Source organism: Spea bombifrons, chromosome 4 (assembly GCF_027358695.1).
Source record: "Spea bombifrons isolate aSpeBom1 chromosome 4, aSpeBom1.2.pri, whole genome shotgun sequence".
In the NCBI taxonomy this organism is placed as follows: domain Eukaryota; kingdom Metazoa; phylum Chordata; class Amphibia; order Anura; family Pelobatidae; genus Spea; species Spea bombifrons.
The window spans coordinates 227,763-337,949 of record NC_071090.1 but is presented as its reverse complement, the minus strand read 5'-3'; the positions used below and the strand labels follow the sequence as shown (position 1 = coordinate 337,949).

The 110,187-nt window shown below is 45.3% G+C and overlaps 3 protein-coding genes and 1 long non-coding RNA gene across 4 annotated transcripts; 2 read left to right on the top strand and 2 right to left on the bottom strand.

The window, feature by feature from the left end:
- The first annotated feature begins 25,401 nt into the window (after window positions 1-25,401).
- PLCZ1 (phospholipase C zeta 1) lies at window positions 25,402-39,637 on the top strand. Its single transcript, XM_053462003.1, has 14 exons — window positions 25,402-25,458; window positions 25,544-25,690; window positions 26,525-26,638; window positions 27,459-27,690; window positions 30,846-31,047; window positions 33,033-33,177; window positions 33,506-33,655; window positions 34,111-34,335; window positions 36,319-36,475; window positions 36,689-36,805; window positions 36,948-37,120; window positions 37,918-38,050; window positions 38,850-38,999; window positions 39,507-39,637. Exons 1-14 carry the CDS (start codon window positions 25,402-25,404, stop codon window positions 39,587-39,589), a joined length of 2,085 nt encoding a protein of 694 aa, XP_053317978.1. The 3' UTR covers window positions 39,590-39,637.
- A 1,460-nt stretch (window positions 39,638-41,097) lies between these two features.
- Window positions 41,098-70,837, bottom strand: PIK3C2G (phosphatidylinositol-4-phosphate 3-kinase catalytic subunit type 2 gamma). Its single transcript, XM_053461999.1, has 31 exons — window positions 70,710-70,837; window positions 69,258-69,937; window positions 68,913-68,992; window positions 68,677-68,834; window positions 67,373-67,781; window positions 65,972-66,080; window positions 65,393-65,463; window positions 64,530-64,593; window positions 63,871-63,984; window positions 62,261-62,291; window positions 61,675-61,876; window positions 60,182-60,304; window positions 58,687-58,818; window positions 58,221-58,332; window positions 57,664-57,794; window positions 57,230-57,418; window positions 55,961-56,054; window positions 55,691-55,785; window positions 55,387-55,567; window positions 53,488-53,595; window positions 53,083-53,175; window positions 52,805-52,934; window positions 50,694-50,824; window positions 49,609-49,778; window positions 48,891-49,047; window positions 48,485-48,594; window positions 47,732-47,897; window positions 43,953-44,019; window positions 41,807-41,892; window positions 41,603-41,713; window positions 41,098-41,253 (listed from the first exon to the last, which is right to left on the bottom strand). The coding sequence occupies exons 1-31, from the start codon at window positions 70,765-70,767 to the stop codon at window positions 41,098-41,100; spliced, it is 4,518 nt and encodes a 1,505-aa protein (XP_053317974.1). The 5' UTR covers window positions 70,768-70,837.
- LOC128490835 (uncharacterized) lies at window positions 62,769-62,978 on the top strand. Its single transcript, XR_008353978.1, has 2 exons — window positions 62,769-62,806; window positions 62,906-62,978. It is a non-coding gene; the product is annotated as an uncharacterized LOC128490835 (long non-coding RNA).
- Window positions 70,838-82,564: 11,727 nt separating the features above from the next.
- On the bottom strand, window positions 82,565-84,091 carry RERGL (RERG like). Its single transcript, XM_053464965.1, has 5 exons — window positions 84,040-84,091; window positions 83,758-83,814; window positions 83,577-83,655; window positions 83,231-83,353; window positions 82,565-82,991 (listed from the first exon to the last, which is right to left on the bottom strand). Exons 1-5 carry the CDS (start codon window positions 84,089-84,091, stop codon window positions 82,709-82,711), a joined length of 594 nt encoding a protein of 197 aa, XP_053320940.1. The 3' UTR covers window positions 82,565-82,708.
- Between the last annotated feature and the right edge of the window lie 26,096 nt (window positions 84,092-110,187).

Below are 110,187 nucleotides of genomic sequence, written 5' to 3'. Positions count from 1 at the left end.
TCCCGCCCAGCACAAAATACACCTGAGGGAGATCAATGAGGGAGAGAGAAGGGGCAATTACTGAGGGGCAAAAGGAGAGCTAGGAGCAAAGTAGGAGTGGTAACTAGCAGGGGCAGCTGGTGAAGGAGAGCTAGGAGAACCAATGAGGGGGGAAAAGAGCTAAATGATAGGGTTGATAGGGATAAGGGTCAGAGTGAGAGCCAAAGGGGTAGTTAGAGAGGGTACCTTGAGGGCAGGAGCGTTATGAGTGTGTAAAGTGAGTGTGTTTCAGGGGTAGTAGAGTGGGGGAGTACTGTAAGGGAATAAAGTGAGTGTGTTTCAGGGGGAGTACTGTAAAGTGAGTGTGTTTCAGGGGTAGTAGAGTGGGGGGAGTACTGTAAGGGAATAAAGTGAGTGTGTTTCAGGGGTAGTACTGTAAAGTGAGTGTGTTTCAGGGGTAGTAGAGTGGGGGAGTACTGTAAAGTGAGTGTGTTTCAGGGGGAGTACTGTAAAGTGAGTGAGTTTCAGGGGTAGTAGAGTGGGGGGGAATACTGTAAGGGAATAACGTGAGTGTTTCAGGGGGAGTACTGTAAAGTGAGTGTGTTTCAGGGGTAGTAGAGTGGGGGAGTACTGTAAGGGAATAAAGTGAGTGTGTTTCAGGGGTAGTAGAGTGGGGGAGTACTGTAAAGTGAGTGTGTTTCAGGGGTAGTAGAGTGGGGGAGTACTGTAAAGTGAGTGTGTTTTAGGGGGAGTACTGTAAAGTGAGTGAGTTTCAGGGGTAGTAGAGTGGGGGGGAATACTGTAAGGGAATAACGTGAGTGTTTCAGGGGGAGTACTGTAAAGTGAGTGTGTTTCAGGGGTAGTAGAGTGGGGGAGTACTGTAAGGGAATAAAGTGAGTGTGTTTCAGGGGTAGTAGAGTGGGGGAGTACTGTAAAGTGAGTGTGTTTCAGGGGTAGTAGAGTGGGGGAGTACTGTAAAGTGAGTGTGTTTCAGGGGGAGTACTGTAAAGTGAGTGAGTTTCAGGGGTAGTAGAGTGGGGGGGAATACTGTAAGGGAATAACGTGAGTGTTTCAGGGGGAGTACTGTAAAGTGAGTGTGTTTCAGGGGTAGTAGAGTGGGGGAGTACTGTAAGGGAATAAAGTGAGTGTGTTTCAGGGGTAGTAGAGTGGGGGAGTACTGTAAGGGAATAAAGTGAGTGTGTTTCAGGGGTAGTAGAGTGGGGTGATTTACTGTAAGGGAAGAAAGTGAGTTTTTGAGGGAGTCAGGTGAGATACAGGGGATTTTGTTATGTTATTAGCCCATTCTAACACCCCAGCCCACCCCACGTTTACATGTCTGCCCCGTGAAGCAGTCCTCAGTTACCCCGTTCAGATAATCGGTGCCATTTCTCACCCCCCCCCCCAAGAAACTCCATGTTACGTCACATCTCGATCGCTTCCGGATGCTGGTATGTGAGGTAGGCTATAAATGGGGCATAGTCCGCTCTAACTTCCCTGCTTTATTTGCCCTGGTTCTTACTGGGGGGGGGGGGGTTATTGTGACTTAAGTCAAAGTCTTGATAAAAATCCCTCGGTTACATTGGAACTATCTGTTCTTTGTCTTCCCAGGACTCGCTGCCACCATCCGCCCTGCCTGGGGAGACACATCTTGGAAAGATCTTCTTTTAATGACATTGTGGAACTTGCTTAAATTGTGTTCTCTGGTGAGTGGGGGATTTGGGGATTTGCTGCTAGTGTCCGTAATACAGAAGTCCGGCGCTGATCTGCATGCCAGCGGGATGTATGGATCCTTTATGGTCTTTGGGGCTCCTCATATTCCCTTATATACTATAGACGTTTATTGACAGCACCTGAAACGAGTGCTGAGTCCACTGCCATACAAAGGTATCTTCATTCTCCCTTCTTTATGGAAGCCACCAAACCGTTGGGGTATTTTCAGATGGGGTTTTCATATATTTTCATTCCCAGTGCCCTCTCTATAGTAACTTCTCTGGAAATCACCCCTAAAAACCAGCATGGAGAAAGTTTTCCATATGGTGAGAGGCAGAGACCTCCATCATAAAAGCATCCACAGTCATACGGTTCTCAGGTCCAGGGCTTGTGGGAAGAGGAAGTGATGCTCACTGATTACAAGATGAAACCGTGAGAAGCTACTTGTGTTATTTTCACAACCGTCACAGCTATGGGAAGAACGTGGGTCACGAGTCTTTCGGGTCTCGGTTATATCAGTTATGAGAGTTTACGGAGGGACTAGACGGAGCCTCCAGTGAGTTCGAGATCCGGAGGAGACTGTTTCTGAGATGCCACAGGAATACAGATCAGAAACACCACGTGCGTCAAGATATGTACAGATCTGCGGTGGCTCTAAGTATTCATCCTGCGTTTGACCTGGCTTGACCGCGGCTATTCTGGCTTCCTCATCTCTGTTATACAACTGCCCTGAAATCCAGCTTCCTGACTACGGCTTGTCTTGACTACCCTGCGTGTGGACCCTTAGAGTTTGTACCGGCTCTCGGAGGATCATCATAAAGTCCCACAGCTGCTCAAACCCAAAAGGCTCAACCCAAGGGGGAACCGGCGAGAGGGCAAAGAACTCTTCTGACACTTACGGGCTTTCTCTTGTCCCCATCATATCCCACCCCGCACCAGAGTCTCCTGCGATACACTGAGCGTGACAAGAACTTCTGTAAATGTGATTGCCTGGTAGCAGGATACACACTGCCTTTATCTGCCCCAGCGGGTGATGTATTGGGGTGAACCCTGTGATGTCAAGGCTTGTAGCTGCATTACAGGCAAACACACTTTCTTTGTGACTTTCATTCCTGCTGTAGCTCCCCAGGGGACATGGAAATAGAAAAACAGACGAGGAGAAGATGATCCCACTAGTGGAACGGCCAAAAATAGCTTGTAAACTCTGCTCTCTATCACAGGTTTAACTCCTGTCTGATCTGTCTGTGCCAGAGTTGGGCCAGTTACACATCTGATGGATTTTTAACATATTAGGACAGATTTGGGAGTGTGAAGCGTAAACACGCTCGTCTATGTGTGGCCACGGCAATCAGTCCCTGTGTGATGTGAAATACTGGCGAGGAATGGATGGGTGAAGCTCGTTGGTGCTCGATTTCAGGAAAGGAGTTTTGACATATGTCATGTTTTCTAATATACAATGCCTGTGTATAAATATACTGAGTATATACAGTGTGTGTGTGTGTTTGGATATATAAATATATATATATTATTGAGCTGTTTGTATTGAATAAATAACCAGCATTTTATAATGAAGTGAAATCCGATACAGACGTGGGAGAAAAGCATGAAATCCCCTAATACCTGCCTCCCCTGCCAGGAGATCTTGGTCTCTTAATGGTTGTTACACACCATCCACTGGATTGTGGGTCTGTATTAGTGAGCCACAAGTGTCATGTGGATATGGAATACCATGTGTTTAGCTCAGCCTGTCACAGAGAGCCCGTGAGGTTGTCGAGAAGCATTTGGAAAGATGATTTCTTCCATAATAGCTGCGATGCCCCAACCGGGTGTGATACGTTACCTGCTGCCTGGCTCTTTACTTATCACCACTATTGTTTGCTTAGACTGGACACCAGCCTCTCTTAGCGGCAAAGCCGGCCAGGCCTTCTCTCTCTGAGCTCAGACATTAAACATGATGAGGCACGGCTTGCAGAGACAGCACACAGGACTCACTGGAGTTTAAAGGTCATCATTTGCCCTTATGGCAAGCAAAGAGTTACTATTCCTCGCCGCCCTTTAGGATGATCCAAGAACCCAATGAAACCTATTTTATATCGCTTTCCATGTGATCTCTGATCTTCTGTTGGGTGCCTTTTAATAATATAATTCACCTGAATTATTACCTTTTTATTTATTAAGCACCAGCAAATTACGCAGCGCAGTACAATTTAAGTGGGGCGTTTAACACATACAGACACATCGGGGGTTGAGAACCCTCCCCGTGAGTTTGCCATGTAGCGTAATGTTTATGAAAGCCCCAGTTAACGTCTTTCCGTAAGAATACCGAGATTTGGTGAAAAGCTCTGTGCACAGAACGTGCCTTTGATCTTTTTATGTGTTTGTTAATGTCTGGAAGGAAGCGGGTGTGTTGGGGAGTTCTGTGTCCCTCCCTGAGTGACTTATGCGATGCTGGGTATTGTGTGATACTCGGCACTTAGTGTCATCTGCCTGCAATTTTCGCTGATACTCTTGGTAGGATTTGATTGGTTGCTTTCTTGTTGGCGTAAACTATGAGTGATGAGTGTGAATCGGTTCATCGCTCTACACGCCGATAGGGATGACACTTCTGTCTGCAAGCCGGGAGTTCCTGCTCCGTTTGCCACGCTCTGCGATGGCGTTTTATCAGATGGGCTTTTCTCTCTCCTCAAACAAACTGTTGGGTCCGTGCGCTCCAGCTGTAGGAGCTGCGACAGGGACAGCCTTTTTGTGACATTTTGTGACATTGTGGTCTTCAGGTCACACAAACAGATTTTTCTGAAAAGTCAGAGCAAACGTTCACTGCTCCTAAAGGAGTGAGTGCAGAATTGGGGGGTATTTACACCAATTCACTTACCTGTATACGCAGAGAACGCAATGATTTGAAATATACATTATTTTGCTGTTGTGTAATCGCAGTGGAATTTCTTTGCGCTGTACTTTTCAATTGATTGGATTATATTGTATACCGAGGGTGTTGTACTTAGTGTAAGTGGCAAGTTTATTGGTTACTTTTCTTTCTTGTTTATATTGATCTGCTTCATTTAAACGCCTTATATCACTTTAAGTTATGGATTAACTCAACTAACCAGACTCTTTTCCAGTCACCTACCCTCCACAGGTGACTTTTTGCGAGTTACTGGCAAGGTCAATATATTATATATATATATATATATATATATATATATATATATATATAATATAAATTAAACCAAATAAGGGCCCACAGAACTCCCTATTATGTATGATTCCCCTGCTCTCCCCCACCCCATGCACAGAGGGTAATTAAATAAATAATCCGAGGAGGGGTATATATCCCTTTACTAATAGGAGTGTGGGGGTAGTATTCTAAAATGCCCTGTAGGGGGTGCAGACCCTATAACATTTTCTATATTGCCCCCCACCATTTACCTGTTTTTACCATCTGCCAGTTATGCATTCGTAGGGGTTTTTAAATATTGGTTCATTTTGGGGTTAACGTTTTCCTGATAATCCTCTCCGCGTATATTCTGGAGTTTACCGAGATATCCTCTCTCGATATGTGTGTTTTACTAAATCCTTTTTTTTTTTTTGTTAGCTGTGCTAGAACATGCCAAACATTTCTCAAATAATTCCAAAAATCTGTCTGTTATTTTAATAAACAATATGGCGTGGAATTTAATCAGCGCTGCGGGTCATTAGGGGGACAAGAGAGAAACGCCAGCCCTTCCAGTGTCTGTGAATCGCGTGGTCTGTCAGCGGAAAAGATAAACCTTTCATCCGAGTCGGAAAGTTTTGCTTCCCTCGCAAACTTCATGTTTTAGAAGCCGCAAAAAGCACTTCTTCTAAAACCAATTTCTGCGTTTGCGTGCCGGTGCCTGGCCGCCTGTCAGGACAATGGCCGCCTGTCAGGACAATGGCCGCCTGTCAGAAGACACTGCTGGGATGAGTTGAAGAAGGGCTGTCCCAATGCCTTCTCCATTACACAGGAACCATTCAATGCTTTCATCTCACCCGTCACCCAAACCGAACACAGACTATCACTGGATCTGTGTCCGCGGAGGTGATTAACCGCATCGGAAATCATCCTAAGAAGATGCCAGGACACCATTCTAGTTTATACACCGATAAACCCGGTTTTTATACTACAGTTAAACCTGATAAAAGGCAGAGCCAGCGGAAGTGGTAGATAAATGGAACAGCCTCCCAGCCGAAGTGGTAGAGGGTAATACAGTGAGGGGCTTAAACATGCAGGGTATAGACATACGGCTCCTGAATCTAAGACAAGACCAACGACCGATTCAGGAGTCTTTACAGCAGGAGAAACGGGCGACTGCCAGCCGGTTCTACGTCATGCTAGACTTTAATGGTACTCTTTGGGTAGAATAGAAAGTAACCCGTTCTGTTACATGGCAGCACACAGGGCTAGCTCGTGGTTTTCTGCTGGGGTATCTTGGCTGCGGTGGGACGGTGCGAGGGGCAGTAATATTCTCTGCATGAAAACGTTTGTCACCTGCATCGACTCGCGAATCCAAATACCGAGCGTGAAAAACGGGAATAATTCTCTCTGCCTCATTATCGGCGGGCCGAGACTCGTTCCCCTGTCTGGGAATACTGAAATAGTCTCATTTTTTCTTTTTTTCGCTCTCCTGACTCATATTTAATGACTATTATTTACTCTGATGGTTTTTGTTTTAAGATGGTTGCACTAAGATCCTTCAATACTTTTTATCACAAAAACGTAAAGCTCTTTTGTTTCACCTGCATCAATTACAGCGGTGGGCAAAGTTGTAAGACGCGGCACAGTTCAATGGATGTTCACAGCATGCGCAAAACTGCAAAACATTATGATCCATATTAACAGGACAGCGGGGCATTTCCGTGATAAATTATCATACAGCAGAATATGCCGTGAAAGACAATAATCCAAATTACCAGCCGGGGAGCTTTATCCAATCTATTGTCTGCCGTTATCTTTGTGTTGGAGACCTGACCTGGTGTAAGAACGCCCCGTGCCTCCCCTGTGTCCAGTTCCTCTTTAGCCCCAAATCCCAGTGACCCTCTTTCCTCCTCTATGCTCCTCTTCCCTCCCTTGATTATTAACACTGAATTTGCCAGCAGATCGGCCCCCGTCTAGTCTCCCGTTTCTACTGCTGTAAAGATTCAAACCTTAATCAGTCGTTGGTCTCGTCTTAGATTCAGGAGCCGTATGTCTATCCCATGCATGTTTAATACCCTCACTGTATTACCCTCTACCACTTCTGCTGGGAGGCTATTCCACTTACCTGGATTCAGGAGCCATATGCCGATTCCAAGCATGTTTATATTCCCTCCCTACTCTCCCGTTGACCCCCCGAGGCCGTCTTTTCTAGGAGGTCAGAATGTTTTCTGGGTATGAGGGGATCGCAGGGTTCTACAGCCCTAAAAGCCCCGATAATGTGTAAATTTGAAATGTTGGAAGTTATGATGTCACACGTAGATCCAGCTGTCGCCTGCAGGTTGTAGGGCACGGAATTTTAACCTATAAACGGAGGCTGTGAGATGTTTCAAAGGGTATTCTTGACGGATGTTATCAGGTCCGTCGCAGTTCTGTGGTCTATACAGAGATACGTGTCGGAGGCACTTGCTCTTCTCTGCCATTGGATCGCACCCTAAGGTGACAAGACCAGTCAAGGAACCCAGATTCATCTCCAAGGGGTGGTTGGCCCATAGGATTATGTATGTGTATTATAAATGTCTCCAGTTAAAGGGACCAAATACTGTTTGGCGAAAGTTTAACCAGTGGCCGTCACCTTAAAACATCTTAGATCTTACAAAAAGCACTGAAAATGATAGAAACGGACACGTGTGATTAACACGGCTGTACAAAAAGTCACGTTTCCCCCGGCGGCATTGTGGAAAGCTCTCGGCTTCAGCTAGTCATGGAACCTTTCCCCTTTCTCACAGAAAATGTACAAATTCAAGAAATCTTTTTATTTCAAAACAACAATTACTTTGGGAATTCTGAAAAAAATCTCTGGTTGAATACTTCTCGTAATGTACGTGTCGCTCGTGCACTGGATTTACCCGCGCATGTACGATTATATGTAAGGGAAGAATGATAGGATACAGAAAAGGTGCATCCGAGGCAGGGATGGCGAATGATTGCCCCCGGACCGGGGTCTCGGCGCATGTTAAATGCGGTGCTGCGTCGTTCCATGGCTTTTATTTATATTTGCCGCATCTCGTCTGGGATCCGGACATTATCCTTTAATATCCATCTTCACCAGGGAACAATTATCCGCTACCGACAGGCGCCGCTAACGCACAGCGATGGATTTGGCTTCTCTCCGCTATGGTTTTTCTGACCATCTCGTTGATTAATGATTATTGTTGTGTTAAAAGTGGGTGATTTTAGTTCAGATTCTGAATCGTTCTTCGCATCTGGTAAGTTGTTATGCAGACTTTATCAGTCTTACAAAGAGCGACGAAGGGCTGGAAATGCTGGCTTATAAAAAGCTGGTGATTGAAGAGGTTTTAGGAGCTTAGAAACCCAGAACCTGCCGGAAGATTGGCCCCCGGCGGCCCGTCTAGTCACCCGTTTCTCCGGCTGTAAAGACCCATGCATGTTTAAATCCCCTCGCTGTATTAAATGATTAAATAGTAATAATAATTGTGTGTCTAAAAGTAATTTAAATGTAAAAGATTTGGGGTTTGGAAAAGAGCTGGGCAGGGCACGTAGAAAAGGACCAGCGCAGGCAGAGGTCGGGCAAATGGAGCACTCGAGGGGAAAAGGCCATCGACGGACCCCATGCTCATCACTGCTCAGGGGTCGTCCGCAGAAATATGTAGTTATGTCTGGCGCCCCCTGCTGCCCCTTTCGCACACCAGTGCCTTATTGCCGTCCGTCTCTCAGTCAGGATGGGTCAGACTATAGAGGGTCCCGTAATGTTATTTGACGTAACGTGGAGATAATCTTTACTCCAATAGAAATAACTTCTGGTTTGTGACAGAAGCTTCCCTTTCATTCGCATTTTGTTCCGTGATCACCAGGGACGGAACCGCCACCTTGTGTCAGCCACCTTGGGCCACGATCGCTTCATTTATCCAGATCCCTGACATATCCACGGTCTGGGGCATCCGTCCAATATGGATGTAGCTTCCCCGTCTGGTGACGTTTTTTGTAAGATGCCCCCGCTTGGGGTGACCACCAGAACTCTTTCAATGAAGGGAAGGTAGAAAACTCCCCAGCCGGACACGCCATAGAGAGGCATTAATACCCGTTTGTGCTGCATTGCAAAATGTTGAATAATTTGTAACATCTTTAAAATATGTGTAAAAATCCCATGTCTGTGTTGGCGAGTTTGACTCGGTTTATCATGAAGTCGCTTCTTGCAGTTTATTTCCCGCAGTCCGGTGGCGAGGAGAGCGCCGGTTTGAGATTCCACGCTGTGTGAGTTATGCGTAAATCCGAGCCGCGCTTCCAGCGAAATACAGATCTATATTCGCGGCGTATCTGGAGGGAGCCGTTCCCCGGCGCTTACATTACATTCGGAAACTAGAACCAGATCGAGACGCAGCTTCCCCCGTTATGAGTTTATAAAAAAAAAAAAAAAAAATGTAATTTCTCCCCACGTTACGGGATCCGCTATCCGCTAACGAGCGGCGCCAGTTCTGCATTTCATTTGGATTCAGAACCCGCGAGCTGAAAGGAAGGAACTGCGTGCGGGGGGCATAACCCCCAAATCACGTTAACGGCGGATTATTCTCCGTTTAACTTTCTTCTGGCATGCTTTCCCTGCTGTGGGGGGGTTTAAAAATTCACAGGGGGCATCTCTGTCTCTGTGGGGGGGTTTATAAATTTGCGGGGCACATCTCTCTGTGGTGGTTTGTAAATCTTTGTCCCCTGGGGGGTTTGTAAATCTTTGTCCCCTGGGGGGGTTGTAAATCTTTGTCCCTGGGGGGGGTTGTGAATCTTTGTCTCACCGCACAGTCCGAGGGTAACTCGTGTTGAATATCACGCAGGTTCAATGCGCTTTATCGTCCCCGCCGCGATCCTGAGAATATCCGCAGAGTTTAAAGCCCTGCGATGCGCGCTGCATACCCGAGCAGAGCTGCAATAGCACGCGGCCCTCGCTGGAAGCGAGAATGCGCTCCGGCTTTAAGTGAAGCTAATATGTTACAGAACAGATGAGACGAAAGGCGCGCACGCTTGATTGCAGAGAAAGACCCTTTGTACCGATCCCATTAAAGAACTTGTTCTAAAAACCATTCATCTCCGAGAAAATATGACCTCTGAAGTGAAGCCAAAGTCAGGGCGCCATCGCTGCTCTTATCTGCTTGTTAAAGAATCCGCTTTCCTCCGAACTCATTGTATTTGTTTATTGGCCAAGAAAAAAAAGCTAAATTCAATTTGTCAGGATGGCGACGGAGCGGCCGGAGGAGAGAGGCTTCTTAATGGAGTTCCATTTTAAGGAACTTGTCACCTTCCAAGTGACAAACCGCATTTTAACTTTTCTGTCCGCTCCCTAAAATCAGAGGCGAGAGAGCTGCCCCCGTTACAGAGTCCCACGGAAAGGCGCTTATTCCGTGGGGTGAAACCGCTTCCAGCGCCGTACGCACCATTGGCGTCGGAATGCCGGGTGTCCGGACCCCATCCATATTTTATACAGACTACCAAACAAATGACATTGATTTCTTGCCGAAAACAATCCATAACTGTACGGTGGTGCGTGCGGCCCCCGCTGCCTTCTCGTGTATCTGCATTTGTCCCTTTGACTTAACGCAGAATGCCCGAGGCGTATCTATCCGGTTACCAACGATTCACGATAAAAACCCTTCCGCTCCGTGTTCTCTCGCGTAAGACTCGTTTAAATCTGTTCGATGAGTCCAGGGAACACTGCAATAATCTGCAGCTTCAGGGAGCGTCGGATAGAATTCCTTTTCAGGGTTCAGTCAATTCTGCCACTGCCGGGCACGAGGTATCCAGCGTGCCCCCTCTCGCAGCCGGTGCCGTCCATGCCAGGGACGCACTAACCGGTCCAACAGCGGAAGAGTTTGGGCCCAGAGGATGGGGTGTCTGGCGATGATTGGAGATTTTAGTAAATGAAGTAGAGCCTTTCTATCAGCTGCATTGAAAAGCAGTGAAAAGTAGTTATTGGGATAAGAGAACCCTTCAGAGACAGAGGGAGATGTTAGTCCTGCTCGTCCGTTAATGCATTTACGAGACCGTTGTCTCTTGTGCCGTGTATTCTGTGCATATTATTATTTTTTTATTAATAATGTTAATATTATTCTGTTTAGGGCCGTCCATAACTGCTGGTGACTGGTAATCAACGCTGCGTGGTTCAGAAGGAAAGGGTTTGGACAGAAGCGTGTTCGTCGTCCGCTGCTGAGCCGCCGCGGTTTGCCGCGCAGTGAGAGTCTCTGCTGTGTAACTGATTACGATGCTTTCGCTGCACGTCACAAAAGGCTTTCCTTCGTATCAGCAGATGGTTCCTTTATAATCTCTTTCACACTGCAGGCGATTGAGTTGCTTTGGAGAACCTGTACGGGCCTGAAGTAGAGACTGCTTAAGAGCTGACACTCTAATTCTGCTCGGCCATAAAAGGCGTCCCCACTGCGGGTGGCTCCGCTTGGGGGTTACGGGTCCGGCTCAGACCCTTCTGGATTCATCGTTTTCTGTTTACTCTCCTGTACTTTTGTTGCTCGTCTCCCATCAGTTTTTCACCTATTTGGCATTTTCTTTTATTAATTTATTATTTAACGCATTCTGCGACCCCCTTCCAGGTTGCGTCGTCCGGCCCCGCAGAGGCTTTTAGGAAATCCTCCATCTTTGTCTCGTTTGGGAGATATTTTTGTGCCGGGGGGATAGAGTCGTCTGGACTGCTAGACACGGGGTGGGCTCCGCCATCGGAAATAAAACAAACGTTTCTTTCAGGAGAACTGGTTTTGCCCCATAAAGGAACAAATAGCTGCGATAACATGATTTACAGCAATGGCAGCTCCGTCTCCCGGGGCGAGCGAATCGCCTGACGCTGAACATGCTGACATCGTGTTCCAAATGAAATCTAACACTGGCATCGATCTCAGGCCAGATCCCAAATATTTACACGTTTCACGTGCACCGTGGATCTGCGGATTCTCCGTCCTCTGAGCAGTAAGAAAGCAGACGGGGAGAAACGGCCGCAGTAAATACGCAATATGAAGGAGACTGATGGATTCCTCTACACAGACTGATACATCGTTACGCTTTTCCCTCTTGCTTCCCGTAACCTGTGATCATTCTAACCGGCCCCGTACTCGGGTCGGTATGGGAGAGGGGCTCGTGCTGCCTGATACGGGGTCCGTTAGACACACGGAATCAGTTACTGGAGCGACGGGGCAGAAGAAGGATGACAACAGTGAACTGCGTGAAATTTTATTAGAAATTCTAAAAATAATGACAACGAATAGATATTTCTTTAAAACGCTTTCTGGAGTAAATTGCATATTTCAGACGGTGATTTGGAAAATGATTTGGGAAACAGATGAAATAAAGTGCCGATCCTGCCACAGATCGGATGAGCAGGACCCGACGTCCGGCGAGGAGCTCCAAATAGAGAGAAATCGGGATTTTAGGGTTCATGCGCCTTTAAACATGAACCGTGCGTCTGAAAATATGAAGTGCGATGGTTTAAACCTCATCTCTAAATGTGGTAATGCATGCGCAGCGCATCGGACGGGATTTCACAACAAACACTCAGGGAATGTGCTCTGGCCAAATCCTGAAATATCACGGAGAACAAGAAAGTCTGTTGTTGAAAGAAGCGGGAGGGGGGATCATAACATCTTAAATGAAGCAGGAGTTCAAGCTTTTCTTTGTTACCCTGCAGGGGCTGCCAAACCTGCTCCTCTTACCCCGCGCCTCTGCCTTAATCTGTCTGAAATATGCACAGAAACGGGATACATGATGCACGCGACAGCCGGAGCGGTGTCGGGGCAGGTAGAGAGTCCGTAACCACAATGTGGCTGCCAACACAAGGCTTTCTTTAACAGAGCACGAGGAGAACAGTGCCCAGCGAGTGCCACACGCGTGCCAAACGTGAGAACATGTTATATATATATATATATATATATATATATATATATATATATATATATATACTGTGCATTAATATTAAAAGTGTCAGAATGCAGCACCAATCACTGGAGCAAACCCCGTCTATACATTGGGTTAGCACAGGGATTCATCAAGGAAATGAGAATTTGCTCTGACTGGAGTGGATGGCGGGTCTGGGGGTATCGGTGTCTGGAGCGGATGGGTCCGTTCCCGAAACAACGATACCATGATACCCAGGCCAGTCCTTGTCTCCTGTAGAAAGAAGAGTTTTATATATATAATATATACCGTATATAATATATATATAGATGCATGTTCTGTTTAACCATATGATATAGAAACCCAGAACTTGTCGGCAGATCGGACCCGTTCGGCCAACCCTCAGAGTGGGAAGACTTCCGCACATGGCTACCTAATCCAATGCTGAAGGAGTCCGCTATGAGCTCACCCCGTCTGCCTGGTGCTGATAATATTATACTTGGGGATGGACAACTGAACCTATTTCCTCCTGTTTTTTCTGAAGTCTCTTTTCAGTCCGTCTTTTCGGGTTTCTATGAATTAATGCTAAGTGTGCCGTGGCTTCAGCACAAATTATCTGTGCATATCTGGAGATGTCTCATTGCTGAATATCTGCAGGTTTCTTTGCTTCTCGCCCCAGCGTTATAAACAAGCAGATAAAGTTCCTGGGATGTCAGTACATGGATGAAAACCCCCTACGTATCGCGAGCTGGAGGTATACATCAGCCTCTTCAAAGTCATTAACTGCAGACCTACTTAACAAAAATAAGCCCCTTGTGTCTCCCCATCCACCGGCAGCCGTCTCATCCTCCGCTTCATAGTTTTTGAGGAAGAAGCTGATGAAGGTCAATCAAGTGTTTAAAGATGAATCGATCTGAGCGCAGAAGCCCGTGGAGGAGAGCGGCATCTGTAGAATGTGATACGTGTTTCCGTAACTCAACAAACTATCCACACAATTTGTCCCGATTTATTTGGATGTCGCATCAGAATCTGCTCTATATGAAAAGTGTAATGCAATAATGTCACGTGATTTGGAAGTTTGGGGCTGCTGTCACGTAAAGTGATTTGGATTCAGACATTGTCTTTTTGGAATTCATTGGAACAGGACAGGAGTTTCTCGGCTCAGAAAAGTCCTCCGATAAAACGTGTTTGGAAGAAAAGACACAAGTAGCTGGGATGTGTTTTTTGAATGAATGAAGTTGTCTGTGGCGGCTGCCGTGAGGTTACACAGAGACATTGCAAGGTTATACGCGTCTGCTGTCACAGAAAGCCAGCAAGGGATTAGGAAGGCAGAAGGGGTGGGACGTGGCAGAGATTATGAAGGAGGATGAGGTGGGACGCGGCACGGTTGAGGTAGGAGGATGAGGAGGGACACGGCAGGGATGAGGAAGGAGAGCAAGGTGAGACACGGCAGAGATAAGGAAGGAGGATGAGGTGGGACACGGCAGGGATGAGGTAGGAGGATGAGGAGGGACACGGCAGGGATTATGAAGGAGGATGAGGTGGGACGCGGCAGGGATGAGGTAGGAGGATGAGGAGGGACACGGCAGGGATTATGAAGGAGGATGAGGTGGGACGCGGCAGGGATGAGGATGGAGGATGAGATGGGACACGGCAGAGATTAGGAAGGAGGATGAGGTGGGATGCGGCAGGGATGAGGAAGGAGGATGAGGTGGGACACGGCAGAGATTAGGAAGGAGGATGAGGTGGGACACGGCAGGGATGAGGATGGAGGATGAGGTGGGACGCGGCAGGGATGAGGATGAGGTGGGACGCGGCAGGGATGAGGATGGAGGATGAGATGGGACACGGCAGAGATTTGGAAGGAGGATGAGGTGGGATGCGGCAGGGAAAAGGAAGGAGGATGAGGAGGGACGCGTCAGAGATTAGGAAGGAGGATGAGGTGGGATGCGGCAGATATTAGGATGGAGGATGAGGTGGGATGCGGCAGATATTAGGATGGAGGATGAGGTGGGTCACGGCAGAGATTAGGAAGGAGGATGAGGTGGGACACGGCAGGGATGAGGTAGGAGGATGAGGTGGGATGCGGCAGGGATGAGGATGGAGGACGAGGAGGGACGCGGCAGAGATTAGGAAGGAGGATGAGGAGGGACACGGCAGAGATTAGAAAAGCGACATTGTTGGGTGCTGCCTGGATTATTCCATTTCCTAGGGACCTCGCCAATGTCAGCCATGGGGCGACGGCTCACTTGTTCTCAGTCACTGCTGGCTCCAGGTTTCCGCCGAATGCTACGAGCCCAGCGATCAGTGAAATAGAAAGCATGAAAATCTCTGAACAAATAGTGGGTTTAAAACACAATTTGAATATGGAAATGCGTGGAATTTTTGTACGTTTGGCGCATGGTAAAAACCTGTTCCTGGGAGCCGCAGACACGACATTCACCTGGTTTCATTACTAACTCCTTGTAGCAAACTAATGAACGGCCTCAGAACATAATGAAGCTCCGGCGCCAAAGGAATGCAATTAATTAAAACAAGGAACACGCTTTCCAATCTGTGACCCATTTCCCCAAAATGACGCCAGGGCCCCGTGTGCCGGGCGGCGATAAAATAAAGGAGAAGGTCAAGATAATTAGCTGCTGGATTTCCAAACCTTTTCGAAAAATTCACTTTTGATTTCTTGCAAAAATATGGTTTTGGAGACTGTAATCTGGGTTTATACTTCATTATTTGCTGAAGGTAATTACAATATTTTTTTTGTTTGAGTAAAATAAATTGAAATAATTGAATTGTCTTCAAATAAAAAAGATTTTTCAATGGATGTGAAATTAATATTTTAGTGTCTTTGTCTAATCTATGAAAGATACATGAACACGGAAACAGATTAAAATGTTAAAATACAGAGCACAGAAAAAATGGGTACAGAAATGGGAAGATTAGGAACATAATTCAGGACAGCCAAAGAGCTCACACTCTAATGCATAACTGAATCTTAGTGCGGAAAAGTAACTTGAATCAGGTTAATAGGAACACCGGAAGGCCCCTACATGTAAAGTTTGACTACTGAGAATAATACCCTCCGATGAACCATTTTCTTATTGATTAGAACAGGAATAAATCTATGCAATTTGCCTCATTATCGGGGCCAGAATGAACTCTTAACTACCGTTTTTTGCTAATATGGTTTGTTAAAATAAAGTCCAAATGATACAAAAAAACTGCAAACTGTTGTGGCTTTGTAGTTCAGGGGTCACTTAAAAAGTCGGAATTACAGACAAAATACACACTGTACCAAATAATGCAAAAAGAGATACAGGGAAAAACATGCGCAAAGGTCTCCTTATCAGAAACCCAGACATCTGCCATCGGATCCATCTGGGGAGAAATGAATTAGCGGCTAATGGCCTCTTTCATATTGAATGCTCTGCTAATTATTCTAATCTGATGCGGTAATGGATTTTAACTCCACTTGATAAACCAGAAATTGGTGCAACTTGGACCAAACTCTCTGACAATTTATTTGAAACCATCAAATATCCATTAAGGCCGCGGGCCCAGCCATCCTTTCAGAAGTTCTGTATTTCATTTGTTTCTGATGCCCAAAAGAGCTGCCCTTCCGATGAGGGGCACGAATCGTATAGAATCCCTCAACATGGGAGTAAGGCTTAGATAACCTGAAAAAATAAATCAAATTATTACGAATTACGCGGGTTTTCAATATCCTCAAATAAAGCAAATTCTGGTGAATTACAGTTGAATTGTGCAGAAGTAGTTTAGAAAATGTGTTAATATTTACGCAGAAGAAGGTTTAAGAGCAGCCGTTGTTTGTGAAGATTCGAGATATATATATATATAAGTCATATTTCTGTGATGATAAGTGATTGTTGGGTGGGAATTCTGGCAGTTGGTGTTGCTAGCTGCTTACTCTTTGATTGGATACTAAATTACTGGTCATGGTCACCATAATTCCAGCAGTTGGTGCTGTTAGCTTCTAACTGTGTTACCGGACGGTAAGCGGCGTAGTTTCCGTAATTTCAGCAGTTGGTGTTGCTAGCTGCTTACTCTGTTGTGCATTGTAAGTGACTGTTCAATGTTATTCCGGGATTTGGTGTTGTTAGCTGCTCACTCTCTGTTATTAGACAGTAAATGACCGGTTGCTGTAAATCCGGCAGTTGGTGTTGTTAGCTGCTTACTCTGTTATTGAAAAGTAAGGATCTGGTTGCTATAAATCCAGCAGTTGTTGTTGTAAGCTGTTAACTCTCTGTTATTAGATAGTAAGTGACCGGTTGCTGTAAGTCCGCCAGTTGTTGTTGTTGTTAGCTGTTAACTCTCTGTTATTAGACAGTAAGTGACCGGTTGCTGTACGTCCACCGGTTGTTGTTGTTGTTAGCTCTTAACTCTCTGTTAATAGATAGTAAGTGACTGGTTGCTGTAAGTCCGCCAGTTGTTGTTGTTGTTAGCTGTTAACTCTCTGTTAATAGATAGTAAGTGACCGGTTGCTGTAAGTCCGCCAGTTGTTGTTGTTAGCTGTTTACTCTCTGTTATTAGACAGTAAATGACTGGTTGCTGTAAGTCCGCCAGTTGGTGTTGTTGTTAGCAGTTAACTCTCTGTTATTAGATAGTAAATGACTGGTTGCTGTAAGTCCGCCAGTTGTTGTTGTTAGCTGTTAACTCTCTGTTATTAGACAGTAAATGACCGGTTGCTGTAAGTCCGCCAGTTGTTGTTGTTAGCTGTTTACTCTCTGTTATTAGACAGTAAGTGACCGGTTGCTGTAAATCCGCCAGTTGTTGCTAGCTGTTTACTCTCTGTTAATAGATAGTAAGTGACCGGTTGCTGTAAGTCCGCCAGTTGTTGTTGTTAGCTGTTTACTCTCTGTTAATAGATAGTAAGTGACTGGTTGCTGTAAGTCCGGCAGTTGTTGTTGTTGTTAGCTGTTTACTCTCTGTTATTAGACAGTAAGTGACCGGTTGCTGTAAGTCCGCCAGTTGTTGTTGTTAGCTGTTTACTCTCTGTTAATAGATAGTAAGTGACTGGTTGCTGTAAGTCCGGCAGTTGTTGTTGTTGTTAGCTGTTAACTCTCTGTTATTAGACAGTAAATGACTGGTTGCTGTAAGTCCGGCAGTTGGTGGTGTTAGCTTTTTACTCTGTTGTTGGAAAGTAAGTCATAGTCCACTCTACTACTGAAAAAATAATAAAGAATGATGAGTCCAATAACAATTTTAATCCGAAAGTAAAAGCATCAGTCTTTAAGAGTTCTGTCTCCTAAATGCCTCTCTTTTTCTTGTTGAGGCCAGGAGGCAGGTGCTCAGTGAGGCCGCTACTAATGACTGCGTGTGAGAGAGCGTTGCTTGAGACAGAAGCCCATGAGAGGTATATGTGTGTGTGTTTGTAAGTTAATGGCAGTTTATATAATGTTTTTTCTTCTCATTTGTGTGTATTTGATCTTACTTAATAATATAAACCACTCAGTTTTGGCCAAGCACAATGATGTCTCATTAAAGGCTTCTGTGGCCCTTGTGGCCCGTGGTTTGCTTTTAGTGTGATCCAAGTGGAGAATTATTATATTAATTAATGGTAATTATTAGGATGAAACATTGAGTCCAAAGGGATAAGCAGCCTTTTGCTTAAAGGGTTAAACAAACACAAAGTTATTTATCACATACAGAGAATTATTCAGCGGATAAATTCCCATCGGTGTCGCAAGCGCCAGATGCGTTCTGCCAAACTCGCTCCTTGGAGTGACCCAGTCATCGCAAATTTAATTAAAGGGATTCCTCCTAAACATCTTTCAAATATGAGCAAATAATTGTGGGATTTTGTTTAATTACTAACATCGTTAGAGCCTCGCAGCTGCTTTAATCCCACATCCTGATTGTCTCAGAGCAACTGCAGCGGATGCAAAACACGTCATTAACCCATCTCCTTGATTAGTGCCGAGTGACTCCTGATTTCGGGGGTTAACATCTTATAACATTTTGTCCGTGGGGATATCTCCCTGGCTTTTAGACTCTTATAAAGTCGCCTGTTTACTTTACTGTCTGTACATAATGTCTTTCCTCAAAAAATCTTCCATTTTTAAGGATTTCAGCCCAATTCACTCATTAGTTTTGTACAGGACAGCATTATTACTCTATATGTGGCTGCTGGTTGGGTGTTTAAAGCCATACGTGAAAACCCTCTGTCATGATACCCAGCCATCCTCACAGACAGAGGAAAAGGCGTTTAGCGATGGCTTGCAATGTATTGTGGGCACACAGGTTCCTCGGGGGCGGGGTTTCCACCTGCACCAATTCCCCCCCCCAAAAAATCTGTTTGTGGTTTTATAACATTGGTGTTTTTTTCCTAATTTGTAGAGGGAGACGCCCAGAGCTTTCTGCGCACGTGAAGCGAATGCAGGAAAGCCCAAGGAACCCGGGAGTCCAGAAAATAATTATTTAGGATTTTCCTTCTGACCTTCAGCATTCATATTATTCTATAAAATTATCTTTTGTCTTGATTTTTTAAAAGTAGAAAAAAGGCTTTAGAACTTGATTAGGATTTTTACGTTGCCATGGAGACAAAACCATATTTCAACTTTCACAGATTTCTCTATTAAGGCTTTTGCAACAAATTTAAGACATTCTCGGTCCTCACTGATGCGGATGATAACGATATTATAGATTCTATAGAATACATTGGAGAGATGATTGATGGGAGTGATTGTCGCGTGTTACTCTCAGTACCCGCCGCTCCCTTCAGTATTACACCCCACATGTTACTCTCAGTACCCGCCGCTCCCTGCAGTATTACACCCCACGTGTTACTCTCAGTACCCGCCGCTCCCTGCAGTATTATAGCCCACGTGTTACTCTCAGTACCCGCCACTCCCTGCAGTATTACACCCCACGTGTTACTCTCAGTACCCGCCGCTCCCTGCAGTATTACACGCCACGTGTTACTCTCAGTACCCGCTGCTCCCTGCAGTATTACACCCCACGTGTTACTCTCAGTACCCGCCGCTCCCTGCAGTATTACACCCCACGTGTTACTCTCAGTACCCGCCGCTCCCTGCAGTATTACACCCCACGTGTTACTCTCAGTACCCGCCGCTCCCTGCAGTATTACACCCCACGTGTTACTCTCAGTACCCGCCGCTCCCTGCAGTATTACACCCCACGTGTTACTCTCAGTACCCGCCGCTCCCTGCAGTATTACACCCCACAAGTTACTCTCAGTACTCGCCGCTCCCTGCAGTATTATACCCCACGTGTTACTCTCAGTACCCGCCGCTCCCTGCAGTATTATAGCCCACGTGTTACTCTCAGTACCCGCCGCTCCCTGCAGTATTATACCCCACGTGTTACTCTCAGTACCCGCTGCTCCCTGCAGTATTACACCCCACGTGTTACTCTCAGTACTCGCCGCTCCCTGCAGTATTATAGCCCACGTGTTACTCTCAGTACCCGCCGCTCCCTGCAGTATTATACCCCACGTGTTACTCTCAGTACCCGCTGCTCCCTGCAGTATTACACCCCACGTGTTACTCTCAGTACTCGCCGCTCCCTGCAGTATTATAGCCCACGTGTTACTCTCAGTACCCGCCACTCCCTGCAGTATTACACCCCATGTGTTACTCTCAGTACCCGCCACTCCCTGCAGTATTACACCCCACGTGTTACTCCCAGTACCTGCCGCTCCCTGCAGTATTACACCCCACATGTTACTCCCAGTACCTGCCGCTCCCTGCAGTATTACACCCCACGTGTTACTCTCAGTACCCGCCACTCCCTGCAGTATTACACCCCACGTGTTACTCCCAGTACCTGCCGCTCCCTGCAGTATTACACCCCACGTGTTACTCCCAGTACCCGCCGCTCCCTGCAGTATTATAGCCCACGTGTTACTCTCAGTACTCTTGTCTTCCGTGACATGAAGGGGGATGCTGCGCATGGTCCTCCTTTGCACTCATTGTGTTTGGGATTCAGTTAGTGATTCACAGAGCGCTTTACATACTCCCGCTGATCCCCGCGACATTAGTATTCGCCCCACACGCAGAGTTTCATTTTCACGTCTGAGTCAGAGCTGAGTCAATTTGTAAAAGTCTCGTCCTCACTGTTTGGATTTTACTAAAAAACAGGGAAAAAAATGTCAGCCGTCGCGTGAAATTCATCCCGATTCCTGAATACAGCGAATTATATTGGAATAAAGTCCCCCCTCCCATCTTAATGTATATCGCGGGGGGGGGGGTGCGGTCTGGGCAGTAACATCTAACATGTAAATGAACCACGACTCCCATGACCCTTTGCCAATCTTTGCCACTCCACATGTTCTTTGCGCAGGTTTAGGTAACAATGGCTGTGCGAGGGACAGAAAATGGATTTATTATCAGGACGGATCTCTATATAATCAGAGCGGGTTCTGGAGCGACAGATGGAGCCCGGAGTCTCATGCGCTACCAGCGGATTGGAAATTGCTGCGGGTTTCATGGATTCCTCCGTCTTCATGCACCAACGCCGCCACGTAATACATATTTGTTGCTGCCCCTTAATGTCCTGTTTTTTGCGTCGTCCAATAGGCACGAAGGTTTTGGCGTCAGATCTCTCCGTGCGGCGGTCTGCGTTCTCTCAAACACTCTTTTCGTCCTGAGCTCGGAACGCGCGTTCCCCAGAAATGGACAATAAGCTCCGCGCTCGAGATTTAGCGTCTCGGATCGCTCTCTTCCTCGCGCCACGGCCGCCACCGTCACAAACTCTTCTCAAACCTGAGCCGTGAGAGTCCCGGGGGTCTGCGTGACGAACTCTCACTGACTTAAATCACGTTAACGCTTTCACGCCGCTACGTTCCCGGATAATTACTGCCCCCGTTACCCCCCTATCTCGGATCCCCCCAAACCTAAATATTAAGGGGATGTTAATTCACTGATACCAGAAAAAAGAGACCCTGTCCACAGGGCAAGAATCTGTGTATAACAGAGCGATGAGGCCAGTGTGTGGCCCTCAAGGATTAGAGGCGGACACCCCTGCGCATGGATAAGGAGCAGATACATTGTAACGGAAAGCCCAGTCAGGAGGGACCGGCGGGTTCCTTCACCAGAAGATAAATATTCTTCATAAACGTCACTTATTAACTTTTTTTTTTTTTTCCAATTAGGAAATATTTCGCTGTCAGCCCAGATAATATCTCGTATCTGTTTTGTCGGGGATGCAATAAATGGCCCGATATGATTGGTTCCACGTTATCCTGATTTATCTCTTTTATATTATTACACGAAACGTTTAAGTTCATAAATGTGAATAATGATGGGAATAATTTTTGCTGCAATTAGACTAAATAAACAAAAGAAAAACACAAATGAGGTAATAGACTCGTAGCGGAGGCCGGGCTCCCGCCGCGCAGGAATATGTCTACGAGTCACTACTCGTTATAACGGTCATTTTTTTCTGCAATATCTGAAGTTTTGAGGTCTAATCATGAGAAACATTTGGAAGTGGCATTAAGACGGAACGCGGGATTGCCGGTTTAGACGAGACATCAGGGCTATGATGTTAGGAAACCAGTACGATTCGTGACGCGTGTTCTGCGAAAGGCACGACCGGCGCGTGAAATGTGTGCGAAATGCAAATTAGAATCAATGATTCTATGAAACTTACATCATTTCACAGTCATTAACATTTTCCTGCTGTGCAGGGAATATAAAGGAATGTTGTGACGTTGTTTCTGTACGAGGCAGAAGCTCTTTTATTACATAATATTTATAGAAATAATAGGGATATCGAAAGTCTAGTTCTGTTATAAGGCCTATGACGCCGTTCATATGCTGTAACTTGCCCCATGGCCCCTGGGGACCTCTATGGGGCTCCTATGTACCTAGGAATTGAAGGTAATTTCCGTCATTTTGGGGGGAGGAGCGGCGCATGAGTTATAACGTCAAGACTGCGAAAATTACAGAGAAGTTTGCAACAAACATTAATACATTTTTCTTTTTTTGTTTAGACACAACATTAACTGATACTAGTAGTCATAATCATATAGCGTTATCATATACGAATCAATCATATATTGTTATATACTAATCACATAGTGTTATCATATACTGATCCTATAGTGTTATCATATACTGATCCTATAGTGTTATCATATACTTATCAATCATATATTGTTATATACTATTCAATCATATAGCTTTATCATATACTTATCAATCACATAGTGTTATCATATACTGATTCTATAGTGTTATCATATAGTGATCATATAGTGTTATCATATACTGATCCGATAGCTTTATCATATACTAATCAATCATATGGAGTTATCATATAGCGTTATCATATAGTGTTATCATATAGCGTTATCATATACTCATCATATAGTGTTATCATATAGCGTTATCATATACTCATCATATAGTGTTATCATATAGCGTTATCATATACTCATCATATAGAGTTATCATATAGCGTTATCATATAGTGTTATCATATAGCGTTATCATATACTCATCATATAGTGTTATCATATAGCGTTATCATATACTCATCATATAGTGTTATCATATAGCGTTATCATATACTCATCATATAGTGTTATCATATAGCGTTATCATATAGTGTTATCATATAGCGTTATCATATACTCATCATATAGTGTTATCATATAGCGTTATCATATACTCATCATATAGTGTTATCATATAGCGTTATCATATACTCATCATATAGTGTTATCATATAGCGTTATCATATACTCATCATATAGTGTTATCATATAGCGTTATCATATACTCATCATATAGAGTTATCATATAGCGTATTCATTAATACACAGATTTTTACAGTGAAATTGAGGCGTTAAAATCCTTTCTATTTCACATTCTATTTTTTATTTCACATTCTATCCACACAGAATGTGGCGGATGCTCTGTATCCGGGGAATGGCAGAAATGTATCCGGAATAAAGGAAATGACATCAGAAATAAAGTGAGATATAAACAGAATTTATATCATTTGTATTCTGTTCAGTCAATGACATCGTTTGAAGGATTCAGTGACATAAACCGGCTGCCGACGGCTGTAAATCGTTTATCTCTGGATTTTAGGGGATACATCTGGGAATAAACAGAAAGAGGGACATAGATCTCAATCCGAGGACTGGCCCCGGAAAACGAGGGCCCCCGGTCGCCCCAATGTGCACATTTATATTATAACGTCTTCAGCACCAAGAAGAATAAACCCAGCATGTGCATGTGCAGACGGAGCAGCCCTGTGATTGGCGACCTCTGCACGCGCTGCTCAGGCCAATCAGCTGCCAAGATGAAGCAAAGCAGCCAATCAAGTGAAGGAGCTTATAAAGGTGCTGAGACTGACGGAAGTCCCGACTCCTCTCCTGCTCTCCGTTTCAGCCGATGTAATAAGAAGTATAATTGGGGGAAATGTTTCTTTTCTGTAGGAGTCGGTCAGAGGAATTCTCCTGGCTCCGTCTCATTGTTTAGTTCTTTGCCGGGCAGAAGACGCCCCAAATCCAGCACAGTTTTTACTCCGTTCATCTCCTTACTTTTTTCTCTATAAATCCGGAGTATTAAGGAACCATTAAACTATTAAAAAGGCCTTGATTGCTTTGTGTGGAGAGCCGTGTCTCCTGTGCGGCGGCGCGGCGGCCCGGCAGGGATCCAGGCATTTGAATGATTGGCCCTGAATACATTTGGGCAGATTAAAATTTGAACATTTTCAAGTACATTCGGCTGCTTCAAATATTTCCACGGCCAGAAAAATTATTCCTCAAAAACAGGAGGATTAGAAATGGCAGCCGACGAAGCCTGCGCCATTTTCTTACATCGCTTTCAAAGGACGGAGCTACAAGCGAGCGGGAATCTGCGCAAAATGTTATTTATTATCATGAAGGAGAAATGCCGGGGCTTTAACGCAGAAACATCAGCCGGCAGATCGGCCCCCGCCGACCCCCGTCTAGTCGTCCCTTTCTCCTGCTGCAAAAACCTTCATCAGCCGTATGTCTATCCCATGTCTGCCCCAATCTCAGGGCGAAGGGGCAGATTCTCAGGGTCCTTGGCTCAGTCCTCCATGGGCTGGTTGGAGATCAGAGATCTCCGTTATAATCCTCCAAGCGCTGCCCCGGGGAGCTTAATTGCCCAATCTTGCCACTTGCCCCTGGTGGTTCTAGACCTCTAGACCTAGTCCGCTTTGGCCAGAAAGTCTGGTTAGATTTCTGTTTAATGTGCCCACTGATGCCCCCTGCTGTACCAGCCCTGCCCTGATTTGCCCTCGGTGAGGGTGGATGTGCCTGTGGTCACGGCGTGATATTCCCAATGCTTTATCCTGAGTACAGTCCCTCCGTTACACCCGTACTTCGTTCACTGACCCACGTGACGTCATGTTCTACTGACGTGTTGGCACAATACGCCGGCTGCCACGTTCCGTGTTCTATTCACCGACAGCCCGGGTCTTGGGTTCCCACAGTATCCTCCGCCCGCGTGTGTTACAGTAAAGTGCCCCAGGGGGTAGATATTACACGTGAGACGTCTTATGGCTGAGCGCTCCCTAATTTATATATCGGGTGGATCGATGCGGCCGGCGTCCTCGGTAATTCCTCTGCTAACCGAGAGGGAAAATCTTTAGCCCCTGAAACGAGACGAGCTGCGATCTGCTAATGTGATTTTAATTGGATGGAGATTTCGACAAGGACGCTGATCGGATATAAAGCAGATATTAAAGTGTTAATGGTAAATAAACTGGTATTTGCAGTGCGTGTTACCGGAATAGAGACCCCCGGATCTGGACACGTATTCACACGGCCCGGGGTTCTAGATCACTGGCACCGGAGACACTTGCAAAGACCTAGAACCGCAGGATACGTTAACGGATCCCGGAGATAGCCCACAAAGAGGCCGTTCTTTTGGTTCCGCCGTGGAGCGGCCATTTGATTCGTGGCCCAAATCCAGATACTGGCCCCACGTGGGTTACAGAGATCACACGTTTAGTACATACTGACACGTGAAATACACACCGAGGGTCTGCGGTGCCTGAACCCTGGAGATGGAGAGACCCTAAATAACCAGAACCCGGATCTCCCACCTGCAATAAAGAAATCCCTAAAAATAATCAAACTGATAACCGGCGGATCAAACGCCTGGCGGGAGAGTCTAGGATTTTTCTATAATGTTTTTCTGGCTCTCTACTCACCGGTTAGAACGTGGAGTGTTGGTGACATACCTGATGATGTCATAATCTCACTCATCGCATTGACAAGCAGGGAAGGGGCATTGTAGGGAGGCAAACACCTGCGGACACATTACGTGACCTAATGCCAGCCAAGCATAGACAACATGGATGAGGAATATCCTTTCATTGGTTACATGATAGCAGCCAAAGAATGTGCAGACCGGCCCCCAGCGGCCCCCGTCTAGTCCCCCGTTTCTCCTGCTGTAAAGACTCAAACCTTAATCAGTCGTTGGTCTTGTCTTAGATTCAGGAGCCGTATGTCTATCCCATGCATGTTTAATACCCTCACTGTATTACCCTCTACCTCCTCTGCTGGGAGGCTGTTCCACTTACCCACCACCCTCTCTGTAAAGTAAAACTTCCTTCCATTCCATCTCTGACCCTCTAGTGTTATATTCTGGGTTTTGGGGTCAGCGGGGGGGGGCTCAGACTGTTTGGGGGGTGGGCTTTGGGGGGTGCGTTTGGATACAAAGCATTTGGTTTGAGGCAAATATGGGATAATTTAACCCTAGGTCTCCCGGACAGTGACAATCATTTCTTTAACATGTATTCTCCACGTGGTTGGAGGCCACAATTCAACAAGAAATCCAAGGGGGAGAAATTCCCTTCGAAAAGCTGCTGGAAATATTCCAAAAACTGAAGGTCCCGGTCGACGTGATTCACGCGAAATGCGTCTTCAAGGTGAGGAACGCGGGGTCTGCAGATTATTACGCTTTATATCTCGCTGGTTTCATTCATTAATAACCGGATTCATTAACCGCAATCATTGAAAGTCACCGGAGAGACCCAAATCTTTATAAAATAACACAAAAAACGTTTTCATTCTCTCGATAATCCCCGAAAGACATCGTTTATACGGTAAAATATGTCGTATTTTCAGAGAATACGTTAAATTCCAGTATTTGCCTAGAATTTGGGTCTGAATGTAAAATAAGATCCAGTCTTGGACGTAACGTTTGTAACTGGGGCGGAAAATGTCGCCGAGCAGGTCATGTGACGGAAATGACCACCCAGAGCGGGAAGGGGAGTGCGGCACGGATTACAGATTCAGGGATTAGCAGTGGGACTGCACCCCCATTTACAGCTATCATAACACATACCTGCCATGCGTCCCTCTATAGGAAGGAAAGTCCCTCTAACCACACCCTCAGTGCCCGTCAGCTTGCGCTGTTTGGCGGTTTGGTAACGGCGTGATTAGAGAGTACGTCTCCTCCATCACAGCCGCTAACGGGGCCCCCAGTTCTTGATTTTAGTTCTGTTTTTAGGGGATATAACGTTAATAAAATCATGTTTCATGCTTAGAGCGCAAGCTCTGTGGGGCAGGGGCCTCCTTTATGATGTAATTATTGCTATTGTAAAACAATCATGTCTGCAGACCCCTCGTATGTATTATATAACCGCGCTTACTGTGCCCCCCTTTATTATACCGTAAAGTGCCGAGTACATCTGTAAATAAATAAAAGTATCGCTCGGAATTCATCAATATTTTATACCTCGACAGGCAGCGGATCACGGTAAATGCGGACTGATCGGCGCAGAGGGATTTAAGTCCATTTACAAAGCTTTCATCCGCCGCCCGGAGCTGCTGGACCTGTTTAACCGTCTCAGTGCTGGCCAGCAAATCCTCCCGGCTAACAATCTCCTGGACTTCATGCGCGGAGAGCAGTACGAGGTCAGCGTGAGCGAGCAGAACGCCGTGGAGCTGATCGAGAAATACGAGCCGGTTATCGAGGGTATGAGCCACATATACCGTATGTTTCTATAACATGTAATATATGTAATAATAATGCAATAATAATAACAATAATAACAACTTAATAATCTAATCACAAAGTAACAATATAATAGCAACTAAAAACATATTTATTTCCCAACATTCCCTACAACTCATCGAGAAATACGAGCCGGTTATCAAAGGTATGCGTTATATGTAACTTTATAGATATATATATATATAATCTCTATAACACAGTAATATATGTAATAATAATGCAATAATAATAATAACAATAATAACAATTTAATAATCAAATCATAATGTAACAATATAATAGCAACTAAAAACATATTTATTTCCCAACATTCCCTACAACTCATCGAGAAATACGAGCCGCTTATCGAGGGTATGCGTTATATGTAACTTTATATATATATATTATATAATCTCTATAACACAGTAATATATGTAATAATAATGCAATAATAATAATTTAATAATCTAATCATAATGTAACAATATAATAGCAACTAAAAACATATTTATTTCCCAACATTCCCTACAACGCATCGAGAAATACGAGCCGGTTATCGAGGGTATGCGTTATATGTAACTTTATATATATATATTATATAATCTCTATAACACAGTAATATATGTAATAATAATGCAATAATAATAACAATAATAACAATTTAATAATCTAATCATAATGTAACAATATAATAGTAACTAAAAACATATTTATTTCCCAACATTCCCTACAACGCATCGAGAAATACGAGCCGGTTATCGAGGGTATGCGTTATATGTAACTTTATATATATATATATATATATATATAATCTCTATAACACAGTAATATATGTAATAATAATGCAATAATAATAACTTAATAATCTAATGACAATGTAACAATATAATAGCAACTAAAAACATATTTATTTCCCAACATTCCCTACAACGCATCGAGAAATACGAGCCGGTTATCGAGGGTATGCGTTATATGTAACTTTATATATATATATATATATTATATAATCTCTATAACACAGTAATATATGTAATAATAATAACAATAATAACAACTTAATAATCTAATCATAATGTAACAATATAATAGTAACTAAAAACATATTTATTTCCCAACATTCCCTACAACTCATCGAGAAATACGAGCCGGTTATCGAGGGTATGCGTTATATGTAACTTTATAGATATAAATATATATATATTATATAATCTCTATAACACAGTAATATATGTAATAATAATAACAATAATAACAACTTAATAATCTAATCACAATGTAACAATATAATAGCAACTAAAAACATATTTATTTCCCAACATTCCCTACAACGCATCGAGAAATACGAGCCGGTTATCAAAGGTATGCGTTATATGTAGCTTTACATATATATATATTATATAATCTCTATAACACAGTAATATATGTAATAATAATGCAATAATAATAACAATAATAACAACTTAATAATCTAATCATAATGTAACAATATAATAGTAACTAAAAACATATTTATTTCCCAACATTCCCTACAACTCATCGAGAAATACGAGCCGCTTATCAAGGGTATGCGTTATATGTAACTTTATATATATATATTATATAATCTCTATAACACAGTAATATATGTAATAATAATAACAATAATAATAACAATAATAACAATTTAATAATCTAATCACAATGTAACAATATAATAGTAACTAAAAACATATTTATTTCCCAACATTCCCTACAACTCATCGAGAAATACGAGCCGGGTATCGAGGGTATGCGTTATATGTAACTTTATAGATATAAATATATATATATTATATAATCTCTATAACACAGTAATATATGTAATAATAATAACAATAATAACAACTTAATAATCTAATCATAATGTAACAATATAATAGTAACTAAAAACATATTTATTTCCCAACATTCCCTACAACGCATCGAGAAATACGAGCCGGTTATCGAGGGTATGCGTTATATGTAACTTTATATATATATATTATATAATCTCTATAACACAGTAATATATGTAATAATAATGCAATAATAATAACTTAATAATCTAATCATAATGTAACAATATAATAGTAACTAAAAACATATTTATTTCCCAACATTCCCTACAACGCATCGAGAAATACGAGCCGGTTATCAAAGGTATGCTTTATATGTAACTTTATATATATATATATTATATAATCTCTATAACACAGTAATATATGTAATAATAATGCAATAATAATAACAATAATAACAACTTAATAATCTAATCATAATGTGACAATATAATAGTAACTAAAAACATATTTATTTCCCAACATTCCCTACAACGCATCGAGAAATACGAGCCGGTTATCAAAGGTATGCGTTATATGTAACTTTATATATATATATATATATATATAATCTCTATAACACAGTGATATATGTAATAATAATGCAATAATAATAATAACAATAATAACAACTTAATAATCTAATCATAATGTAACAATATAATAGTAACTAAAAACATATTTATTTCCCAACATTCCCTACAACTCATCGAGAAATACGAGCCGCTTATCGAGGGTATGCGTTATATGTAACTTTATATATATATATTATATAATCTCTATAACACAGTAATATATGTAATAATAATGCAATAATAATAACTTAATAATCTAATCATAATGTAACAATATAATAGTAACTAAAAACATATTTATTTCCCAACATTCCCTACAACGCATCGAGAAATACGAGCCGGTTATCGAGGGTATGAGCCACATATATGTTTCTATAACACAGTAATATATTTAATAAAAATAACAATAATAATAACTTAATAATCTTATAATAATGTAACAATACTCTGCGGACCTGGGAGAGGACGCCGCGTTACTCTTTCACCAGTTAGTAAATCTCTCCCTGAGTGCTTCCTTATCGCTCCTCGTAATAAGATATGAGGGGCCCTAATTGGACACAGATACCCCAACATGCCCCCCCCGCGCGTCCGTCTGAGCACCCGCTCCACTTTAATTCACCACTTTGTAGAGTTAGCAAACGGCAGATCTCCCCTTATATCGGAGTGGCAGTGAGCCGCTCCGCCGCGTGTCTCGCACTTTCCTTTCACGAATTGCGTGTCCTTTTAGCCCAGAGAACGCGCTCCATGACCTTCGAGGGATTCGCGAGGTTCCTGAATTCGGCAGATAGCGGGATATTCCGGAGGGACTGCGCGCGGATTTACCAGGACATGCGCCTGCCGCTCAGCGATTACTTCATCTCCACGTCACACAACACGTACCTGATCGCCGACCAGCTGGTGGGGCAGAGTCACCTGTGGGGTTACGGGAGGTCAGTGCTTTCCGGTTTCATATCGAATCTTATATACAGGATTCACGCCGACAGGGTCCATTCCTTTTACACCTTAAGGCGTGATTTTTACATGTAACGTGATTCATTCCACGCGTCGCAGAGCAGTGCGGCCAGAAAACGGACAGAATGCGGCAGGAAAAGCTTTATGTATAAATGACATTAGAATGTAAAGATCCATAGCGTGCAGCTTTCTCCATGACGTGCACATGTTACACGCGTGGAGCCGTTTGGCAGATATGTATGTTTGTCAGTATGTAATATGTTTGGCAGATAACGTGCTATATGTTTAGCAGATAGCATGTAATATGTTTGGCAGATAGTATGTAATTTGTTTGGCAGATAACGTGCTATATGTTTAGCAGATAGCATGTAATATGTTTGGCAGATAGCTTGTTATATGTTTGGCAGATAGCATGTAATATGTTTGTCAGATAGTGTGTTATATGTTTGTCAGATAGTATGTAATATGTTTGGCAGATAGCGTGTAATATGTTTGGCAGATAGCATGTTATATATTTGGCAGATAGTGTGTAATATGTTTGGCAGATAGTATGTTGTATGTTTGTCAGATAACATGTAATATGTTTGGCAGATAGCATCTAATATGTTTGGCAGATAGTATGTTGTATGTTTGTCAGATAACATGTAACATTTTGTCAGATAACATTTGTCAGATAGTGTGTAATATGTTTGGCAGTTAGTGTGTTATATGTTTGTCAGATAGTATGTAATATGTTTGGCAGATAGCGTGTAATATGTTTGGCAGATAGCGTGTTATATATTTGGCAGATAGTGTGTAATATGTTTGGCAGATAGTATGTTGTATGTTTGTCAGATAACATGTAATATGTTTGGCAGATAGCATGTTATATATTTGGCAGCTATTGTGTAATATGTTTGGCAGATAGTGTGTTATATGTTTGTCAGATAGTATGTAATATGTTTGGCAGATAGCGTGTAATATGTTTGGCAGATAGCATGTTATATATTTGGCAGATAGTGTGTAATATGTTTGGCAGATAGTATGTTGTATGTTTGTCAGATAACATGTAATATGTTTGGCAGATAGTATGTTGTATGTTTGCCAGATACTGTGTAATATGTTTGGCAGATAGCGTGTTATATGTTTGGCTAATAGCGTGTTATATGTTTGGCAGATCGAGTGTTATATGTTTGGCAGATAGGGGGCAGGACCTGTAATCAATCACTTTAAGAGAGAAATAGTTTTACAAGTGAGACTGCCACAGGTCGTGGCAACCTTTTTACCCCAAAAACTTCCCTGTCACCTGAGGAATACCGCCCCCCTGTAACCATGCAGCAATACTCCCCCCGATGTAAACATGTAGCAATACTCCCCCCTCGTGTAAACATGTAGCAATACTCCCTCTAGTGTAAGCATGTAGCAATAACCCCCCCCCTTGGTGTCAACATGTAGCAATACTCCCCCCTCGTGTAAACATGTAGCAGTACTCCCCCTGTTGTAAACATGTAGCAATACTCCTCCTAGTGTAAACATGTAGCAATACTCCCCCTGGTGTAAACATGTAGCAATACTCCCCCTGGTGTAAACATGTAGCAATACTCCCCATGTTGTAAACATGTAGCAATACTCCCTCTAGTGTAAGCATGTAGCAATACCCCCCATGTGTAAACATGTAGCAATACTCCCCCTGTTGTAAACATGTAGCAATACTCGGAATACTCCAATCATTTGGGGGTCATGCACATCAGACGTGGACAAGGCCAACACTGGTATCACCAGCTGCGGAATCTCTGCTGCCCCCTACTGAGCAGAGTCACAAATAGCAACAAAAGTCTGAAAATCCTGTAACTTCTTCATTCTTCTTGGAACACGTTTTGTAGGAGGATAATTGGATTTGTGCATGTTTTTGGGGGTATTCTGGGTGCTTTGCACGGCGACCCCCGGCCTGTAGATCTAAGCTGCCATGTTTCTACGTGTTTAGTGCTCTGCTGAGAGGCTGCCGGTGTCTGGAGATTGATTGCTGGGACGGTCTGGACGGGGAGCCGGTGGTCTATCACGGACACACTCTAACCAGCAAACTATTGTTCAAAACCGTCATCTACGTCATAGAGAAATACGCCTTTGTGGTAGGTACATTAAGGGGTTAATACCGCGTAAGGCTTTACAATAAGCGGAGTTCTAACGTAATTTTGAGCCACGTATGTCTCGCCTTGCGTGCAATTAGTAATTTCATTAATTTATCAAATCACGAGGATAAATTTACTTCCGTAAAATATTGTAATTTATTTTAGAATTGAATGCGTTTAATTTGAGCTCCTCCCTGAACGCGTCATGAAAGTAGATTATTTCCGGGTCTTTGATGGCGTTATTTCCCCCTTTATATTTTAAGAGGTTGATTACATGTAATAGAACACGCATGACACGTTCTGTATCCTGTGATCCTTGTTCTCACAGGCGTCTCATTACCCCGTGGTGCTGTCCCTGGAGAATCACTGCTCCCCTGTGCAGCAGGAGACGATGGCGCAACATCTAAAGAGTTTTCTTGGGGACAAACTGCTCACCATGGCAACCGGAAACGCCCCCGACAGACTGCCGTCCCCCGAGGTACCAGGATTGGGATTTACAAATTAATATTACAGAGGAAGTAATAACTCCAACCATCGCGCTCATCATCTGAACCCCTCACATAGACAGAAATACCCAGGATAACGCACTTTAATGACGTGGCTATTAGGGGGCCGATGGTGACGTCAGTTTCTTAATGCCCTCAGGGGTATTTATATTACAGTGAGGGTGACAAATACCCTGTGTTATCGCAGCTCATGTCACAATTCAATGGCTGCATTAAAGCACTTTAGTATTTTGACACCAGTGGTGTAATCAGTTAACCCTTCCTGTTCCTTACACCACAGCAGAGGAAGGTAACGAGGCCCTTATTGTTGTAATTTAGTATTTAGGCAGAGATGTCACCAGGAGAAAATCTGCATTAATCAACAGCAGCTTCTAATTAAACATCTTCTCCTAACTGATTCCTTCATCGATATTTTATTCATTCGCAGGAACTTAAATTTAAAATTCTGATAAAGAATAAGAAGATCGGCTCGCTGCAGGACGCTGCCCTCACCTACGGGACGAACAAACATGGCCGGGTCGGGGAATACATAGAAGCGGCTGACGATGACAACGATGACGCCGAAGAGACTCCATGGAAAGGCCAGAAAATGACTCAGTCACTGAAAGTAAAGCTTCTGAACACACAAAAACGGTCAAAACCCAAACCAAAGGTGAGTTTTCCATGATTAACCTTCCATTCTGCACTCAGTCCATTGTGGGCTCCATCGTTTATAACACCCCTCTGCCATGACCTGAGACACATCACCCACCCTCTGCTCTGACCTGAGACACATCACCCATCCCTCTGCCCTGACCTGAGACACATCACCCATCCCTCTGTCCTGACATGAGACACATCACCCGTCCCTCTGCCCTGACCTGAGACACATCACCCATCCCTCTGCCCTGACCTGAGACACATCACCCATCCCTCTGCCCTGACCTGAGACACATCACCCATCCCTCTGCCCTGACCTGAGACACACCACCCGTCCCTCTGCCCTGACCTGAGACACATCACCCCTCCCTCTGTCCTGACCTGAGACACATCACCCATCCCTCTGCCCTGACCTGAGACACATCACCCATCCCTCTGCCCTGACCTGAGACACATCACCCATCCCTCTGCCCTGACCTGAGACACATCACCCATCCCTCTGCCCTGACCTGAGACACATCACCCATCCCTCTGCCCTGACCTGAGACACATCACCCATCCCTCTGCCCTGACCTGAGACACATCACCCATCCCTCTGCCCTGACCTGAGACACATCACCCATCCCTCTGCCCTGACCTGAGACACATCACCCATCCCTCTGCCCTGACCTGAGACACATCACCCGTCCCTCTGCCCTGACCTGAGACACATCACCCCTCCCTCTGTCCTGACCTGAGACACATCACCCATCCCTCTGCCCTGACCTGAGACACATCACCCATCCCTCTGCCCTGACCTGAGACACACCACCCGTCCCTCTGCCCTGACCTGAGACACATCACCCCTCCCTCTGTCCTGACATGAGACACATCACCCATCCCTCTGCCCTGACCTGAGACACATCACCAGTCCCTCTGCCCTGACCTGAGACACATCACCCATCCCTCTGCCCTGACCTGAGACACACCACCCGTCCCTCTGCCCTGACCTGAGACACATCACCCCTCCCTCTGTCCTGACATGAGACACATCACCCGTCCCTCTGCCCTGACCTGAGACACATCACCAGTCCCTCTGCCCTGACCTGAGACACATCACCCATCCCTCTGCCCTGACCTGAGACAGATCACCCATCCCTCTGTCCTGACATGAGACAGATCACCCATCCCTCTGCCCTGACCTGAGACACATCACCCGTCCCTCTGCCCTGACCTGAGACACATCACCCGTCCCTCTGCCCTGACCTGAGACACATCACCCATCCCTCTGCCCTGACCTGAGACACATCACCCATCCCTCTGCCCTGACCTGAGACACATCACCCGTCCCTCTGCCCTGACCTGAGACACATCACCCCTCCCTCTGCCCTGACCTGAGACACATCACCCATCCCTCTGCCCTGACCTGAGACACATCACCCGTCCCTCTGCCCTGACCACTGGCTATTCAGTATTTCTATCACTTTTCAGGGAATCCTCTTGTCTTGGACAATATTCTGCATTTTCTGAATGATTGTTGTATAGAACGTGATCTAGAAATACTGAAATGGTTTAAAAACACTTGTTCTGGGCAGTGCAGCAGTTTGTCGTCAGACGTTATTCCTCCCCACGCAGTCTTTAATCATCCGGACATTTTAATTCCATCAGCTGGATGTAAATTAAATTCTTCCCAAATCCTAAATAAATCAGTGATTAAAATAACGGCGAGTGCGAGAATGTTTGCAGAAAAAGAATATAAAGCTGAGATTCCCCCAATCTGCGCTGCTATTTTTAGTTTTCACAGAAATTGTTATTATTATTATTATTTGTTATTATTATTATATAGATTTTATATATATAAATATATTATACGCTATTATATAAGTTATATATAGTATAGTCACACATTCGTTATAGGAATGATTGTGTGACTCGGTTGCAGTACTTGGATTGAAGACTTTGGCCCCCGAGGGCCGCCTGTGCTGATAAATGAAACACTTTATTCCTGTTTGTACAGCTGGAGAAGGTGACTCTGGCTCTGGAACTCTCAGATCTTGTCATTTATATGAAATCAGTCAAATTCAAAAGTTTCGCTCACTCGAGATGTCATCAGGAGTTCTATGAAAATAATTCCATAGCGGAGGATGTGGCGGAGCGGCTGGCGAGACAGTCAGGTATCATTTCATGGAAGAACGCATGCGCGGGATACCCATGGGCAGCCAGCTCCAGCTTACGGGGGCTATCTGGGGGGTTTAACGAGTGGAGCACTTTCCTGCCATTGAATATATACATGGTACATGATACGGGGTATAGCGCTCGGCTGGGTAATAACATGTATATCACGCTAGCAGATAACGGTCTCACCGCCTTCATCGATTTATTTGCAGCCGAAGAATTTATTTCTCACAACATGAAATTCATCACCAGGATCTACCCCAAAGCAACGAGGACGTCGTCCTCCAACCCGAACCCGCAGACGTTCTGGAACGTGGGTTGCCAGATGGGTGAGACCTGCGCATGTTCTGTCCGTTTCGTTTAATGTCTGATGCGTGGGGGCCGCCGCTTATCGTTGGAAGCCTTTAAATGTCACCAAGGGGGGTTCTGTAATCCCCCTTATAACAGAAATCCCCATAAATGCTTTTCTAGTGGCGCTGAATTATCAGACGGCCGGGACTCCCATGGATCTGCAGGACGGGAAATTCCTGGACAATGGAGGCTGCGGATACGTTCTAAAGCCGGGGTTCCTGCGGAAAGAAAAACTCGCGTTCACCTTAGATCGCCCGCCGCCGAACCGTCGCCCGATCGCCCTGTCCATTCAGGTGAGACCCAATTAGAAAATGCCAGAGAATTCATCTGGATTTAGTTCGCTGGACTTCATTTTATTAGAATAGACAGAAATTCATAACAAGCCGAGTGTAAAAGACAAAATTCAATTAAAATATCAAAAAATGACATTAATTACAATGCAAATATTGGAAGCCCAAAGCGATTTATCCGGGAATTTAGGGGGTCTGTAAATTGCTCCCCCGTGTCGCTAGGAGCCGTTCTTTTAGATAAACTGAGAGGTTTTATTGGATGTCAACTAAAAACTGACAGGCGGTCGGGGAGGTCGAGAAAATGATAATTTTTTCAGCTTTTTCTATATAACACGCGTGTAACGTGACCGTAAAGTTATTATACAAATATATATATTAGATCTAGTTTCTCCAATGCGCATCAGTCTTCTTACAGACGACGCGGGGAAAGGTTTCCAGGAGGAGGTGGAAAACGTTTCATTTATATCGGGAGAAACGCGTCTTCCATTTATATATATAGATTATATATGTGACGATGTATATGATCATCCGATCGAGCGGCATTCTGATTCCTAGATTATCGCAGCACTTTATGGGAAGCCAGTATTGGTAGAGACATTGCACCCATCTGCAGGATGATGGGAATTGAATTCATACTAGGCACTCCTCCAACATAGTGGGAATTGTAGTCACACTACAGGCAGATTTCCACGGTAAGAGGAATCGTAGTCATACAGCATGCATGTCTCTGGGATGCTTGGAATTATAGTTGTACTACTAGTGGGAATGGCAGTCATGGCCAGGTTTGCCTTTTTTTGCAGATAATCAGTGGGTTTCTGCTGCCCCCGAGCAGCCTGTCTGTGGGTAACACGGCCGACCCCGTGGTGTCAGTCGAATTGTTCGGAGTCCCGGCTGATCAGTCCAAGAAACAGACGCAGGTCACAAAGAGCAACGGTCAGTTATATTAAATATGATGTCTCTATACCCGTATCCCCTATAGATATCTATACAGTATATGCCTCCAGTCATCGGGCCGGCAGGGGTATCACCTATAACCCCAAACGACACTTGGATGGGATCGGCGCTCCGCTCGCCGCGCGGGACCGCAACTGATTCAAAGAGATATTCTATCTGCCCCGGGGGCAACTCTGCTCGAGGCTTCTTTAGGGCAACACTAAACCCAGACCATAAGAACCGGATCTGCCGGACACCAAGGGGACCAACTGGGTTCCATGACTGGTGTGAGAAGCCTCTGCCTAGAAGGCCGAGCTCCAGTAAATGCTCCCCGGCCCCCGGGGCATCTGCTGCTCTCACCGTCTGATCCCTTCTATATAAATACGTGTTTCTATATAATTCTCCTCCTTTATAAATCCCTTTTATAAATGATTTACGTCTTGGAGGCAAGTCGCCCGGCCCCGGCCGATCCCGATAGATCCTGATATATAAATAATGAACGTTCCTGAGATAAGTCAATTCTCATAGACGTAGAAAACCATTTGGGGCCAGAAACAGATATATTTTTCACAGACAATCCAGACGTGGCAAACGTTTCATTCCAGCCGCATATTAAAGCTAGGAATCCAAATAAAGCCAATCCCTCCGGGAATCGGGTGTCACATGACGTCCAAAATACGGCATTTCTTGGGAAGATAACCAGAATTCTGGATCAAACCCATCGAAATGATGTCATAGAAGAACAATGATTCCCGCGCGTTCCGCGTTAACGTCTCATCATCTTTCTCTCTGTTCTCAGCCTTTAACCCTCGCTGGAACCAGCCTCTGACCTTCACCGTCCACGTCCCGGAGCTGGCGCTGGTGCGATTCTGCGTAGAGGATCAGATGGCGTTTCTGTCCAACCAGTTCCTCGGCCAGTACACCCTGCCGCTAACGTGCATTAATAAAGGTAACGATCGGGTAGCGATAGACGCGCATGCACAGCTTCTGACATTTCTTTTTATTTCCACGCATTTAAAATGGCTTTTTCTAAACCAAACCTTCCCGAAACTTCATTAACGCCTGCGCGATCTCGGTGCTCGAACATAAAACTAATTGCTCTCTGCGAGGAAGCCGACAGATTAAATCAAAGCCTAACGACGTGGAGAGGGAGCCCACCTTTCCGATACGTTTATTTATTAAGCTGTGTATCAGCCGCCGGCACCAAACTCCTGAATACAGTCCCAGCATAGAGTCCGATGAGATGGAATTAAACGATAACGATCCGTAGCAATCATAGGGATAGTCCGCTACTGATGGCGTGAGAAGCCCCCCGGCCGGTGGCAAGTCATTTGGTAAAAGACCCCAGCGGTGCAGAAAGAGATTTTCTTTAGAGATTTACCCGCCCCCCAATCGCATCGGCACGTTTTACATGTTACTTTAATCCCGTATATCTAACACTCTCCTCGCCTTACAGGTTACCGCAACGTTCCTCTTCTCAATAAGAACGGCCAAAGCCTCGTTCCCGCGTCTTTGTTTGTCCACGTTTGGTACCACTGACCCCCGGGAGCCGGATCCGTCCCCCAATAAAGCAGCAAATGGAGAAAAGACTTTGAAGGCCTGTTTTCTAAAACCAAATCCAGAATTTACGCTGCGATTATTTGCTGCGTTTCTGAGTAAAGCTATTTCCACGCGCGGTCGGTAAGTTGCCCCCCCCAGCGCCAGAGCCAGACAGATAGCTCGGATGGGGGGGTTCCTGATTACTAACGAGGTCCAATGACTCCTCGTCATGAAATCGGCTTGAGAGCCGTGGCGGGAATCTCTCCGGGTTCTGCTTTGATCCATTATTTGGAACGGATGAGCCGGGCATTGATCAGGTTCCACCGGAATCTACGGGTGAAGATCGGCTTCCCGAGGGCCCCAGGTCACTGACTTCAATCCCGGGGAGGAGCAGCTTTTTGGTCACGCCCCAGCCCTGCCCAAGCCCCACCCACTGCTGCCTACTTCCCGCCCCTTCATGGTATAGCTGCAGCTAGCCCCTCCTTATTTATAGCTAGCCCTGCCCCTTGCCACACCCCATTCCTGTCTCAGTAGAGGGGGGTGCTGACCGTCCAGCTCACGCAGATGAAGCAGAACTTTTATGGCGATTCTTGGGGATTAAGTTAATTTATTCTCTGCGCTTTAACCAGATGATGTCTGTTTACACATTGATTCCCGTCAATTACCACCGCACCTTCCCCCAAACTATCCGTCGGGGCAGATAGACCTGGAAGCCTGCGCGGTATCGGAATCTCCGCTGTAAGCCCAGGAACCTCTCGCCATCCTCAGTTTAATTAAGGTCAACCGCCTGCAATACGCCGAGCGGCTTCTGCCAGCGACACGTTCCCGGTTATATCAGCGCTAATTAGTTTCTTCGGACGCCAGCTTGCGGTTTGTGTTCTGCCGTTTGATATAAACATACAATATTTCTACAAACCGAGCCAAAACTTCTATTCCTCAAATTATTTCACGGACGATGAAGTGAAAACAATCAGGGCTGCCCCGCTCCTGCGCGACACGTTCCCGGGCATGCGCGTCATTTTCACGCACATTCTAAACAATAACTTCCCGTGGAGTTTTCATACATTTACAGAAGCGACGCAGAGACGTTCAAATTCAAACATTCATCTAAAAAATGAAGCCTTTTGTTTATTACATTTTTGGGGTTAATGGTGAAGTCGCTGGGGGGGGGTATATTACTGTAAACAGCGCTGGGGGGTTATATCACTGTATACAGTGCTGGGGGGTTATATTACAGTATACAGTGCTGGGGGTTATATTACTGTATACAGTGCTGGGGGTTATATTACTGTATACAGCGCTGGGGGGTTATATCACTGTATACAGTGCTGGGGGGTTATATTACTGTATACAGCGCTGGGGGTTATATTACTGTAAACAGCGCTGGGGGGTTATATTACTGTATACAGCGCTGGGGGGTTATATTACTGTATATAGCGCTGGGGGTTATTATTGTATACAGCGCTGGGGGGGTTATATTACTGTATACAGTGCTGGGGGGGGTTATATTACTGTATACAGCTCTGGAGGGATAAAGGGCACCAGGTGTCTTCGTTGAATGGGACGGCATCCAGCGGGATGTTGGCTGCGGCTACAATCGCCTCTCTGCTCCTCACCAGCAGCGTTAGGACGTATCGCCGATTCTGATCCACAAAAAATTTTACCTGAAAAGGAAATAAAAAAAAAAAAAATTTGTTTCAAGGATTTCTCTTTGTTTTTTTCTCGCTATATAAAAGAACTCTTTTACCAACGTGTTCCCGGCGCATTACCAACGTGTTCCCAGCGCGTTACCAACGTGTTACCAACATGTTACCAGCGCGTAAATGTGCTTATGAAGTACATGAGAACGAGATGGAGCTCGAGGCACAAACCGTCAGAGGCGGAATAAATCATATTATTAATTTCAGTCGTTCATCTGAGTCGCTGCATGAAAATGAAGCCATAATTTGCCGAAACCCTTCGCTCTCCCCCGTTTCCAGGGTAATTATGGCCGCCGCCGCCGCTCGCACTCACTATTTCATTGAAGAAGAGAGCCGAGGATCTGGAAAAGGAGTTCACTTTTTTCACTTGGGTTGCGTGCAGATCGGACACGAGCGAAATCTCCATACTGGCTGCGGGTAAATTCTGGGGAGGAAAAAGAATGCGAGACAAATCCGGATAATTCAGTAAAAATGAATAATAAAGCGGATTTTCCGTATTAATCAGATTTGGACTCACGATATTCCTCAGATGCTGGACGAGAATCGATAACTCCGGCTCCTTGAACGAAAGTCGCAGCTGCACCCCGGGTCTCGAATCAAAAGCTGAGAAATAGATTTAAGAAACACGTTACCTCTATAACACGGGAGAAACACGTTACCTCTATAACACGGGAGAATCACGTTACCTCTATAACACGGGAGAAACACGTTACCTCTATAACACGGGAGAATCACGTTATCTCTATAACACGGGAGAATCACGTTACCTCTATAACATGGGAGAAACACGTTATCGCTATAACACGGGAGAAGCACGTTATCGCTATAACACGGGAGAAGCACGTTATCGCTATAACACGGGAGAAACACGCTATCGCTATAAACACGGGAGAAGCACGCTATCGCTATAACACGGGAGAAACACGTTACCTCTATAACATGGGAGAAACACGTTATCGCTATAACACGGGAGAAGCACGTTATCGCTATAACACGGGAGAAACACGTTATCGCTATAACACGGGAGAAACACGCTATCGCTATAACACGGGAGAAACATGTTATCGCTATAACACGGGAGAAACACGCTATCGCTATAAACACGGGAGAAACACGTTATCGCTATCAGACGGGAGTAACACGGGATAAACACTTTATCTCTATACACGGGAGAAAGGGGGTCAGAGCACAAAGGTCACCCCACAAAACCCCAATGCTGAATGGGGTCTGTGTTTCACGCACACTCAGTTATGTCTCTTTTTATATACAGGCGTCTGTGTTTCACGCACACTCGGTTATGTCTCTTTTTATACACAGGGGTCTGTGTTTCACGCACACTCGGTTATGTCTCTTTTTATATACAGGCGTCTGAATTTCACGCACACTCGGTTATGTATCTTGTTATATAAAGGGGTCTGTGTTTCACGCACACTCGGTTATGTCTCTTTTTATATACAGGCGTCTGTATTTCACGCACACTCGGTTATGTATCTTGTTATATAAAGGGGTCTGTGTTTCACGCACACTCGGTTATGTCTCTTTTTATATACAGGCGTCTGAATTTCACGCACACTCGGTTATGTATCTTGTTATATAAAGAGGTCTGTGTTTCACGCACACTCGGTTATGTCTCTTTTTATATACAGGCGTCTGTGTTTCACGCACACTCGGTTATGTCTCTTTTTATATACAGGCGTCTGAATTTCACGCACACTCGGTTATGTATCTTGTTATATAAAGGGGTCTGTGTTTCACGCACACTCGGTTATGTCTCTTTTTATATACAGGCGTCTGTATTTCACGCACACTCGGTTATGTATCTTGTTATATAAAGGGGTCTGTGTTTCACGCACACTCGGTTATGTCTCTTTTTATATACAGGCGTCTGAATTTCACGCACACTCGGTTATGTATCTTGTTATATAGAGGGGTCTGTGTTTCACGCACACTCGGTTATGTCCCTTTTTATATACAGGCGTCTGTGTTTCACGCACACTCGGTTATGTCTCTTTTTATACACAGGGGTCTGTGTTTCACGCACACTCGGTTATGTCCCTTTTTATATACAGGCGTCTGTATTTCACGCACACTCGGTTATGTATCTTGTTATATAAAGGGGTCTGTGTTTCACGCACACTCGGTTATGTCTCTTTTTATATACAGGCGTCTGTGTTTCACGCACACTCGGTTATGTCTCTTTTTATACACAGGGGTCTGTGTTTCACGCACACTCGGTTATGTATCTTGTTATATAAAGGGGTCTGTGTTTCACGCACACTCGGTTATGTCTCTTTTTATATACAGGCGTCTGAATTTCACGCACACTCGGTTATGTATCTTGTTATATAGAGGGGTCTGTGTTTCACGCACACTCGGTTATGTCCCTTTTTATATACAGGCGTCTGTATTTCACGCACACTCTGTTATGTATCTTGTTATATAAAGGGGTCTGTGTTTCACGCACACTCGGTTATGTCCCTTTTTATATACAGGCGTCTGAATTTCACGCACACTCGGTTATGTATCTTGTTATATAGAGGGGTCTGTGTTTCACGCACACTCGGTTATGTCCCTTTTTATATACAGGCGTCTGTATTTCACGCACACTCGGTTATGTATCTATTTGTCACACAGGGCGTTTGAATAAAGCATTTCATTCTCACCTTGAAGAGATCTTCCATATTTCAGAGGGTGAGCTTTGTTGTCAGCTGTGATCAGAAATCCATCACTCTGCGTAGAAACAGAGAAGAAGCAGAAAACGTGTTATCTATTCCCAAAAAACATCACAAGCGACACAGACGCTCCACCGGGGCTTCTCCGCGGAAACAAAGAGAAATCATTGATGTGGAGGCAGAAAGACAAAGATGGCAGCAGCATCCACTGAACAGCACCCCACTAGGGCAGAGGGCAAATAAATGGGGGAATCGAAGGGTGGAATGGGGCAAACAGCTTGTTCCAGGGATGATGTCATCAGATAAAATGTGTTTCTCATACATCATAAGACTAAATGCCCTGAACCTCAGTAAAAGAGCCCGTTCCGGGTCAGAGTTGGTGCCCCGTATCGTATTATAACCTTCCGTTGGGGGGTTGGGGTATATTATTGGGGTGCAGGGTTTATGGGGCAAATTAATAAAGAAATGAGGGCAAGCTGTGATCTAAAATCAAAAGACTGCTCTTCACAGACGTCTGAATAATGTAACACGCTTTTAACGTACTTTTCCTGTGAATTCGCTCAACCAGCTGCTACTTGTGACCCAAAAACGCATTTAATGCACCTAAAAGTGGGCGACTAATGTCTCAAAACATTAAATGTAAGAAATAACAGAAAAATCCCACGTTACGCCGAATGTGACTGAATGTTCCACTTTTAGCTTTACTTTCACTGAAGGCCTAGTGGGATCTTCTATCTGCCGTGACCAGCGACACAGAGCCCAGTAACTGAAGCTTCCAGCCGGGTCACGTACGGCCTGCGAACCACAAAGAGTGTGACCGGCAGAGACCCTCGGGAGGTAAGTTTCAGGGTCACGGTGGTCGGGTCAGATAGGAGTCCTTGGATCGGGCCCAGAACTCGGCTTGAATCACACAAGTGTTGATCTGCCTAGTTGCAGACAGCTGTCTGCTATAGCCTTAGACTTCTTAGGTGCCATCTATAGACACCGAACCAGTAGAAGTAGGGAGTCTGTGAATGGGCTCAAGGCCGCAGACTGGGGCAGACGGCAACGGAATCTACTGAACTGAGGTCATAAGAGGACTTATCAAAGGATATTTCAAACGAGAAAGATAATGAGGAACAGGGCAGTAAAAAAGGGCAAATCGTCCAGCGATCCAAAACCATCTACAAGTGTCAAGGACAGGAGTGAAATCAGAGTCAGCGGCTTCTGACAACAAAGGGAGGAGAAGGAGAGCTACACCGACGATGGAAGAGAGATAGAGAGAGTGAATATATGTAGGATGTTAGCGTGAGTGTGTGAATGTATAGTGTTAGCACGTGTATGTGTGCCTACATGCCATTAGGATGTGTGCGATATATTTACCAATATAATGTATTCTTAATATGTTTACTAATATAATATTCACCAATATTTTAACCAATATAATGTGATATATTCCCAATTTAATATAATATATTATAATATAATATATTCCTTATATAATTTAGCAATATACTAACCAATATAACGCAATATATTTACCAATATAATATATTCCTAATATATTTACCAATATAATTTAATAGATTTCCAATATAATATATTGGAAATATATTTACTAATATTTTAATATAATGTAAAACATTTCCAAATATATTAACCAATATAATGTAATATATTCCCAATTCACTATGATATATTCCTAATATATTTACCAATATAATGCAATAGATTTCCAATAAAATATAATACATTAGTAATATTTAAATATAATTTCAGATACTTCCAAATATATTAACCAATATAATGTAATATATTCCCAATTTACTATAATATATTAAACAATATAATGTAATAGATTTCTAATATAATATATTCCCAATATATTTATTTTTGGTGTTAGCAGGTGTTAGTGAGATTGTGTGTTTTAGCACATGGTTTAGCGTGTATATTAAGGCGTGTGTGTGAGTTTCTGGTGTTAGAGTGTGTATGTATGTTGAAAGTTGGTGGTAGTGCATGGTGTTTGGACGAGTACAAGTAACATTCAACTGATATTTACAACTATTTCACCAAATTCTCCGAAATTTCACCCGGAAAGATTACAGAAATGATTTTCTGAATTTATTGTTTTCCAGATTTTAATAATAAATAATAATAATAATAATTTAATCATAATGTGTAAGAAATATAATGTTTTTTCCTGGAACAAAAGTGTGACGGAAGCCTCCATTACTGGGACCACTGGAGAGGCCTGACTGGCAGCCTCCTCCCTATTGACTATGGGCCCTGGGTTTGTAAAGACTTCTGTGGCTACCCCCGGCAGTATCATCTCATCAGCGGCTGAGGGGATTATCTCCGGCAGACAGCCAGGATCTGCCACCAGGGAGAGACCGCCATTCTTTCAATTTAATGTTGTATAAATCAGTCCCCCCCCCACCTATTGTATTGTTAATCTCGTTACTGCCCCTGTTGTCTCTGGGAGGCAGATTAAGGGGGTTGTTTGTGTCCCAATATCTTGTTTTTATGTTAATGTGCGTTTTGCTGGATATATCCAGCTCTGTGTGTGAGAAATAAATGAGTCTTCGTTTGGTTTTACCCTACACTGAGTCTCGGCGAGTGACTGGGGAACCGGGGAAAGTGTGGTGTCCCAGGCTAAGGGAGCAGAAGTCAGCGGAGGCAGTCGGTCGGACTAGCCAGCTCCGTGACAAAAAGTTACTAGGGTGTTAAGGTATTTAGGGCTCTGGGAGAGTAGCGTGTGTGTGTGTGTGTGTGTGTGTGTATGGTGTTAGAGTTAGCGTGTGTTATTTATGGGAGACGAATCCTACGGCTCACCGCCGGCAGTGTCCACGGGAGTATAATTAGAATTAATTACTATCAGGGATTAGAGTAAAACTGACTCGGGAGACCGAGCTTATACCCCAGCCCAAGGATTCATTAAAAGCAGCGAGCACAAGGACAGAATAGTTAATGAAGAAAGTCTCGACCCTCCACGTTAACGGCCTCCGAGGCAGGAACTGGAGAGAGAAGAGACGCGGCAGCAAACCCCGAAACTTCTTCCAGCAGACACTGAAAACAGGTCCCACGATATCAGTAAGAGGCAAATGCTATATAGAGCGATATAACACCTCGGGTTATATCGCCAGTTCATAGAGATCCATACATTTACGGAGACCGTATTCAATGCGGAGCACGAAGCTGTTTATACAAATCTTCACTCGCTCCAGAAAGTTGAATCTGGAGGGCGCAGGACGGCTGAGGACGCAGAGCGGCGAGACAGTCTGCAGTCTAAAGGGACGGAAATGTGCAAAGAATTCACGGGATCCTCCAAGAATCCTCGATGCGAGGAACATCGTATAACGCGGCTGCCGTGAACGCGCATCAGGTCATGCAGATTAAAGATGGCTGCCTCTGTATGGTGAGAGCAGAAAACATACGGAATCCACAGAGGAGACAGTAAGCGCTACCGAGTATCACAGAATTCTGCGGCTGGACAATATAGAGGATAACAGGAGCCAATAGACCGGGGGCCGGGGGGGCGACCCAGAAATCTTTATGCTTTGGCCTGGGACGGACTGGGATCTTTTTAATTTTAATTCCAATTGGTTGATTAATTCCAATGGTCTCCCCGCTCGAAGAGTTAAAGGTCCGTACAAGCGACTCTATTGGTCGTTCGTACGGACCTTTAACTCTTGGAGCGGGAGACCAGCGGTCTCCCCCGGTCGAATTGCCGCACCAAGATTTTAAAAGTCTGTGCGAGCGACTCTACTGGTCGCCAGGCACACAGTTCTTACCTTCGCTCGCAGTTTTCTTGGCTTTATTGCCCCTTTCAGGAACTTTTTGGGCTTCAGGATGGAGCGTTTGATCTGAGCCGCCGTATCGGAGACCGAGGAGTTTGCAAAGTTGTGGATAATGTAGTTTAACTGGACCGGCAAACACTCCAAACTCTCCTTTATCTTCCTGGATAAAAAACGATATCGATAATATATACCACATAAGGAGCAGGCGGGGGCCGCCAACATAAGAGCCGCATCCTTACATAAGGTGCAGACGGGGGCCGCAGACATAAGAGCCGCATCCTTACATAAGGTGCAGACGGGGGCCGCAGACATAAGAGCCGCGTCCTTACATAAGGTGCAGACGGGGGCCGCCAACATAAGAGCCGCGTCCTTACATAAAGCGCAGACGGGGGCCGCAGACATAAGAGCCGCATCCTTACATAAGGTGCAGACGGGGGCCGCAGACATAAGAGCCGCGTCCTTACATAAAGCGCAGACGGGGGCCGCAGACATAAGAGCCGCGTCCTTACATAAAGCGCAGACGGGGGCCGCAGACATAAGAGCCGCGTCCTTACATAAAGCGCAGACGGGGGCCGCAGACATAAGAGCCGCGTCCTTACATAAAGCGCAGACGGGGGCCGCAGACATAAGAGCCGCATGCTAACATAAGGCGCAGACGGGGGCCGCAGACACAAGAGCCGCGTCCTTACATTAAGCGCAGACGGGGGCCACGAACATAAGGCGCAGGCGGGGGATAGGCGTCCTTACTTGGTGAAGTAGCGGGTCGCCTCGAGGTCGGAGTCCTGCGGTCGCAGGTTATTCTGCACGTAGCTCAGGTCCTGCAGGTCGCGGAGTTCCGGTAACCCGGCCTGAAGCATCTGGAGAGGCAGCGCATGGACGGCTTCATTAATGAAATAATATTATATATAATATTGTTATAACACAGGCGGCTCCGCGTTATTGCGATTAAATGGGGTTTAAAACGTTTAACCCCTTCAGTAAAACCACGAGCTGCTAATTACACCCGGACTCGGGATAATCAATGATCCGCGATGCCAGAGACCATGCCTTTTCTGAAAGAATTGCCCTTTGGCGCGTCATGGGGGGCTTTCACCGGGGCAGCATTTACCCCCGCTCTGAGAATCTGCCCCTGCGGTGGGGTATCTGCACTCACCAGCTCCAGGAGGTTGATGAGTAAAGCGCTGTGTTTTCTGAGGATGGCGAACGCGCAGCAGCACAGATCCACGAACTCCCGGGAGCGGGGGGGGTCGCGGCCGCCGTCCGTGATAAAATATTCCATTTCCGGAGTGAAAATGAAAGGCGCTCGATCCCTGCCAAGAAACCCGAGATACCATCAGAGACCCCCGGAGCCCCCCGCTGCCCAATCACCGGGAGAATATCTTAAAAACCCCTTATCAATAAGAGCCGACTGCCTGCAGCGCACGAGCGACCAGCTGTCCGGGGGGCCGGGATCACGGAGCGCCGCCAGTCCCCCCCCCAAACTTTCAACAGAAGTCCCCACAACATTCAAAATGTATATGAAAGACACTGTGGGGGGGTAAAGGGGCTTCTGCGGCGAAGCTGGTTTCTCTCCCTCTGCTGGCCGGACCCTCATGTGAGGGGGGGGGGGGAATCGGGGACGTCCATTGCTTTTCATTTTAATTTGGAATTTTCCCATCAGGGTTACCGGCAGTCACCAGGGGCAGAGTCCTCAGGGGGGGCAGAGTCATGTGAACGACACTTCCCAGAATCCCCCTCTGCAGTCACAGATATAATCCCACGGGTAGGATTCTGAGCGGCCCCTGTCGGGGGTCTGAGTGATGGGAGTTGTGGAATTGGTCTATTTGCCCTTTCACGCTTTGTTTCACGTGGGGGCCGATCCCCCAACTCACCTCTTTATGCTCCCAAACTTCTGCGCATGACCCAAGAACTTCCCGAAGTCGATGTGGAACATGTGCCCGGCGTCGGTCACCATGATGTTGTCATTGTGTCTGTCGCAGACCCCCAGGAGGAAGGTGGCGACGCACCAACCTGCGCATGAATACAGAAAGTTCTCCGACGCCTGCAGAAGAGACAACGGAACGGCTTAGATTCAGGAGCTGTATGTCTGTCCCATGCATGTTTAATACCCTCACTGTGGTATCCTCTACCACTTCTGCTGGGAGGCTGTTCTAAAATTGAAACAATTTAGTAACTTTTGTTCCAGGAAAAACATTATATTTCTTACACATTATGATCAAATTATTATTTATTATTAAAATCTGGAAAACAATAAATTCATTTCTGTAATTTTTCCGGGTGAAGTTTCTGAGAATTTGGTGAAATCGTTGTAAATATCAGTTCAATGTTACTTTGCGCCCCCGTTTGACCTTCAGCTGCGTTAACACAATAAAGAGAGGCCTCGATGTGAGACGCGGCTGATTAGACGGCACGAGAAGCCAAATGACTTGATAAATGGAAATTGGATTTCTAATAAGAGCGTTAGATTAAAGCGGCGCCTGAATGCCATGGAAACCGTGGAGCCCCTGCCGGGGGGGAGGGGGGGATTAAAGCCCCTTCTGTGTCCTTCTTACTCCAGAAATGTCATTTCTGCCTTTCAGGTGACTTTTGGATCAGCCCGATTCTCTATACAGCGTGAAATACCCCCCCCGGGCAGTTTCCAACATGTGATGCCCGTGGCTGTGGCACGTGTAATACCGCCCCCGAGCTGTGGCACGTGTAATACCGCCCCCAAGCTGTGGCACGTGTAATACCGCCCCCGAGCTGTGGCACGTGTAATACCGCCCCCGAGCTGTGGCACGTGTAATACCGCCCCCGAGCTGTGGCACGTGTAATACCGCCCCCGAGCTGTGGCACGTGTAATACCGCCTCCGAGCTGTGGCACGTGTAATACCGCCCCCGAGCCGTGGCACGTGTAATACCTTCCCCGAGCTGTGGCACGTGTAATACCGCCCCCGAGCCATGGCACGTGTTATACCTTCCCCGAGCTGTCCGTGGGCTTCTCCGCAAACCACTTGTGTAACGTCCCTTCCTTAAGGGGGCTTAAAATGCCAAACTGCTTGTGGATTTTGGCGAGAGTCATGGAGTTGGGAACCATCTGAAGCAGTCCTAAAGGGTTAAAAGAAACGCATTAGAGACAGATATTTCTACCCAAAGTGATAAAAGAAAGTCTTCTCTTATAACATAATCAGACTGGGGAGGATACGATGTATTTGCTGGTCAGACTGGGGAGGATACGATGTATGGATTGGTCAGACTGGGGAGGATACGATGTATTTAATGGTCAGACTGGGGAGGATACAATGTATGGATTGGTCAGACTGGGGGGATACGATGTATTTACTGGTCAGACTGGGGAGGATACGATGTATTTACTGGTCAGACTGGGGAGGATACGATGTATTTACTGGTCAGACTGGGGAGGATACGATGTATGGATTGGTCAGACTGGAGAGGATACGATGTATTTAATGGTCAGACTGGGGAGGATACGATGTATTTAATGGTCAGACTGGGGAGGATACGATGTATTTAATGGTCAGACTGGGGAGGATACGATGTATGGATTGGTCAGACTGGGGGGATACGATGTATTTACTGGTCAGACTGGGGAGGGTACGATGTATGGATTGGTCAGACTGGGGGGGGTACGATGTATTTACTGGTCAGACTGGGGGGGATACGATGTATGGATTGGTCAAACTGGGGGGGATACGATGTATTTACTGGTCAGACCGGGGAGGATACGATGTATTTACTGGTCAGACTGGGGGGGGATACGATGTATGGATTGGTCAGACTGGGGAGGATACGATGTATGGATTGGTCAGACTGGGGGGGATACGATGTATTTACTGGTCAGACCGGGGGGATACGATGTCTTTACTGGTCAGACTGGGGAGGATACGATGTATGGATTGGTCAGACTGGGGAGGATACGATGTATTTACTGGTCAGACTGGGGGGGGATACGATGTATGGATTGGTCAGACTGGGGGGGATACGATGTATGGATTGGTCAGACTGGGGAGGATACGATGTATTTAATGGTCAGACTGGGGAGGATACGATGTATTTAATGGTCAGACTGGGGAGGATACGATGTATTTAATGGTCAGACTGGGGAGGATACGATGTATTTAATGGTCAGACTGGGGAGGATACGATGTATGGATTGGTCAGACTGGGGGGATACGATGTATTTACTGGTCAGACTGGGGAGGGTACGATGTATGGATTGGTCAGACTGGGGGGGGTACGATGTATTTACTGGTCAGACTGGGGGGGGATACGATGTATGGATTGGTCAAACTGGGGGGGATACGATGTATTTACTGGTCAGACCGGGGAGGATACGATGTATTTACTGGTCAGACTGGGGGGGGATACGATGTATGGATTGGTCAGACTGGGGAGGATACGATGTATGGATTGGTCAGACTGGGGGGGATACGATGTATTTACTGGTCAGACCGGGGGGATACGATGTCTTTACTGGTCAGACTGGGGAGGATACGATGTATGGATTGGTCAGACTGGCTGAGGATACGATGTATTTACTGGTCAGACTGGGGGGGGATACGATGTATGGATTGGTCAGACTGGGGGGGGATACGATGTATGGATTGGTCAGACTGGGGAGGATACGATGTATGGATTGGTCAGACTGGGGGGGATACGATGTATGGATTGGTCAGACTGGGGGGGATACGATGTATTTACTGGTCAGACCGGGGGGATACGATGTAAGGATTGGTCAGACTGGGGAGGATACGATGTATGGATTGGTCAGACCGGGGGGATACGATGTATGGATTGGTCAGACTGGGGAGGATACGATGTATTTACTGGTCAGACCGGGGGGGATACGATGTATGGATTGGTCAGACTGGGGAGGATACGATGTATTTAATGGTCAGACTGGGGAGGATACAATGTATTTACTGGTCAGACTGGGGGTGATGATCATGATGATGAGTGATAGCTGGCAGATATTAGTTATTGTATCGGAATTAAATGATAATCAATAAAAGAAGCACTCGGGCCGTTATCTAGAACCTCTCCCCTCCCATCGGGTTCCGCGTTCACCTTGCTTCTTGCCCGTGGATAAGCACTTATAGGTGACCATGCGCAGGTCCAAGCCTTCCTGCAGCCAGAGCCTGTCCATCACTTCGATTAACTGCAGGACCAGCATATCCTGACGAAGGTCGTCTCCGCTCTGTAATGAGGGAACCCACCGGGGGGAATCAGAGCTCTAGAAGTTTCTAGAAGTCTCAACTTATTCTAGAACGTCCAGTTATCAGCAGATCATGACGGTTCCGATATTTCCCGCCGTTAATACAGAAGATGCGCGATAGACTCCATACCTTGAATATAACGTCAATGTTTTCTCCCAGCGGGTCGGCGTTGACAAAGGAGATCTTCAGCGGAACCGCGTTTGATTTAAAGTAGGAACATTTCTGAAAAAGAGAATAAAGTGACGTCACGAGACGCGGATCAACCCCACGTTCACTCATCTTTACTTCATTTCAAGGAGAGATGAACAAATATCTTAAACTAGAGAGTCAGAGGCCGAGGTGGAATGGAAAGGAAGTTTTACTTTACTGGGAGGGTGGTAGATAAGTGGAACAGCCTTCCAGCAGAGGTGGTAGAGGGTAATACAGCGAGGGGATTAAACATGCATGGGATAAACATATGGCTCCTGAGACCAACGACTAATTAAGGTTTTATGTTTCTCTGTCGGGTAATAATCAGATAAAACACGAGCTCACGCTGCGGTCGATGCCTCGAACGACCAGCGCCGGGTCCTGCGGAAGGCGGAGAACTCGCACGGCTCGGAAAAACTGTTCCAGGTCACTGAGGTTTGATTGGAGGATCTCCTTTCCAAAGCACAATTAGAACATTTCAGCAACTCATGCAATGGATTCAATGGGGATTACTATTATTAAACATGTATACATGGGGGCGTATAATAATAATAATAATAATAATAATAATAATACCCCTGTATATACATGTATAATAATAATAATAATAATAAATAATAACCCCTGTATAATAATAATAATAATAAATAATACCCCCGTATATACATGTATAATAATAATATTATTATTATTATTAATACCCCGATATATACATGTATAATAATAATAATAATAATAATAATAATACCCCGTATATACATGTATAATAATACCCAGTATATACATGTATAATACCCCGTATATACATGTATAATAATAATAATAATACCCCTGTATATACATGTATAATAATAATAATAATAATAAATAATAACCCCTGTATAATAATAATAATAATAAATAATACCCCCGTATATACATGTATAATAATAATATTATTATTATTAATACCCCGATATATAAATGTATAATAATAATAATAATACCCCGTATATACATGTATAATAATAATAATACCCAGTATATACATGTATAATACCCAGTATATACATGTATAATAATACCCCCGTATATACATGTATAATAATAATATTATTATTATTAATACCCCCATATATACATGTATTATAATACCCCCGTATATACATGTATAATAATAATACCCTGTATATACATGTATTATAATACCCCCATATATACATGTATAATAATAATAATAATAATAATAATAACCCCATATATACATGTATTATATTACCCCATATATACATGTATTATAATACCCCCATATATACATGTATAATAATAATAATAATAATAATAATACCCCTGTATATATATGTATTATAATACCCCCGTATATACATGTATAATAATAATAATAATGATAATAATACCCTGTATATAAATGTATTATAATACCCCCATATATACATGTATAATACCCCCGTATATACATGTATAATAATAATAATAATAATAATAATAATACCCCCGTATATACATGTATAATAATAATAATAATAATAATGATAATAATACCCCCGTATATACATGTATTATAATACCCCCATATATATACATGTATTATAATACCCCCATATATACATGTATTATAATACCCCCATATATACATGTATAATAATAATAATAATAATACCCCCATATATATATGTATTATAATACCCCCGTATATACATGTATAATAATAATAATAATAATAATAATAATAATGATAATAATACCCTGTATATAAATGTATTATAATACCCCCATATATACATGTATTATAATACCCCCGTATATACATGTATAATAATAATAATAATAATAATTCCCCCGTATATACATGTATTATAATACCCCCGTATATACATGTATAATAATAATTATAATAATAATGATAATAATACCCCCGTATATTCATGTATTATAATACCCCCATATATATACATGTATTATAATACCCCCATATATACATGTATAATAATAATAATAATAATAATAATACCCCCGTATATACATGTATTATAATACCCCCGTATATACATGTATAATAATAATTATAATAATAATGATAATAATACACCCGTATATACATGTATTATAATACCCCCATATATACATGTATTATAATACCCCCGTATATACATGTATTATAATACCCCGGCCTATACATGTATAATAATATACATTATTGGTGGCTCTTGGTTGGGCCCTTTGAGATGCGGTCCCCGCCAATACCTGCCGTTTGGTGTCTTGAGCGGCCTTGACTTTTTCCGAGATATTTTGAAGAATTTCCATCAGCTTTTCTTGTTTCACGAATTCCTCGTTCATTGCTTTCCCGACGCAGAACCGCAGCGCGGCCAGAACTCTCCGGTACAGACTCCGGTAACGGGACTCATTGGCAGCGTCTGTCAGCAGCCTGGGGGGTAAAAGCGGAAATCACGGGAGAAAGGGCATTATTATTCCAATATTTCCTGAGCTCCTGGTTGGTCCGCGTTCTCGCGCCGCCAGTGTTTACACAGACGCCGGACGCAGCTCTCACCAGTAAAGACGATGAGCGACCTGGATACTTTGTAACGCGCGATTCAGGAGGAGATCGACCAACGGGTTCTCCGGGCGCCACTCGGACTTCACAGCCTGCGAACGACACACGATTATCGAGAAACGTGGGATTTATGGGTCATTTAACCCTCCGAATGCCCTCTGCAAGCGCCGTCCGCGCAGATCTCCGGATCTTTACGGAATTGGAAGCCGCGGCCGTTAATTCTCCAGCAGGTTCCGCGCCTGGTGTGTTACCCGGCTTCAGACTCACCTGGACGAGCTGCGGCAGGTATTCCAGGAGCTCGTCGTTGGAGAGTTTCCCGATCTGCTGACACGCCACGTTCCGGATCTGCTGGTCGGGGAAGCTGGGAAAAGAGACGGGGGGGAAAGGTTTAACGGACAGAAGAGCGACGGAGAAAGTAGAAAGCAGACCCCCGGCGGACATGGTTAATAGACCCCGATCCGGATCCAGCCGTTTGAGACCCGCGCCGGCCGCTGCTATCTCACCTCTTTTCTCAATCTTTACATATTCTGAGTGCAGGTTTTAGTGGGTTCTAGGTATAGAAATGCAGGTTTCGCAGGGTTCTAGGTATAGACATGCAGGTTTCGCCGAGTTCTAGGTTCAGATGTGCAGTTTTGCCGAGTTCTAGCTAAGGACGTGCCGGTTTTTCTGGGTTCTAGGTATAGACATACAGGACTTTCTTGGTTCTAGGTATAGGCATGCAGGTTTTGCTGGGTTCTAGGGATAGACGTGAATGTTTTGCTTGATTATAGGTATAGGCAAGCAGGTTCTGCTGGGTTCCAGGTATAGACATGCAGGTTTCGCCGAGTTCTAGGTATAGACATGCAGGTTTTGCTGGGTTCTAGGTATAGGCACCCAGGCCTCAAGGGGGGGAATTCCTTTAATTACAGGAATGTCTGGCTTTTTAAGGGACGCTCCTCTTTGCGTTCTCCCTTCCGCGTTCTCCCTTTGTAGGAAGTCTCCAATCTCTGCATTCACTGGCAGAATATTCCTTATTTTTAGAGCTGAGGCGAGATTTTTGTCCTTGTGGATGTTTCCGTCACCATGGAAACTGCATTGACAGTTAATATTGTTCCATCTGACTGACAATCCGCATTTATTAACCCCTTCCAGGGCGAGTACACAGGATATTAGGTAACGGGATTGCTTTGTCGTCCAGATTTAAAGAAAAGTAAAGAAGTTTGAAAGTTAGACGCTGGCGCCGCGTTATCCACCCCCCCCCGGCGCTACGTTATCCACACCCCCCCGGGCGCTGCGTTATCCACCCACCCCCGACGCTGCGTTATCCACCCCCCCGGCGCTGCGTTATCCACCCCCCCCGGGCGCTGCGTTATCCACCCACCCCCCGGCGCTGCGTTATCCACCCACCCCCCGGCGCTGCGTTATCCACCCCCTCCGGGCGCTGCGTTATCCACCCACCCCCGACGCTGCGTTATTCACCCCCCCACACAACATAAGGATCTTAAAAGACCATAAAAAAAGAACAAGAAACACAGAAAATGTGCATTTTTTTCTCACCATGAATTTAAAAGTCCCAGAGCTTCTGTCGGGTCAGAGAATTCCCAGTCCTGCAGGACCCGGTAAATGGCGGACACGGTTTGGGGGTCCCAGCCCGGCGCGCTGCCCAGCAACAGCGGCAGAATCTTCTCCGGTTTATCGCTGCAGGACCGATGGCGCCACAGACTCCGCTTCTCAGCTTCTGAAAGGCTGCGCCCAAAGACACGTTTAGAAATAAGCGTCTCGTTATGACCCCAAGGGGGGGGATTCCTCGGGGTCCCGGATACCCTATTCATTGTAACTGTTATTTGGCCTTAAATGACCCCTGGAATTGTTTGCTCCTTTCCTGCGGGTCGCGTCGGGGACACGGGGATCACGCGGCGGCGCAGGCTGAGCGGGCTCTGGAAGGACAACCCAGCGAGACGTATCCGGGTGGGAATTATGGAAACACTTACAATAAAACGGAATTCCTGTGAATGAGTTTCTCCAGATCCCCGGAAGCTTCCGGAAAGGGGATTCGCCCGCTCTGCGGAGGAGCTTCTGGAGGAGGTTTCTGAAATACGCCATTATTATCCATGAAATCAACCTAAAAAGATAAAACGATAGCAGAGTTACAGCAAATAACGGACGTTGAGGATGAAGCGGGGAACCGTAATTTCGCACTTTCCAGTGAAAAGTTTTCTCATTGGCTCCAGATACCGGCCTGGGAGGGGAGAAAAGCGCTGCGATTGGCAGCCTCGCTTGGCTTTGGGGGTTCTTTTTGTTTCTTTAAAATATATATTTGTTATTTGTGGATTTTATCCAAATCCTGCGCATTTAACGCTGCAAAGTCGTTTTTTTGCCATCTGGCACCTTAGTGAGTAGACTCCCCGTGTGGAAAGCTCATTCTCCTTGTGATATGCGCCACGTGGGCACGTACCGGTGATCTATACCTGACCGGATCTGATCAAGGGCCGCGCACGCTTGGGAATTCCAGGCTCTTTTTGCACCTGATTAGGTCGGCCGTCCTCACCTGCGCGGTTAAGAGTGTCGGCAAAGTGACATCAAAGGCCCCGGGAGTGATAACCGGCGGGGGCTCCACGTGAGACACCATGTTTAGCAGCATGTTCCCGTGTACCATCCTCCTGTCATACAAAGCACACGACACCGAGACGTCACCAACGCTGGCAACAGCAAAGCCTCCTGTCTGAGCCCGTTAATCGTCACGTGATGAGTTATTACATCACCTTAACAATTCATTGGACCAATCGGAGTAACTTTGTAATTTTAACGCACGCCACAGACAGGAAGGTGACATTAGGGGGTCCTAATTACCGCTCAGAAATCCCACCAAGCGCTCGTGGCCGGCCCCTCGCGGACTGCTCCCAACCACTTCATCCCAATCCCCCAAAAACACGTTTTCTACACAGTTTATCCCAATGAGAATTTAAGAAAAGGTTATTTCATCAAGAAATAATTACCAGGGGAAAGAGACCTACTGGCTGCAATAGAGGGGGAGACAGCTCCATGCGAGCAGCGAGACGGCGGCAGGCGATTCCTTCACCCCCATCAGCCTCAGGACCAGCGCCGACTCGTACGGAAGAGAAGAGAGCACGACGGGGAAGCAGATTCTAGAACACGAGAAATACTTTTATCGAACTCTGATACGCGTTTAGAGTCCGCAGGAGGTAAGAGCGGAGAGCGCAGGAGGTAAGAGCGGAGAGGGCAGGAGGTAAGAGCGGAGAGGGCAGGAGGTAAGAGCGGAGAGGGCAGGAGGTAAGAGCGGAGAGGGCAGGAGGTAAGAGCGGAGAGGGCAGGAGGTAAGAGCGGAGAGGGCAGGAGGTAAGAGCGGAGAGGGCAGGAGGTAAGAGCGGAGAGGGCAGGAGGTAAGAGCGGAGAGGGCAGGAGGTAAGAGCGGAGAGCGCAGGAGGTAAGAGCGGAGAGCGCAGGAGGTAAGAGCGGAGAGCGCAGGAGGTAAGAGCGGAGAGCGCAGGAGGTAAGAGCGGAGAGCGCAGGAGGTAAGAGCGGAGAGCGCAGGAGGTAAGAGCGGAGAGCGCAGGAGGTAAGAGCGGAGAGCGCAGGAGGTAAGAGCGGAGAGCGCAGGAGGTAAGAGCGGAGAGCGCAGGAGGTAAGAGCGGAGAGCGCAGGAGGTAAGAGCGGAGAGCGCAGGAGGTAAGAGCGGAGAGCGCAGGAGGTAAGAGCGGAGAGCGCAGGAGGTAAGAGCGGAGAGGGCAGGAGGTAAGAGCGGAGAGGGCAGGAGGTAAGAGCGGAGAGGGCAGGAGGTAAGAGCGGAGAGGGCAGGAGGTAAGAGCGGAGAGGGCAGGAGGTAAGAGCGGAGAGGGCAGGAGGTAAGAGCGGAGAGCGCAGGAGGTAAGAGCGGAGAGCGCAGGAGGTAAGAGCGGAGAGCGCAGGAGGTAAGAGCGGAGATCGCAGGAGGTAAGAGCGGAGAGCGCAGGAGGTAAGAGCGGAGAGCGCAGGAGGTAAGAGCGGAGAGCGCAGGAGGTAAGAGCGGAGAGCGCAGGAGGTAAGAGCGGAGAGCGCAGGAGGTAAGAGCGGAGAGCGCAGGAGGTAAGAGCGGAGAGCGCAGGAGGTAAGAGCGGAGAGCGCAGGAGGTAAGAGCAGAGAGCGCAGGAGGTAAGAGCAGAGAGCGCAGGAGGTAAGAGCAGAGAGCGCAGGAGGTAAGAGCAGAGAGCGCAGGAGGTAAGAGCGGAGAGCGCAGGAGGTAAGAGCGGAGAGCGCAGGAGGTAAGAGCGGAGAGCGCAGGAGGTAAGAGCGGAGAGCGCAGGAGGTAAGAGCGGAGAGCGCAGGAGGTAAGAGCGGAGAGCGCAGGAGGTAAGAGCGGAGAGCGCAGGAGGTAAGAGCGGAGAGCGCGGGTCTCAGACCGGCCGGGAGACTTAGCACAGGGGGTCACGTAGCAGAAGAAATGTCTAATTCTACCTACGCTGCTCTCTCATTCATCGCCTTCATGCGAATAAATGATACGAAGCAACTTACCGCTCATCCCATAGCACAGCGGAGAATGAATCCCGCGCAGCCGTCTGCCTCCGTGTCGTGACCTCCTGACATATCTTCCTTCCGGCGTAAACGACCGAACACGAAACGAAATAGACGTTATCGCTGCAGAAAAAAAAAAAAAAAAAAGAGGTAAAATAATAATAAAAGCAATAATAATAAAGTCAACAGTAATAGGGATTACAAAAATAAGAAAAACAACTATAATAATAATAATTAATAAATATTATAAAATGTATTTTTTATTATTATTCGAATTATGTTTGCTGTTATTCTTCTTATAATTATTATAATTATTATTATGGACGTCTCACTACATTCCCGCTTTATTTCGCCAAACCCCTTCTTGCGGCCAGACGCCGATCCGCGCAGGATTTATATCCCGATTGTGTGAATTTTATTGAAAGTTCCAGGATTTTTTTTAAATTTATTTTAATGATATAAAATCCGCCCCGATACACCCCATACCGATACCCGTCCCGTACCGATACACCCCATACCGATACCCGCCCCAATACACCCCATACCGATACCCGCCCCGTACCGATACACCCCATACCCATCCTGTACTGATATACCCCATACCGATACCCGCCCCGATACACCCCATACCGATACCTGCCCCGTACTGATACACCCCATACCGATACACGCCCCATACTGAAACACCCCATACCCATACCCGCCCCTTACTGATATACTCCATACCGATACCCGCCCCAATACAACCCATACCGATACCCGCCCCGATACACCCCATACTGATACCCGCCCCGTACTGATATACCCCATACCCATCCCGTACTGATACACCCCATACCGATACCCACCCCGTACCGATACACCCCATACCGATACCCGCCCCGTACCGATACACCCCATACCCATCCTGTACTGATATACCCCATACCAATACCCGCCCCGTAACGATACACGCCCCATACTGATACACCCCATACCCATACCCGCCCCGTACTGATATACTCCATACCGATACCCGCCCCAATACACCCCATACCGATACCCGCCCCGATACACCCCATACTGATACCCGCCCCGTACTGATATACCCCATACCGATACCCGCCCCGTACTGATACACCCCATACCCATCCCGTACTGATACACCCCATACCGATACCCGCCCCGTACCGATACACCCCATACCGATACCCGCCCTGTACTGATATACCCCATACCGATACCCGCCCCGTACTGATACACCCCATACCGATACCCGCCCTGTACTGATATACCCCATACCGATACCCGCCCCGTACTGATACACCCCATACCGATACCCGCCCCGTACTGATACACCCCATACCCATACCCGCCCCGTACTGATATACCCCATACCGATACCCGCCCCAATACACCCCATACCGATACCCGCCCCAATATACGCCATACCGATACCCGCCCCAATATACCCCATACCGATACCCGCCCCGTACTGATATGTACGTTCTGACCTTTCCACCCAATTCTTGGGGAGGTTGTGAACCGCGTAGAGATTGAACGTTAGATTGGGGTCCGCGGGGCGACCGTCAGCGTGGAGACCGGGGGTCCTGCCAGGGGCCACGCGGAAATCCATCTGGAAGCTCCGGCCGTACATGTCGATGAGATCGGAGACGGCGTTGGAGAGATTTATCACCGCGGCCTCTACGCCGGGATCTGGAAATAAAGACACAAAAAGGCCGCTTTTCATCAGATTTCTGTCTTCAGCTCGTAACTCGCCGGGCTTCATATTCCAGCGCAGCCAATCGTCTGCCGGCAGACCGGCCCCCCACGGCCCATCTAGTCTGCCGAAAGCAGTCGTTGGTGTCGTCTTAGATTCAGGAGCCGTATGTCTATCCCATGCATGTTTAATACCCTCACTGTATTACCCTCTACCACCTCTGCTGGGAGCCTGTTCCACTTATCCACCACCCTCTCAGTGACGTAAAAACTCCCTTCCGTCCCATCTCAGTCTCTGACCCTCTAGAGTTAGATTCCGGTCTCTTCTTGTAACTTTTCTCCTCCTTTGGAATAATTATTTTAAACGGTAATGAAAGTTACCTGCTGGAAGGCTCCTCGAGTCAGGACATTTCTGTAATGTGAGAGAAGAGAATTAGCCCCGCTCGGGGTAGATAAACGCTTTGAAGAGTAACCAAAAAGCCCCATTTTCATTATTTTTGCTTCTAGATTTATATATCTCTCCGTAATTCATCGAGCTCCAGAACGCGGGTAACGCGGGGGTCCGGCGCTCGCCTGCGAATGAATCCTTCGGAGCCGGGACAGAATGTCAGAGACCCCAGAGACGGGGAAATTATTACAGTCGTTATCGGTGTAGAAGGGGTTAAAGCGAAGTTACCCTGCCCCGGGACACCTGGCCTATACCAGATCCGTATATTGCGCTCACTGGTGATGGCCTCCAAACTCCAGCGTTTACTGCCCTAACGTTTACCCCAGTGTTTACTGCCCTAACGTTTACCCCAGCGTTTACTGCCCTAACGTTTACTGCCCTACGTTTACCCCAGAGTTTACCGCCCTACGTTTACCCCAGCGTTTACTGCCCTACGTTTACCCCATCCCTTACAAAAAAATTATTGCAGTTTTTCTGAAGTAATACTGCTATTTTTTGGACATGAAAAAACTGCAATACTGCACTTTTACTGCACATTTACTGCAGTTTTACTGCATTTGTACTTCACTGTACTGCAGTTGTACTGCAGTTATTTTTGTACGGAAGTACAAATGCAATAAAGCTACAGCACATTGAAGTACAACTGTAGGTTTGCAATATAAAAAAAAAAAAGTGCGGTAAATGTGCAGTAATAATGCAGTAAAAGTGCAGTATTGCAGTTTTTTCATGTCCAAAAAATAGCAGTATTACTTCAGAAAAACTGCAATAATTTTTCATAAGGGCAGCGTTTACTGCCCTACGTTTACCCCAGCGTTTACTGCCCTACGTTTACCCCAGCGTTTACTGCCCTACGGAGTCACAGACTGCACTCGGGGTAGGGAAGGGGGCATCAGGGAGGAACAAGGGGAGGCAAATGAGAAAAATTAGGGAAATCAGGGGAGGAGAGGGGCTGTGATAATATTACATCATTAAATCATATAAACCGAGGAATTTGGGGATATTTTCACCCATCGGGGGATTTTACCTCCCATCTCATTTGGGGTAAACCGTAAAAAGTGGGATAAATGCGCTCGTTTCTTATAGTTTCATGTGTTGTATTGAAAGTACCTGCGCGGCCAGGTCAGGGTCACGTGATGGGATTTAAAGGGGCAGCATCACGTGATGAAAAGACTTTGCTATCCCTGCGCGGGGGGATTATAGAGAGGGGTCTCTGCGGACAGGGAACGCTGCCGCCGATCGCTCGTCGCCGTCTCGTTTGCTCTTTAATCCCCTTTGTTACGGAATTAACGCTTTGCTGAACCCCAAAGACAATTTGCCGTCAGCAGTTTGATTTGGAAAATGATCTAAAGCTGTCCTTTCGAATTCACAGGCCGGAAAAAAAGGCGATTCAGCAGAATTCCACCCGACGCTGAGCGGGGCAAACTGGGGGGTGGGCTGGCGTGTCACCTAAACGGTGCTAACAGCCGGAACGGGACATTATGAGGGTCCCACATAAAGAGTAATCCTAGTAGTCTGAGCGCGCCGGACTTTGAGAAGCCGTTACCTGCGCGATCAGGTGGGTCAGGGACCTCCGCGCATTCTTCACCTCCTTGGTCTCCACAGAACGAAGCAAGAAACAAATCTCCTTCACGGCCTCCAGCAGAACTTGGACATGAACCTGCGGGGAGGCCCGTTACACGTAATAATAATAATAATACTAATAATAACTATAATAATGATGTAATGCGGATGCTTCCCATGCGCCAGGCACCGTTACACGAGACTAAATACTAATAATAACAATAACAATAATAACTATAATAATAATAATACTAATAAATAATAATAAATAATAAAGTAATGCGGACGCTTCCCATGCGCCGGGCGCCGTTACACGAGACTAAATAATAATAACAATAACAATAATAATACTAATAAATAATAATAAATAATAAAGTAATGCGGACGCTTCCCATGCGCCGGGCGCCGTTACACGAGACTAAATAATAATAAATAATAACAATAACTATAATAATAATAATAACAATAACTATAATAATAATAATAATAACTATAATAATAATAATAATAATAATAACTATAATAATGATGTAATGCGGACGCTTCCCATGCGCCGGGCGCCGTTACACGAGACTAAATAATAATAAATAATAATAAATAATAAAGTAATGCGGACGCTTCCCATGCGCCGGGTGCCGTTACCTGGCTGCGCAGGAAATATTGGGCTTGTTCTGTGTAACGAGCCACGGAGCCAAAAAGTCTTTTTCTAAAAGAAAATAAACAAAGTCGATTCATGATTTTAATATAAAAGACGTGCGAAGCCGGGAAGGAGGCGGCTGATATTTAGAACGGAATTTCTATCTCCCAGGACAGGGTAATAAGGGGCAAAACCAGGACGGCTCCCAGGAGCCTCAGCTGCCGGACGCAAGCTCCTGATGGGAGTTGGAGTGTAATTCATGGAGCCCCCGGGTAATGCGGGGTAATTCATGGAGCCCCCGGGTAATGCGGGGTAATTCATGGAGCCCCCAGGTAATGCGGGGTAATTCATGGAGCCCCCGGGTAATGCGGGGTAATTCATGGAGCCCCCGGGTAATGCGGGGTAATTCATGGAGCCCCCGGGTAATGCGGGGTAATTCATGGAGCCCCCGGGTAATGCGGGGTAATTCATGGAGCCCCCGGGTAATGCGGGGTAATTCATGGAGCCCCTGGGTAATGCGGGGTAATTCATGGAGCCCCCGGGTAATGCGGGGTAATTCATGGAGCCCCCGGGTAATGCGGCGTAATTCATGGAGCCCCCGGGTAATGCGGCGTAATTCATGGAGCCCCCGGGTAATGCGGCGTAATTCATGGAGCCCCCGGGTAATGCGGCGTAATTCATGGAGCCCCCGGGTAATGCGGCGTAATTCATGGAGCCCCCGGGTAATGCGGGGTAATTCATGGAGCCCCCGGGTAATGCCGGGTAATTCATGGAGCCCCTGGGTAATGCGGGGTAATTCATGAGGTACATTGTTACCGTCATATCATGCGTGACAAAGCGTCGTAGTGAAGGTTATTCGGTTTCTCACCGGATTTCTGTCCAGTATTGCGCATGTTCCCCAAATTTGCTCGGGTTTAACTCTGCCTCATCATCCTCAGGCTGCAGAACACGAGAGCAGAAGAAACATTAAATGGGGCAGAAATCTGATCAGTGAAATAACCCCCCACATGAGGGCTTCCGTCCAACCTGGGGGTACAAAGAAAGCCAAGTCCTGTACCAGTCCCATGGGCCGGGGACATGGGGGGGGGCTGGGGGGCATTTAACGTTACATTCGCCCCGCGGTATCAGAACATCGGTGCGCAGGCGCTGCCCTCTGCAGGTCTGACTTAAGCATTAATTCATGGAAAGTCCCTGCAGCGGTGAGAGGCAGAAAACTTTGATTATTAATTATTATTATTTATTAATATATTATCAGTATTATATATAAATAATATATTCGTATTATCACTGCTATTATTACATATTAATGATATTATATTATTTATATAAATATATTTTTATACAATATTATATCATTATCATAAATACTGCTATAATTACTACAATTATCTGTGCGTCTGGAAAGGGTTAATATTAGTAACCACATTTAAGCAGGATTGGGACTCACTGTGCGTGCGAGGCAGGGAGGCTGCGCGGGGGCCGGAGGGCCGTGGTGGAATCGGAGCTGCACTGAGCTCAGTCTCTGGAGGTTTTTGTGGCTCCTTAAACTGTATTCCCTGAAATGCAGAAAATACATCTAATTACCCCAGAAACATCCAGATATCTCCTCTGGCATGCAGAGGGTTAATGCTGTGCAGCAAAAAAAAAAAAAAAAACCCTCTGTGTGCTTCGGGGATTCCCTCTGTGCCCCAAACCCCTCTTTCCTCCTCTGATGCTCCCCTTTCACCCTTAACGCCCCTCTCTCCTCCCCTGATGCCCCTCTCTCCTCCCCCGATGCCCCTCTCTCCTCCCCCGATGCCCCTCTTTTCTAGGAGGTCAGAATGTTTGTGGGGTATGAGGGGATCGCAGGGTTCTACAGCCCTAAAAGCCCCGATAATGTGTATAGAAACAGCAGGAAACGGCTTTATAAATGAAACGGGGTAAATCAGAGTTAATAACCCGACTCTGTCCCTAAATACGCTTAAAGCAATGGGAAAATGGAGACTAGAGGTCCAAAAGCAGATGGAGTCTTCAGGTTAAGTTTTTATTGGGCCAACAAAGTAAAAGATGGAAATATCTGAGGAAGAGACCTCTGAGGTGACTCTATATCCTTTCCACACCATGTAGCCAATAGTATTGGGAGGACTGACCATTACCCCATGAGGGGCTGCGATCACTTTCCAAACACAGACATTAACATCAAGTCCCTGTTGGTCAGGTGTCCCAATACTTTTGTCCATACAGTGTATAGCGTTCAATAAAACGTAGAAACTCGGTCTAAGGACGGCATCTCCCCCCCGGGGCAGGTAAATGGATCAGACGGCGAAATAATATTGCCCGCTGTATGTCTGAGGAGCGGCCTCGGTCACTGGACTCCATCGCAGGCCTCAGTTCCTCTTTATTTGACAGATTTTCTGTAGTAAATCTAATTTCCCGATAAGCAGCAGCCCGATGTGACGCCCCAACCTTGGACTTCAGTCATGAGTTCCCTGGAGTTGGAGCTCCCCCTGCTGGCCAATGATCGGCCAATCACCGCTCTGCTTCATGCGCTTTCATTCACCGCGGCTACGTTACGACGGCTTCCAGGTTTAGCTATCAGCAGAGATCGATCGTCTCCAGAATACTATTACTTATTGGCTTTTAGGACCGAGTCTCCATTCCCCATTTTATCCCCCGGTTGCACGGTTCGGCCTCCCCATCAAGGTCCTTCTGAAGCCAACAGAAGCCTTAAGAGATTGACTGAGTTCCCAGACAACCCTCCAATAAAGGTGCCACTCATTGGGTTCCACTCACCAACCGCCTGGCACGGTGGCCTCCAATCGCCCGGTAAATTTATAAAATTTCAGTATGACTTCCACAAATAACTCACATTTGTAAATATTCATCCAGGCCACAGATGCTCATCAGGGATTTTTTGCCCGGGGGGTCCAACTGGAGCTGGTTTAGCAACGTAGGATCCAGAGGTGAGTGTGAGTGCGGGGGGTGTAGTGGGGGCAGCGAAGCTGGGGTGGGTGGATAGTGAGGGTCTGACGGAGGGTATTGGTTTGGAGTTGGCATCTCCAGTGACTGTAATGAGGGGTACAGGTTCTGGGGGACTTGGTGGGGCTGATGTGGGACGTAGGGGTCCTGTGGTTGGGGATAATGACTGTGTGTGTATGAGGCTTGGGCTGGCAATGGGGGGTACAGGCTGGGTATGTGAGGGGGCATATCGTGGGGTGGAGGGAACTGGTTTATACTGGTTAATATTTTCTCTATGACGTCTTCCACAATATCGTTATCTGTAAACGTTAAAGAGACATTCATTAACCGCTCCGCGCGTCGCATCGTTAGCGGAGAATAATTATCAGAATTATCTATTCATTCTCTCTCCAAACCTAGCAAGAGGTGGCAGGAACAAGAGCATTGTGGAGGTGGCAGATCTGACCCTGTGGTATTATTTACCCCACGGTGCCACCAGCCGAGGTGGATTAGGAATATGCCACCTGAGATTACTTTAAATCTAAGCGGGGCGCTGACGGCGGGACCGCCGAGGCTTTCGTGTCCATGTTCTTGATGTATGTGTAGCTTGTACTGGAATCCAGTAGTAAGTAAAAGCTGAGAGACGCACGTCTGCACATCCACCCGCAGCCAAACAACCAGTCCTGATTTCTCAGCGTGTTTTCTGATGGGCTCCGGAGTTCATGAACCCGTTGTGTCTCCCAAGCTTCCTGAACCCACGAACAAAGAGGACTTAATAAGGGGCCTAAATTTAATTAGTGACGCACCATACAGAAGGCTCCGGTAATAATAGGGTATGATGTATGGAAAAGATTGTTCCTTCATTTCTCTGAAGGTTATCTCGCTGTTTTTACGGTCGAGGACAGTCTATGGCCAGGGCGTGTAGGAGGAAGAGCCCCCCCCTCATTAATTGATCCATTTGGGGGCCCAAATAAAAGATAGAACATTATCCTTTCCAATGTTCTTCCAAGAGCAAAATCCTGACGGACAAAAGATTCAGCTGAAGTCTGCAACTGGCCTCATTGTTGACTATGGGGGGCCTTCTATCCGTCACTGCTGCCCTATCACACTCTACTGGCTGGGCAGATGGGCTCCTAATATGTCTCTTTGGCCCCTAAATTCCAAGCAGAAGGTCTCAGCCTCTCTCAGAAGGCATAGTTACTGCAATCGCTTTACCTTTCTGGGTGAATCGTAGGGGATGCTGAAGACGATCTCCAAAGACTGTGATTTCCATCTCCGATTCCTCGTCGACGTCCCCCATGAACCTGAAGGCCACGCTCCAAATTATCCCCGGATTCGACTCTCCGTCCGACGCAGAATATCTGCTTCTTACACTGTAACGGAAAGTTCACGGCTCGTGAGATAATCTGAACGTCAGGTGGGAGAGCGAAATGCCGGGAAAGTGACTTTACCTTTTCACTGCGTTACAAAAAGCCGCGAGACTCGTGTCGCAGTTCGGTGGAGTTTCCAGTAACTGAACACGCCAGCCGGTCTTAGAAAAGAAACAAAAGGAAGTTAGAAGAGTGAAATAAAAGCTGCCGGCTCCACGATCCATACGAGGGTTTATATAGGTGGGAAGAGTGTGGCCACCGGCTGGATATGCCCAGACGCAGGCTGCCCGAGCACAAAGCCATTGCACATGGCGCTGCATATCCAACTAGCCTTAGAGTGCCGGGGCCACCTTGTCATCGCTACACCGGCCCTACATCCAAACCTGTGTGGTCAGCGAGTGCAGGTGCAATAAGTCAACCCCATACCTCAGGGAGATCTGCCGGGGACACCGGTGGGCTGGGGTAATATCCGCGTCCAGAAACAGACCGACTTCTTGTCAGCTTACTATCGGGTAACCTAGTATCTGTCGAAAAGCCGGATGACCTGGCTTCTTCATGGATGGTGTAACTTCTCCTTAGACCTTTTGGAGCCGCCGCTGAACAGACGGATGGATCATTGTGAGCGTAAGAATTAATGGCGTGGTAATGAATAGTGGGGTCATTAAGACCCGATTCCTCAAAATTTTCAAAGCCTATCCGGATGCCCCAGCTGCCTTGTTGAGAAACGAATGGCTCCGTTGTCGCTCCATCCAAAGGTCCGTCAGCGAAAGGTTGAGGTGGTGGCTGAGGAAACCACGACTGCTGTTCCTCAAACCAGTTGCTTGTTTGAAATCCATAAGACACTTGCGGTGGAGCCACGTGGCAAAATTGAGCGGCTGTTTCTTCAAAGCCAATAGATTGACGTCTTACTGACGCCGGACAGGTTTCCAGGTTTGGTAAAACGTTGCCAGGTAAAGAGGTATCACTGGGCTGGTTGTATGGATATGGATATTGTGGCTCATCGGGATTGAAATGCTGATACGTGGCAGGGTCCAAAAAGCCAATATGATACGGGTATTCCATCTTTATTTCCTGTTCAGCCCTCTCTATGGAGAATTGGGGTCCATCTGTACAAAAAAAAAAGAAAAATCATTAGATTTGAGAATTAGAATCGGACAAAAGTATTTAGTCCGCTTTCTACATATAATCCGTGGCTACACATGAAACATACGGTGAACGGTCACGTGATGTTATCTCAAGAACACGATCAGCAGTTTGAGCGTTCGACGTTTCCTGAAAAATGGCTCCAGAGGCCGTGATATCTGCCGAGTGTCAGGTTCTTAAACGCGGGGCAGGAATGAGGGTGACCGGCTACGAAAGGCGTCGGACGTGGTGTCTCCTGGTGATCGCGCGTTAGGACCTTTAGTTCTAAACGGTCCACGGATGCAGCGATGAAAACAAATGGTTTATGATATAAACAGCATTTTTATAATCACCCAGATATCAGCCAGCTGGAGCACAAAGGGTTAAAGGTGTGCTTTACTACTAGAGACTTTAGGATGGAGTGGGGTGGGCCACGTTCACAGGTCACGGGCGGCATTACCCCTGGCGGTGCTACCGGCATTCACAGAGGCTTCCGGTCTCGCACCTGTTTCGGGAGCTTTTAACATAATTCCACGAGTTTATTATTCTAATCACCGACACTCCGCAGCCCGGCGTCACCGTCGCTCCTTCCTCGTCAGACCACGTTTACTGCCACCAGAATGAGACGTTCCACTTCTATATCCGTCATAACACGCAGAAAAGCAAAACGTGAAGCACCCCCAGCCACGTCGCGTTCCACTCGGGGAGAATTAAATCCATTTCGTGCTGTTACCGTGTTACCCTCAGCTGGAATACCTTCCGATCCCACGGGTTTGATTCCTCCGACAGTCAGACGTGGCAGAATCACTCCCATAAAGCACAACCAGACCCTCCTGCCCCCGGTGAGGTCGTTCCGGGGACAAACGCTTTAAATAGAACAGGAATCTCCTACTGACTGCGACACCAACTGGGGCACTAAATCCACTGCTGGTTAATAGCCAGTAGATACTGTTACCCTCCCGGGGGTACCACAGAGGGGTACTTACCCTTCCGGGGCAGACTAGATGGGCCGAGTGACGGCACGTTCTATGTAACTTGCCCTCCCGGGGCAGACACCTGAGTGCCATCTGACAGCTCCGTGGGCTCAGGCATCGCTCTCATTCCTCGTCCACGTAATTCCAGTAGAACCGGTCCGTCTCCTTTCACAGAAAGCGTCAGCGGAGAAGGCGTGCTCACAGCCAACGGGCAAATTCCCAATAAAAAGTCACCCCTGGGGCAGACCACGGCACCTTCCTTCCACTGCTCACATGTCACGCACACGGAAACACATGAACCACTAGCTTTCAGCAGATCGGCCCCCGGCGGCCCCCGTCTCTCCTGCTGTAACGACTCAAACCTTAATCAGTTGTTGGTCTCGTCTTAGATTCAGGAGCCGTATATCTATCCCATGCATGTTTAATCCCCTCACTGTATTACCCTCTACCACCTCTGCTGGGAGGCTGTTCCACTTATCCACTACCCTCCGTATATTCAGTATGCCACCTGCCTGTCCCATGTATGTTTAAATCACCTCACAGTATTACCTTCTACCACTTCTGCTGGGAGGCTGCTTCGCTTATCTAACAGCCTGTCCGCATTACAGCTAACGCCCATGAATAGGGTAACATTGCCAGCCTGGGGGTTTCTAGGAAAACTACGCCCCAGTCCCCCCAAGCCAGGTACTTGCTTGGTAACATATGCATAGTGGCGCCCCCTACAGTTCATCAGCTGTCACGGACATATGACACATTCACGTGTGATTCTATAACCGTGGCAGACATATGACACATTAGTGCGTGGCGCTGTAACCTTCCTAGACATATGACACGTTACCGCGCGACGCTGTGACCGTCACAGACATACGACACGTTAACACGTAACGCTGTAACCGTCACAGACATATGACACGTTCACGGTAACCTTCACTGTCACCGTATAACCACTACAACCAGTATAACCAGTACAACCTCTACAACCAGTAACCACTACAACCAGTACAACCACTACAACCAGTAAAACATATAACCACTATAACAAGTAACCATTAACCACTACAACCAGTAACCATTAACCACTATAACCAGTACAACCACTACAACCAGTAACCATTAACCCGTACATCCACTACAACCAGTAAAACCTATAACCACTATAACAAGTAACCATTAACCAGTATAACCACTACAACCAGTAACCATTAACCACTATAACCAGTACAACCAGTAACCATTAACCACTACAACAAGTACAACCTATAACAAGTAACCATTAACCACTACAACCAGTATAACCACTATAACCAGTACAACCAGTAACCATTAACCACTATAACCAGTACAACCACTACAACCAGTAAAACCTATAACCACTATAACAAGTAACCATTAACCAGTATAACCACTACAACCATTAACCACTACAACCAGTACAACCAGTAACTATTAACCACTATAACCAGTAAAACCACCACAACCTATAACCACTATAACAAGTAACCATTACAACCAGTAACCACTACAACCACTAAAACAAGTAACCATTAACCACTACAACCAGTATAACCACTATAACCAGTACAACAGTAACCATTAACCACTACAACAAGTACAATCAGTAATTATTAACCACTATAACCAGTACAACCGCTACAACCAGTAACCATTAACCACTATAACCACTACAACCAGTAAAACCTATAACCACTATAACAAGTAACCATTAACCAGTATAACCACTACAACCATTAACCACTACAACCAGTAACCACTACAACCACTAAAACAAGTAACCATTAACCACTACAACCAGTATAACCACTATAACCAGTACAACAGTAACCATTAACCACTACAACAAGTACAATCAGTAATTATTAACCACTATAACCAGTACAACCGCTACAACCAGTTAGGGCTGCAACTAACGATTATTTTAATAATCGATTAGTTGGCCGATTATTTTTTCGATTAATCGATTAATCGGATAAAAAAAATGAATGTAAATTTTTCATTTATTTAAAATAATTTACTAAACAAATGATGTTAAATACAAACAGCAGAATAAAAAAACTTTGATAATACATTTCTTGTCTTTATTTCCCAACCAGCCCCCCAATATATGCACATTTGAGCCCAGGCTTGCTACGCTGCCTCCCAGACATGCCATGCTGCCCCCCCACATATGCCACGCTGCCTACCACAGCACTCCACGCTGCCTCCCACATCTGCCACTCCACGCTGCCTCCCACATATGCCACGCTGCCTCCCACATCTGCCACGCCACGCTGCCTCCCACATCTGCCACTCCACTCTACCCCCCACATGCCACTGTGCCTGATACGCCTTATACCCCCTGAAACACCACTCCATCCTCCCCAGACATGCCACCCTGCCCTCCCCACATATGCCACGCCATGCTGCCTCCCACATCTGCCACTCCACAATGCCTCCCACATCTGCCACGCCATGCTGCCTCCCACATCTGCCACTCCACAATGCCTCCCACATATGCCACGCTGCCTCCCACATCTGCCACTCCACGCTGCCTCCCACATCTGCCACTGTACCTGATACGCCTTATATCCCCTGATACCCCACTCCATCCTCCCCAGACATGCCACCCTGCCTCCCAGACATGCCACTTCTCTACCCCCAGATATGCCACTCTACCCCCAGATATGCCTTATACACCCTGATACACCACTCCGTCCTCCCCAGACATGCCACACTGCCCTCCCCACATATGCCTTATATAATGTATATGCCTTATACCCCAAGATATGTCACTTCACTGCCCCCAGGATTTAGATTCCCCTAAATTAACCCTAAACTCCCCATTAACCATAACTGCCCCTAAATTAACCCTTAACACCCCCTTAACCACAGCATCCCCTAAATTAACCCTAAAGACCCCATCAACCACAGCATCCCCTAAATTAACCCTAAACACACCATTAATCACAACTGCCTCAAATTAACCCCAAACACCCCATTAACCACAGCTGCTCCTAAATTAACCCTAAACACCCTATTAACATAACTGCCCCTAAATTAACCCTAAACATCCTATTAACATAACTGCCCCTAAATTAACCCTAAACAACCCACTAACCATAACTGCCCCTAAATTAACCCCCACCTCCCCTAACTTTCAGTAGCCCAAATATATATTTATATTACATACATATATACACATTATATATATATATATATATACACACACATACACATTATATATATATATATATATATATATATATATATATATATATATACACATATACTTACAGTTAGATGAGTGTCCCAGCCATGTGGTTCTGGCCTGGAGAAGGAAGGGGCGGGGCCAGTTGTCACAGTGATTACAGGGAGGGGGAGTAAGTAGGAGCTGCTGCTGTGAGACGGTGAGTCAGACTAAACGGATTATATAATGAGGGGGATTTTTCAGAGCGTTTGCTCTGAAAAAACCCTCATTTTATAATCGATAATAATCGATTCAACTAATCGATAATGAAATTCGTTGCCAACGAATTTCATTATCGATTATTATCGATTTTATCGATTAGTTGTTGCAGCCCTACAACCAGTAACCATTAACCACTATAACCACTACAACCACTAAAATCAGTAACCAGTAACCATTACAACCACTAAAACAAGTAACCATTAACCACTACAACCAGTAACCATTACAACCAGTAACCACTACAACCACTAAAACAAGTAACCATTAACCACTACAACCAGTATAACCAGTAACCATTAACCACTATAAACAGTACAACCAGTAACCATTAACCACTATAACCAGTACAACCACTAAAATCAGTAACTATTAACCACTATAACCAATATAACCTATAACCACTATAACAAGTAACCATTAACCAGTATAACCACTACAACCAGTAACCACTATAACCAGTACAACCAGTAACCATTAACCACTATAACCAGTAACCATTAACCACTACAACCAGTAACCACTACAACCAGTAGCCATTAACCACTATAACCAGTACAACCACTACAACCAGTAAAACCTATAACCACTATCACAAGTAACCAGTTCCCATTACAACCAGTAAAATCAGTAACTATTAACCACTATAACCAATATAACCTATAACCACTATAACAAGTACAATCAGTAATTATTAACCACTATAACCAGTACAACCACTACAACCAGTAACCATTAACCACTATAACCACTACAACCAGTATAACCAGTATAACCACTATAACCAGTACAACAGTAACCATTAACCACTACAACAAGTACAATCAGTAATTATTAACCACTATAACCAGTACAACCGCTACAACCAGTAACCATTAACCACTATAACCACTACAACCAGTAAAATCAGTAACCAGTAACCATTACAACCACTAAAACAAGTAACCATTAACCACTACAACCAAAATAACCAGTAACCATTAACCACTATAAACAGTACAACCAGTAACCATTAACCACTATAACCAGTACAACCACTAAAATCAGTAACTATTAACCACTATAACCAATATAACCTATAACCACTATAACAAGTAACCATTAACCAGTATAACCACTACAACCAGTAACCACTATAACCAGTACAACCACTACAACCAGTAACCATTAACCACTATAACCAGTAACCATTAACCACTACAACCACTACAACCAGTAACCACTACAACCAGTAGCCATTAACCACTATAACCAGTACAACCACTACAACCAGTAAAACCTATAACCACTATCACAAGTAACCAGTTCCCATTACAACCAGTAAAATCAGTAACTATTAACCACTATAACCAATATAACCTATAACCACTATAACAAGTACAATCAGTAATTATTAACCACTATAACCAGTACAACCACTACAACCAGTAACCATTAACCACTATAACCACTACAACCAGTATAACCAGTATAACCACTATAACCAGTACAACAGTAACCATTAACCACTACAACAAGTACAATCAGTAATTATTAACCACTATAACCAGTACAACCGCTACAACCAGTAACCATTAACCACTATAACCACTACAACCAGTAAAACCTATAACCACTATAACAAGTAACCATTAACCAGTATAACCACTACAACCATTAACCACTACAACCAGTAACCACTACAACCACTAAAACAAGTAACCATTAACCACTACAACCAGTATAACCACTATAACCAGTACAACAGTAACCATTAACCACTACAACAAGTACAATCAGTAATTATTAACCACTATAACCAGTACAACCGCTACAACCAGTAACCATTAACCACTATAACCACTACAACCACTAAAATCAGTAACCAGTAACCATTACAACCACTAAAACAAGTAACCATTAACCACTACAACCAGTAACCATTACAACCAGTAACCACTACAACCACTAAAACAAGTAACCATTAACCACTACAACCAGTATAACCACTATAACCAGTACAACAGTAACCATTAACCACTACAACAAGTACAACCACTAAAATCAGTAACTATTAACCACTATAACCAATATAACCTATAACCACTATAACAAGTAACCATTAACCAGTATAACCACTACAACCAGTAACCACTATAACCAGTACAACCACTACAACCAGTAACCATTAACCACTATAACCAGTAACCATTAACCACTACAACCACTACAACCAGTAACCACTACAACCAGTAGCCATTAACCACTATAACCAGTACAACCACTACAACCAGTAAAACCTATAACCACTATCACAAGTAACCAGTTCCCATTACAACCAGTAAAATCAGTAACTATTAACCACTATAACCAATATAACCTATAACCACTATAACAAGTAACCATTAACCACTACAACCACTACAACCAGTAAAACACTAACCATTAACCACTACAACCAGTATAACCAGTACAACCACTACAGCCAATAACCATTAACCACTAACCTATAACAAGTAACCATTAACCACTACAACCAGTATAACCACTATAACCAGTACAACCAGTAACCATTAACCAGTACAACCAGTATAACCACTACAACTAGTACAACCTATACCCAGTAAAACCACTACAACCAGTATAACCACTACAACCAGTATAATCATTAACCAGTATAACCGGTATCACTTCCAAACACAAAGCTTTGCACAGCGTCTTCGCAAACAGCGGCAGGAATAACGAGCCGAGCGCCACCGACGCGTTTCTCACGCAGAGAGAGAATATCCGGACTCACCGCAGCAGGGGCCCCGCGGGGAGAATCATCTGCCTCCCGTGTAGCGTGTCCCCGGCTCCCGGCGTCATGTGGCCCTCGTCTGTTTACACGGAGCAAACAATGGAAGAAACGTCACAACAAGAGGCGAGGAAGAAGCCAGCCACCTGCCCCGGGGGTTATTACCCCTGCAGGGGAGAAATATTTGCCGGCAGACTCGCACCTTAATCAATTCAGGAGCCGTACGTCTACCCCGCGCATGTTTAATCCCCTTGCTGTATTACCCTTTACCACTTCTGCTGGGAGGCTGTTCCACTTATCCACCAGCCCCTCAGTAAAGTAAAACTTCCTTCCGTTCCACCCCAGCCTCTGAGCCTCTAGTGTTAGAGTCTGATTCCATTTAAATAATCTCCCCAGTATTTGTGTTACCCAATCAGATGACTCAATTAACCTTTTCAGTGCCAGGGGGTGACTTGCAGGCAGTTATTCCCAGTAGGACGGTCTCTCCCAGTATAATCGCAGGTTTTTTACTGGGCTGTGAGTCAACTTTCCGTTCTTATCACTAAAAACACTTTGAAATCTGAGTAACTTAGCAACATCCAGATAAGAAAATCCAGCGACCGAGCCGTGCCTTCAAATTCACACTCAGTCACACTCAACCTAGCAACTCACACGCACTGTCACACTCAACCTTGAGACTCACACTCACTGTCACACTCCACCTTGAGACTCACACTCACTGTCACACTCCACCTAGCAACTCACACTCACTGTCACACTAAACCTTGAGACTCACACGCACTGTGCATACGGCTCCTGAATCTAAGACGAGACCAACGACTGATTAAGGGTTGAGTCTTTACAGCAGGAGAAACGGACGACTAGACGGGGGCCGCTGGGGGCCGATCTGCCGGCAGGTTCTGGGTTTCTGTTTCTCTGAGTTTCTGTGTAATTTAACTATCTGCGTCACGCGGGTCATTCTCCTGGGTGTCCTGCAGGGGGAGCTCTTGTCGTTAGTGAAGACATTGGTGATCCCACACAAACACACACACACACTCTCTCTCTCTCTCTCTCTCTCTCTCTCAGTGAGCTGGTGACTCAGAAGTGAACTGTTCAGTGAAGTGGGCTGGTGACTCAAAAGTGAAGTGAACCGTTCAGTGAAGTGGGCTGGTGACTCAGAAGTGAAGTGAACCGTTCAGTGAAGTGGGCTGATGACTCAGAAGTGAACCGTTCAGTGAAGTGGGCTGGTGACTCAGAAGTGAACCATTCAGTGAAGTGGGCTGGTGACTCAGAAGTGAAGTGAACCGTTCAGTGAAGTGGGCTGGTGACTCAGAACTGAAGTGAACCATTCAGTGAAGTGGGCTGGAGACTCAGAAGTGAAGTGAACCGTTCAGTGAAGTGGGCTGGTGACTCAGAACTGAAGTGAACCGTTCAGTGAAGTGGGCTGGTGACTCAGAACTGAAGTGAATCGTTCAGTGAAGTGGGCTGGTGACTCAGAACTGAAGTGAACCGTTCAGTGAAGTGGGCTGGTGACTCAGAACTGAAGTGAATCGTTCAGTGAAGTGGGCTGGTGACTCAGAACTGAAGTGAACCGTTCAGTGAAGTGGGCTGGTGACTCAGAACTGAAGTGAACCGTTCAGTGAAGTGGGCTGGTGACTCAGAACTGAAGTGAACCGTTCACTGAAGTGGGCTGATGACTCAGAAGTGAACCGTTCAGTGAAGTGGGCTGGTGACTCAGAACTGAAGTGAACCGTTCAGTGAAGTGGGCTGGTGACTCAGAACTGAAGTGAACCGTTCAGTGAAGTGGGCTGGTGACTCAGAACTGAACCGTTCACTGAAGTGGGCTGATGACTCAGAAGTGAACCGTTCAGTGAAGTGGGCTGGTGACTCAGAACTGAAGTGAACCGTTCAGTGAAGTGGGCTGGTGACTCAGAACTGAAGTGAACCGTTCAGTGAAGTGGGCTGGTGACTCAGAACTGAAGTGAACCGTTCACTGAAGTGGGCTGATAACTCAGAAGTGAACCGTTCAGTGAAGTGGGCTGGTGACTCAGAACTGAAGTGAACCGTTCAGTGAAGTGGGCTGGTGACTCAGAAGTGAACTGCTCAGTGAACAGTTAATTTCCAAAAGAAAAAGAAACATTTATTAATATTGTCATTATTTATTGTATTATATAGAGCCATCAAATTCCAACTCACACTCACTGTCACACTAAACCTTGAGACTCACACGCACTGTGCATACGGCTCCTGAATCTAAGACGAGACCAACGACTGATTAAGGGTTGAGTCTTTACAGCAGGAGAAACGGACGACTAGACGGGGGCCGCTGGGGGCCGATCTGCCGGCAGGTTCTGGGTTTCTGTTTCTCTGAGTTTCTGTGTAATTTAACTATCTGCGTCACGCGGGTCATTCTCCTGGGTGTCCTGCAGGGGGAGCTCTTGTCGTTAGTGAAGACATTGGTGATCCCACACAAACACACACACACACACACTCTCTCTCTCTCAGTGAGCTGGTGACTCAGAAGTGAACTGTTCAGTGAAGTGGGCTGGTGACTCAAAAGTGAAGTGGGCTGGTGACTCAGAACTGAAGTGAACCGTTCACTGAAGTGGGCTGATGACTCAGAAGTGAACCGTTCAGTGAAGTGGGCTGGTGACTCAGAACTGAAGTGAACCGTTCAGTGAAGTGGGCTGGTGACTCAGAACTGAAGTGAACCGTTCAGTGAAGTGGGCTGGTGACTCAGAAGTGAACTGCTCAGTGAACAGTTAATTTCCAAAAGAAAAAGAAACATTTATTAATATTGTCATTATTTATTGTATTATATAGAGCCATCAAATTCCATAATGCTGTAGTAACATAACACATTGACTTACAGAGACAACAGGTGAGGAAATACAGCGAGTTTACAATCTAGAGGGATTTAGGGTGTATTACACAATAGGTAAAAGTGCCACTGTAAGGGATAGACCAGCCACACTAGTGTAATGTAAGCCACTCTATTACATTAGAGGGACTAGGAGAGGTGAACTAAGGGAATATGGGAGGTGTTAAAGTGCAATATTATAAGCGTCCTTAATGAAGTAAAAGCAGAAATGTATATAAAAAAGGTTCAGGCAGCGCCTGCTGTGTTTTGCTTCTGTACTTTTGTGTTTAGAACTCCTTTCAACAGAGACAACCTTCTGAATCTTTATATTTCTGGAAAACTCCATATCTGTGTTTATTCAGAAACACCCTGCTGCCCCGTCTCCTCCCGCCCCTCGTTCCATCAGAAAGTCCTCCCGGGGAGCATCTTGGGCGGGTCAAACATTACTGTACAATACATCGGTGTGTAACACATACTACATGACAGTACAATACATCGGTGTGTAACACGTATTACCATACCTGGGAACTCTCTGGGTTTGCCGGGTGAAGCACCACTTCTCCGGGTCAAGACCTGAATCCTCTGGGTTGCAGGAGCAGGGTCTTGACACACCCTGCTCATTTTCCCTTTAAATGGGGGTGTTTACCGTTGCCATCAGCAGTCCTCCGCCACCCCCCCGACTTCAGCAGGAACTCCCATTGACGTCAGCGGGCAGTCCTGGCTGCGTCCCGTGAGGGAAGGCTCTGGGTAGCCAGAGTTCCCAGGTATGCATATTATATGACTGTACAATGCACTGGGGTGTAATGCAATTAATCGAATAATCCCGATTGGGCAGGAAGGATTCGTAGACTATAAGGAAAGGGGTGGGGCCAATTGTCAGCGTGAGTGCGAGTGCAGGGAGTGACTGGGAAGCAGTAACTGCTGTGAGTCTCGTTGAGCGAGCGATTAATTCGCATAACGTCTTTTGGGGTATTTCTCAGAGCGAAAAAGGTTTAGAATTATGGAGGAGCAGGAATGACACCCAGAAACACGGAGTATATGGAGAGCGATGTGACCTCTCCAAACATGTAAAGTGTCTGAGGATGATGCAACATATAAACACATGAAAAGATGGGGGTTGTGGGCAGTTGAATTACAGCCCCAGTTAAACAAGTTAATACTAATGTTTGTATAAGAAAGAGAATTATTTCCCCCCAGAGTGGGGCAGAAATCCGCTGAATGTAAATACAAGGAGCTGGAAGGCACACAGAGGGCCGGGCCGGACCGGACAAGGCTTTTACGCGCGCAGCGAACAGATAGAAATGCGATAAAAGGCTACGGATCTGTGAAGGTTCTTAGTGGATTTCCATTGTGGGCAGAAATGCATTTAAAGGGTTAACTCTTTGGGGCTATCTTTTGATTTGGGTAGAGATTCCCGGCCCCCGGAGAGAGAAACCAAATCCCCGCCAAATAAGAAAACAGCCCCCCTCCTTTAATCTGGGGGTAGGTTTGGCCCTGTGGGGTCATTTATTCCTGGGCTGATATTATGTGATAGAAACCCAGTCCCTGTAGGCAGATCAGCCCTCGACGGCCCGTCTAGTCTGTAAACCTTAATCAGTCGTTGGTTTCGTCTTAGAGTCAGGCGCCGTATGTCTATCCCATGCATGTTTAATAACCTCATTGTCTACCAATTCTGCTGGGAGGCTTACCCACTTATCTACCACCCTCTCTTCTAAGCCTCTGACCCTCTAGTTTTAGAGCTACCTGCCGGTGCCATTGACCGGTGCTGTTTGTCCTGATAACTGGCTATTTGCCACCGGGCTGTAATTATCGGTGCATATTTTTATTTGCCCCCATCTGCAATAAGTAAAGGTGAGACGGGGCCCCTGAGGACAACCGCTAACATTTCTCTCTCAGGGGCCCCTGCTTGCTTCTCATTCACCATGTAATACAAAATACCAGCAGGTCTGTTCCCTGCCGGTCACCCCCCGGCATGTTCCACAGCATGCGGGAATATTTTTGACCCGAGTATTACTTCGCAGCACGAGGCCCCCGGGGGCCCAGCTTTACGGGATTATTTTAGATTTTTTCCTCGTGGTTTAGTCTACCAGATATTCAGGAAATGGAGTTCCAGGGCGATGCCTGAGAAACGACGTGGTTGTGTGTACAGGAAAGCGTGTGGCGTGACGGGAAGCGTGTTCTGTAACATTCCACATGAGTGTCACGTGTAACTTTATGAGTTACAGTAAAGAAATTCACTCCCAACAGCTTCTAATATCAGGGGGTAAGAGGCAGCAGGGGGCAAATGTTTCAATGTTTTGCCCCCACTCACCGGCTTGGTGGTCTCGCTCGCCTGCACATGCTACTGAGTTCTGTGCATGTTACTCTGGGTAATTGCACCAGGTTTACACCTCAGAGGGGGCAAGAGGAAGATCTTTCATCAGATTGTTACCCGAGGAGCGATGGCATTAAATGGCATTTGCTGTGCGTCCCCCTGCTGGGCATGCGCAGAAGAAATGGGAATCTTAACACTAGAGGGTCAGAGGCTGAGGTTGAATTAAGTTTTACTTTACTGAGAGAGCGGTAGATAAGTGGAACAGCCTCCCAGCAGAAATGGTAGAGGGTAATACATATGTTTTTGTAGCCCTGTTACCCCGCGTTGTAAGTGAGGGTTTGCACTCAGACTCGTGGTTTGTGTCTGTCTCTTTGTGGTGCGGTCACGTCCTCTCACACGGATTTGCGCCTCTTCCCGAACACGTTGTTGATGAGCTTGGCCATGGACCTCGAGCCGCTCGGCCGCCTCCTCTCCCGGATTTTTATGTTTAAAGCGATATTCCTTATGATTGTCGTGAACATGGCGGCGACCTCCTGGCAGTGCTCGGCGGCTGACACTTCGTAAAACTGGCATCGGTTTTCTAGCGCCACCTTTTGTCCCTCCTCCCAGGTGACCTCGCGCATGTGACTCAGATCCTGCTTGTTGCCAATCAAGAACACGACCGTCTCTGCATCTCTGGGGCGGAAAAAGAAAATGTTAGAGAACCGTATACGAAATGATGATAATGATAATAATAATAAATTAGCACCAGGCCCAGGGAGTTTATTCCCATACATTTTATCCCAGTTGTCCTTTAAGGAGATGAATGGAAATAAAGAATTGTGACACTTGGCACTTCGTTACTTTTGCCCAATGAGGTTAAACGTCCCATTAACCCCGCGGTCACAGTTAAAGCGACGGTTCCCTGCGGTTACCTTTTGCACATCTGGGCGCTGGTCTCTCGGAGTCGGCAGATTAAGGTTCTTGCAAAGACAAACGACGCTCTGTGACTGATATCGTACACGACGAGGAACCCGTCTGCCTTCTGTAACTCATCACTCAAATGGTTAAAGTTTGGCTGAAATATAAAGGGGAGGAATAAGGACGATATTTACCCCAAAAGGAGCCCATCCAGGCTGTAGCGAGCCGGCACGGAGCACTAACGATAGAATCTATACTGTCCGTATGCTGCGCGAGGAGCCGCTCGATTATGTGTTGATACTTGCTGTTCCACTTATCCAGCAGCCTGAGACGGAGTTCTCTCTATGCCTGCGCGGTCACGTTACCTGTGCACAGGGGTCCGAGATCCGGAGCTTCGTCTGCCTCCCCTCTATAGTCATTTGCTTCGTGTAGATACTTTCTGAAAGAATCCAAGAAACATTTTATTCATCTTTCGAATTTCCTGGGATGACCCGCAGAGCCGTAGGATGTTGTTTGTGGCGATAGTCTGGAGGTCGCTCACCTGAAGTAGAGGCGTATTCTCCAATGTATCGCTTGGTGAGGAACCGGACAACGAGAGCTTTAAACAGAAGAAATAGTCACTCAGCGATGACGCCTCGAAGAGTTAAATAAAACGGGGCAAAACGCTATCATTTCCTAAATAACCCATTTCTACCAGCCGGCGCGGGAATGACTCGCTAACCGCGTCTTTAAGTGGGATCTCGGGATCGTTAGCGTGTAGCCGGCCGGGCAGCCGGTTATATGGGGTTTGTTGGAAGACGAGGAGTGATGGGAGTTACATTACCGGATTTCCCCGCTCCCGCGTTGCCCAGCATTGTAAGTTTGATATCGTTCATGTTCTGTGCCAATTTAACCCTTTAGGGTTTATCCTTCCCGACGCGATGCATGGTGAGTCTATAGAGCCAGATCCGTATCCCACGCCGGCGAGACCGGCCCTTTCCTGGCTCCAAAACAAAGGTTCTGTTTAGAAAGAGAAGAGATCTCCCCGGGGGAACGTGACGGTCTCTGTCCGTGACATTTCTCTCCGTGGTATTTCCTGCAGCCACGGGTTTTATAAATAAGGAAAGAGCAAATGACATCAGAGGAGTGCGGAGGCCAATCCCCTTCATTCGCTAAAACACATTATTATTATTTTAGGAAGAAGACACGTTCTGTGGGGTCCGGCCGAGACAGGCAAAGTTTTTATCCCCTCCTGATTGCTGCATAAAAGGGACCGATGAGTTCAGATTCAGAGTAACAAATAGAGATATATTCATCAGGAGAGAATGCCGGTTATTCCGAAACAGTGACCTCCTGTAACCCCGGCATGATCGTCCTCCAACACGACACATTCTCCTGTAACCCATCCATGACCGTCCTCCAACACGCCAACCTTCTCCTGTAACCCATCCATGACCGTCCCCCAACACGCCAACCTTCTCCTGTAACCCATCCATGACCGTCCCCCAACACGCCAACCTTCTCCTGTAACCCATCCATGACTGTCCTCCAACACGGCACCCTTCTCCTGTAACCCGTCCATGACCGTCCCCCAACACGCCAACCTTCTCCTGTAACCCGTCCATGACCGTCCCCCAACACGCCAACCTTCTCCTGTAACCCGTCCATGACCGTCCCCCCAACACGCCAACCTTCTCCTGTAACCCGTCCATGACTGTCCCCCACCACGCCAACCTTCTCCTGTAACCCGTCCATGACCGTCCCCCAACACGCCAACCTTCTCCTGTAACCCCTCCATGACCATCCTCCAACACGCCACATTCTCCTGTAACCCCTCATTGACCGTCCACCAACACACTGACCTTTTCCTATAACCCCACCGTACCAGTCCGTTGACAAACCAACCTTCTGCTGTGTCTCCTCCATGACATGCCACCTTCTCCTGTAACCCCTCCACGACTCTCTTCTTCTCACTGCCCACCTCCCGCCGCCCCTCCATGCCGCATTGTGCTTCTCTCCTGGGTGGGTGTCTGAATCATTGTGTAAATTTAGTGAATCTATAAAACAGTATGTATTCAAAGTTTTTGGCAGGTCCCCCCCCCCACCGGCGCTCGCTGCTCTAGAGATCTTTATCTTCTAATAAAAACACAGAGGAAAATTCTTCCAGACAAACTCAAAAGCTTTTAGGAAATGGAAACATTTAATGCACCGAATCTGTGTAAATACATTGAACGCGTAACGTGGGAGGTGAGGCAAAAATGTCCACATTCACTGGAATCTTAAAACTGACGGAGCGAAAATAAAAAAACCCGAAAGGTCGAGGAACACTTAAGATCTCACGAGTATTTCCGCCCCATCGTCATTATTTAAACAGTTATCAAGCAGTTATCATTATATCTGGAGCCTGAGGCCTGGAACGGACCTTACCGGCCAGATTTTAGCCCCATGGGGCCCCTGAATCCCTGATGGGGAAGACGGGTGAGAGGAGCGGGGCAGATGGGATGAGCTCACATAACACCAGAGAGTCCGAATGGCTTTAACACCGACATTCAAGCTTCTCCTACTGTCTATACTAAAAAGATAGAGATATTTGGAGCAGCCTCCCAGCAGAAGTGGCAGAGGCTAATATATTGAGGGTATTAAATGAGACCAACAACTGATTATGGTTTGAGTCTTTACAGCAGGAGAAACAGGAGAGTAGCCGGGGGCTGCCAGGGGCCAATCTGCCGGCGGGTTATTATTATTTATGTGATAAATTGTCTTAACTTCTGCTTTTCTGGCTGCGTTCAGAATGATCCAGGCGTGATTTTACACGCGGATACAGTGAATTTGCCCCGTCTAATCTGACCTAAGGTTGGGCCCTGGGTCTCGCAGTATGTTTAGGAAAGCGTCGTAAATGCCCCATAATCCATGAAAGAGAGAGAGTGTAGAGTAGGTTGTTAGGGTAAGTGTGTTGTTAGTGTTTGGTGTTAGCATGTGTGTGAGCGTATGATGTTAAGTGTGAGAGAATGGCGTTGGGGTGAGCCTAGGGATAGTGGCACCTGGGAGAGGGAGCGAGAGAGTGTGTGTATGTATACGTGTTTGGTATTTGAGCGAGTGTGTGTTAGTGCATGGTGTTAGAGCGAGTGTGTGTTAGTGCATGGTGTTAGAGCGAGTGTGTGTTAGTGCATGGTGTTAGAGCGAGTGTGTGTTAGTGAATGGTGTTAGAGCGAGTGTGTGTTAGTAAATGGTGTTAGAGCGAGTGTGTGTTAGTGCATGGTGTTAGAGCGAGTGTGTGTTAGTGCATGGTGTTGGAGCGAGTGTGTGTTAGTGCATGGTGTTAGAGCGAGTGTGTGCTAGTGCATGGTGTTAGAGCGAGTGTGTGTTAGTGCATGGCGTTGGAGCGAGTGTGTGTTAGTGCATGGTGTTAGAGCGAGTGTGTGTTAGTGAATGGTGTTAGAGCGAGTGTGTGTTAGTGCATGGTGTTGGAGCGAGTGTGTGTTAGTGCATGGTGTTAGAGCGAGTGTGTGTTAGTGCATGGTGTTAGAGCGAGTGTGTGTTAGTGCATGGGGACAAGTTGAGGTATTTGATGCTCACTGGGTCCATTTCTCTGCGTCTGCTGCCATGTCAATAAAGACATTAGAAGACCCGGTTAATGCCATGGCCAAAAAACCCATTGTACAGCATTGCGGAATATTTATTAATTATATATTTATTATATATTATTATTAAAATAATCAATAATAATAATGGAAGGCATCGCCGTAGGGTTACATGTTCCCAACGTTAAAACGTTACACGTATTGCAGGTCAGACAGATATTTGTGACACGCACCACGCGCATTTACCCGAACGTTCCTCTGCCAGGGGCCAAAACCCAATCAGCCGTAAAGCAACGCGTTTAAAATATCATCATTATCGTTGTTTTCCTGCCGCAAAGGAAAGAATGAACTCGCCGACGGTGCATTAAATGGCGGCGCCGGCTCTAAATCAGCAGATGTTATCCTGACATTGATAAGGACCCACATGATCTATCGCTTGCAATTGTTCTCATTAAAACAAGGGCACACTGAGAAATGAAAATTACTAGTCATGCGGAGTAACAAGAATGATTCAAGGTTTAGCATTTGGGGAGTAATTAACCAGAGCTGCTGAGCGCAATTTCAATAAAGAGACCGACGAGGATCTCGCTCAATTCCTGCGCGATCCCAGAAGCGAAGCGTGAATTAATGTCGATAAGCTGAACCAGATGCACATCATGCAGATAATTCAACAACAAAAGGTCAGAAACGCTCGGCGGCAGAAACACGAACCGGGTCAGCCTGAACGGTCCGGTTTGACTCATTCAGTGCCAGGCAGGCTGTCACGTGAATGGCTTGCAAGAGTTAATGAGTTAGTTCTGGGGAGAATAAGGACATTATTCAGATGGTTCGGGTCTCTAAGATCAGAGGACTGGGCTTCCAGCTTTTCCAGAACCAGCCTGTGGACTCTGTGCCCCCCAATAAATACCCGGCTCACTCTTGAAAAGAGAAAATGCATTTATTGCCAACATTTGGCCCAGAATGACCTCCATCAGGGCTGACAAAGGACAAGCCACGTAAAGGCAGCTTTCCCCGCATTTCTCCTTAACGTAATGGGGTCTCGTCAGCTGAGGGGTCTCCCCGTGGGTTCAGTGGGGGTCCCTGGAGACCACGATGGGCCCCATAATGAGCCATATCTGGCCGTGGTTTGTGCTTCTAGCCCTGGGCGGCCCCCTGATCAACACGTGATTATTCCTATTATTCTGCAGATTCCCCCCCAAAACACAGGATCCACCTAGTGTTGAATCCACTGAGACTCCACGGGGGCCATAACCTTAACGACATTTCCCCCATGCAGAGGTGCGACTTCATTTAAAATAGGAAAGTGACACCCGGCTGATTGTCCTAAAGCTATTCAAGAAGATCACGATTCCAAAATGGCTGCGGCTCCCGCCAACCCACTTCCTGTTTCCTGTTCACTTTTCCACTGGATGGCAGCTGAGAGGAGGAAGAATTTCATCCTAGAATTCTTTCTTTTCATTGGTCAATTTTCCATTTTTGCTTTCAGATATGTATATTTATAGTTCAGATTTTTTGGGAAAAACACATTTTTAGACGGTATATGGGCTTCCCGTGGGCTTTGAGGAATTATTCTTTATGATAAGAACCTAAATACCGTGCAATCCTTTTAAAAGGCGGATTGCGCACGTTTTCAGTGCAAACCAACCCAAAAATCCCAATCGGCCTGAAAATGCGGCGTTCCATACATTGTGTACGGTGTCCTTTTGCTGTCATTTGATTCCCGTCTGGACACAACGGCGTGAAAGGCTAAGACCGGCTCGACGGTTAATGGACGTAAAATATGTTTCCCGCAGACGCCATCATTCTTCCATAAAGGGGACCTGTCAATTCCCGACACTCCTCAGACACGCGCTCGCATTTCTTTCTTTTTTTTTTTTATTCTGCTGGATCTACTTAATCGTTTCGACCTTTATTCAGTTGTCATTATCCATCTTTATAATTCGCTATCAATCATTTTTCACCTTCTGTGTTAACGCCAATTCTTGGAAAGAAGAACAAGTGGAAACTTAATAAAAGTTTGCAAAAAGTACGAGAGCGAAATCTTCGTTCCAGAGCCCCGCGGCCCGAAAATCTGACGTTTATGTGACAGACGTTTGGCGCCCTCAGAAATGCCCTGTCGCAGACGGGCGTCGGGAGGGCCGCATTGCTCGCTGGCATCTAAGGGGTTATTATACGGGGTCCACTTAGTGGAACAGTATCGCTCCACATGCTCATGTTGTGACATCTGCGAATCATTTTTATTTTGTGATACTGATGTCATTATATGGGAAAAGTCATAATTTAACCCTAAAAGAAGCAGCCTGAGATTGATTAACCTTTTGTTTGAATGAGGTCAGTTTCATTTACAGACTTCACCCCAAATGCCAAGAGGGGCAGGTTTTGTGGAAGGGGCGATTGAGACCATAGGTAGCACCCTGCCTGCCCCCGGTACTAGCTTTGGCCCCTGCTGGGACGTACGACAGAGGAGTTTGTGCATGGCGGGCAAACAGTACAAAGGCTGACGGAACTGGAGCGGGGCAAAGACAAAAAGGAAATGTAGATAATGACATCATAATGTTATCATTAAACAATATTTATCAGGCGACTTTATGAACTTTTAGCTAATCTTCTCCGATCCGTCCGAAATTCCAGCGGCTTTTACCGGAATCCATCCACTCCGCTCATCGGATGAAGCCCAATCTCTCATTGAAATGAAACCGGTCTATTTAAAGATATTATGCCCCTAAAACGAGCCCGTCTTACCGTCTCCAGTAACATATATTGTTGTAAATGAGACAGTTCTGTTGCTGCCAATTAATTTTTCACCATTTGTGTAATTATCTCGTTTCAGTAGTTAGGGAGCGCAATCTGTTCAGAAAATTGGCTTATTTAAGCAACAAAGCTGTGCTACATTTTATCACATTATCTGAAAAACATCGCTCCTTCCAATTGTATGCAAACGAGCGGGGACATCGCGAGCGTCCTGACAAAACAAAACAAAACAGTCACCGGCACGCCATCCAGCTGGCGAGGACGCTGTTAACAGCTATTGTTTGCGCTCTTAAAACCACGCAAGGCTTTATCTGTCACGGGACCCAGCTTTACAAAGTGTTACACCACCATGCGACCCCAATAATGCACGGGGACTCCGCGCAGCAGTCCGGGTTGGCAACCGCATGCGCCGTGGCCTGTAGGTGATGGGAGTCGGATTCAGAGAAAATAACACAAAGTAACAGGAATTATAATACTCTGTGGGGTAACTGCGCTGTTACGTCCCTATCAATGATTGCAAATTAGAGAAGGGCCAGAGCTGCTCTTCAGGGGTAGAAATGGGCAATAGGAACCCAGCAGGAACCCAACAGGAACACAGCAGGAACCCCGCAGTAACCCAACAGGAACACAGCAGGAACCCAACAGGAACCCAGCAGGAATGAATAAGGGACTCAGCAAGGACCCATCAGGGACCCAACAGAACTGCATAAGGGGCCCATCAGGAACGCAGCAGGAACTCATCACATCTTACAGAATAAACATTACATTTGGGGATATTTTGCTGAAATCTTTGCTGTAATGAATTGCAGGATTCCCGTGTTTCCAAGCAGTTTCTCGTTATACTGATTTTCATAGAAAAACTTTGTTTTTCCTGGATTTTTCGCGTCTGTTCCGGGGACCTGGGGCTTTAAGCTCCCACTTTACAGGTTGGTAAAGAAGCCTCGAGACCGGGAGGGACTGGGGCGTTCTGGTAAAGTCTGGATTTAATACGTCTCTGAATGTACGATAAGACCCCCTCGTGACCGTCTTCCTCACAATAAGCAGATCATTGGAAACAGTTTCTGATCCGAGAATGATTCCTTTAATGATGATGAATGAAGCAGAACAGACAGTTTGATTTTCACATTATAAATGGAGTTCACGATGCTGGGAAAGTGATTAGCAAACTGAGCAAACATGACATGTTAAAGAGGATGAATTCGTACCCCCCCGCACGCCGCTGCTCCACGCGTGATAAACCTATAGATTGCCAGAGATATGATGAGTATATTGCCGGCCCGGCAGGTACATTTCAGCCACCGGTGCGCTCCGCTCAGCCTGGGATCTTAATAAATATATTTCATAACCGGTAAATGCGGGGTGAGTGGGGCCCGGTGTTACAGCGGGGGTCCCCAGTGACCGAGCAGACACACTGTTACTGGGAGACGAATTAACATCAATTCCAGGTGAAGGCACGTGATTGGCTGCGTATTATTTACACTGATTTGGGTAACGGAGAACAGTTTTGGGGTAGATCGGACGTTATCAGACCATTCATTCAATCAGTAATTTTTTTTGCTGTGGAGGCACCTGATTTGGGAAACTTCACACATAGATTTTTTGAGGCGAAGATTTTTGCTGATTTGTGGATTATTGTGTGTTTTCTGTTTTATTTCACGTGCTGGCATTTCCGGTTAACCCTTCAGACTATGGTCGGTGCACAGTTCCTAGCTTTTGGATGTCTGTTGCACAGGTTCAGAAATGGTTAATCTCTGCACTTGTCAGGAAACTGAGATTGGGTCCCAGTATTAACTCCTTGTATGCCTTTCCCGTGTGTACCCCTCGAAAATCTCCCCCAGGCAGCGGGTGACAGAGAGAGGACCCTACAGACTCAGTCTATTTATTTATATGCGGATGCATGCTGGGTATAGAACAACGCATGCTGGGTAAATACTGATGCATGCTGTCTATACGCCAATTTTCAAATATATTTAAAAATATTATGGAAAATTGTATTTTGCGCCCCTTTTGTTCCACCCCGTGTAACAATAACACAATTCACTTCTCTCCAATGAACCCGAAAGATCCCTTTATTCTTTTTAAGAAAGAAAATAAATATATTATAAAACCCTCTGTCCCCCAGATATTATACAAGAGAGGCTGCTGTGCCAGGTCCTGCATCAGAAATTGACCCTGCGCGACTCCGTGACTCTCTGTGGGGCTGGATCAGCTCCCCAAATAATGCAATAACTCATTGCAGTACCTGCTTCCACCAGGAGGTGTCACTATACAAAAAGGTACCGACGCCGTGTCCGCACTGGGTCCTTTTATAAACATTCTGCAGGCGGCTCATTCCTAAAACTCTCAGCCATTATTTAGACAAAGAAGGAATTTTAAGTAACAGAAGAAATGTTACCGGAAAATGAATTAAAGTGAAGATGTGTCTTTTCCATTGCAATTGTATCGATTATTTGTATGTTCATTTATAAGAACATATTAGAAAGCTTGTAGTCATGTGACACAGGGCTGTAACCTGCATGGGGCAAGAGGGGCTGCAAGATGAGGAAGCGAATGTGATGTCAGCACTGAGAGAGAACGGCCTAGGCGCTAAGATACACAAGGAAGTAGCATGGATAGGATGGGAGGATTTATTGCCATAACAGCAGAAAAAGTTTGTGATATATTTGTGTTTTTTTATTTAAAAAATTTGAGCGATGTTTAGTGAGGGTGGAGCCAGACTTTCAATGTCAGTAACACAGAATTCTCCTGGTCAGAAGACGTTCTTTTACACTGGAAATCACCGAGGATAATGGCTGGAGGGCTAATCACTACCTGTCTGCTCTTCTGTAGGGGCACCAACCCACATACCTGGGTCGCATTATCCCATTACCCATAGATGGAGCCCCTCGTTAAATGGAACTGAGGACAACCCATTAGCTTGGTGCCCCCAAGTCCTCTCTGGTTGGCCTCCAGAGGTTGAACTGGGGTAACTTTCCATATAGGAACGTTCCCCGGACACATCCGCCAACAGCGTAGGCACCTGCCGTCCTTACCCCAAAATTCTTACTGCAAGTTACACGAGGGGCGGGTAATAGAACTGCTTACTGGATACCTGCCGTCCTTACCTTACATTCACTGTCACGTTTAATACCCCCTCGTTTTACCCAACAGCAAGCCGGGGGCGTTCGCTCCATACTGTATGTAAAGACGGCTCTCCCTTTTGACGCATGTACAAAATCCCACCGCGAGATAAAAACTTAATTAATATTGAAATTGCCGATTAATATTCAGCTTCATCCGTTTTAGTAAATAATTCAAGGAATTTTAATCAAAGCAACATCAAAATAACTGGCATCACGAAGTTAGAAATTACCAAATCTTTAAAATATGGTGACATTAAAAGAATGATTCCACCATCTGCTTCGCTATTTACAGTGAGAATTATCCGTCATTAACGCGCCTCGATGGTAACACTTTGCGGATCTAATAATCACCTTCGGAATCTGTGACGCTCGTATGAAAACAGGTTGTGCTGCAGGGACTCCCTCCCGTGTCGTGCTTAAAAAAATAAATATAGACTGAAGAAAGCCCCCCCCCCCGTATGCCGAGAGTGAGACTAATAAAGAAAAAGCACGCTAAAACTGTCTGTGCCCGGTGATGGCCCCCGGAGCGAGGATAGACAATCTCCGGGTTGGGGGCTGTAGGGTTTAAGGTGTAATTAGGGTGCACAGGGTCCCAGGTAACTCCGGGGAGGGGGGGTCTGTAGGGTTTTGGGTGTAATTATGGTGCACTGGGTCACAGGTCACTTCAGGGGGGGTTGTAAGGTTTGGGGTGTAATTAGGCTGCACTGGGTCACTGGTCAGTCTGTGTAGGGTCTGTAAGGTTTAGGGTGTAATTAGGGTGCACTGGGTTACAGGTCACTTCGGGGGGGTCTGTAGCGTTTGGGGTATAATTGCGGTGCACTGGGTCGCAGGTCACTCCGGGGGGGGTCTGTAAGGTTTGGGGTGCAATTAGGGTGCACTGGGTCGCAGGTCACTCCGGGGGGGTCTGTAGGGTTTGGGGTGTAATTTGGGGGCACTGGGTCGCAGGTCACTCTGTGTGGGGTCTGTAGGGTTTGGGGTGTAATTAGGGTGCACTGGGTCGCAGGTCACTCCGGGTGGGGTCTGTAAGGTTTGGGGTGCAATTAGGGTGCACTGGGTCGCAGGTCACTCCGGGTCTGTAGGATTTGGGGTGTGATTAGGGTGTAATTAGGGTGCACTGGGTCGCAGGTCACTCTGTGTGGGGTCTGTAGGGTTTGGGGTGTAATTACGGTGCACTGGGTCGCAGGTCACTCCGGGTGGGGTCTGGGATGTAATTGGGGTGCACTGGGTCACAGGTCACTCCGGGTGGGGTCTGTAGGGTTTGGGGTGTAATCACGGTGCACTGGGTCGCAGGTCACTCCGGGTGGGGTCTGGGGTGTAATTGGGGTGCACTGGGTCGCAGATCACTCCGGGTGGGATCTGTAGGGTTTGGGGGGTAATTAGGGTGCACTGGGTCGCAGGTCACTCTGTGTGGGGTCTGTAGGGTTTGGGGTGTAATTAGGGTGCACTGGGTCACTCTGTGTGGGGTCTGTAGGGATTGGGGTGTAATTAGGGTGCACTGGGTCACTCTGTGTGGGGTCTGTAGGGTTTGGGGTATCTCTGCATTTTACCGGGTTTGTAGGGTTTGGGGACTCCCTCAGACTGCTGGGTGTTACCATATTTTGGGAATCCTTTTATATAGACATTTCTATTAAGTATATTAACGCCGAGGCGCGCTGCCCTGACGTGTAACATCTGCCCGTTGGGGTTAGGGTCGTATTAAGTCCGATCTGATTAGACGCGCTGAGGGCGATGTCTGCGGAGGGACTTTATTTCAGCTCTCGGAGAGAAGGAGCGATAAATGCTTATTCTACTTCATTACTTAATACGAGGAACCTCCACGCGGTGAAATAATCAGCGGCGCCCTTCATGGCGGAATAATACTCGGTTCTTTCATTCTCCATTTTCTGGAGAGCACATTTCATTAGACGGGATTAGCGAAATGCAGATTTAGGATTTATCCGCTGTGTAAAGTGCTCCGAATCTTTGTGCGGAGAAGCCCTTTCAGCTTCACACTTTCCCGACAATTATACAGAATTCAGGAACGCTCGAAGACTCTGCGGGATCCACGTTTAGCGAATAAAAGCCTAGAACTGCAAGGGGCTTTTTCAACTTTACTAAAAAAAAAATTCTAAAAGTTAACGGGAATAAAGTATCGTTTTGTTAATAGCAGTCAAAATTCTGACAACTTTATATATAATGTCACCATCAAAAAGTAACACATTGTTCTCATTTTTCAATTAAAGGCATTAAAGCCACGCTTTCAATGAACGCTTTGTGAATGTTTTCTTGTTTTACATTTTATGGAAATTTCCAATTTCCACCTTTTCAGAACCAGATTGCAAAATGAGCAGTTTCAGAATGTATCACACCTCACAACCAATAGGAGTCCAGGATATGAAACGATGATGTCATAGACAATACTGTCCTGCCTTGTTGTTTGCACCGTGAGTTTCTATTGAAGGAGTTATAGAAGCGGTTACTTGTAAGACGGGGTGAGATTCCCCTGAAGCCCCAAACAGGGGTCGGGAGCTGATTTGTAGATGACACCTCCTGATCAATCACCCAACATGGAGGAACATGTACGGAGTACCTGTTACATTGATTCATTGAGTACATTGATCAATCACCCAACATGGAGGAACATGTACGGAGTACCTGTTACATTGATTCATTGAGTACATTGATCAATCACCCAACATGGAGGAACATGTACGGAGTGCCTTGTCGCACTATGTATCAGTCAAAGTTCATTAGAGGAAGCAGTCTGAAAAATCTAGAAGCTTTTAACCAGCGCAGGACTGGCCAACAGCTCCACACACTCCAGCGGCAGATCGGGTCCTGCGCATACGGCCGGCCACACACTGCAAGAGCAGAAAAACGCAGCGCAAGTCCGCGCATGTCCAGCCTCCGGCCGCAATGACATCATCAGGCGTCTCCTGACCTAAGTGTGACCTAAGTGCCAGGGCCGCCTCACCATCGCCAGTCCGGAGCTGGCGCAAAGTCTCCGTGGATTAACCTCTCAGACCTTGAGGACGACTCTGTCAATGAAAGCCATTAAAATATATTTAATAATGAATAATTTGGGATATAGTAGCTTGTATTCTTTAAGGACACGGAAAACCCATGAAGTCCCCACGTACCCAACCCAAGGTCTGTCAGTATGTCACGGATCTATTGTCTTTACCTAAAGGTAAGGAAGTGGTTAATGGGGCATCTCACGGAAAAAAAAGACATTAAGAGGGTTATCTCCTGTGAAAGGGTTTCATAACCCGGGGCCCACGAAGTTACATATTTACAGAGAAAGTCATGTGAAAGACAAAAATAGAATATGTAAAGTGTGATTAAAGAAAATATCACGGCGCATGGTGAACATTTAATTGGAAAAGTTGTAAAGGAAAGGTCACAGAATGAATTCGTTTCCTGGCGTATATATCTTGTGGACACGATGTAAATGAAATTAGCAAACGGTGGAAAATTAAGGCCATCGCCAGGAAAAAGTTGGCAGCCGCCATAACATTGAAACGAATCTCCAAATATTTCACATCCTGTAAAAAAGTTTATGAATGTTACATCAGAAGCTCCGTTCCGTGTGATGCGCGGTGACCTGGAGCTAGAATGCACAATCATTTCAGAGGGGCCGCGTCTGTCACCGCCATTCTGTTTGATGCTCGCACATTCCTTTCAGGAGCGGAGCGCAGGGACCCGGGGTTTGTGTCCTCGTCTCCTGTTGTCCCTCATTCTACAGGCAGAGAGGAGCGAGATGAAACTCGACCGACATACAGAAAACCCTCGGCTTTCATCAGCCGCCTTTCTTCCCTTAGAAACTTTGTATCAAGGAACAGGGGTCTCTTATTATACAGACAGGCTCCATCCTCGCCAAATTCCCGCGGCCCGACGAAAAGATTTTTTTACCTCAATGAAAGCAGGCAAAGCTTTTTTCTCTCTCGTTAACCCCTCAGATCCTGGATAGTGATTCGCACGCGCCGTGCAGCCTCCAACGTGGCGGCAAAATCCATGGTATTCGCGAGCGATATGACAGCAAGTCGTCTGGATCTGACCTCAGTTCGTTGACTCCAATTTAAAGAATGTTTCTGGTGGCAGCGTATTCATTAACACGAAGTATCCGCTTCCTGAATTTATTTATTGGAAACTTGAGACTTGGCTTTTCAACTTTTTTCCTGTAAAAATGATTGTATTTCACTGGATTTCTCTCGGGAGGCTCAGCCTTCATCCAGGATCTGATATCCTCATGCGACGTTTAATGAATTGCAGGTTCAGCGCATGTAACCGCGCTCGGCGCTTTCCCATAAACAGCCTGTGCGGCTTCCTGGCAGTGATTACATCATAAGCTGCATAAATAACAAAGTATTAATGATGCCGCATCTACACATGTTTACGATGAACCAAACGCGCAGCAGCGGCAACACAACGTGTATTGTGGGTGCGAGAAAGAAATACTAATCACAACCTTTTTCCTCCATCTTTACATTGAGGGAGGAAGATAAGTAAATCCAGTGAGGGGATTTAAACATGCATGGGATAGGCATGTGGCTCCTGAATCCAGATAAGTGGAACAGCCTCCCAGCAGAAGTGGTAGAGGGTAATAAGTGAGGGGATTAAACATGCATGGGATAGACACACAGTTCCTGAATCTAAGACGAGACCAACGACTGATTTGAGCTTGAAACTTTACAGCAGGAGAAACGGGCGACTAGACGGGGGCCGCCGGCTCTTATCTGCCGACAAATCCTGATTTTCTAATTACGCACGAGTATCTCTCTTTGATTGCACTTTACTGTACAAAGCTCTAGAACCTTAAATAACTCTATTAAGATATTAACTATATATGAAATTATATTTATTAAATTATTAACTATATAAAACTCTATTATTAACTATATACAAGTTTGTTAAATTATTAACTATATAAAACTCAACTCTATAAAACTTTAATTATTAACTATAAAAAAATTCTATTTTTAACAATATACAACTTTATTAAGTCATTTACTATATAAAACGCTATTATTAACTATAATTTTTATCAGATCACTAACTTGTATTAATACATCCTGTTTAATATAGTTAATAATGTAATATCTAATATTAACTAATCTAATAGTTAATTTTTTTAACTATATAGAACTCTATTTCTATATATTTTAAGGCCCATTCATTGTGATTTCCCGTCAATGTCTTGATGAACATGTCAAAGTGGTGGCAGCGCATGCATCCAGGAGGAATTGGCGGGTCCTCCTCGTCCATCTGCTTCTTTCTCCTAGTTTTCCTGTTCAGGTGGACTTTCCGGCTCTGTCTCTACCGGCAGGTCGGGCCGTGGCGCTGTCAAGCTTGTAACCGGCCGAATGACCCGAGGAGAAGGCCACTTCTACCTGCCAAGTCGACGTGGTCAGTGTCGGCCCGATGAAACTTTTAACAACGTCCCAAGTGCCATAAAGGGCACAGTGACAAGTGCGGACACCATCAAGGTGTCCGTATAATAAACTAATTAGCAAAGCACACAGTCTGTGGAGCTTTTAATGAGCGCTATCGGCTGGTCTCTGTAATAATAACCCAGTCTGCCCCCTTTTGGGATTCAATTAAGGCGCAGACTGTCATACGCTCGGTCTGACTGATCAATGAACGCATTCCGACCTCTGTCGAAGCCGTTTGCAAGGTCATCGGCAGGAGGATGAACGGGCAGCTCGGTAAAGCCACGTTCCGGTGGCAGACGTCAGGATATCCGCCAACTGCAGGGAACTTCTCACCCAACGACATCAGCCCAAGGTCCTCTCATTCGGAGGTCGTCGGCCAGACAGCGTCTCACGATAATAAATATATGAAGACAAAGGTTCAGCAGAGCCGCGTTACTGCTCGGTGACTGCGTAAGAGCCATCAGTGTGTAACACGTATAATGTAATGTGTTCAAACGGACAGATAACGGATACTTAACCGTAATTCTAACTAATCACCGGCATTGCACCCACTGAGCAGCAGCTACTTCTTGACATTGTCCTGCCAGCAGCGCCAAATATCTGCAAGTAACAAAGAAACCCAGAACCTGCTGGCAGATCGGCCCCTGTCGGCCCATCTAGCCTGTCCGTTGTTCCTGCTGTAAAGACTTGCACCTTAATCAGCCGTTGGTCTCGTCTTAGATTCAGGAGCCACATGCCTATCCCATGCATGTTTAATACCCTCCCTGTATTACCCTCTACCACTTCTGCTGGAAAGTTGTTCCACTTATCTACCACGCTTCCATTCCATCTTAGCCTCTGACCCTCTTGTGTTAGATTTTGGTCTCTGGTTGTAATTTTTCTCCTCCTTTGAAATAAACTTCAATCCTACTCTTTGTTAATCCCCTGTGCGTATTTAAGTGTTTGTATCACGAGTAGGTGCATGCGCGCACAGCAGATCCCCTTGTGGCTGAAACATGAGGGTTTGCTATAAAAACACAAAGTAGGGTAATGGGGGCTTCGGCATATGATACTTTGTTGCGTTTCATCGTTTTTGCTGCGGTGAGCATTAAAACGGTTATTAAGTAACCAGCGGTCATTGGCCCACATTTTCCCTTTAATAAAAAAGAAAAATAAAAATTAAATGGATTAAGACTTCAAATATGCCCTCATCAAACGCATGATGTAATTATGGAGTTCAGTGAGCAGGCTGGCTGCGTGTTACCGGTTACACGTCCCCCGGGGACGCTCGGGATTTACGCACAAATAGATTTTGCTTCTGTTGCATGTTGGTAATTAAGAATTTGTCAAGGAAATCTGACCCTCTGGGGTAGAAATTGCTTTGTAAAATAAGAATGGAGGTGCATGGGGTTTTACGGCTGTACGCCAATTAAGTGGATTATTTATACATGAAAGCGACGCCTTCCGCGGTGCCCGGTGCTAATTCAGGACGACCACATTAGCAAAAAAAAAGGCATCTGGTGGAATCTTCTCTGTGAGATTTCATAAAGCGGCGGCTTTTGCATATAAATTGGCGCTGGCGCTGTAGCTTTGAATCTACCGCTGTCACATGTAATTTTTCGTTAATTCTTCAGGAGCCGCCGTGAATGACTTTCCGCGCGGACGGCGATTTTTAATGCTCACAGGTAGCAGCGAAATCAATAACGTGTCTTTATGAGAAATTACCTGTAAAGTTATTGAGTATGCATTTTGCTTCATGGGGTAATGAGGTAATGAAATGGCAATTCATTCATTAAGAGAACGCTAACTCTTTAAACTAAACGGGGTGACAGCTCTGGGAAAAGATGCGGCAGCCCGACAGGGTGTCAGGGAAGGGCTCAGAATGATGCCAGGTAACGCCTCTGAGTTCTCCCGTACTCCGCTTGAGTCTACTGGCTACACAATGACTGCAAGCCTCCATCATGTTTAAGGTTTTTGGGCTATCGGGAACTTCAGCGTTTTCTTCTGGATTACAGCGCCGGGCAGGAATGCGTTTTTATTGTTTTGTTCTCATTTCTTTACTACAGGTTCGTAAATCTGTAAAAACAACCTTAGAACAGCCATTTTTTGCTGGTCTTAGGAGAAAATGTGACGGGTTTCTCTTCTGAGTCCTGGGCCATAGGCCATCCGGACAGTTGGGGGTTCCATTGTGTGATATCTCAGAAGGGCGAAGATTCAACAGCGGCAAAACATGGGAACCATTCTATCTGATGATCTGATATCATGTGTCGACACTGTCATATGTGAGATGAATGATATAAACGCATGCACATGCGTGGCAGCCAGGGTGTCCAAAATGGACGTCATGGTGAATACAACCATTTTTCCATTAACTGCCCCCGAGATTCTAAGCTGAGGATAAACGCTTTAGGACTTTCCAGCTACACCTTCTTTTTAAATGTCTTTTAGCTTTAAAATTCACATTCTGTTAAGTTCAGGTCCGCGCGTCACTCATGAAATACCGAACTGTGTTAAATCGCAATGCTCTTTCTCGTATAATGGGTCAACACTTTGTAAGACGACCGGGAATGTGTAATTGAGTAAATGCTGATTTGTGGCAGATTTAGCTCATACGGAGAGATCCAGCGCGATTAGTTCTGTAATATTTCCTGATTTGGCCACGTGCAACAGTGAACCATGAATTACAATAAAAGTCAGGCGCTGCCTGCGCGGCCCTCGAATCCCGGTGACCACACAACATTTGAGACGTTCATCTCGGTCTTTACATAGTTCACGGAGTTGAAAGATGACATTTCATCTATCAAATTAACCTTTCCTTTATGTGCAATTGATAAGGTAATTATCAAGGCAATGTTTCAAAGGAAGGCTCAAGAGTCACTCGACAGAACTAATAGTTTAAGACATTTTCTCCAAAACTTTGTTAAAGCGCTCGCTCGAGCACTTATCTGATGTTTTAATAAACTGACAACTATGGGTTAGAAGCTGAAAGGTTTGCTAAATCCTTTTTAATTTGTCATTATTTTCTACAATAGTCACACCCTGGGGACATATCATCAGGGGTTAAAATGAAGAAACTTCACTTGGAAACCATATTGTATGCCATCAAGGCCACTAAATCCGTCCCAGTCGTAGGGATGGTCTGGCCATTGGTTCAGGTCTAGAAGTTGGTTCTGTCCTATCCAGACTCAATAGGATGATGGTCTAGCAGCTTACTCCGTGCTATCCAAACTCACTCTGGCAGTTGGTTCTGTGCTACTCAGAATCAGTGGAAGGATGATCTGGCAGTTGGTTCTGTGCTATCCAGACTCAGTGGAAAGATGTCTGGAAGTTGGCTCTGCACTGACCTGACTCGCTGGAGGTTTAAAAATGGATACAACATCATTACTGATAAAACACAGACGATATTTTAATAATAATAATAAATTGGATTCGTATCAGTTTATTGTTACTCGAAAACTGTTCATTTTCTTTATGGTCAGTACATCCGCTGGAAGATGCTTTCACAGCATATAAAACATTATGTACGCTTGTGAGTTTTGTATGATTGTAAAATTTCTATCTACATAGAATGATATATCGGCAACTAATTCCTCGCCCATACAGACCGGAGACATTGTTGTCCCTTTCTGCTCCAAAACTTTGAAACCTAAAACTTCAAAGAGTTCAAAGAGCAGACCCTTCATCGGCTGATTCCGTGTCAAACACTTTTCAACTTCTCGTTTCAAAGTGGCGCTCTCTGCTCTTCAAAGGCCGGCCGGCTTGCAGGGGGTCCGAATGGAGTAAGAGGTTGCACTACAAGGACACCGGATTCAGAGCGATCTCCAGCATCAAGGAACAAACCTTAATAGAATTTTGAACGCAAAATCTCAGCAAACAACGAGGACCTTAAACTCAGAGGATGGTCCCGATCCTCCTTCTCAGTAGCAGAGTCTGAGCTGGAATATTAAATGCGTTCCCGTCTGAATTACTCTCTCTGTCTTAATATTATTAGGATTGGGAAACGCGCCGCAAATTAGTTAGACAAGTGTAACTTCAAGAAGTTCTTAGCAATAAAGAAACACCAGCCTTTTAGTATTCATCGCCTCCTTTCTCTCCTTTTTATCCTCCTGCCCACAAGATCTGGAGCACCAGTAATTGGTCCTTAGGGAGGCAGCCAGACCTCTCCTTTTATCATTGGAGTCTTTGTATCTTGTACATGCGCAAACTTCTCTAGAGATAAACAAAAGGAGGAGATGAGCACGCATCGGCTGGAACACATCGCACAAACATATTTATCGGAGGCAAAGCATTTATTTAATGTGCGTTATAATAATGCTCTGTACTAATTCCTTCCTGATTCCCGAATATTCTTCTGTTGTTTGCGAATCATGCATTTTAATGCTCATTCCTCCTAGTCTCGCTCTGTGTTCTAACGGTCATCCTGTGGGGAAACAAGGGGAATTTTTGATCATAAGAGAAAATTTGCAGCCAACGTGGCCATTTCCTGAGACTCAAGCAACGGCAGATCATATGATGAACTGTTTTTCTGTATTTCTATGCCAAATAAATATATTTTACTGAAATGACAGAAAAAAAAAGTTTCACTTTTGAGTCCTGTTGGCGTCCTTTCAGATGAATGTTTAATGAGTCTCGGACCCCAAGTATAGTCCAGTACTGAGCGTATCTGAGGTTCAGATACCGTGTCTAGCGGTAGGGGCGGCAGGGGCAGTTTCACTCCAGCGGCTGATTGGGTGCTGCAGAGTGCAGCTGTCCATGTCCATCAGCCGCACTTAGAATGCCAAGGCCATTGAGTAATGGCTAGTCCGTCACTGGCTAGCATCCCATCTCCAAAATCATCCAGATCCAAGATGAGAAACCCGGGGCAGGGGGGTAACTTGTTGTTATTATATATCTCTGTAATATAAGTTTAATATGATAGAATTTGACATGTATTTATATCTCCATCACAATATTATATCTATTTACATCTACAGGATATTGGAATTACTTCTTTATTTAGTTTAAAAAGGGATTGACGAATAAACGGATCATAGCGCAATGCACAAAAGATGGCGGCTGGGCTTCAGATTCTTATCCTTGGATTCTATAAATCATCTCTCTCTTACTGAACGGACATGTTGAAGACTTTGACATCTGTGAAGACGTTTAAAAATATAACTGGATAAAAGAACTAATCAGATCTATTATATCTCGAGATCGTCTGCCGCCTGCCTGCCCGCACAATAGGCAATTTCAGTGAATTAACATGGCCGCGGAACTGATTGTTGAATGGGATTCTAATCTGGTCCAGTGTTGTGGAGGTGGATTAGATGAAGGGCATCAGATGCCGACGGTAGGGAGGGGATCGCGTATTCGTAGATTTTAGGGTGAACCGGTCTGCTTCATAGCACGGGGGGGGGGGTGTCAGGGTACATTTAAAGGTTGGGGGAAATGCAGAGGAGATCGGAGCGGGCGAGAAGCTCCGGCCGCGGGTGTACAAGGGAGAATTCCCACCGGCTGGGGTTGTGGGACGGGGAGGAGGGCACCATGCTCAGTGAGGATTTGGTGAGGAGGTCAAGAAGCGGTTCCAGGGTTTTCTGTGGCTTTAGTTTGTTGAGCTAAACTTAAGTATTTTATAAATGAATGGTTATTTTGTAGTGATCTATGTAGAGAGAAAGATATTTTTTCAGTAAAATTCATAGTAAAAAAAAAAAAGTCAATATTATCTAGAATGCGCTGCAGTCAATCTCCTTACAGCTTTCTTTACTTTAGATTTTTACTCATTTGCATGAAATTAACTGAGATTTTTACACATAGAAAATGAGAAGTCAATTTTACAAAAATCAATTCCTGTATTTCCTTAATATGTTTACAGAAACAGATATTACGTTTATTTATTATTTTATTGGGAATAAATTATAAGATTATTGGGAATAAATGATATGTTTATTGTGAATAAATAATACGATTATTGGGAATAAATTATAAGGTTATTGGGAATAAATTATAAAATTATTGGGAATAAATTATAAGATTATTGGGATTAAGTTATACGTTAATGGGTATAAGTCATCATGACATCAGTTTTCATGTAAAAATCACCTGATCTGCGGAATAAAAATCTGCCTGAAAGAAGAAACCAAAAAGTTTCAGTGTCCAAACTTTACAAAAACACTGAAAATAAAAAGCAACACGAAGACCAAAGTGGATGTTTATTGCGTCCTGATGGGAAAAATCTACAAAAATATGTTTTAGAGGTTTCAAGCAAAATTTGTCTCATTAAATGTTGGGGGGGGGACAAGAGATCCGGGGAAGCCTCTGTCGCCCCTGATAGTTCTAATAAAAATGTGGGTATCAAAGTTTGGAAAAGCCATTTCTCTGTGTTAAATAAGAGTTTATTGGTGCTTTATTGCCCCTTTTACTGCCCAGTTGTTATTCTGCCTGCGATGATCCCACCATTGTCTTTCTTTGGATATTTTTTGATATTCCCTTAATAGTTTCCTGCAGTTTGTAAAATGTTGCTCAGCAGTTTTGAAGTTTACGACTTACTTTGGGGGTCTGAAGACATCATTCCCCATCATTTTTCTAGAAAATAATATGTGACAATTTCTTGCACACAATTTACTATATTTTGGTGAAAATTCAGCTGTATATGTCATCGTGACTATGAGCTTTTATAGGGTCATAAAATTTCAGTGTCACCATAAATCCTCGCTGCTCAAAATGTCGACATTTATGGCATCCAGTGCAAGGACATATTTTAAATTTATATGAGCGATTGATGCCAGGAATCTTATTTAGATAAAATGTGGGATACTTTAAAAAACATTTGTTCCCATTTTAAACAAACGCTTATCAGTAAATACGCCATTTGGAAACCGCTGGATGAAGATGCTTATTTATAGTACATGGAAATATTGGGGATAATAAAAAAAGATCAAGTATTCGGTAAGGATCATGAAATCGGGACATTAATTGGATATTAGAAACAGTATAAATTCATGTGAACGGGCTTTATGACGCTGAGAAAATATTTTCTGGATTCAATGTCTGAATTTAGGCTCCAGAGAAAAAAGAAACGATTTACACGTAAATATCAGACAGAATTAGACGCCCCTAAATAATCCATTGAAAACTCCCATGACCCCTCACTGCAACCTGTATGTGATATAACGGGGGCAATAGACCGGGTAAGCCAAACTCCCGGTCCCCCCCGCTAGCAGATCATCCTACAACAAGCATCAGTATTCCGCCATGATATATGGGGGCAGTAATAAAGCATGATGTGGGGGCCGTGGCAAGATTATGGCCTTATAGAGTGGGAGGGGGCAGTATTATGTCATGATATATGGGGGCAGTAATAAAGCATGATATGGGGGAGGTGTTGAGATTATGGCATTATAGAGTGGGAGGGGGCACTATTACACCATGATGTAGAGGGAAGGGGCAGAATTATGACATGATATAGAGCGAGGGGGGCAGTATGACACCATGATATAGAGGGAGGGGGCAGTATTATGACGTGGCATTTTGGTACATGGCAGTTTTATAGGGGTGACTCCGCTGTTCTGGTGGTTCTGTGGGGGACTCTGATCTTTGTTACTCTCTACGCAGATTTTCTCCCCCTCGCCAGTGATGAGACTATGACATCATAACCCAGCTCTTCCCATATGTCCAATCAGAGCATGCCAAGCAGGGTAAGAGATCTGTTTCTGAGGAAGAACACATCCCAACGCTCCACACTGGCCCCAAGTAATGTTCCCAGAGTGCCCCAACCACAGAAAGTATAGGGTTTGGGCTCATGGTCCCCAGCTGTGGGTCAGTGGACCAAACAATTTTAGTGCACAGGCCCTTGTTGCCCTAGTAGCCCCTGCCCCTGGCATACAGCTTAGAAATCAACCAGTTCTCCCAGTTCAATTATGCAAAGAGCGTAGAACGGCCATCACGTATCCCATCCGAGGCGAGTGTTCCCTCTCATTGTAAAGCATTGTTTAACACGAGTCCGAGTTTCAGACAGAAGCGACGCAGGCGACGTGGCCGGTTACGTCTGACGGATTAGGCGCGTGGTAAAAACCCCGAATCATTGGGGTAAAGCTATTGTCTGAGCTCTACTAACCAAACCATTACGATACATCCTAGTAACGAGAAAAACGAATGTCACGGGATCACTCCGTTCATTAATCTGCGTGTTTTCGCACTTTACTCTTCATGCTGTATTAACTCATGACAGGGGTCAGAACTGCATTAAATTACAGAATAAATTATTGTCGCGCATGTTCCCGACTGACAGGTCCCCCCCCCGCAGCGAGCTTTGAGAAAGCTTTGTATCCCTTTAATGTTATATAGTTAACCATTATTAATTTAATAGCAAAGTTGGATAATTGCCGCGGTTGGTGTTTTATGCATTTTAAGACATAGATTTGATCTTTCTTTCCGCTTTAATATAACGATGAATAATTGAATAAATACTAAGCAGAAGTGAGGTCTCATTCATCAGACTGAATGCTCAGGATAAGCGTTACCTCTCGGGGGTTATTTCTGGTGCCACTTTAAACATGTGGGCTTAGCTGGGGTAAGTTCAGGATCGGTGGTGCCAGGGAGACGGGTGGGGGGTATTGAATGAGTTATGGGGAAGCGTTCCACATCATGAAAACGCACCGTGTGTAACTTTCTAGTAACGTTTATAATAAAAGAGCGGGAGAGGAAAGTGAATGATTACGTTACATAGAATCAGAGAGATAGACCAACCGTACAGAGGAGACTTTATTCATTATTTAATACCGTTAATTAAAGATATATATGTTAAATAGCACCGTCCGGCACGCTAACAACACGCTACACAACAGAACGCTTTTCATGCTGCCAATCAATGTCACGTAGCGACAGCGTCTTTCTGCATAAATATCACTTTAGAATTCTATCATTCAGGGGTGGGTATGCATTTTTGGTTTTTATACTATTTTACACGAAATTAAGCATTCTGCAGTGAAAATAAGGTGTGATTCCTGTTTGCGATCAATACCTGTGCCAATTTCCATGTCTTTATAATGATTTGCTCTGTGGGTCTGATTTATGGGCTCACAACGCAATGCGCTCTCCTTCTAAAACTCTAATAATGAGGCCGGCATGCAGAAACAAACTCATAACTGCTCTTCAGTCTATACGTTCATTACGAACATTATATCCACTCTTTTTTGTCGCAAGGAATCAATATCTAAAATTATCAGAATATTTGAACTTGACAAATAATTAATAATCTGTCTATATATATACATGCACCGTATAAATTATTATTTTATATATATATATATATATACACACCGTATAAATAATTATATATATATAGATATATACACCGTATTAATAATTATATATATATAGATATATACACCGTATAAATAATTATATATATATATATAGATACAGACACCGTATAAATTATTATTTTATATATATTTATAGATATATACACTGTATAAATAATTATATAGATATATACACCGTATAAATAATTATATATATATATAGATACAGACACCGTATAAATAATTATTTTATATATATATATATATACACCGTATAAATAATTATATATATATAGATATATACACCGTATAAATAATTATATATATATAGATATATACACCGTATAAATAATTATTATATATGTATAGATATATACACCGTATAAAGAATTATATATATATATAGATACAGACACCGTATAAATTATTATTTTATTTATATATATATATATATACACCGTATAAATAATTATATATATATAGATATATACACCGTATAAATAATTATTATTATATATATAGATATATACACCGTATAAATAATTATTATATATATATAGATATATACACCGTATAAATAATTATATATATATAGAAATATACACCGTATAAATAATTATTATATATATATTATATTTATACTTAGAAAAAAGCCATAAATGTACACTCCGTGTCTGTTTAATACTTTGGCTGAATTGTTACTTTATTGCATGTAAAAAGCATTGGAGAAGGTTGAAAAGGACGGACTAAGTCACCGTGTACATCGCCGGTATAATTATGCCTCTCTGTGTTCAAACAATTACATTTATGTAGACCCACCGCTTAAATCAATGTTACTTGTACAGGTAGCCCTTAATCAATGGAAGCAGTCAATTTAACAGGGCACCATCCTTCTTGTTAATTAAGACAGTGATATCTCTGGAGCTCAGGGTCTCGGAGAGATAAATAAGTGCAGAGGGTGGCGAATGTCAAAAAGGTGACTGTCCCTGATTCTCCTTGCTAGAAACTTGGAGGATTAAGACAGTTTTTTTAGGAGAAAGTAGGTTGAGGAAAGCCATGCAATCACCCAAAGGGCTGGCTTAGCATTCATTAAAGAAAGAGCAGGTACTTCTATCTGACAGCAAAAGCACTAATGAGGATCGTGCCGGCACATCCTTAACCGTCATCGTCTGAATTATGAAGGTTATGGCCAAATAAGCTAATTTTAATTAAAAGGAGCACGGAGCTCTTTGGACAGTTAGCCTTTCTATCCGGAATCAATTTTAATATTGTGTCACTTTGTTGTCATAATCAAAATGGCAAAGTGATGGAATAAGCGACTTAAAATGTCTCTTATAGAGAAGTCAACCTTTTGGCGAACGTGCGAAGGAAGATGAGGAGGATTCAGTGTGTTACGCACCGACGCACTTCACTGTCAGATCAAACAAACCAAATAAAGGCTCGGAAGAGGTGAATTCACCGCCCCCATGAGCCTTTTAATGTCGAGGATCAGGGGGCCTTGGGGGGCAGGAAGACGTTCTGCAAAGTCCTAGAAGATGGGTACATTTGTCCTGTGACTTGAGCTGATGCTTCTATAAGCCCAAAGTGTGGCGTCATTGTGCATCGCACCTTCTGGTGCATTTCCATAGATTGAGGGGTTGGGCGGCTTTTCCCCCCCCCCATAACCTAAAGTGTAGAAATGTTCAAACTGATCAAGACATCCGCAAGTCCAAACGCTGCAGCTTGGAGTGGACACCTGGTGCTCTCCTGATCTCACTGGTCTGTGATGGGACCATCTGCAGCCTGCGGATTTACTGAGGTGGGGTCATCCGCGGGCTTCGGATTTACTGAGGTGGGGTCATCCGCGGGCTTCGGATTTACTGAGGTGGGGTCATCCGCGGGCTTCGGATTTACTGAGGTGGGGTCATCCGCGGGCTTCGGATTTACTGAGGTGGGGTCATCCGCGGGCTTTGGATTTACTGAGGTGGGGTCATCCGCGGGCTTCAGATTTACTGAGGTGGGGTCATCCGCGGGCTTCAGATTTACTGAGGTGGGGTCATCCACGGGCTTTGGATTTACTGAGGTGGGGTCATCCGCGGGCTTTGGAGTTACTGAGGTGGGGTCATCCGCGGGCTTCGGATTTACTGAGGTGGGGTCATCCGCGGGCTTTGGATTTACTGAGGTGGGGTCATCCGTGGGCTTCGGATTTACTGAGGTGGGGTCATCTGCGGGCTTCGGATTTACTGAGGTGGGGTCATCTGTGGGCTTCGGATTTACTGAGGTGGGGTCATCTGCAGGCTTTGGATTTACTGAGGTGGGGTCATCTGCAGGCTTTGGATTTACTGAGGTGGGGTCATCCGCGGGCTTCAGATTTACTGAGGTGGGGTCATCCACGGGCTTTGGATTTACTGAGGTGGGGTCATCCGCGGGCTTTGGAGTTACTGAGGTGGGGTCATCCGCGGGCTTCGGATTTACTGAGGTGGGGGTCATCCGCGGGCTTTGGATTTACTGAGGTGGGGTCATCTGCGGGCTTCGGATTTACTGAGGTGGGGTCATCTGCGGGCTTCGGATTTACTGAGGTGGGGTCATCTGTGGGCTTCGGATTTACTGAGGTGGGGTCATCTGCAGGCTTTGGATTTACTGAGGTGGGGTCATCTGCAGGCTTTGGATTTACTGAGGTGGGGTCATCCGCGGGCTTCGGATTTACTGAGGTGGGGTCATCTGCAGGCTTTGGATTTACTGAGGTGGGGTCCTCTGCAGGTTTTGGATTTACTCATTTCAGGGATTTACTTGTTTAGTTTTTTTTTTAACTTTTGGTTTGTTTTTTGTTCAGGATATGCTCGGCCTCACACTACGTGAGCAGAAAGATTTAGCAGGCGGCCGCG

What these genes read in the sequence shown, in the direction of transcription:
- PLCZ1 (XM_053462003.1), top strand. Translation starts at nt 25,402, where the DNA reads ATGGAGATTTCGACAAGGACGCTGATCGGATATAAAGCAGATATTAAA. An exon ending in GCGGCTGGCGAGACAGTCAG is followed by an intron (nt 36,476 to 36,688) that starts GTATCATTTCAT and finishes ATTTATTTGCAG; the next exon opens with CCGAAGAATTTATTTCTCAC. An exon ending in GCTAACGTGCATTAATAAAG is followed by an intron (nt 39,000 to 39,506) that starts GTAACGATCGGG and finishes CTCGCCTTACAG; the next exon opens with GTTACCGCAACGTTCCTCTT.
- RERGL (XM_053464965.1), bottom strand. Translation starts at nt 84,091, where the DNA reads ATGAACGATATCAAACTTACAATGCTGGGCAACGCGGGAGCGGGGAAA. An exon ending in CGCGGGAGCGGGGAAATCCG is followed by an intron (nt 83,815 to 84,039) that starts GTAATGTAACTC and finishes TTCTGTTTAAAG; the next exon opens with CTCTCGTTGTCCGGTTCCTC. An exon ending in AGCGCCCAGATGTGCAAAAG is followed by an intron (nt 82,992 to 83,230) that starts GTAACCGCAGGG and finishes TTTCCGCCCCAG; the next exon opens with AGATGCAGAGACGGTCGTGT.
- PIK3C2G (XM_053461999.1), bottom strand. Translation starts at nt 70,767, where the DNA reads ATGGGAGTGATTCTGCCACGTCTGACTGTCGGAGGAATCAAACCCGTG. An exon ending in CAAACCCGTGGGATCGGAAG is followed by an intron (nt 69,938 to 70,709) that starts GTATTCCAGCTG and finishes TTTTTTGTACAG; the next exon opens with ATGGACCCCAATTCTCCATA. An exon ending in ACATTGACGTTATATTCAAG is followed by an intron (nt 52,935 to 53,082) that starts GTATGGAGTCTA and finishes CCCTCATTACAG; the next exon opens with AGCGGAGACGACCTTCGTCA.